Source organism: Gossypium raimondii, chromosome 4 (genome assembly GCF_025698545.1).
Source record: "Gossypium raimondii isolate GPD5lz chromosome 4, ASM2569854v1, whole genome shotgun sequence".
NCBI lineage: Eukaryota > Viridiplantae > Streptophyta > Magnoliopsida > Malvales > Malvaceae > Gossypium > Gossypium raimondii.
Window position 1 is genome coordinate 46,436,421 of NC_068568.1, and position 144,179 is coordinate 46,580,599.

A 144,179-nucleotide genomic window follows, 5' to 3' on the forward strand; every position below is an offset into this window, starting at 1 on the left:
GATTGAATAGCAATATAATATAAAAGATAGATAGCAACCCAAACATGTACTAAGAATTAACAAGCAAGTGAAAGGTAAATACAAAGAAGAACAGCAATAGTAGTTCTAAACATATTATACAAATACCATTCTTAACAACTAAACATCAAAGAAATTAATGGGCAAACTTCACAAAAATAAGCCCAAATAACAAAAAAAAAAAAAAAGAATTACACTTAACGAATCCTAAATACAAAAGTTCTAAAAATTTTATGCCCGAACTCAAAAAAGACTTGAATAAAATAATAACAACATTGTATAATAGTATTTTGAAATGAATTTGAAACAAATAATATATGTTTATTAATTTAAAAAAATACATATATAGACGAAAAAATGAGGTAGTCATATACATAAGTAGTTTTAAAACAAATTACATGTAAGTAAAATCGATTTAAAATACATATATAAACATATTAAAAACTTGAAATCAATAATCTTAAAAATATCTAATATCATAATATTAACATATATTTTAAAATATTTAATAATTTATGTGCACATGAATAATAGCATTATATAAATATATATATTATCCTATAAGTATTTGCTATAAAACATATTAAAAGGTAAATTTTAAAACAAAATGAAAATAAAAAAACATCAAAATATATGTATAAATTATATCAAATCTTCAAAAAAATATGTATATTAATAAATGATAAATTAAGTACTAATATACTAAAATTCTTAAAACGTATAATGAAAAATAAAATGAAAAAAACTAATGTACGATGGATTTAAATAATATAATTAACCATAATAGTATTATATTTTAAAATTGTATTAATACTAAGTTTACAAATATTGCCAAAAATTAAAATATTACATCAAAATCAGATCTAATTTTATTTAAAAATTAAGAACACAAAGAACAAAATTAAAATTACAGCCGAACTTAAGGGAATAACAACCAAAATCGAACTAAATTGACAATCAATTCAACATCGAAGGACCAAAGCAGCAAATAAACGCAAAGGTCCGGGCATTCAAATCCTACAGTGAAAACGACATCACTTGACTAAGGATTCGGATGAAATCATAGCTAAATGCACGGTACAAATTAAAAAAGGATGAAAACTGAATCGAACAACTCCCAAATGAAGAAGGGCTCATATTGCAAATAGACCATAAGGTGTAAACGCGCGGATCCTTCCCTTGGGTCGGGTCACCGCGCGGGTCGTAGGCCTTTAAACGGCGCCGTTTTGAAACCATTGCTTCGGCATCAAACGACGTCGTTCCCTTCAGCAAATAAAGGCTAAATTAAGCCTAAAACCAACAGATTTTTAATCACTTTTACAAAAAACCTAAGAAACCCTAAAAAATGTGATCCCTTCTCCTCTATGCGCCGCTCCGCTCATCGATTCCTCTAAACGGATCTCTGAACCCCTGCTCAAGCTCTGACGACAACAGAAAGAACAGGGATTCGACGACGAGGTATTTTTCCCCTTTTTTAATTCCTTCTATTAATTCCTTTACAAATCACGAATCAAAATAAACATTGAGAAGAAAAAAAAGAAAACATAAAAGAATACCAGAAATGAAAAATGAATCACCTTCTTGAAAAACTCAGTTTTTTTTGCTTTTGATTGATTTTTTTTATACAATCCCTGTCCAAAAAACTTACAAAGGCTCTTCCTTTTGTTTTATAGCCAAAATAAAATCAAAAATAAAATATACAATCGTCATTTTTCTTTTTGCTGTGTTGTTTTTGTTTGTTTGTTTGCGCAAGCACGTTGTCAGACGATGACGGATGCGCATGCGACACGTAGAGGAGCAATGGAGGCGCTGATGCGTGGCGATGGCGCACGTGCGAAGGCAAAGTCTGTGTTCGATTGCGGCGCGATAGCTTGCTTCAGAAATTGCTAGGGTTTTCGGATTCTTTCTTTGTTTTGGGCTCATTGGGCTAAAGTTTTTTTTTAGGCTAGTGGGCTAGGTTAAATTTGGATTTAGGTTTGGGCCGTGTTGATTTGGTCTGTATGATTTTGGGCTTGTAACTATGGACTGATGTTATTTGTAAATGGACTTTTAATATTTTTTGTTTTTATGTTGGTTTTATTTATTTTTTAAATTGAGTTTTAATATTTGTGTCGGGCCGGGCAAATTTGGGCCATTACACTGTCGTACACTTAAATCCAATGACACAATTGTTTTTGGTCGACACATTGAGACCAAGGAAAAGAAACTTAAATCCCATAACTAAGGAAAACGGAATTCACAAAATTTTGGTTGGACTAGCCCGACTCATGGACACATTTAGTATTGTTTAATAAATTTATGATACTGGACTGAAATATGCAAGGGTAAAACGTTTAGGGACCTAATGAAGTAATTATCTTTTGTAGGTGAAATCGGGACATAAATTAAACTTTTGGTCCATTTGTATGTTTGGTCTGTCCCCTTTTAAAATTAAATTGAAATAACCTTTAAAAGATATATCTTCTCATTTTTTATTTAAAAAAAACAAAAAAAATTTAAAAAATATATAAAATTATTATTTAAATTACCCAAATATATCCTCAAAAAATTCCTCAAGTTTATCTAAATCTAATCACAACTCATTCCCTTAACATATTTGAATTTAGATAAAATTGAGGAAATTTTGAGAGACATATTGAGTAATTTAAATAAGAATTTTATATAATTTTAAATTTATTGTTTTTAAAAATAAAAAATCAGAAGAATTTATTTTTGTTATTCTTATATCTTTTAAGGGCTATTTAAATTTAATTTTAAAAAAAACTGACCTAATATGCAAATAGACCAAACTTTAATTTTGCTCCTTTTCCCACCCAATCTAAACCATACTTGTTACTGTTTAATAAAATAAATTTTAAGATGGTTAAATCAAGACCGCTATAGCTAGTTATTATAATTTAATCAAATAAAATATATTTTATTATAAAAAATATTTTTTTTTCTAATAATGTATTTATCTGCAGATGACTCGGGCGGGTGGTAGGTAGCTGCGATCGGAGGAGTTCGATGGTGTTTTAAATAAAGTTGGGTGCTTATGCTGCTATGAAGATTTTTCTTTTTTGGTGAATCGTAACTGGATTTTATGTGCTTCCTTCTACATTTGCGTTGTGATCTGTTTTCTTATTAAAATGTTGATTACTGTCTTAATAAGCATGAGTGCACAGCGGACCATTTTATAGGATGGATGGTTGGCACTTTGCACTGATAGTCCACATCTTAACAAAATTCTTCACAGTCAATAGAGCCTAATCATAGACTTTGATCCCTTGCTCGGAGGAGGGTACAAAACTATATGAAGCTGAAGTTGCTTGCATATGAATTCCCACACATTAATATAACTTGTTGCTCTTAAGTTGGCTTTTCCTCTTCTTTTTTCTTGGGTTGGAGAGTTTAACATAACAAACTTGCCTCTTGTATGCAAAAATGATGTTCAATTGGGTGAATGATAATTAACAAAAATATTCAACTTTTATATTACTTTAAAATTTTCTATATTTTATTGACAATTGCTACTTTATGCTCATACAAAGTTAAACATTTCATTTGTCATACAAAGTTGATCACTTCTTTTGTTTTTATCTGTACTTAAAGTCATAAAGAAAACATGGCATGTTGGCTATATGGCTTGTTAGTACTCTTATTATTGAGACACGGTTAATGAGATATAAAAGACATATCAACGGTTGATATGCTTTTTAGTATATTAATTTACCATATATCAACGGTTAATATTAAAACTTTAGAACTACTATGTATAGGAGTTTGCATTTATCAAAAAGTGTTTTCAGGTAACTAAGCAAAAGTGTAAATAAATTATTTTCATTTATTTTTAATTTGTTGAAAAACTTTTTTAAAAACTAGTTTCTTTATTTTTATATTTCTAAACAATTTAATTTTTCCTTTTTATTTTTTTCTCTCCCCTCGTATTTTTCTCCAAATGATAATTGCTTTTTTTTTTGGAGTGGTGAATCGAATTGACTGGGCGCTGTTGGCCTACAACTTTTAACAGAGCATCAAAATGAGAGAAACTGGAAGCAAATGTCAATGCAAGTTATATATCCTTCCTTTTCCCCATCTGGAATTATTAGACTTTTGTAGTCAAACATAGTCTAAACCATCTTCGGCTTTAACTAGGTAGGTAGGTTGTGGTATCTCGTTTGCCTTATCCAGCTTTCATCTTTTGATTTTAATTTCATATTGTGAAAATCAGAATTTGAGCTTAAAAATCAACACCTATTCATAGGTTAGGTTACTTGCTTAGGTCGGAAGGCCGGCTCGAAATTTTGAAAGGTTTGAAAAAAAAATTTGCATAAAAAAATTAAGGTTGTTTAAAATATAAGCCGGGCATGGGTTTAAATCTTCAAGGATTGAGCCCGGCCTGACTTTACCTATTTTTAAGTTTATAATATTTTATATTATATAATTTAAAACACCTATTTAAGTATATAATACTAATTCAATATAAATATTAAAATAATGTTAAGATATTATATAAAAAAATATTAAATATTAAAATAAAATAAATGTTTTTAAAACATTAAAAAAATAATGTAAAGATCTAAAATTATTTTACATTTACTGTGGTTAATATTTATAGGCCACTGTTGTTAATATTTCTTGGGATCTGCATCAACTTCTTGGAAAAGAAGAAAAAGATCCCAACCAATCATTTCCCATTTTTATGGGGGGCAGATTGGATTAAATTCCTTTTGAATCTCAACGTATGTCCATTTGACCCAAATTGCTTTAACTTTTAAAATTAATATATTATAGTTTTTAATATTATTTGATATTAAAAGCAAGATGATCATTTGACAACTACTCACAAGACACAAGTTTGCTAAACATTAATAATGTTCGATGTATATCATTTCAACCTCATTTGACCAGTTAATGATATATATACTTTTGTTAATACAAATATTAGATTGGACCAACAACATAAACCACATTAAAATGTTACTTTCCAATATTTGTATTAATGTTTTTAAGATGCTAAGCATAAAAAATTCTAAATCCAAATCTGTTAATCTGGAAAATGGAAAATGTGGCCCGGATTAAAAGAGTTGGCAATACCGTCTATTGGTTCTCTCTTTTTTGAAACACGGTTAATGAGACATAAAAATATATATCAACAGTTGATATGCTTTTTAGTAGGACACTGTTAGTTATATTTCTTGGAATCTGGGATCAACTTCTTGGAAAAGAATAAAACGATCCCAATCAATCATTCCCCTTTTCGTTTGGGGGGCGGTTGGACGTACACACAACCAATTTACTTCCTGAGTAAGTGTGGCTATTTCCCGCCCTAATTGACTACCATACATGTTGTCTTTTCTCCGCACTACCTTGCCTACCTTTGTTAATATTTTTTCTATCTTATATTCCTTTCCAATCTTAATATTCTTTTCGACGTACAAAAAACCAAAACAAATTATTATAGTTTTTAAAATTAATCTTATTTGATATAATTAATATATTTATGTTAATACTTGTTAGCCTTTAAAATTATTTTTACAAAAAAACCTTTAAAATTAAATTACATATAAATATAATTTATTTAACAATTTATATTATTACATCATATTTAATTAAATTTAAGCTTAAAGATGTAAACAATTCTTAATTTTTTTAAAAAAGCAATTATGCTTCATTTTCTTTTTACATTTAGTTAGCTACTTGAACTTTCAAAATGCATCAAAAAGATCTTTAAACTTTTTTTTAAAAAAAACAATTAAGCTCCTGAATTTTTTTGCACTTAATTGGATACTTGAACTATCAAAATGCATCAAAAAGGCCATTTGATCGATAACTTTAATAGTTGGCTGTTAAAGTTAACTGCCTCTAATTTTTTTCAATTAAAATTACAACGTGTGACAATCACGACATGATAGGTGGAAAAAATAAAAAAATAAAAACTAAATAAAAATTATTAAATTTTACTAAAAGAATATTTAAATTTCATGATGCTGATTATCAATGTCGGGGCGGGATGACCTTCGATTTTGAGGCCATTTAAAAGATTCAATTTTTATTTAAGATTAAAAATAATGAATTACTATATAAAAAACGACTGTAAATTAATAGTTCTTTCACCAAATATATACTCATATATAAATGTAATATAATTACTAATAAACTAATCCCGCTAGTTATAAAATGAATTACTAATGATAAAAATATTATAGAAGTCATTATATTATATTTTAAATTACATTTTAATCCTTCTATTTGAAAAATAAATAAAATAATTTTTATACAAATAAGTAAAAAAACAAAACTAGATTAAGCTGTTGCTGTCCAGAAGTTGCTTTGAATTTCCGACAGATGTTAGATTTGTCTTTGTCCAAAGAGAGTTCTGCACATAACCATAATGAATCGATTATTTTTTTTCTATCAGAGGACGTTACTTCAACAATTTTTTTTGTCCAAAATTTTACAAATAATCAATTATTTTTCTAATATTTTAATTAATGTTTTAAGATGATAACAATAAAAATTTTTAAATCAAAATTTATTAATGCATATTTACTTAATTTGAATTATACTTAAAAACTATTTTCTCAAATAAATAGCCAACGTTTTTTTTTACATAAATAAAAAATTTAAAAATATGTTTTTTAAAGCTTGTAATAGAAAGCTTAGAATTGTCAGGAAAAAAAAATAAAATGTTTTAAATAAAAATAAATACCAAAAATGGTTTTTAAAGATATTTTGTAATAATTTTTATTTACATAAGAAAGCTGCAGTCTTTGAACAAAATCTACATCCACGCTGTCATTTTCTGTGCATTACCTTGCCTATATAAAACCGGCTTTGTTAGTTTACTACCATCCACGCCTTGGTCGATCACATACAAAAAACCAAACCTTGTAGTCTTTTGTGTTTCTGCTTCACATATTCCTTCTTAACCTAAAAAACGATGGGATTTTCTGTGAAATCTTCATCATCAAGATTTTCGTTGGGTTTCTCCGGAGACATGAACATGGAGGGGGACACAAAAATCATGGCACTAATCCAGCTTACCGGCATCGCTGTTATTTTTCTGCTCAACCTCGTGTTTGTTCGCATCAGACGAAGAAACCGTGCCACTGTCGCTTCATATCGTCTTGCTACTATCTCTGGGGAGGTCGAAGTTGATGTAGAACTTCCCGAGATTAATGAATAAGTTTGATGGTAAAACGTTCATTCCTCTTCCCTTTCTAGCTTATGCATCTCACCAGGTATTGCCTTCCACATGATGTTCCATTGTCCCATATCCCATCACCCGCCGCTGCAAAAAGATTGCTTGATGGGAACGCACGCCGTAACTGCACCCCCATCATCATTTAATTAAAATTACGAACAGAAACTAGCACACACTGTGATGTATGTAGATTTTATTTTTCATGCTTGGGTTGGGTTGATGAGAGCCCTTGAATCTGCCTCAATATTCATCCATTCAAAAACTCATGGGCTCTAAATGAAATTTCAATGAGTTGTTACTGTTTAATAATATTAATTCTTTTTTATTATAAAAATTAATTTTTTTTCAATATCTGCAGATCACTCCCCGTCGGGCGGTTGGACAGTAGCTGTGGTCAGAGGAGTTCTATGGTGTCGAAGGGAATAAAGTTGGGTGCTTTTGCTGCGATTGGGTTTTTTTTATATATATATATATATATATATGTAAGATTTCGTGTTAGTTTGGATGGGCGGTGCGTTCACCTGCGGTTAGTGTAAAAAAAGCGGTGGCGGTGAGATTAGATCCTGTAGCGCAAGATAAAAAGTAAATTAAACGCACCGCACCGCACCTAATCGCCCATCCAAACTCACCCATCGTGCTTTGTTCTATGATGTAGTAAAAATGGTATTTTATTTTATTAAATTATTGATTATTGATGTAATTAAGAGAAAAGAGTGGAGGGAAGTGGACCAAGTCACGTGTGTAAATCTATTTGAAGCTCCTTTTTCCTTTGAAATTTGGGTGCTTAGTGTTAGGAGATTAGTAACATCCAATTTGGGAAGAAGCCGATTAAGTGGTAAGCATGAGTGAATTCCGACACACATCATATTTATCCTTATTTTCTAAACAACTTGTTGCTTAAAAGAGGATGGCTTTTTTTTCTTCTTCCTTTTTTGGTTGGGAATGGAAGAGGAGAGTTCACATTGCTTTTTCTTTTCTTCTCTTTTTTTTTGGGGGGGGGGGGTGGTGATGAGATTATGGGAGAGGAGAGTTTAAGAACAAAACTAGATAATAATTATTTTCTAAACTTGTTGTCTCCTAATTGGGGTGCACAGACTGGGACTCTTGATTCCAAAAGTTCTTATTGATCATTAGGCAATGATGAATTATTTGTAGAACACAAATATTTCCTCAACTTGTGCACAAAATATTTGGTATGCTGTAAAATGTGGGTAAAAAGTAAAAATGAGATTGAGAGATTAAGAAGGTACCCCTTACCCTTACCCCATATATAAATGCCTTTAACCTTTAATTCTTACAAAAACGAAAACAAGCATTCCCTTCTAATTTTAAACTAATTTTAAACTAATTATCATTGGTAGGTAAAACCGGGGTATAAATTAAACTTTTGGTCCATTTGTATATTTGGTTTGTCCTTTTAAAATTAAATTGAAATAGCCCTTAAAAGATATATCTTTTCATTTTTTTAAAACAAAAATTTAATATATATATAAATTATTATTTAAATTACCCAAATATATCCCTCAAAAATTTACTCAAGTTTATCTAAATCTAAACACAATTCATTCCCTAGCATATTTGAATTTATATAAACTTGAGGAAATTTTTGAGGGATATACTGATAATTTAAATAAGAATTTTATATAATTTTAAGTTTATTATTTTTTAAAAATAAAAAATTAGAAGATTTTATTTTATTATTCTTATATTTTTAAGGGCTATTTAAATTTAATTTTAAAAAAGACAGACCAAATATACAAATAGATCAAAGTTTAATTTTGCTCCTTCTCCCAGCCAATCTACACCATACTTGTTAGTACTGTTTAATAAAATAAATTTGATAATTTAATCAAATAAAATTTATTTTATTATAAAAAATATTCTTTTTCCAATAATGTAATTATCTGCAGGGCTGGTGGGGTAGCTGCGGTGGGAGGAGTTTGATGGTGTTTTGAATAAAGTTGGGTGCTTATGCTGCTATGAAGATTTTTCTATTATTTCCAATAACTACAAGGCAATAAGTTTTCTATTGTTCTTTTAAAAACAATTAAACTAAAAAACAAGAATGGTTCAAAATCATAGGCTTTGATACCTTGCGCTCTGTTTTTTTTGTTCTTATCTGGAGTCAAAGTCAGTTCCCATATATTACACTCTGCAATCAAAGTCCACATTTAATTTTGTACTTTTTTATTTACACTTTGGTTTTTCTAAATTGGTTGTATATTTTGTGGGTGCTTACGCGGCTACGATGATTTTTTTTTTTTTTTTTTTGAGGGCGGTTTGGGGGGGAGGGGGAGATGAAAGGATATATGAAGCTGCCAAGAAGTTGCTTGCATATGAATTCCCACACACGTAATATTTCTCTTCTACAAATAATCATTATTTTCTAAACAACTTGTTGCTCTTAAGTTGGCTTTTCCTCTTCTTTTTTCTTGGGTTGGGAATGAAAGAGTGGAGCTTAACATAACAAACTTGTCTCTTGCATGGAAAAATGATGTTCAATTGGGTGAATGATAAAAATATTCAACTTTTATATTACTTTAAAAATAAATTATTTGATCCCTGTATCGAAAATTTCCTATATTTTATTGACAAATATTGTTAATAATTCTTGGGATCTGGCATCAACTTTTTGGAAAAGAATAAAAAGATCCCAACCAATCATTTCCCATTTTTTGGGGGGGAAATGGATTAAATTCCTTTTGAATCTCAACCTACATCCATTTGACCCAAATTGCTTGAACTTTTAAAATTATTATAGTTTTTAAAATTAATATATTATATTTTAATATTATTTGATATAATATAATTAATATATTTATTTTAATACTTGTTAGCCTTTAAAATTATTTTTACAAAAAAAACCTTTAAATTTAACTTACATATAAATATAATTTATTTAGCAATTTATATTATTATATCATATTTAATTAAATTACATATTATTGTTTTTGCACTTAATTGGATACTTGAAACATCAAAAGACCCTTTGATCAATAACTTTAATAGTTGGCTATTAAAGTTAATGACTTTTAATTTTTTCAATTAAAGTCACAATGTATCACAATCACGACATGATATGTGGAAAAATAATAAAAATATTTAAATTGTATGATGCTGATTACCAATGTCGAGGCGGGATGACCTTCGATTTTGAAACCATTTAAAAGATTCAATTTTTTATTTAAGATTTAAAATAATGAATTACTATATAAAAATGATAAGCTAATGTAAATTAATAATCCTTTAATGTAATATAATTATTAATAAATTAATCTCGCTAGTTGTAAAATGAAATACTATTGATAAAATATTATAGAAATCATTATATTATATTTTAAATTGTATTTTAATCCTTCTATTTAAAAAATAAATAAAATAATTTTTATACAAATAAGTAAGATGTGTTTTAGTCATAAATATTAAACCGCGACCTGTAAATCGGATTAGTGATATCTACACGTAATTAAAAAAACAAAATTAATTAAGCTGTTGCTTTTAATTTCCGACAGATGTTAGATTTGTCTTTGTCCAAAGAGACTAGTTGGGGTCCACAGACTTTGATTTATTTCAACAAATAGAAAGGAATCGGCAGAGCAAGTGTAGAATAACGCTGGAATAATAAATTATTCGGCAGCTAAGCATCCACCGCCACGTGCCCCATCCATTTGCTCCCCTAATTTTCGTGCCTTTTTATGTCGTTATTTCCCTTCCATTTAAACTTTGAAGGTGCATATGCATCATTTATAAGCAAGATGATCATTTGACAACTCTTCACAAGACACAAGTTTGCTAGACATTAATAATGTTCGATGTATATCATCTGAACATCATTTGACCAGCAACAACAGTTAATGATATATATACTTTTGTTAATACAAATACCACATTAAAAAAATATTCATCAACAATGATATAAAAAAAATTAATATTGTAATGAATATAGATTTAACAGTGAAATTTAACGGTAAAAATTTTAATCATAACAAAATATTTAAACTAATCAATAATATTTTATATACACATAGTTTTTATTTTATTTTCTAAACAATTAATGGGTTACATATAAAATGTGAGTCCCAAAATTTACAAATAATCCATTATTTTTTAAATATTTTAATTAATAAGCATAAAAATTTGTAAATCAAAATTTGTTAATGTATTTTTACTTATTCTGAATTATACTTAAAACTATTTTCTTGTATAAATATCAAACGTCTTTTACATAAATAAAACCATAGAATTAAGCCTAAAAATACTCACTCAAATGTAATTTCATTTACTTTCTAAACAATTATTTGGTTACATATAAAATGTTACTTTCAATATTTTAATTAATGTTTTTAAGATGCTAAGCATAAATATTCTAAATCCAAATTTGTCAATTTGAATTATGCTTAAAATAAATATCCCTGTTGATTCTTTTTTATCTGAAAAATGTGGCCTGGGTTTTATGTAAGACTTTGAGGTAGGTTGTATGGTGCAAAAATGGATGATTAGGCTTTAAATATGATTTGGGTGTTAATTGTGTTGTACTCCTTAATTTTGTTTATTATTATTAAATTATTAATTATTGTCTTAATAAAGAAGGTAATTAAGTAAAAACTATGTCACATAGCCAGTGGAGGTAATATTTTATTTATATTCTTTCACCAAATATATACTCACGAGAATTACCATATAAACATAATATCTGAAAAATTAAGTCAGTAGAAATTTTTTAATAAACAACCTTAAATCTATTCATTAAATATGTTAATAAAAGTTGTTTGAAAAAATTCAAAAGTTGATGACCGAAAAAGACTCAAAAAATAAAATTAGGGTCATTTTAACAAAACATATAAACGTTAGTGATCAAATTTATCATTAAACCCAAAATATATTAACAATTCTAAAATGAATATAAATAAAAATATTACAAAAGAGTTATAAAAATTGTTTTTATTTAAAGCATTTTACCTTTTTCTAAAATGAATATAATAAAAATTATCATAAAATGTTAAATCGCTTCTATTGTTTTTGTTCTTATCTGGAGTCAAAGTCAGTTCCCATATATTACACTCTGCAATCAAAGTCCACATTTAAACTTTGCAATTAGATTGAGGAATATACCATAAACCTAATAGTGATGCATGCTTTAATTTTGTACTTTTTTATTTACACTTTGGTTTTTCTAAATTGGTTGTATATTTTGTGGGTGCTTACGCGGCTACGATGATTTTTTTCTTTTTTTTTTATTAAAAAATAGTCTTAAACCATCTTTGGCTTTAACTTTTCATCTTTTGATTTTAGTTTCATATTGTGAAAATCAACCACTATATTCATAGGTTAGAGTACTTGCTTAGTTCGAAAGGATTTGAGAAAAAATAATAGACTTGAAAAAAAGTTTAGATAAAAAAATTAGGGTTGTTTAAAATGTAAGCGGGGCATGGGTTTAAATCTTCAAGGCTTGAGCCTAGCCCAGCCCAACCCTACATATTTTTAAGTTTATAATATTTTATGTTATAATAAACCTATATTAAGTATATAATACTACTTCAATATAAATATTAAAATAATGTTAAGATACGGTATAAAAAATTTACAATAAATAAAAAAACAGACAAAAGTTATTAAATATTAAAAAATAATGTATAGATTATGAATTTTAAACAAAATTTAGGTTGAAAAGGTGGATGTGTAGTATCCTACAATGTTATTTAAAACTAATTATAGGACACTGTTGTGAATATTTATTGGGATGTGGAAGAAAACGATCTTCCCATTTTTTTGGATGTTCCTTTTCAATCTCAACTACATCCGTCTGACCCAAACTGCCTTTAACCTTGTTACAGTTTTTAAAATTACTACACAGACGGGGACTCTTGATTCCAAGTTCTTATTGATCATTAGGTAATAATGAATTATTTGGAGAACACAAATGTTTCCTCAACTTGTGCACAAAATATTTTGTATGCTGTAAAATGTGGGTAAAAAGTAAAAATGAGATTGAGAGATTAAGAAGGTACCCTTACCCTGCCTTTAACTTGGAAAATAATTAATTAAATTAAATTTTAACTTAATCTTGCTTAGTCTAGTTTTGCCTTGATAGAGACGAGAGTAACAGATTGCCCTAGCACCTCCATTGTTTTTGTGAACTTCTACATAATAAAAACAAAATCTACTCTTTTCTCTCCGTCTTAGGGTTAGCAAATCTCTCCATTCCTGGTGGTATGCTCAGGGCGGGTCCCATTTACAACGAAAAAACAAAATGAGAAAAGCAAAAGGAAATGGAATACTCATCAACTAAAACCCAAGTTTTCTATTGATTTCTGCATCCTCGGGTGCAAAAAACAAGCTCCTACGATGAGAATTCAAACCAAATTTAATCAAGAACAATAATAGTTCAATGGAAAACTTATTTTCACTTATTCCTTGAGTTACTCAGGACTCGTCCATTCAAAAACTCATTTGGCTCTCAATAAAAATTTTACTGAATAGTTACTGTATAATAAAATGAAATTTAAAATTGCTAAATCATAGGTAATATATTTATTATAATTTACTGAATTAAAATTCTATTTTATTATAGAAAAAAAAGTCTTTATCTGTAGATCACTCCCCATCGGGCAGTTGGTACAGTAGCTCTGGTCGAAAGAGTTGGTGTTAAATGGTAGAATAATGTTGGGTGCTTTTGCTGCCATTCTCTTTCTTCTTCTTTTGCTACAATTGGTTAGCTTCATTTAGGACGCCAGTACGCCACGTGTGTGACCCTAATACTTTTAAATCTTATTTTTCCTTTGAAATTTGAGATTAATAATGATTATCAAAGAAAAGAAAAGAAAAAATATTATATTAATTTTTAAATGGCGTTGATAGTTTAGTTGAATTTGATACGATAAATAAATAAAAAACAATGATAAATAAAACTATTGAAATTAATTTATCAAATAATTTATTTATAAATTAATATAATTTTGACTCCCAATACTAAATTTTCTTTCTTCAACTTATTGTTTAGTGTTATACGTAGTTAAATTTCTCAAACATCAATTTTTTGAAGGCTAATTGGTTATGAGCTTTTGACAATTTTGACAATTGAAATCTGTTTAATCCTTTGAACAATAAATAGATACATAAAATCTGTTTAAAACCATAGACAATTCTTCTTCCCATAAGCTTTAATGCCTTGCTTGTTCCTAATGAGCTGAGCAAAGTTCAGCCCAGATCATGCTATTGCTATTGATAGTCGCAAGTAACAAAACTTAGCAAATTGCTTCCCATTTTTTGTTTTAATTAGAAGCATTTATAGCAACCATGGTAGCGTGTTCCTGTTCTTGCTTTCAGTCAGAGAAGCTCAGCTATGAGAGATTGTGAAACTGTCCTCAAAAGTGGAATCCCACCCCTTAAAATGATCCCAATATACCATTCATTTTCCATTTCCATAGTATCATTTGGTTCTGACTCACCATTAGTTACAAATACTGTATTAGCCAAGCGGATTTTTGGTCACTGGATGACTGGTCATGATACCGCAGCTATTGACATCGACTGAAGCTTTGGCAAATCATAAACTTCCCACCTTCAGCAAGCTTTGCACCAATTTGGACATATTAGTACTAACCAACAATGCTAAGCTTACATTTTTCAAATATATTTTTTAACAAGGGAGACAAGTTGAAGAAGGAACTTACGGGATGGCTGATGCTTGATGGAAAGCTCTCTCTTTGGTTGATATGCCCATTGCTAAAGAATATGACACAGTTCCAGAATTCTCACCAAGTTATCATGATGCATTGATGCTACTATGGTTCTTGTTTATTCCGCACGGAAATAATGCTGATTCACCCAATTGATAGTCCATGATAGTCAAATAGTATATCAATTGAAATAGAAATAGCTTTCTTGTGATGAAGAGATGAAATTAAACAAAAAAAATTAATGGTTTCCCCCACCCCTTGTTTGTATTTCTTGTAGTATAAGATTTTAAGTGTATAATCACAAATAATACACCCTTTTATTCTGAAGAGAAAGAATATCTGTACAACAATAATGGTGACCCCATGGTACCTTGCCCGGATTCATCTAAAACACAGTTGGCTCCAACCTGCGGTGCACGAATAACTGGTATGTTACTTTGGGCAGTGATGGTTCCTGGTATCATTCTGCAAGTAACAAATATTTTCACCGGGCAAGCATTAACTTTGGTCTGAAAGCCGGTAGTGTTGTCTCTTTCATGGGACATAACAGAACAAATTAATTTCCCCTGGACCGTTTGATGGCATTCCTTAGCACCACTAAAGAGGGAAGAGGCTTAGGCACAGGTGCATTCATTGACCGGTACAACTTTCGGAAGTTGTCACTGTAGCCCTTTGAATATCCGATAGAGTAAGAACACTTGTTAGTTTCCTTCCTTGTCAGATTCTCACATTGCAGTGTAATCTCATCAGCCTGTTTGTTTTCATATCTGTACTCGTGGTAAGTATCCCATCTCCTCTCCTCACTTTGCATAACAGTTTGAACTGCCTCTAGCTTGTTCTCTAATCTTTCCTCGACAGTTTCCGTAGTCACCAACTTCTTACATTGCAGTGCAGAGCCTTCTGCCATCAGCTCATTTTGCAATCTATTCTCAGAATCTTCATTGGTGTTATGGACTATAACTAGTTGCTTCATTTCATTGACAACACAAAGAGGGTTGTCTCTTGTAGATATGCATTTTTCCTCAGGTGGAAAATCAGGATCATGAAGGCTAAGCCTTGCCCGACCAAAAAGTGTTACAGGTGGCCTTTTGCTTGGAGGAGACAAACTCAAGAGCCTTTTCTTGCAAGATGATACATTAATAGGCCGCAGTTCAGATTCTACACAAGTTAGGGTGGATACTTCAACCATGGGAGAACAAGCTACAGTTTTGACAGGTGAATTTACTTGTGGACAGGGTTCCATGTCAATGTCCAGAAGCTTCCAAAGAGAATCATCAGAATTTATGTAGGAATCAAAACAGTGCTTCCTAACATAATCCAACTCCATTGCTCGACAGCTGGGGGTTGTAGATACAACTCTTTTAGGAGCAAGAAGTTTCAAAGCCCACTCTAGCTCTTCCCTTGATGAGTGCATAGAATAACAGACATGCCAAATACCAAACTGATCCTTTATTGCTTCATTAAATCTTATCTTCCTTCGACTATCCATTTCTAAACGCTCTTCCTCGCATACATACCACATTGCTGAAGGTCGTATAATGACGGGCTCATGCTGAAAATTAGCTTGGGCCTCAGCAAACATTATTGTTGCTCGTTCAGATAGTTTAGGGAAACCATCAAACACCTGGAAACGAGAAGTTGGATCTTCCGAAAGGATTTCAGGAGCTATGATAGTCAGTGATTGGAAATAATCAGCATTTTTTGCCTTATCAACATAAATCTTGGACCCAAAGGTTAGGGACACGCTGGTGAGAATCTCTTCCTGACCCAGAAGGTCACATGTTAGATACACCACGGGTGCATTTGGATGCTTCCATATACAATTGATAACCTAATTCAAGGAAACAAAACGTTGTATCAACTTAAGTGTTAGTCTGTACAAAGGTCGGTCAAAACGAAGATAGGAGAAAGTATCAACAAATGAATAGACCCTCAGGAAACTGTGACACACTACGACTAATCAAAATAATGACAAAAGAACAAGTAAAATTGATGTTTTAATCATACTTTTACTAATTGCTAGTGAATGCCAATCCTTTTCTTACAAACATTGTTGCTGTCTTTATGATATTATGATTGTTAAGGATTAATGTCAAAATGGTGTTATTTTTTCATTACTCCTAGGATCAAAATACAATGGGACTGCTTGCATGCGTTCACATCTGCCTGCGTCAGTGCATTATTAACAAAGCAATATCTGAAATCTAATGTAAAATATTTCCTTAATTTAAGTTATAAAACATCACAATTAACAAGAAAAAAATGCAAAGGAATTCCCCCCACCCCCTCCCCCATTTGAAATGGTAGTGACTAAAGAAAATATTGTCCGCATACGATAGTCAAATCTCGGTGGTTCTCATAAGTTGGTACCGCATTCATGAGAAATGAATAATAAAAACATTTGAAATTCCAATTAGGCCTACAATGACAAGACAATTAAAACGAAAATCACTAAGCAAACAAGGACTACCTGATGGATTGCTGAATGCTTGCTGGGTAGATTTCGAGAGAATCTACCAAAAGTGCAGTCTAGAAAAACATAATCAAAACGACATTGTGGCTCTTTTCCTTTCCTGCCAATATACTTCTCAGGTAAATTTTGGAGGCACTCTGGGGTGAGTCTACAGTCTCCGGTATGCAAGATGTTACCAAAACTGCCTTCAAACAAGAACATAACTGCTCCTGAAATTCATACTATATGTCAATACAAATTTTTCTCAAACCACAATAGGTTATGCATATAGAGAAAATTACCAAACCATCCCCACACCACACACTTCTTCATAAAAGCAGAAAGCATCATCTACGAAAGTAAATTTCTAAAAGTCAAAGACAACCAAAGCAAGTGTCATGTTTTCAACTATGTTACCTGACTCTCCACTTTCCCTCAAGTACCTAAGTCTGACACATAATTTGGAAATCGTTATAGGTACGATCCTCTAAATATATGCAAAAACTGACAAAAAAACTGAGAATACCTATGTTGAACATATATCAGCATCGAACACTCACCCATGAGTCCATGTAACATAAAATCTATCAAGTCAGAAACTCAGATGCTAGAATCCATTCTTATATAAAAATTTATCAGTAAATGGTGAAGAGATTCTTCTTCTAATTCAATGAGAATTGTCTGCTATACTAGAAATCCAATACTCTTTATCACAAAAGACCAACTAGAGTACATCATGACAAGTAGTGATCTCTAGATATTATCCAGATCAGTACTACATGGGAACAATAACGGAATTAATGCAAACATCAAGATCCTCTTCAAAAGCATACATTAATTTAGGATGCAAACAATTACAAATTCCCTTTTATTATTATTTTTGTTATTAGCTTTTAACTTGCAAAATAATTTGTTATAAGACAAAAGCAACAGGATAAATGATTTAAAAGGAAAATGGCCCCAAGATAAAACTGATTGCAACATCGTTTCTTTTTTTTTCAAATAAATGTCAAGACAATTAAAATTTTAATACTCAAAACTATAGAATTCACTCTAGCATCCAAACACACTTGTTGCCTTGCTGCTTTTGAAAATTAAGATAAATAAATAACAATCACACAGAGTCCTTTAGTACTTTGTTTGCATAAGCAATGACAAAATCGTATAATTGTTGCCATAAATGAACCCTATAAAAGAAAATTGTCAACTTAAAGCCATATCACAACATTCAAATTTCAAACAAACCAATGCTGAGAAGTAATCAACAAAGAATTCTCAAATAATAAATCAATAAAAAAAAACGACAAAATAGACCAAGAAATCAATCAAATGAATAAATTACCAGGACAATGATTAGAATCAAAAGCTGTAACCTGAAATTCCCCATTTGGGTCGTTGATAACAATGGATTCCCCTACTTCAATTCCCACGAACAAAGAATCATCAAGCTGCCAAACCACGAAAAAAAAGAAAGAAAAGGATCAGATAACAGAAAAAAAATTATTCTCCAAATTCTAAAACCATGATAAAGAAAAAGGCAAAACCTGAGGATAGTTTAGAAGAACAAGGGATTTAGTGAGATGAGTTGAATAAATTGGATAAGAAAAGGGAGAGGAAATGCCAGAAGTATGATCTTTATGAGCATGGGTCAAGAAATGGTGCCTTTTTCTCTTCGAAGATGGACTGAACGTGTCCACTGAGAAAGGCAGCCCTTTGGGCATTTCGATTGGCATCTCTGCTTGATGATTATTTGATTTTGGCTGAGAAAATTCATGTGAATTTGGGGCTCTTTATATTTGGATTTTCTTCCCTCAAAGCTTCCACAGGAAGGAAGAAAAAAGGGGGGGAAATGAAGTATTTTATTACGGAATTGAGTGGGAAACTGGAATTTGAGAATCGAAGAAGAGTCGTGATCAGCTGCATCTGGCTTTTTTTTTATACTTACGTAAAACCGACTCTCTCTTACAGGCCAATAGACCTGTCAATGGTTTGTGCTTATCTCGGGCTGGCCTGGCCCAAATTTAAAGTATATCTTTTTGAAAATATTTTTATTTAAATTTAATTATTAAAATATAATAATATATTTTTGGTGGATCAAGTTTAAGCATGTTATTGAAATCTTTTTAAAATCGAGCCTTGATTTGATCTAATTTAACTTATGGACATTAATCTAAAGTTCAGAACTCATAATTATTATCATACTAATCACGTCCAGAATTATAATTAAGCTCTCGAAATCGAAATAAAATATTTCTAAATATGTTGTGAAGCTAAGAGATAGTTTTTCGATCTATATGAAGACATCTAAACTAAAAAAATATTTGTATCTTATCCAAAAATACGTCACAATTTGACTTATCTTCCAAACTTAAAAATTTATCAGCTTTGGCAAATTTAACTAAATATGTTTCATCTCATCCGTGCGTGCATCAAATTTGTATAGGCTAAGATTAGTCGATACAATAGGATTCAAGTCAAATTCTATTAGGGCCCTTATTTGAGTAGGGAAATTCATTTTAGTCCTTCCTTTATTAAAAGAAGTGCTTAAAGCAATCTTGTACGTTAAGAAATAGTCCAAATTAGAACACTATGTAGACACAAATTTCGTGTCAAGTATTAACTTGAAAATTTAGAGTCAATTTATTGATAACTTTGAAAGAGGTTACAATCTTTGGATATTTCTTAATTACAATGAAAATTCATTTGATTCTTCTCTCTTATTTAGCTTTGATCCAACGATCATACAGACTTGATCTTAAAAAGATGTGGTTTGGTTCAAGGGTCATCGAGACTTGATCTTGAAGTTGAGTTTGGCGAAATGTTTGCTTGAGAATTTGATTTGATTGGATTCAAATTGTGTTGAGACTTGATCTTGAATCACTAATGTTCGCTTCAATGGTCGTTGAAACTTGATCTTGGATGGTTGAGTCTGCTTAAAGGGTCGTCAAGACTTTATCTTTAAAACAAGTTTTGCCTCCTTTTTGTTGGTGAAACCGGATCGGGTTGGGGAGAGCTTGTGTTCAAAACTACTATGGTGTTCATCAAATTTTCTTCGAGTTCTTTGATTTCTTCAAGAATTTTTTAGACTTTTTAGAGAACTTAGGGTCTGCAAAACCTTTCCTTCAGAAAACTTCTGAAGTTGTCGAATGGCTTAGAAGTGACATCTTTTTATAATGCCAATGAGACAAATAAAGATATATATATATATTTTTAGATTTAACTTCTTCATTCGAATGTTTTATAAGAATTAACTCTTTTATTTATTATTTATCTCAAATTAATTTAATTAATTAGAGTTAAAATAATCGTTAAAGAATATAAGTTGTTTATAAAAAGTTCTAAAAATACAATAATAACATATGATACTGTTAAATGGCAATGTATCAATTTTTCATTAAATAGATAGTTGACATGACATTTTTATAAAAATATTTTGTATTATATGTTATGTCTTCAAATAATTTAAAATTAAAAATAATAAATTTATAATTATTTTCAAAATTGAAAAAGTAATATTTTTTAAAAATAACAAAAATATCATTAAAATTTCAAAAGTATAAAGAAATCAAAATGACAGAAATTAATTAAAATATAAAATTATTAAAAATTCTAATATAATTAAAGGGATTATAAAAGAATGTCCATATTTATTGACGTGGCATATAAAATGAATTCATCCATATCATAAAAAATTCATATTAGCAGTCCATTTTAATAAAAATTTGATTTGTCACCATTTGGTTGTATACATCATCGACTTAACGGAAAATTTGCAACAACGTCCTAATTAATTTAAAACAATTTTTTAACGTACAAGAATTGATCTAAAACGTTAACTTGTAGTAGAGGGACTAAAATGAAATTCGGTTACTAACATAGGGAACTCTACTGGAATTTGACCGTAAAATTCTCTTATTCTAGTTTTGGGTAAAATTGTAGGAAAGTCCTTATACTATGCATTTTCGACTATTTTAGTCCTATTGTAATTTGATAATTTGTGTTCCCTCAAGTAAACTTTTTTTTTTCACAAATTCCATCAAATAGCTTGTCTTTTTCAATACTTTTTTGCACATTGAAAAAAAATGTCAAAGAAAAAGAAAGTTGTATAATATTTCTCAATTTAAACTTAAAAATTTCAACAATCACATGTCATCAGTGGCAGAGCGACGGGTCTTGCACCCTAAAATGGAAAAAATTTTCATTGAGGCCCTTTATAATTTATCAAATTTCAAATTAGTAATGATAAAATTTTACTTTGGCCCCCCCAAAAATAATAAAAATTTGATTGAATCCTTTAAAAATTATAAATATATAGACTATTAAAATGGTAGAATTACATTTTTACTATCGTAAAAATATACAAATTAATTCCACCAAAAAAAAAATTCTGACTCCGCCACTGCATGTAATGGAATCATAACTTTTTAAAAGATATATCACGTCCAATTATTTGATGAAAATAACGGGAAAAAAATGGTCTCGTGATTGAAACACATATTTAAAAACATAGAAGAATTAGAAATAATCAGATTGTGCCATTAACCTTTTGATCAAGTGACAATACTATTGTGTTTTACAACGTTAGAGTTTGGATTCAATTCCTAATAACCCCACCCTTACATCCGATTATAAAAAGAAAAAAAAACCCGAATGATTTAAATCTAAAACCTCAAATCTAGTTTGATGTTCGAAATTGTATATTATTTGCATTAAGTTCAAGTATCAATATCCAATTTGGGTTCAAGCTAATTAAATTATTTGCTAGATATCCAAATCACTAAATATTTGGATTTAAGAAGTATAAATATTTTGTTTAAATAAAAAATTTAAAAACTAAAGATATCTAAATTTATTATCTAAAAATAAAGCTAATCTATTGGTTTGAATTCGAATATTATTCAAATCCGTAAAAGGAAATTTAAACATTATATCTCCAAATCCGTATTACGATGAATTAAATTAGTCAAAATATATAATATTAACGGATATGGGTATTAAAATTATATTTGGAGATGGTTAAATTATATATTTTATTAAGAAACTAAATATGTATGAAAATATTATTCGAAAATTTTGGTAAACATTAACATCAATGTATGTATCAATACATATCACAATAGAAAAGATATTTTTGGCCGCAAACATTGTCTAAAGTCCAGTGCGATTTGATATTAATATTATGGGCAAACTTCCAATCCACCTAAATATAGCAATAAAATAATAAAAATATTGCAATCAGGTTTTAGAGTTTGGGTTTTGAATTTAAGATTCAGGTTCGGGGTTTAAAATTTTAGGTTTAAGGTTGAATTTAAAGTTTAAATTAAAAAATACTAAAATTATGTATCAACGACATAAAAATAAATTATTAAAATATTATTAAATAATTAGAAAGGAATATAAAATAATGTGACACCCTTGTTTAATTTTTTTTACTAAATAAATTGTATTAAAAAATAGTTAAAAAATTTTAAAAAAATAATTAAAATATAATCTAAAAATCTTAAAGACAAACCAAACAAAATTATTAAAGCCGAACCGAAGTGGATCCTACGGGCATAATCTCCGCTACCGTATAAAAAGCAACGAAAAGAGAGGAGACATTTTCAAGGCACGTTATTCATGGAGCCGCCTTTCTTATCTGGAACAATGCTAACTTTGTCTGGTTATAAATATGAATGGCCACATTCATTCATTCATTTATATTATATCCTCATTCAATGCCACTTGCTAACGTGACAGACAAGATGACTAGATGAGTCGCATGTACGGTCCCCAACGTGACATTTGCAGACATCAAAGTACGACCCTGCTCTACGTCACACAAGGCAAATCTCATTCTTGTTGATCATCTTTTTGCAGACATGATCACCCCTCTTTTCTCCATCATTTACGAAGCATGTCTCCGTACAAAGGCACAATACATGCCCCACTCCCTCACCCCTCATTCGCACCTGCTTCAAAATGAAGCTTCCAATCTGTAGCTAAACTCTGATGACTGGTAATGGTATTTGACTACTTTGATGAACTAGTAGTATACAACATCGTCAACGTTACAAATGAAAGTCATCACCTTCCATATACAACCAAAAATAATCAACAATATATATGTTGTTACAATATAAAATACATTCTACCAGCTTCATCTTTTCCCATGCAACAAAAGTCCCACTGTTCCCCATATATTCACCATTCCGAGAATCCTTTTAAGTTAAAATGTAATTTGCCAGATTTACCAAAATAGGGAGTGGAACATTGATGATACTCTATCCTACTTATTTACAATAATCTCAAATAGGTCTTGTTCTTGGCGAGGTGCCTGTTGTTTGTACTTTTAGTTGTGGCGCTTCAAACCAAGGATCATGAGTGTATCTCGGGTTTGGTCTTGATGTGTTCCCAGAGAAGTCGCCTAAGTTATGACCACTCTGTCCTACAAACTGGTAAGCTGGATGAGGAGGAGAAAGAAAACAACTCATGTGTACTGGACCGTATCTTAAGGGGCTTGAACAAGGAGATACGGGCAACGATGTGATTGTTCTTGCATTATCTCTGTGCGCAAATACAATATAGGCAACTTACTTAAGAACTTGATGCATGTATGCCAAGTAGAGAAAAATGAAACATTATATGTTAGATTGTTAGTACCTTGGGGTCCTCAGTGCTCTTGAGGTTGTAGCCATTCCCTGCGTCCCATAATCTCCATCAAATGAGAGGATATTATTTCTATTCGATTGCATTTCCAATATAGGCTGCTTAGAAAGTTACAATAACAACAGAGATTAGCTTAAATCCGGCTTGAGTTACTTATAAACAAACTTCAACTACAGGAGTCTGTTGATGTACAAGATATGGTTTAGAAATGTCTAAATTATCCAGATTAAGTGTTGCTATGAAAAGTGCTACCATTTGTTGAATTCAAATGTAAAAAGAATTGCATAAAACAATAAAAGTTCAGAAATGTGAGCGTAACAGTCATTTCATCTTCTAAAGTGGGTTTAACCAGAGAAGTAGGTTTCTATATGTGTAGCATCCATGTCCAAAAAACTTGCTTGTATATTAAAACCAAGAAGCTGAAGTTGTTGCAACAAGCATATTCTAAATTAATCAGTTCAGAATGCCTGGTGAGGTCTTCCTTACATGTATAAAAGTGAAAGTCTATGTAGTAAGAGGTAATAGAAATCATAAGGGAAAAAAGGAATAGGAAACAAGCATCTTAAGGATACATACCGGAGTGCGGCTTCCATCAAATGTGTAAGGAAAAGCATCCTTGGTTATGCTGATGTTAGCAACTCTTGTAGTTGCTTGGTCACGAATGAAAGGGTGATCTAGCAGTTGAAAGGCTGTAGGACGTGCTGACGGGTCTCGTTGCAAGCAAAGCCTAATGAAACTTTTTGCTTCATTAGAAAGGTGATCAGGAATCTCCGGAACATCCTTGCTGTTTCCAATCTTAAATATTGCAGCCACCTGTTGAGTCCAGAAATATAAAAAGTTCTCCTCAACTCAAAGATAGCCAGAAAAATACATTATCTGAAAGATTGTTTGGAATTAATATGTCGCACCCCTTCATACTGACTCCATGGTGGTTTTGATGTTGCCATTTCAAGTATAGTACAGCCCAAGCTCCAGATGTCCACTGCAAGGTTGTAGCCATTTGTGTTCATTACAACCTGAGATCAGAAAATACACGAGTGGGAAGAATAATTAGCACTAAAATAGCAATCAAAAAGTTTCTAAGAAGAGAAAAAGGGAGTGGTTCAGTGATTAATATATCAAGACAAAGGAAAGGTGATACCTCTGGTGCCATCCAATAAGGACTTCCCTTGAACGAAAGCATTGTACCACAAGCTGATATCTGGAACAGCAGGAAATTAAATAAGTGGCCTATCTCAATCATTAACTGAAGAAAAAAAAGATGATAGAAAGCTGGGAAAAAATAACACTGACATTTTCAGTTTTCATTCGAAGATATCCAAGTTAGATTTATCAGTCTTAATTTTCAGCCTTCAGACAGGAAAAGGAAAAAAAAAAAAAAGAGTTTTTCTTTTTTTAATTCCCTATTTTCAGTTTTGATTCAAAGGCATCTATTATGTTAAATTTACATAAAAGCTTTAGATCTTCTGCCTAAAGACTACAATCAGTTCTGTAGGCAGAAAAGAATAAAGAAGAAAACATCAACTAATTTGAAAAGGGGTTTAAAGGATAGTCTAAAGGACAAACTTTTGTATAGTAAAAAGATGATTTCTTTAAACAAAATCAGATTCCTATCAACATCATTTGAAAGATACTTAACATCTTAGCCACGACTAATTTTGAAGGATAATGAAGCTTGAGTATGTAGAACAAAGCCCCTCATTTCCAAGATGATATTTGGTAACATACATGTTTTGCCATGCCAAAGTCTGCCAACTTGATTTCACCAGTAGGATCCACTAGTATGTTTGCCCCTTTTATGTCTCTGCAATAAGAAACCCACAGCTTTAAAACATAAGAATTAAGATACAGCTTAAGCCTCCCTATAACAGACATATAAGCATCCATAACTAGAACTACATCCAAGTACCTATGCACCGTATTTCTTCCATGTAAGTAAGCAAGCCCAGAAAGAATTTGTCTTGTATAGTTTTGAATAACAGGTTCCTTGAAGGAACCATATTCTTGAAGCAATTTGTGGATTGAACCACCAGAGACATATTCCAAGTAAACAGAGAGCGTTTCTTCACCCTGGAAAATAGCAATTAGATTTTACTAAGAAGCAAGGTCCATTTAACTGGTACAGGAGAAGGATGATCATTCTTCCTTCCCCTTTCTTCCATAATGCAAGTGAATCATTTGCATGTTAGCAGTATATAAAACTATACCAGTTCACTTCCATAGTATCGGACGATGTTTGGATGAGATAGCTGATTCAACAAATTTATCTCCTGTTTATATTAAAAAGTATTAGAAAAACCAGACACTCTAATGCAGCAATTTGAAAATGGTTTCAATATCGACTGGTAAAAGGATAGGGAAGGTTGAATAATGTTGTATTCAGAAAGAACCAGACAAAACTATTACCTGGTTCAGTTGTTTGAGGCATTCTTTTGATGTCTGATCATCAGAAACGAACCTGACTTCTTTTATAGCACACATCTGCCCACTTTCACTGACAAACATTGATACACAATAGTTAGAGAAGCATAAACTATAAACAAAATCTAAATATTTTGAATCTCAAGTCATAATGCTTGATAAATATCTTAGTTATGTTGCAAATTAGCAGATAGCATGACAACAACTATTTACTTTCACTAATAAATATCAATTCTTTAAGCATTTATGACTTTTGCAGTGTATGATAATTAACTTATACAAAAAGCAAGTCCTACCTATTAAATCCAAGATAAACATGTCCAAAAGTTCCCCTCCCTAAGAGTCTCCCTTTACGCCATTTTGATAGAGAGCAAGGTGTGTTTTCACTAACTCCACTAGTTCTTGTGTTAGGCAAGGCAGGAGGACTAGTAGGAGAACCTGGTGGAAGAGGCAACTTATGACACACAGACTTCCCATCTTCCTTCTTCCCTGTTGGAGACTCGAGACTCACTCCAGATAATCTATGATGAAGCGGTGATGTTGGGCTGGTTGGACCTCTCGACCTCGGACCAGGGCTTCTCGACCTCACGTTGCTTCTAGTTTCACCTTGGCCTCTCATGTCATTATATGACCTGTATTTTAGTTAATTACAGAAACTCTTAACCTCCGTCTGCAGAGCTAAATAGCATATCACAATTCTTATCTTTTGGCTCATTATAGAGTTATGATATATATTGCTTATAGATGTTAGAATCCAACACTATATCAATCAAGAAGTACCTTCAATTTGGAAACAAAGTAGTTAATAATTTACAGAAGATAGAGTTATAATGCCAAAACAAAAGAAGGTTGGCCCTTTGGGGGAAAAAGTAGAGTAGTCCTAAATTTAGTAAACAAAAACAAAATTTGGGAGGTTTGAACACCAAATTTTGAGAAAATATAAATCATGTATTCTAATTCTAACCGAAATAAAGGGAAAAGAGAACCCATACCCAAAGTAAACAAACTCTGACAGAAAAAATAGAGAGAGAATTTCTGTTCCAAAAGCTGAAAAAAATTAGCAGATGGCAGACCCAAAGGGATATTCTGATAAAATTATGAAAAAAAAATATAAAAGGGGAAATAGAAGCAATCAAACTGACACCCAAGAAAGAGGAAAAAGAGTTTTTTTTTTATAATTAATCAATGACTGCTTTCTACCCGAAAAAAAAAAAACATGGCGACTGCTCCCATTAATTCAGAATAATAATAAATGAAAATTTCTCAAATTCTGAATCCAAATTATGTTAAGAAAGGGGAAAAAAGCCACCTATAGGCAATGAATTGAACGGGATCATTTGGAATCTGATTATCTTCGGAGGAACCAGAAGAGCTAAAACTACAAACCGAAGGCGACCCAGATCCCAAACCCACAACATGATCACTGTGCATCGAGGAGACAGATGGTGTAGGCAAAGGGATCCCTCTTTTTTCCCCTGAATCCGAATCGAAACCCGAAAACCCGGAAGAACCACTACCGGGAACAACAGCGCCGCCGCCGACGCCGAAATCCCTGCTCACGCGTGGCGAACTACGCGTGCTGAAAACAAGTCCTCCTCCATCATCGCAACCCTTTGGGTAGTTATTGTTCTTGTCATCGGGTGTTGCAGCCGGTGCTTTCTTTTTTCCAGCAGCGGCGGCGGTGGCGGCGTCGGTTTTAGTAGGTGAAAACTTGAGGAATCCGACGGAGGTACCACGGGGAGTTTGATTCCGAGGACTGTCTTCCTTGTTCTTACTGGACTTTTTACCCCACCAACCTGGCATCCTTTTTCTCAATCTATAATTCCTGTTTGAAGAAGAAGAAGAAGAAAATGGAGAGACGAAAAGTTCAGATTTGTGAAAGAAAATGAGATTATATATGTACTAAGAGGAAACCAAGAGGAAAGAGAGAGAAAGAAAAGATTTTATTTATTTATTTTAATTTTAATTAAATTAAATAAATTAAAAATAAAAATGAAGGGAGCGGGCCACATCTACAGTGAGAAACAGCTAAGGGAGGGTGGGGGTGGATTTGGGGACGGCCGGAGGTGGTTGCATAAAATGGTGATAGGTGATGATGACGTGGCTTCTTTTTATTTATTAATATTAATTAAATAAAAAGGAGTTAAAAAGGCGACAGTGTAGTTTGTTGGAGGTGGGCGTGCGGATATATGTATAAATACGATTGGTTTCTCTTTAGACTTTTTTTTTTTTTTTTGGGCTGTCTCTATCCGTAATCCAATGTACCATCACTCTTTTAATCTTCTAACGTATATGCTTAGCTCAACATCTAGGGTCTAGGGTTGGCACTATCATCTTAAAATTACTAATTTTTGGGATTTTTAACCTCTTCTTCCGTATCGAGGTTTTATCTTCTTTTTCTGTCGAGAGTTATGTATAACTCGTAAAAAGGGAGAGCCTCAATTTATAGAAATACAGAAAAGCTCAAGTGATACTATACTTGTAAGTATTTTACTTATGCATATGTCTTAGGTTGGTTGTTCGAATCCATATCATTATTGTTACACATTATATTAATATATCTCTTGTAGGTTGTATCTCGATCACTAAGAGCACTCCTCTACAAATCTCAACTAAGTTAATTTAATTCGATTATTCAAATTAGCTATTGTAATAATTAATTTAATGATTAAATGTAGAAGGATAGAAAATCCTAAATTAGTAATTAAATAATTCTCAACCAATGTCGATTGTTAACTTAAAGCAATAACGTTAATTGGTTTTTATTTCTTTAAATAAATATCATCTTAACTAGATCTGTTTATGGGTCGAGTTATCTGTCTAGACTCAAAGGCTCACTTGAAATTTAAGAGGATTTGGACAAAAATATCAGGCCCGAAAAATGGACTTGGGAAAAAAATTAGGTTCGTTTTAAGTTTATAATAATTTACATTACGTTATTTTTATATATTATGTAATTTAGAACACATTAAAAAACAAACTTATACTAAATATATAATACTACTCTAATGTAAACATTAAAACAATGTTAAGATGACTATATAAAAAATTTCAATAAATTTTTTTTTGAGTTTTTAACTCTAGAAAAGTAAAATTTAATGTTAATAAGAATATGAGAAAAGTTATTTCGTCTGCTGGGGTTTCATAGCACGTCGTTCTTTCTTTCTTGCAATTTGCTCGTTTCTCAAAATCAAATTGATTTAACAATAATTTTGTTCCAAACTTGAAAATGAATCCCTAGAAAATCCCAAACATAGATGGAGGACGTCGAGGAAGATCCAATTCCATGTGAGGGTGACAGAAGACGAGGATCATCAGATCTGTCTAGCACAAAAAGCACTCACAGATTGTGTTATCCACTTCACGTCGTTTAAAAGAACATTAGCAGATTTGTGGCATCCAATATGAGCGAGCTTAGGCAAAATTTTAGGCTCATATTTTGAACCGGACTTGAATAAACATAAAATATATTTATATCATATTTAGATCCGATCCGAACCCGACTCATAGGCACCTCTAATCTTAACCCGTTTTTTTTAGTTACATATAATTTCAAAATAAATTAAATACAACCTTTGGGTTGAAAGGAATTTTTAAAATTAATTTACTATAGATTAAAAAATGGTTGTAGTCTGCAGATGATGGCTGCTATTTTAATTTATTATAAATCAACAGAGTTTTTAAAATTTATACTCTCGTTTTGGACAAATTCATTGTGTTTTTTTTCTTCTGATAAACACAAATGATGGCATCGTAGCAGTTCAAATAACCAAAAAAAGGGTTATTTAATTAATGATGATTGATAATCATCAAATTAAGTAGAGAATGGGGATCATTAAGGAGAACTTTTATATATTTTTGATTAAGGAGAGTGTGATGGACAATGATTAACTTGTTGTTTTAGAAAGTTAATTATTAGGGCACATTTTTCTAATTAAAATATATCATTTTCACTTACAAATGCCATAATTTTTTATTTATCTTTAATTATGTCTAAATAAACTCTTACGCCACACCTATTATGTTAAAAGGAATTATTAAAATAAATTTACATATTTTTAAATAAATTAGATTATTACGAGAGTGTTTTTATTTATTATATTTTTAAGAATTATTGAAAAAATTGTTATTATTAGTTTCAAATCTTATGTTTCGTTATTTATTATATTCTAAATCGTGGTTCCCACATATATATACATGTGATAGAATTTCTAGTACTACATTTTTAAGTGTTTTATTGAGTTGGTGTCACCCTCTGACTAAATCCCAAATCAGTTTTAAAATCACCAAACATATTTTATTTTTATATAATAACAAATATTATTTTGAGGGTAGTATTTTTTTTATATTTCTGTATAAAAAATACGTTTATAAATTCAATTTTACCATTTCATCTAAAGCCACTGTAAAAATAGAGTGTCGATAATGGCAAGAAAAGAGAGAAAAATAGAACACACAGATCTTACGTGAAAATCCATTTGGGAAAAAAACCACGAGTAGAGGAGAAGAAAACTCATTATGTCGAATTCGAATGATACAAGAGGAGAGACAAGTACAAATTTATAGGTTTGTAAAACCATATTCTATTCAAAGTCAAATAGAAGTAATGCAGTAAGGTCAAAACACAATATTCTAATCAACATCAGATAGAGGAAGCATACTTCTATACGGATTTCACTTGTGTAGCGGTTTGTATCATACCGCGGGACCGAAAACAATGACTTATTTAAATAAGGTGTAATAGATTAAGGGTTTCATAGTATATTATTTTTATATATATAAAAAAAAGAGTATTTCTATTTTATGTTAACGGTGATTGATAATCATCTGAATAAGTTTAAATAATGAATCTGAAATAATCAAGGAGAGTTTTTTATGTATATTTTGATTAAAGGTAGTGCAATGGACAATGATTAAAGTATTAAATAATATTTTACATATTTTTAATATAAATGTTAAAATGATAAAAGGTTCTTAAATTTTACGACTTTATTTAAATAAGTCCCCACCTTTCTGTACAATTTAAAATTTTAATTTATATATATACATATAAATTATAAGTGTTTTCATCCACTGTACAGTTAGAGGTTAATCTTGTTTTGATCGGGATGATATTTAGGTAAAACATCCCAACAATGCTTTATGTACAAATGAATAAGCTTTTGAACTTTTAACTCATATATATTTTTTATAATCATAGGTGTTCTCGTCCATTTTACGGTCTGAGATTAATCTTGTTGAGATGATGTTCAAGTAAAACCTCCCGATAATATTGATTTCACAATTCAAACTTGATCTAAATGTTTGGGAAAGAAGTCAATTTTCACTTCTCCCAAACACTTTTAGAGCAGTAATTGGTTCAAGCTTACATTTTTAGGGTAATGTAAGATTCTACAATAATATTCGATCGATTGGGTTTTAAAGATTACATTGAGCCAATAATCTTATATTCTCAATAATACCAATATTTTGAAATATAAGGGTAATTTCAATTTTATCTCTCCTTTTAAGTAATCTTACATTACCTTGGTATTTGAGCTTATTTTTAATAAATTTTTTTCATTTTACTTAAATGAAAATGAAGTAATAAAAATAGTAACCATAAATTTCAATATTTTATATATACCATAAATTTCAGTTATTTTATATATAATTCAAGTAATATTAATAGAAGAAAATTAATATTGTCTGTTACATTTTGTCTATTATATTTTACCTAAAATGTTATTTTATAATAATTTTATCAATTGAATAGTTTTGGTCAAATTTGCCTTAAACCATAACAAATAATATTTTTTGTAAAATATATATTTATTTTTGGGAATAACTTACATAAGGATAATCCTAAAATTTAAAATTTTAGGCACCAATAATTTTTGCCACATCATCAAATTTTAAATGTACGAAATTATTATATACTCATCCATAGAGAAATTATTTTATGGTCATTTCTCACCACATTATTCATGTCATTTTTTAAATTATTTAATCACATTTCAACAATTTTTTCCATGCCATTGACACATAATTTTGGTAATTTTTACCCTGAGCCTGAATATAAAATCCCAAACCCAAAACTTAGAACCCTAAACATGAACTAGTAACCACGAATCTTTAAACCATGAACCCCAAACTCATAACCCGTAACCCCAAACCCATAACAATGAATCCTGAATCTTAAACCTCAAACCCCAAACTCGATGTTTGAACCTTAAAACCCAAACTTTAAACCTCGGGGTTCAAGTTCAAGGTTTGAATTCAAGATTTGCGGTTCTGAGTTCGAGGTTCAGAGTAAATAATTACCAAAAATATGTGTTAATGACATAAAAAAATTGCACAAAAGTACTAATATTTAAAAAAATTGGCTGCACAAAAATAAAAAATATTAACTTACAAAAAAATAAAATGATTAAAATGTGTAAAAGAATAAAAATTGTTTGTTTATAATTTAAGAAATTAATTATTCTAAGTAATTTAATTAAAGTTAAATTAAGTGGAGAAGATATTAGATATAAATAAGTATATAATAATACTTTGTTATCTTTAAAATTTAATGATGTGTCACTATTTTATTAGCGCCTAAAAACTATACTTTTAAGATCATCGTAATATAATTTATTCCCTTTTTTTTCTACTATTATGTTAAACAAAAATATTCTAACTACTTATCGCTTCTCCATAATTTTAATTTATTTATTTAAGAAATGAAGTGTTAAATTAATTTATTAGATAATTATATTTATTTATTATTAAAATAAAATACAGCAAGCTTCGATTTTTATGTAAAAAAAAGTAAGCATTTTGTCAACTGAACAATAAAATATGATTTTTCATCTCAATGAATAAAATAAAGTAACATAACATACTACATTCCGTAACCCAAGCATCCACTCAATCTTTAACTTATACTAAAATAAGTGACGTGGAATTAGAGTGCTAATATTTTACACCATACACTTGTTTCCCTAAAGTTCGAACTCAGTAGATTTTTAAAACTGTACAACCCTTAACCACCAAGTCACCCGCAAAAGTTGAATAAAAATTTACTCGAGTCTAGAAAAGTAAATAAAAGAGTTTATGTAAATAAAATTATTAAATTCCTAATTTTTAAAATATTTTTCAAACTAAATCTTTGTTTTATCAATGGGGGCATCAATCTTCAGACTGGTTGTTAGTCCCGACGTCTTCACATTATTTTTCGTGGATGTTTCGAAACTGAAAAGAGTTTAAGAAGACAAGATCCGCGGGGACGTAGACAATTTTTTGTAATGTATTTGTTTTATCCCCAAACACCAATAACTTGTACCAACAATATTTAATTTAGCTTTTTTTTAAATCCTGTTGTTCTTATAAAGTTGAATTATTTTCTTTTGGTGAAGATAAAATTATGTGTAACCAAACAAAAGCTCGCCGGTTGTCAAACGCCGTTGATCCCAGTGGCAATAAAACAAATTGTCGGAAAAAGAATGATAAAGATATTGTTGTAATTTTATTTTTTAGCTGATTTGGGCATATACGGAGGATTGGTAGTCAAATCCTCTAATTATAGTGTTTAGTGAATGGAAATTTGTAAGAGTTTGTTGAACTAAAATTTTAAAAACAAAAAAAAAATTGGGATGGATAACTTTTTTTACAGCTAATTGAGAATGAGATATGTGGATTTGACCATACTTGCTCGAAAATTGCTTTCTTTGCCACATATATCTATTTATTAAATATTTATATACTCTTAATTTATTAGTATAAAATAAATTCTTATGTAACTTTATATTAATTGGAATATGCTACTTGACAAATTTATTCATAGTGTGACATAATTATCAATAAGAATATAGTTTACACATATATTGATACACTGTTAATATTCATCAAATCCACAATGTTAATATTTGCAAATAAGGAACTTAATAAAAATTTTATTTAAAATTTCAAAATATCCACTAATTAATTTCCATAACCAGTGTTTTAATTCCTTGGTAATGGTGTTTCATTTCAATAATTTCACCCAATAAAGTCTAAAGTATTATAAACAAATAAATATTCGACAATAAATTGTGTCATGCCCTTATTTGTCATTTTACACATATCAGCTTTCAGTTTTACCAAACACTTTTAACTAAATAGTTAATAGAATGAGTTTGTCGAACCAGTCACTACAATCAACAATCAACTATATAATGAAAAAGAAATGAAGGTCTTGGTTAAACAAACCTTATGCTAATATAGTTAGTGTGGGTCTGGAGGTATGTTTAACTTACTTTTTGTCTCACATTATGATATATAATTTTATCATCACTGTTATTTTTATACTAATTACAGAGAAACATAATCTAGAAAATGATTCACTGTTGAAAGAGGTGAGAGGTTGGAAGAAATATTGATGATAGATTGATAATGATTGAATGAGAACGTTCATGTTGTAAAAGCAAATAAAAAGAAAATTAAAGAAAAGGAGAGAATCTTCATGGATTATAGTGTTGTATTTTTTAAAAAAGAAAAAATGTTAATAATAATAAATAAATAGACGTACAATGACAAACGGACTACACGCGTACTTAAAATATTAAAAACAAAGCTGGTACAAAAAAAGAGAGAAAAAAAAAAGGCGTTCCAGCTAATATAATGCGTGTGGTTTGGTACCTTCCAGATTTGAGTTTCTTGGATATTATCTATAAAAAAATAACTGAGTTTCCGATCAGTAATTAATCTCCTATAAAGGGATAAATGATAATCACATGGTTTAAAATTACTTTATACTTAAGATGAAGATCGAATCTTCGACTATTGGTTAAGATAAAAGAGATTCTTACTATTTTACTTAATTCTCGTAATTATAACAAAATTTACAATAATGACATACATATAATCGTCAATATTGAAGTGTTAGACACACTAATTATTAAAACAGACTTCCATTATTGACCCTGTAAAAAGATGATAAAAAAATATACATTGACCCTGTAAAAGATTGGAGTGGGGCTGGGTCACCAGCACAATAGGTCAATAAGTAAAACCTTTCAATAGTTTAATCATAAAATAATGAAAGTTAAGCCATACATAGATACCAACTAAAATATCCATTGTAAGTCGAAAACTACACATGACAAGACCTAGTCTCGAGGGTCTTACCCACTCATACACATGACCAGGGTTGAATTCCCACTCATGCACTTAAAAAAGTGATATAATATAGTTAAAATTTATTGGATAATGGACTTGATTAGAAATTAAGATTAATACGGTCCTTAAATCATGTGTAGGTTAACTTTTTGAAAGATTTGTATGTAATTTTAGAAAATCAAAATTACAGGACTGAAAGATTTATCAGTATTTATAACATTTACCGTATTTAAATAAAATTGTAATCTTAATCTTATAATATAATAAATAATTAAATGTATTTTGGTGTAAAACATTTTCCAGATAAAGATTAGAGAGAGAGGGTAGATTAAATATGGGATAATTAATTAAGTTAATTATTACTTATATATAAAATATCAGAGAATTTTAAGCCAGAAAATATGGATCAGGCTTCTATTAAAAGTAAACTGAAGGATGATTAGTAAACAAAACTAACATTAATTATGACATGCCTCATGCGTGCGCCTCTTACAATTGTTTTTGTAATATAAATATAGCAGGAGAAAGTTTTTTATATTATCCCCCAAAAAATAAAAATCTAACAAAGATTTTCATTTTCCTTTTAAATGGATAAGCCTAGAATTCGCCGATAGAATTCGCCGATTTGAACACTCGTTCGAAAAGTGAGAGAGTTTGTTACTATTTTGTTGTTATTGTTTAAATATTGTATAACTCTTATTTTATTGTTAAATTTGCTACTATTCTAGAGACATTTGCTTGTTAAGTTACATCTATCTTAATGTTATTTAAGTATAAATACTTTTTTTTAATTTTCAATTTGTAGGAAAACGTTTATTTTAATCTTTTTAGTTTATTTGGCTTATTATATTTTTGTAAACTTATTTTTATACAGAAAAATAATATAATTTTTTTAATACGGATGGGCCGGGTTAGACTCAAGTTTTAACTTTTTATCTTAGTCAAATTCGGATAAAATTTTAAACTCATTTTTCAAATCGAACCTATCAAATGAATTTACGGTACGACCCAACCATTATCATCTCTAAATAAGCCTTTCACCTACTATTATCAACCATAACTTAAAATAAGTGGCGAAACTAAGGAGCTGGCAGGGGCCCCACCCCCTTAAAATATTTTTTTATAAGACCCTTTAAAATTTTTAAAACTTTAAATTAGTAAAGATAAAATTACACTTTGACCCTCCTAAAGATATAAAAATTTGATTTACTCCTTTAAAATTATAGATATAATCTATTAAAATAGTGGAATTATATTTTTTTATTGTAAAAATTACAATTTAATTTCGCCCCATAAATTTTTTTCGATTTCATCCTTGCTTAAAATTATCCAAATCCACTTAAAAAAAAGGTCTCGATACATTAAAAAAAAGAAAAAAAACCAATTATGTTATTCGGTAAGTTAATAAATACATCAATATTACAAATACATTATAAATATATGTCAGATCAATTAAAATTTAGAATCAAAACAATATACAAAGCACATAGAACAAAGAATTGGAAAGAACTAAAGAAAACTTCCACGTAGCATTCGCATATGGTCGGATAGAGGCCCACGCATTGCAATTGCGTATGGTGGCAACAACAAATCTAGAACAAAATTTATGGGGGCTGAAATTAGATAGTAAATTTTTTGTGAGGTTAACGTGTACTTTTATTTTGGGAGATTTAAATAAAATCTTTTCATTTTTAGCGTTAAAATGTAATTTTACTACATAATAACTTTTAATTCTACTATTTATTAGGGGACTAAAAGATAACTTTTCCGTATGGGGGCCAGGCCTCTGCCTGCCCCCTCCTAAATTCATATCCGTATGGTGGGACTTGAATCTCAATACTCAAGTTAAGTTTTAAATGATTTTGAATATAAAGTATAAACACTAAGGATGTTAGAATTAAGTGACCCAAATCCTTATTTAAATAAAATACTGTGGTAAAATAAAATAAAAGTAAAATCCTTATAGAATTATACTTCTTTTATTTTATTTTAGAATAAGGTTTTTTAAACCTTATTAAACTCCATCTATTTGATATTATTTGAATAAGGAGTTTCACTCCTATTAGAATAAGGTTTACAAGCCTATAAATAGGCATAGTCTACTCCTCTTGTAATTAATTTTTTCAACATAGTGAATTTTCTTCTCTTCTGCCCGTGGTTTTTTCCCGAAAGGGTTTTCACGTAAAATCTGTGTGTTCTTTATTTTTATATTTCTATTTTTCTTTGCGATATATTGTCATTACCGACATTATATTTTTCACAAATTAGTATCAGAGCTTCCGGGTTGTTCATCTCAATCACGGTAATGACGTCTTTGAAGTACGAAATTCTGCTGTTGGATTGCAACACCATATTTGCGTTGTGGCAGATAAAGATGCAAGCAGTTCTTACACAGATGGACTTAGAGGAAGCCCTACTAGGGGTAGATAGGATGCCTTCAACTTTGACGGAAGAAGAGAAGAAGCGCAAGGATTGAAATGCGTTAACACAGTTACATCTGCATTTGTTTAACGAAATTTTACAGTATGTGATGAAGGAAAAGACTGCCGCTCGATTATGGAAGAGGTTGGAACATATATGTATGTCGAAAACTCTAACTAGCAAGCTACATATGAAGCAGCGTCTTTATGCTCATCGTTTGAAGGAATGTGCATCTGTGCACGAACACTTAACTGTGCACGAACACTTACTTCGTTGCCCTCGTCTTATTCAACCTTTAGAGATACGATTTTATATAGCCGCGAGTCTCTCACAGTTGATGAGGTTTATGATTCTTTAACCTCGTATGATAAGATGAAGCATCTTGTGGTTAAAATCGACTCTCAGGGAGAGAGTCTTATTGTTCGTGGGAGACAAGATTGAAATGCTGATGATGATCATGGAATGACACAAGAACGGTATCCTGGCAGTAAATCTAAGGGTAGATCGAAGTCTTCAAACAAAGGTAAAACTTGTAACTTTTGCAAGAAGAAAGGGCACATTAAATCTGAGTGCTATAAGCTACAGAACAAGATCAAAAGGGAGACTGCGAATCAAAATGGAAAACAACTAGAAAATTCTGGTAAAGCTGATGTTGTAGAAGATTACAACGATGGTGAACTTCTAGTCACTTCTGTCAACAATTCCAAAGTGAGCGAGGAGTGGATCCTTGACTTGGGTTGCACCTTCTACATGAGTCCCAATCGGGATTTGTTTACAACTTATGAAACAGTATCTGAAGGTATTGTGTTGATGGGAAATAATGCTTCATGTAGAATTGCAGGTGTTGGAACAATTAGAGTTAAAATGTTTGATGGAGTTGTCAGAACACTCAGTGACGTACGATATGTTCCAGAATTAAAGAGAAATTTAATTTCATTGAGTACTCTTGATTCAAAAGGGTACAAATACACAGCTGAAAGTGGGGTTTTGAAGATTTCCAAAGGTTCCCTCATTTTGATGAAAGGGCAGAGAAAGACTGCCAAGTTATATGTTTTTGGTGGTTCTCTCATTATCGGTGATGTAGTGTGTCATCCTCTTCCTTGTCAGATGATGATATTACTAAACTTTGGCATATGCGCCTAGGGCATATGAGTGAGAATGGCATGGTAGAATTGAGCAAAAGAGGACTTCTTGATGGGCAAGGAATTTACAAATTGAAGTTCTGTGAGCACTGCATTTTTGGTAAGCAAAAGAGAGTTTGATTCACCAGAGGAATCCATAACACGAAGGGAACGTTAGAGTATATTCATTCTGATCTATGGGGGCCATCCAGAGTGTCTTCGAGAGGTGGAGCTAATTATATGCTAACTTTTATTGATGATTTTTCCAGAAAAGTGTGGGCGTTCTTCCTGAAGTAGAAAAGCAATGTGTTTTCCGCATTTAAGTCTTGGAAAACCATTATTGAAAAACAGACGGGAAAGCAAATAAAATATCTCCGCACAGACAATGGCTTAGAGTTCTGTTCTGATGAATTTAATAAACTGTGTAAGTCAGAAGGGATCATGAGACACTTGACAGTTCGTCATACTCCACAGCAAAACGGCGTTGCAGAACGAATGAACAGAACGATCATAGAGAATGTTCGATGTATGTTGTCAAATGCCAACTTATCAAAGTCATTTTGGGCAGAAGCAGCATCTACTGCATTTTTTTTGATCAACCGATCTTCATCTGTTGCCATTGAGAAAAAGACTCCACAAGAGGTATGGTCTAGTAATCCTGCTGACTATTCTGATTTAAAGATCTTTGGTTGTCCTGCATATGCTCATGTTGATAATGGAAAATTGGAACCGAGATCTATTAAATGTATTTTGCTGGAAGAACTAGAGATGGAGTCATTGGGTACGTTAATGCTGATTTTGCTGGGGACCTCAATAGAAGAAGATCTCTCACCGGTTATGTCTTTACAATCGGAGGTTGTGCAATCAGTTGGAAAGCCACTTTGCAAACTACAGTCGCTTTGTTTACCACTGAAGCTGAGTACATGGTTATTACTGAGGCTTGTAAAAAAGCTATATGGTTGAAGGGACTCTTTAGTGAACTCAATGAAGACCTTCAAATCAATACGAGATTTTGTGACAAATGAGTGTCATCTTCCTTACAAAATATCAAATGTTTCATGAGAGAACAAAACACATTGATGTTCGGTATCATTTTGTTCGTGATATTATTGCTCGTGGTGATATTGTTGTGAGCAAAATTAGTACTCATGAAAATCCTGCAGATATGATGACTAAGTCACTTCCTATAACCAAGTTTGAGCATTGCTTAGACTTGGTTGGTGTTCATTGTTGAAAATAAACCCTTAAGGGGTTTTATGGAAGAGGTGGAGAAACTTGTTCGTTGAGAGTTCGCGATGAAGAATTTGTTCATTAAGAATTCGTGTGAAGGTGGAGATTATTAGAATTAAGTGACCCAAATCCTTATTTAAATAAAATACTGTGGTAAAATAAAATAAAAGTAAAATCTCTATAGAATTATACTTCTTTTATTTTATTTTAGAATAAGGTTTTTTAAACCTTATTAAACTCCATCTATTTGATATTATTTGAATAAAGAGTTTCACTCCTATTAGAATAAGGTTTACAATCCTATAAATAGGCATAGTCTACTCCTCTTGTAATTAATTTTTTCAACATAGTGAATTTTCTTCTCCTCTGCTCGTGGTTTTTTCCCGAAAGGGTTTCCACATAAAATCTGTGTGTTCTTTATTTTTCTTTTTCTATTTTTCTTTGCGATATATTGTCATTACCGACATTATATTTTTCACAAAGGATGTGTTAAGGCAGCACATAGTAGTTGAATGAATGTGTAATTACTAGAGTAGTAATTATACTTTCTTATAATTACAAATAACTGTAATTCCCTAGACATGTTTGGCTAACAATGTAATTACATCGTAATGTCTTATGTCATGTTAGGTAATACAAATTGTAATTACTCAGTTATATAATTTATTTTTTAAATATTAATTGCTATAAAAAATTACTAGTACGATAAAAATAATTCCTAAAAAATAACAAAATTAAAATCAAATCATCATTGTATTATGTTGGTCTAAAAAATTAGTTCATAATAGAACTAACAAGAAAAATACACATCATATGCAATTTTATCTAATTATTCTAGTGCATATTAGTTGGGTTGTTCCTCTTTAATATTTCAAATATCCTCTTTATCATTATTTGTTGGTCATTGATCGAGTTCATCATTTGAATTTAAATATGCATAATTAAGATTATCAATATCTCCTTATTTCATGTACTTTTCAAATATGGCTAATCAAAATATTCAACACGCTAGTACGATCCAACTTTTTTTTAAGTTATACCATGGTAATATTATTAATATGGAAAATATTTTTTAGACTATCAAATGTCTTATGAACCACATTTGAAATATTGAATGTCTCAAATGATAAGAGTTCGCGAACTATCTATACTATCTATAGTGTTTGTGTTTGACATCATTCTCTCAAATGATATCATACTCACACAATATGGCATAAGAAAATATTTTGTATTTGCATCATTAGCATCGACCTTATAATATTCGAGCTTATATTCCAAAGAGTTTGTACCTTTAATTGTAAAAACTTATATAAATTTAATTTGGAGAAATATTTATGTTAGGTTATATATATTTTTAATAATACGTAAACTAAGTAAAAATAATATAATTTTATAACATTTATAAAAAAAGTTTTACAAATATTTCATAACACTTCTTATAAATAATATTTTTTGCCATAACTTTAGAAAGTTATTTTTATAAATAATTTATGATAAAAAACCTATAACATTTTTTATGAATAACTATATTATTTTATAATGCACATCATAAACACATAAATAAGTTATGTTCATACTTCTTGGCCATACGTTTTATAAATAAATATATTATTACATTTTTATAATATGTAAAGCTTTTTAGCCATAACTTTAGATTTTTTAGGATTTAAATAATATAAATTTTGTTATAATTTTATAAAATACATAATTTTTTATAGTATAATTTTTAGGATCTTTAATATAAGAAATTTTTTGTCATAATCATCCCAAATGCTCATACATTTTCATGTTTGAAATATAATTTTATAACTTATATAAAATAATTTTTAAAAAATTGGCTTTGAGTGTAATTACTCCAATTTTCACCATTCCCGTAAGAATTTGGTGTGGCTCATAAATTACAATGGTTACCCAAACATGTAATCCCTACGTAATTACAAGCAATTACACCCAAATTCAATTACAGTAGTTTTCTAAACACTACCTAAATATTTAGAATAAATTATACCATTAAATACAAAATATCATAAATTTAAAACAATAACATTATATATTATATATCTAAAGAATTATTGAATAAAAAATGAGGATGAAGAAATCGATATAAAGGCAAAATATTTAATAAATAAAAATTATCAAGTGATATTTATAAATCAACAAGGGTCGGGTAAGACGCGTTGTATTTTTAAGAATGATTGCTTAACTGTTTTTTTTTTAAGTTTGAGGATTTTTTAATGCATTTTAAAAGTTTAAGTACACAAATAAGCGGGGAAAAAGACAAAAAATTAATTACTTTTTTTTGAAAAAGTTTTAAGAGCTTTTTACACCTTAAACCTTGAAAGAATCTCTTGATTGCTTACCCACTTAATAAAGGCAATTTTTTTAAAAAAAAGGTGCTTAATTATGTAAGATTTTTTTTTCTTGTTAAATAAAGTAAAAATGATAAAATTGAAGGCATATATGTCCAAAATGACTAACGTTTTGAGGAATAAGTTGATTAGTTGAAGGGGAGATGCTTTAGCGTGTCATTAGGCCGGCTTAATCGGCTATTTAAACGCTGTTATTTGCTTTTAATTAGGTGGTTTATACCATATTTTAGAGGGCAATTGAGTTAAACCAAACTTATATTATTAAAAAAGGTTAAAATTTGCTGTTACTTCCTGTATTTTGATAAAATTTGACATTTAGTCCTTATAGTTAAAATGTTAGAAATTAAGTTCTCCTCCAACTGTTTTAGTTTAAAATCCCCGGTCTAATCATTAAAATCGTAAGATTTTCTATCAAAATTTGTCAATTTGGCATGTTGATTAAGCTGTCTTCATGTGACGTGTCATATGACTGACGAAAAACAAACATATTAAGTTGAAGATTTTTAATAGAAACTACAAACAACGATACTGATTGAATTAGGATTTCTAAATTAAAAAGTAGGAAGATTAAATTTTTAATTTTTAAAAATATAAAAATTAAATCTAAAATTTTATAAAAGTATAAGGACTAATAACATATTTTAACCTAAAAAACAACTTGAGTGGCAAACCACTTATTTCACCAAAGTGGTGGCATAAGATGACAATTTTAATGCAATAATAAATTAGTTCTATTCTCTTTTCACTTTGCCCATCCCATCCTCCCACCATTCTTTTTCCATTTTCTCTCTCTCTCTCTCTCTCTATATATATATTACTTTCCACCTATAAAAAATCATCCTCCTACACCTTATCTTACACATAATCACTTTATTATATTGAATTTGTATGTATTTATAATATAATAAGTCAATTGAGTCTTAGTTTGATTAACATGAATATTGTTGTAAATGTAGAAGGATATTGATTCGAGTGCGCTGAAGCGCATTATTCTCTTATTTATGAGTTGGGAAAGAACTATGGATAGTCCTAGCTATTATGTCAAAAAGAACATATATGGCCAGAATTTATAATGAAATTCTAAAAAAAAAAAAACAATAAATTTATAATATAACTATATATATATATATATATATATATATATATGATAAAAAATCACTTTACAAACTTGGGTTAACTCCTATTTTAAATCTAAAGATCCAATAAAGTAGGAATTTAAGTTTGTTCTTATCTTTATATCCAACACCCAATAGTATATTTTTGTTTGCAACATTTGGCCAATAACCTTTAGGTGCATATGGGCAAAAAATAATTAAAGCAACTTGGATTAAAAAAGGAAAAATAAGTTTGTGGTAGATCTTTTATGGTTTTATTTACAAATTAGTCTCTAAATTGTATTTGTTTCTTTTTCATCCTTGATACATTAATATTCAAATTATCATTTTGTCTCAATTTATCTCAAAAGTCTATGTCTAAAAAAATACTCAATTATAGTAAGGACATATCATGTGTCTACCAACCCATGTCATGGACTATATCGTTTATCACGTGTCATATTCTTATCAGCTAGCGTTGAGTTTTAACTAACACATGAATAATAGTTTAAGTATTAAAGTGGATTTAAAAAGTTTATATCCATTGAGTCCTTGTAAAGGGGTAGATAGTGACCTTGATCCCCAAAATGACAGATTTACCATTTAATCTCTTAAATGTTTATGAAATTACATGTTAGTATAATAATAAAATTATACATTGACCCTCTAATAATTTATAATTTATCTCTGAACCCCTAAAGTAATCTTTTAGCTTTGTCTTGGATTAAGTTAATTTTTATTAATGCTAAATTAGAAAAGGATGAAAGAAGAGGAATAAATATCTGTTTTCAGACCCCACTTCCATACTCAACCTTTAAGTTGTATATTTCTCATTTCTTTTGTTTTTCCTCTTAAATTCTTTCTCTTGTTCCCCAAGTTGTGAATTTCATAAAATACATGTATAAAAATACAAAAAAAAAAGTTAAATATTAAATTAACGATAAATATTATCGTTAATGCTTGTTGGATAGAGTGATACACCTTAAATAAAATTTCGAGTTTAAGAAAAACAAAAGTGGAGTAACTTAATCCCCAAAGGAGACCAACTTGACAATAGAGGAGGGATTATATGAAACTGTGATTCCACGTCATCCCTATCCCTTTCCAATAGGAGAATGACAAATAACATTTTTCCTTCTAAAAAAATTCAAATTCAACTAAAAATGCTGAAAACCAGGATGAAAAATCTTATTTGTCATTCTCCTATTGAAAAGAGATAGAAATAACGTGAAATCACGGTTTTATACGATCCTTTCTGGTTGCGAATATCAGAAAATCAAAGGGGCAGGCAGCACATGTTGATACCTTTTATTAAATAATTTAAAAATATGTGTAGTGATAAAAAGTAAAAGTAGGAAAAAATGTATAAAAATGTTGAACTTTGGGTAGCTTATGATATGGTTCACCGTACAAATTGGACAAGTTGGAGATTAATGTGCAAAAGTAAATGAAGCTTGTACGGGTTGTATTGACAAGTTCCTCCATCACCATGAAAGCAGTGGACATGCCCTCAGTTTCAACCCCCAAGTCAACTCCATCCTTCCTACCTTATTTCTTCCATGTTTTCAGCATAAAGTCTCAATGGAAAATAGGATTTAAAAAAAGAGAAAAGAATGAGGCAGTGTGAATACATAAACCATGTTAAACCACAAGTATTAAAATGTAGGGTCAAATAAAAAGAATATATTCTTGTAAAGTCCCTAACATTATCATTGTATTTTGAAGTGAAAATGAGATATAATTTTGAGAATGTTAAATGGGTTAGTTTCTGTGGGTTGGGTTGGGTTGGGTTGGGTTGAGTTGGATTGAGTTTAAATTTTGGTTTTGAGTTAGGTTCATATAAAGACGGGGGCAGCACGGGGTTGGTAATGGGGTGTTCATGGGTTGGGCTAGACCCAATTCGAAAAATGGGATTAAAATTTTATCGAAGCTTGGCTCGAATAAAATTGCTAAAACCCGAGCCCGACCCGGTCTACCCGTATTGATTTTTTTATATTTATTTTTAAAAAAATATAATACATCAAAAATAATAAAAACATTAAAATAAATTAAAAAATATGTATACTTAAACAACAATATAATAAGAGTTATACAAATTCAAATAATAACAATAAAATAGTAGCAGCATATTGTGAAATGGTAGCAAAATAGTGTAAAAAAAAACAAGAAAATAGTAAGAAAACAATAAGAAAAACAACAATCTTTTTTTTTTTTGCATATTCGGGCTAGGCTCGAGCCAAAAAGCCTTATCTGAGCCCTGACCTATTTTCTAAATGAGCCTTGTTTTTTTTGTCCAAACTCATTTTTCAGGTATATATTTTTACTCAAATCCTCCCACTTTTTAGACCGGGCCATAAACAGGTCTAGGTTGAAGGGGCCTCATCCCCCTAAAATGTAAAGTTTTACTTTTGACACTTTAAGTTTTACAATATTTGGTCTAAAAAAAGATACAATTTTAATTTAATCTTTTAAAAAATATAAAGATATAACCTATTAAAATTATAATTTTATATTTTAACTCTCATTAAAATATATAATTTAATTCTGACCTTCAAAAATTGTTCTTTGTCCAAGTACAATCTAGCTCGAAATATGAAATTTTATAAAACATTATTAACACAAAATTTATCAATTAACGAAAATCAAACTTCAAACTTAACATAATCCAAAACAATCTTCTAAAATCAAATTTGTAACTTAATATATTCTATTGTTTTGAGGGTTTAATGTATTCTACTTAATTTAACATAATTCAAGTATTAAATCAAATTTTATCATTTTTAAGGGGCCAAAATATAATTTTATCTTTACTAATTTAAAATTTTAAAAATTTTAAAGGGTTTAAATGAAAAAAATTTTATTTTTTAGAGAGCCGGGACCGCTACCAGCCCCCCTGGAGTTGACTGATGTTTCCTATGATGTTTGCATGTTTCAGCTTTCCAGTCATTAATTATGATAATCTTTATTATAAATATATTATATATAAAAATTATCACTTTTTTAAATAATTTTATTATATGTTTTGATCACTGATCATATTTTTTCTTTTTGATATAATACCTAGAATTACCTATAGTCCCTCCCCAACCTATAAATATGAGAACAATGCGCTTTACGACACTCGAACCCACGTCATCTTGTATTGAAATTGAGTGATCAAAATGTAAACTTTCTAATAATAAAGTGACCTTAAATATAGATTGATGAAAACAATGTACATATTTTATTAAAGTAATAAAATTTTATAAATAAAACTAAATAAAACTAGTTAATTATATTATAAAATTATATATATAATTTACATATTGGAATTATTACATAATTTTGTATTTAATTAATATCTTACAACAATCTTTGACCCTAATTATTTTCTTACATATTGACATAATTTAGTTTATGGGTTCTCCTTTTTGGTACCATATTTATAAAAATATAACTTTCCTATTTTTCCTACACATTTTTTCATTTTATAGATATAAGGTTTTATATATATATATATATATATATATATATATGATACCAGTTTCAATATATTCAATTATTTCATTGAACTAAATAGTTAAGTCAATAATTAAAATGAATAAATAACTTAACTAGCAAACTAATTAATTAAGAGTAGGGGTGAGCAAAACTCAATTCGATTTGATTCGAAAAAATCGAAAAAAATTTCGAACTGTGATTTAATTAAATTGAGTCATTCGAGTCAACTCAAATAAGCAATTTGAGTTTCGAGTACGAGTAGAGTTGAATTTTAAAATTCGAATAACAGATTGGTATAAATACTTGTTTGGTCCCTATCAATTTTAAAAATGAGCAAATTGGTCTCTCTCAACAAAAAATACAAAAAAGAATTCAAAATATTTTTTAAAAATTCAAAATATTTATAAAAATTTCAACATTTATAATTTTAAATATTTTAAAATTTTTAAAGAATATATAAAGAAAGTTAAAATAATAATTTTTTGGCACCTAAATAAGTTAATTAATAATTCAAGTTTATCATACTAACGTATCTTGTTTTTATTATTATTTTGCTCTGAAGAAATTTTTAAATTTATGTGCTCTAACATGAAATTAATTATATTGTAACAAGATTTTAATTTGACAAGCTTAATTTTTTAATTGAACTTAAACAAATTCTCTTGATTTGATCGAATCGAGTTAGGATGATAAAATAGGACTTGTCAACTCAATTAACTCGAAAATTTTTCATTCGATTCGACTCGATCTGATTGAACGTTCACCTTTAACTAAGAAAACCCACAAAACTGAAATATGAAACAATAATAATTACCACTTAATTGAAGATGGTGAAGTATGGATTATGGAGTAAATATGGACTGTGTTGCATAATCCTTTGGAAGGAGTAGGGCAAGAGAAATTCCAATGGCATGTGCAACGATGGTGGCTTCGATTATACATTACATTACCCCCTTTTTAACAAACATGTGGTTCAAATATTTTGGACCCACTTTCTTAAACAATATGATCCTATTTATAAAGGAGGGGCAAATGAGCTGTATTGGAACCACATTATCTTCTTAGGTTCTCCTTCAGTATTGTGGGCCTAAATCTTTGAGGATGACATCATTATTCCTACCTCATCACATAATAACGGGTAAAATAAGCCGATTAAGTCTTAATTCGATGAGGATGTGAGTGTGAGTGTGTTAAAGCATATTATCCTACTGTATAAGAGTTGAGTAGAGACAATGAGTAATTCTAAGCATTGTGTCAAAAAGAGTGGATATAATCAAAATGTTCATAAAAACTATTAAATAAATCATTTATCACCGCATCAAATGATCCATTGACAAAAAATAAAATTAAGCAACTTAAAGTAGTTTTAAAGACATATAATAAATACTTTTAAGTATTTATTTGAAAATTTAAATGAAGACTTGATTAACGACTTCACTCTTAGAATATATTTATTTCCCTATTTTGATATTTAAATTTTTTGGTCTAATTTGATAATTACAGAATTGATTTATTATAAGGTTAAAAAAAATTCACCCAATCTAATTATTTGAATATTTAATTAATAAAATAATTTTATCAAATAAAAAAACATATTATATTATTAAAAAACCTAACCTAAAGCTCATATCTACCACATGCAGGCCTCCCTAATCTAATCCTAGTAGCAGCAAAAAGATGAGTAAAGATTGGTAGGTTTTATTGAACATTGCATCATCACCATTGCCTCTGCAAATTATCTCTCGTTATGGAGGAAAATATTTAGAGCTTGGCCATAAATAGAAAGATGATTTATTGGACCTTGTTCATCATTTATTAACTCCACTTGTTGAAGGGACTCCCCAATTTTTGAGGCTCTTTCGCTTACTTGTGCCAAAATTTGTTTGTATGTATCATACTGATGTTTTTTTTAGAAAGAAATTGTCTTTGTACACTAACATTCTTAAATTGCTGTAAATAATTTTTTAATTGAAATTTTGGTAAATTTTGTAAACTTGAACATTTTAATTTTAAATTTGCAATTGAAGAACAAATATCTAGAAAACCACTATGAAGAGATCACAAATTACCCAATAATTCATGGAATTAATGAATTTCCCACTTTCATAATTTTCAATTTTAATAATATATTTTTTCTGAATTTTCTATATATCTAGATAAAGATATATATTTTTTAGTTAACAATCCCACATGTCATGTCTTTGTTAGGAAAAAATGAATAGCAGGAAAAAACAAGTATAGTTGAAGAGTCAATTAGTGAAGTAAGCCAAAATAAATAGCAATTAAGAATATTAAAGTGTTGCTAGAAACAAATAAATAATATATAATCAACTTTAATTATTATTTATCAAGCAAGCAGCAATTTAAATATAAAGATAATGAAATTTGAATCTCAAGGTTTAATTGATATCTTTCATAAATGAATTGGATATGAAACAACAAAATTGAAAGCAATTGCAGATCCTTTCTACTTCAAACCAACACATTCATTTCCTCTGTATTTTCTCACCATTTCACCTTTGCATCATTAAAATCGCCACATAGAAAACTTTGACTACATTATATACTCCCTAAAAACAAAATAACATCATGATCTCAAAACTAGGAAAACCAAACTCATCCTCATTATAAATACCAACTCTCAAAGAAACAATACAAACTTTCACCTTTCGAGTTAAGCTTTCGGTCTGTTCGGCTGTTGGCTGTAGCTCCCGAACTTTCCAGACACGGCTGTCTCGGTTAATGTATCCCAAACCTGCATGATTGTAAATGATTAATGTTTTTACCGAATTTCGGTAACAGTAGAACATAATATTTAAAGATTTTTCCACTCACTCCTAGTTTTCCCTTTGAGCCTCCAATAGCCAGACAAAAGGGATTATCTTGTGAGAAGGAAATGGAGAAGACAGCTCCCTAATAACATCCACAACAAAGTTTTGAGACATTGCAGTTATAATAAAAACCCCACATGTATGTTTTCCTATAAATCACACTTACAGCTTTAGGATTCTTGGACGCCACACATGAAGGTTGATTGTTTGACAAATCCCAAAGTTTTACCTACGCAAATGAAGATCGACCAATAAAACCACATAAACAATATTTATAACTTTCCACAATATATCAAAAGTGCTAAAAGAAAACCGTTATTTACCATTTTATCCATGGAACCAGTTGCAAGAAGCTGTTAGAAAAATTAAAAGAAAAGTCATGCACCAGAAATATGTGATTATAACCTGACCAAGGAATGAGTGGAGGAGAGAGAGGTTCATACATTTGGTGCTGCAGGATTATATGAAAGGGTGCAAGCAGCTTTGTCGTGAGCGTGGAGAGTGAAACTTGGTTTTGACTCGGAAGATGGATCAGACTTAGCAGCTCGAATATCATATCCTCTGATTGTACCATCTTCAAGACTCACCTGATCAAAACTTAAATATTTCAATAAGCATCCAATTATCAAGCATAGCCTTCATGTAGCCCCAAGTAAAAGGCTGAAGCACAAAACACGAACCACAAATGAGTACTCAGTGTGCGGATCCCATGCCAAACATTCAACCTCAGCAGTCACCGACCACTTAAAACCAGAATGAGTGGGCACTCTTCCATCTTTCTGCAGCATATAACCATGGTAAAAGTGATGAAGTCTGACTACCTTGAAAGCAATTAAAGGTGAAAAACTGAACACAAATTACTTCGTCAGTAGCTGAAAGCATGCACAAAATTTATGCAAATGAATAGTTCAATTACCATTACAACTGAACGATCAAACGATCCACTAAGAAGAACTTGTGGCACATGATGATTCCATGCAACTGCTTGAACCTACAGAGTATACAAAGTAGAATTTTCAATTTAGAGCAACAATTAATAGCAACATTCAATATCAATTAAGTAGTTACAAGTTACAACTGAAATTGTATAGAAGTCAAAATTACAGTGGAGATTTCCATATAATATTTTACAACAATCTAAATAATGAAGAACAAATAATGCATGCACAACCACAAAGAATAAGCAAACTTCACAGCTACCTGCTTGGTGCGGTTCAAAACATCTTTTGATTTAACATCTATTAATGCTTTATAAAAAAGATGAAATCAGCAGGTATCATGCATGGGAATTGCTCCATTATCAATGCTTGTTATAACAAAAGAAAAGTTGGTGACAGGAAAAGACTGGTGATTTGTCAAATATAACCCAGAATTAGCTTGACCGAACCTTGTTTATAGATAATATTCAGTCAATTACTTTAAATTCATAAATTTTCATCTAACAGTTGCATAGGCAATATCTATGCAACATGCCACTAAAAGAAGCTCTGGAGATGAAAGCTAGATTGAAACAATACAGAGGACATATGCATTACAACGTGCAGAAAGATATTTGTTTTCTTTCAATGCCTAATCCAAATATAAATGGAAGACGATTTCTATGGTGCTACCAAAGCTCAATTCTTACCTTGCCTTCATGATGTTCCATTGTTATGTTGCATTTTCCAGCAGCAACATCCCAAATCTTAACTTGTTTGTCAGCACTTGCACTAGCGAGGATATTCCTTTTAGAAAAAAAAAGTAAAGTGTAAGAAGTAATTTCATTATAAGTTTCCTTTTAGAGCAAGAACAGGCGAAAAATGAAAGATCAAAATTACCTGTATTCCTTGTTCCAAGCTAGACCAAGAACAGCACCAGTATGACTGCCATCCTTGTATTTTGGTTTCTAATGCAAAGCAAGGCAAACAAGTGAAATAAATAATAAGTTGCTTTTCTCTAATAAAATATTAGCCAACTGGTGTAATTTAATAGATTTCAGATAGAAAAGGAGAAAAAAAATAACTTAATTTCCTATCACATCAAAAGCCATATATATAGCATAAATACCATTTTATTTCAAGTCAAACTCCATCATCAAAACCAAATAGACCAGCAAACAAGCTCAACAACAAATAAAGAAGGAAAGGACCCACACCAAGTTTTATGACAAAGTAACAAGGTCTTAAACCGTACCACCATCACAGCACTGAGATGATTTTGTTTAGGACCCCCTCATAACTAAGTCAGGATGGATAATATGATGTCAATCCTCTAAGCTTAGGATTGAAAATTGATCATAAAAGAAAAAGGGCATGGAAGAGGGTAAAAAGCTTATTAGTTCATGATAACAGTGCCATATCCTTGTTTCTACAGGCATTGAAAGCTTTAACCAAGCTCTATCCAAAAACATTCATTCACAAGCACACCACTATAGCACAACCACCTCACCTTCTTTTAACTACTCTCCGCTCTATTACATGATGAAATTCATTTAGACACCTAAAGTGGTGTTTGTCAAAAGTGTCGTAAAGGGAAAGACTGCCGGAATGCGATCATATTATGAGGATCATATGACAAAATCAATAATAGTAAATAATCATTTGAATTGCATACAATAATAGTAAATAATTCTTTGTCATATTCACTGCAGTCAACTCAAACATCCATTCAGAAATCCAGGAGCAAAAAGTATAATTCACAATCAAAACCAATATGTGTGAGTGTAAGTGTGTATTTCCACTAAACTTTTGAAGTTTCGACAGAAGGCAAAGCTGATAAAGTTTTAAAGGCAATAAATCAGGAAGGAATTCAGTCGCAAACCTTCTTTCCTTTCTTTGTCTTCTTCTCCACAGTGCCACCTAATACTAAACATGGTTGTACTTCATCGATCTGAGAAAAGTAAAATATAATAAGGGATTTTGAATAAATTCATCATTCGGCCACACTATTACCTATAAGCTAAGTAAGACTAACATTTGCAATAACATACAATGTCAAGGTCCCATATTTCTATTGATGGCTCCATTGAACCAACTGCCACAAAATTCCCTGCAACAAGAAAAGGACAAGCGGAAGCATGTGAATCAGCAACTATTAAACATGGGAACATATAGGTGAATGATTACTATTTCTAAGATTTCAAAATATATATACCAACATGCAACCATGTTCACTTAAGCTAAAGCAGCAGGAAATTGGGGTTTATAAGTTGAACAAAACATGCCTGAATTTAAGTACTTGGAATTGCATGTCTAAACACACAACTTCAATACCCACAAAAACAGAAATGTCTAACCTTTTTCTCCCCCTCTAATTGGGCAGTCAAGCCATGCAGTACAAAGGGGAAATGCTGAAATGATAACATCATGGTGAACATACATGTTTGAATCACCTTCATCCAAATCCTCATATATCCAAACCTGTACAATAATAGAGCACAATGAATGCCTAGCATGTTTTGTGTCTGAGCTTTTTGCGAATGATTGACATATATAACATCTATGTTGCTCAGACTCCAGCATAGGTGTCAGATGCCGGTTTGCGTCTAGATGTCTGACTCATCAATCACATTGAACTTAAAACACAGGGTAACATCATAAAAGGGTTTGATAGGACACTGGTCTGTGGACTTGTTTACATATATATTTTGGTACAATATAATTAATTACTTATTTAAAGAAATTTGACTGGAATTCCAATGTTTTTCTTGGCATAGCTTTTTCTTGGCACATTGCTTTCTAGATTTTTCTCTTTGGAATTCCAATGTTTTCTCACCTTTCTCCCCCCTTACACACAAGGGTAAAACTGGTCTAGAGATCTCTAGTTGACTTAACTTTGGGGAGCAAATCAAAGGATGAAGATGAGTCCAAAGATTTTAGATGCGTTAGACACAGATCCCAGATCCTATCAAGGGTCCTGTCGTGTCAACAGGGATTTTTCCTTATTTTTGCCAAGTCCGAGCAACTATGATATATATGTGAAGAGAGAGAGAGAAAGAGATCCAATATACCTCAAGATGGCTAACATCATCTTCAGTGCGTGCACAAACTATAACAGAATCCATGGGTCTAATAGTCATGTCCTCAACCTCTTCTGAATCATCATCCTAAAAATTGTCTAGCATCAGAAGCTGAAGAAGTTATAAAAAGGATGTCAAAAAATAAGGAAGTTCTCATTCTTACATCCTGATCCTTCAAAAATGGATCCATTTCATTGCTTGGGTAGTAAAGGTCACCAAGCCCCTTGCTAAATAACTCAATACCTGACAGCAAGAATGGTTAGATGCTTCATTAGATACATTAAAAAAAAAAGCACACATGGCAAGGCATTGCCTGGCACAATTAATATCAAACTCTACAGTTTGTAAATGTTTCATGATAAACTACATGTGTTCCATTCCAACAACAAAAAAATAAATGGAAGAAGCAAATAAAACCAATAGATCATCCAAGCAAAGATACCATCATCCTCTTCATCATAATTTTCCATGTCAAGTTCTTTCAACCCATCTGTAAGATCTTCCAGCTGTGTCCCTGACTTGTTCTTGGAAGTTTTTCCAAGAGCATCTGCCACAGCAAGTGCTTGGGCTACATCCCCAGTTTGCTTTTCAGCTTCAGCGACCATATCTTCATCTTCATCCTCACTTCCATTATCACCATTATCTTCACTGTATAAACAAGACCATCAGAAGGCTGCATGAAGCTAATTCTTTAACGCTAGTGAACTCACTTTCAATACCTAAATTGATAGAGGCTGAGAGAGCATTCATTTGGTTTTGCTTATTCCTATAAATTTCAAAAAAACTAATACAACCGATTAACTTAAGGATAACCAAACAGCCAACTCAGGTATGGTAACTAAAAATAACCAAACTGACATAACTGTGACTGGTTCATTTATTTCACAAGCACCCCTACTCCCTTGGTCTTCCACACTCATGCCATTACAAAAGACAAAACCCCAAAGCCCCTAACACCTAAGCACTCAACTACCAGTGTTGGAAACCATTGGTCAATGGGAAAGTAAAATATTACTTGAAGAGGAAGGCAATGGGAACAAGGAGCCAGTTGCCAACAACAGAAACTGGAGCGATGGAGGAGAGGAGTGGCTATAAAGAGGCTGGTTCTCTGGTCTAAATTTGGGGGGGGGGGGGGGCAGCCACGTAGTCGAGGGAAGAGAGGAATGAAAACAATTATGAGGGTTTGAGCTTGAATATGTGTTATATACTTTAATCAGTTTATGATTTTGAGCAGCAAAGCCAAAGTGTACCTTCTATCTAAGGCACCGGACTTGATCAACTCTTCGATTTCTTCTTTGGAAGGTAACTCGGCCACTATTGGCTCAGCCTTTGCTGCCCCTTTCGGCACCCATGCAATTGCCGAGATCATATTTCACACTTTCGTCTTTATCTAAATAAATTGTCTGTAACGATAAAAAAAATAAAAATAAAAAAGCAGCAGAACATAAAATTTTTAAGAACAAGAGAGAAATAGGCAATAGCTAATAAATGGAACGATACGAACAAGTTAAGCAGATTACCGAAATAAAAATCAAGAGGAAAGGGAGTTGAAACAGGTTCTTCTTTGTGCCTAGAAGTTCAGACTAACAGTGTAACAGAATAGCAGCTATTTATTCGATTTTAAATTTTTGAAAACTGAACTACTAACTTGTTCAAAATCATTTAACTCGAATTAAAAACTAATTAAAATACAGCAGCGTCTTTAGTTATAAGAATGAAAAAAAAGGAATACCTTGAGTGGCTGACGCAGTTGGCAGCAAGCCGACACCGACACTTGCGAGAGCGAAAGGAGGATCAAAAAGGAAGAGGCAACTGCTGTGGGTTGACAACCGAAGCTACAGGAATGAAGAATGAATGAAGTTAAGGGTAGAAGGGAGGGAGAAGTGCAAGTGATAGAGGCGCGCAACACGGAACACCAAGGTTAGGGTTGATGGAATTTTCATCGTTGCTACTGGATTAATGTATTATTGGGTTGGGTTTTTGGAATTTAAGTTTTGGGTTGGGTTTTTAGGGTTTAAATTATATCATACTATTTTATTTTTAATATTTAATACTTAATAGATATATCAAGGATTGGACTGATAAATATTACTAAAAAGCAAAAAAAAAAAAATATTATTTACGTTTTTTATATATTATTTTGAATTACAATAATAGGGTAAACTTAAACAATCAATACGACTAGCGCAACTTCAACTCATGCCACACTTGAAATGGTGAACCCCTTGACCATCAAGCCATCACATGGTGTTCATGTTTTTTGTTTTTTTTTTTATTATAAATATTTAAAAAAATGCATACATATTATAGGAATTATATGATTTTAACTTTAGATATTATAATCTTCACTATTTCGACTTAACATTTCAACCAAAGTCACATTTTATTTTCTTATATGAATTTACATTATTGGATGTACCATAATCTAGTATAGTTTATTTAATTAAAAAAAGCTGCCAATTAACTGTTCGTCAAATAATTTTATTTAAACTAATCTATGTGATATAAGTTGCACGTAATTTTACACGTTTAATTTTAATTAATTTTGTAAATAATATATTTTAATTATTTTAATTAATTTTTAATTTTTATTTGAATTATTTATTATAATTGAAATATAGTAATTGATTTAACAATTTAAAATAATAATTAAAGCATTTATATCATATTTAATTTACAATTTAATTTTACTTCATGTAAAATAACATTGTTCAAAATTATGATTAATAAATATAATTAAATATATCAATTATTTTGATAAATCTCAATAAACATTTGTAATCATCATTAAAAATTAATGCAAATTACAAAAATTAAAATACTGTAATTTAAACTCTTCAATATTTTTCTCTTTTTATCATAATAATTGTAATTAATATAAATATATTGTTTATAAAATATAAAATCAATTATTGTATAAATAATTAAAATTTGCTATAACATTTCAAAAACTACCAACAAACAAGATTCGATTAATTAAAAATAAAATCCATAATACACGGAAACAACCAAAATGTCTGATGGATCAAATTTATGTAATTAAATAAATAAATAAAAACAAAACCAAAACCAAAACCAAAAAAGGCTTAGATGTGGGACTCAGAGACCACAACATGGGTTTTACCGACGATATTACGTATTATATATTACCACCTATATTTCTAGCTACCCCATGCTGTTTTTCTTCAACAAATAAAATAAAATAGGAATGTTGCTTAAGTATTATTAACTTTGGGTAAAAATAAAATTATATAATAAGTATTTATAAAAAATTATTATAAAAATGAGATTTTATTTAAAATTGTATTATAAAAATTAGAACATGATAGTGTTTTGAGTTGAAATTTATTGGGTATATTTTTCTTTTATTATATAAAAGATAAAAATAACAAAAACACTACTATAAACATATGATTTAGTTCGTAAAATGATAATATTTTACTTATTATCCAACTGAATTACTTGCATGAAACCAACTCAATTAAACGCTTAATATATTACTAAAATCTTATCACACATATATGTGTGAAACCAACCGTTTAAAACACAAATAAACATACAATAGACAATGAAATGTATGGTTTAAAACTAATAAATCATAATAACGCATGAAATATGTACAATATTAAAATAAAATTATATAAAATACATCAAAAATGAAACTTTAATTGATTGATAAATTTAAGATTTTATTAATCTAATTGGTGTGAATTCAAATATCACCAAATGCATATAATATAGATATCACTTCCTTTACAACTTGGATAGTTTGTGTACAATATTTAATTCAAGTGAATTTGCAATGGTTATCATTGCACTATTTAATTAAGCAAGAGACTGAATCTGTGATGGCAAACATGTCTTGAACCTCCCTGTGCTAAAATTTTGGAAACATTGATCACCATAATACAAACTATAGTAAATCCTAGTTATTTTAATTGGTAAGGTCAGCCCAATACCAGTTTAAAAGGGTGGGAAAAAATTGAAAGGAAATCAAAGAAATCAAATATAAATCCTAAGCAACCTTAGTCCTTCGATCAAACTATAAAATTCTGCATGCTATTTAATTTCCTACTCTACTTGACAAAGGCATCCTTGTGAGCATAAAGATTGTTTGGCAGAATATAGGATACAAGTTTCCTCTTACAACAATTCCATATAGATTCCACATTATTAATCCCTTCCACATATTTATGAATCTTTCATGCTCTACACTAATGCTAATTTCACACACAAAATGGGCACCAAAAGATTAAAAGAATATTACTTGGAGTTACCTAGATTCAACAGCATGTGTTTCAGAGCCCCTAAGAAAAGATCTGCGCCACCAAATCTGGAAGGCCTTGCTCAGATTTGGACATTCACTGCCATTCCTCGAGAAACATCGGAACCACTCCATAAACAGAACATACTGTTGCTTCAAAGGAAGTGTAAGGAGGGTCTGACCCATTGCTTCCTCCAATGCCTTCATGTCAAGTCCCTTTCTGCATCTTTGCAGCCAACCGAAATCCAATAGCATTGGCCCAAACCATGCTTGAAGAAGCCCTGACCTGGCCTCTGAGCAGCAGTGCAGCTTTCTTGTACCCATTGCGATGAATAAAATTGCTGAAACGCGGCTTAGCTCATACCTAACCATGGGAGATGCTCTTTCATGAAGTTTTAGTAAATTTCCTTGATTTACCCACAGATCCACAAACTCCTCGGCCATTTGTCTATCAAGCAAGATCTCCAGCAGAAAATTGATGTTATCCACCTGTTTGGAGATGCGTGCAATCAGAGGCTTACCCATCTCCTTTATGGTCATTCTTTCATGGGGAATAGCATCAGAAGCCTCCTCAAACAGGTTGTGTAGCACACTCATACAGGATTGACAAACAGCATAGAAATCCTCCTTGTTGATGTCAGGTTGCTCCTTCTCATAGACTGAGCTTTTGCAGAGGAGACCCTTCACCAATGACTTCAGTTCATTTCTTGCATTGGCATCAGAGCAGGTGGTAATGGATGAAACAAGGTGTCTGGCTAAATTTTGGAGGGTATCAGTTGACTGCTGAGAATGTAATCTAGCCAACATATCTCTACTTGTTGCTTCATCAAACTTGAACCTTGTAAACAAGCTCCTTAATTTCTCTTCTTCTTCCTCAGTCCAAGGAACAGCTTCTAGGTACTTTAAACAGGATGAAACACCTCTGCGAAACATAATGCCAGCTGATACCTGATAGCAGTTTCAAATGATCTCAGTGTTTTAAGAAAAAACATAAAAATACATAGAAAAGGAGGCGGAAAGTTCATATTGCATTCGTCAAGCAAAGTGCTTGATATTAGTTTATACCACAGTAAGTAACAATCTTTTAGAGTACTTTTCATATCTTTCACCATCTATTTCTACTCTTCCAAGTTTTAGATGCAACTTCTTATTGTCTGCAGTTTTGTATATTGGAGGAAATAACCACTGAAATCAACATATTTCAAGTTTTCATATGCAAACATTATGTTTTATTCCATGAAATAAAAATCAAATATAATTATTTTCTTCAACAGTAAGTTGTTTGTGCAGAGCATTACAGTTGCCAACAAGAATATTCGTGAATGTGCAATCTAGTAAGGGAAAAAAAAACCCAGAATTAAATGGTCACCATCCTCCTCTTCTTTTTCCCCCCCTTTTTTATAGATAATTTAGATAGCCAACCTAGCCATTGAGTATATCTTATGAAATGCAATCCATCTAGATTGACATCCAATCTTGTAGCTCTGTTCTTCCAAGGACAGTTCACATACCTCATGGATTCTAAATCCAATCTAGTAGCATGCCCAACTCCAGTACCAAGCTGATTAACCAAGAATAGCTCTCAGTAAACCAGTATAACTATAAAGCACATTAATTTTCATTTCTGAGAACATAATGGTTTAGAAGGTTAGAGAGAGAGACAGACGGAGAAAAGACAAACAAGGGAAAGGCCCTTCCTGCCAAGGGAAGCAGAGCAGCAAACTTATCCTATCACAGGCTCTGGCCTAACATAAAAATCTCATCATCATATATCTTTTCTGAAGTAATAGGAACATTCTATGCAGCATATTTCTCATAGGTCTACACGGGAAGCAGGCTCCTTAGTTAACAGCAAGTAAGTGATCTTAGTTAACAGCAAGTAAGTGATGGCACCTATTTCCCTTCTCCCACTTTTTACCGATTGATTGATAATTATTGTTGACAAGGTGATAGACTTAGCAACCATTTCAAAACCAAGTTAAATGCATGCCAAGTCCAATGCTTAGATGATATGGCAGAAAAGATTATGAACAAAACCACCAAATCCTAACAGAATGTATCAAGTTAATGTTATCAAGGGCACAGTTAATTGAGGCACTATAACCTTTATATTGCTTGAAGAGCGAAAAAGCACTTGTTGAGTGAAGTAAGGCACAACTACATGTGTGCATATATCTAAGGACCAATGTTGTTAAGGGTGCAAGGTGCATTCTAGGTGCTAAAACCCTAATATTGACAGAGGTGGCACCAAAAAAATAAAGCACTCGATCAAGTGAAGTAAGGTGCAATACATACACATCCATACGTTTTAAGTGTTTGTGTAAAAATAAGCTTAAGATATATATTTATGACTATAAATCTAAAGACCGATCAACTTTATCCTTAAAAATGCAATTTTTTCTTGACCAATATGCACGACTTTTCTACAGTTTTGCTTCTGTGGTTGAATACTCGAATATTGAGAAATAGAGTTCAATATTATCCCCCTTTTTTTTTATCAGTAAAGGCAAAGAGCTTCAATCAAACGAACTTTTTTATGCTATTGCCTTATAAAAAAGCATGTCTAGACGTGCCAAGCATATATACCTGATCAGATGCGTCTTGCATGAAAAGGTGTGATGACCTATTGTTGTATGACGCTAATAATGTGTAGGTGTATTCCTTGACAACACTGCTAAAGACTGGTTCAATTTTATCCAACAAAAGATGCAATTTTTTTTCTTCATTTGATGGCTAACAGCATGATTTCCTTATGGTCCCAAATTTATTTTGGATATTCAAACATTGATAAGATAGACATTGCTACGCTCTTTCACTATTAAAGGTAAAATTATAAAATAGAATAATAGAATAAATGAAAGAGAACTGTGATTAGATAGGCTATGTTGCACCTACTGTCTTACAAAAGAAAAAGCACCTAGATGCACCAAACGTGTTACTGATCAAATGCACCTTGCCCGATAGGGGTTGAGGAGCTTTTGTAGTCAGTTGCTACACCTTAACGCCTAAGCAAGCACCTCAACATTGCTGAATCACTTTAGATAAATTTATTAAGCTGCTACCTCTCCTACCATCATTGGATCACCATGCACTGAATTCACAAATAGCGAACAAATTTTCGTCTTTCCCATGAAAGCATAGTCATGAAGCAAATCACCTCTAAAGAATCAATTTGTTCTTTAAAAAGAAAATGTAAAGTATAGATCAAACTGTTAGGAACATGCACTTCAGATTTTGGAAAATAGTAAAATGCAGCAAAAATGCAAAAGGGGATCACGAAATCAGATATGTAAAAAAGAAAAACAGGGAGTGGCATTCGAGTATGAACTATCTGTTGGCTAGCTCATAGGACAAAATAAGGAATATTAGGTTCAGCTTAAACTGCCTTGGTAATTCTTCTAGACGGACTAAGGTTAAAAAAATTTAAGGTTTTGGTATAATAGTCATGCAAGAACTCTACATGAGATAATGCTTGAATTGGAGGCGGTAACAATGGCTTCTGGAGCTAAGAAGCAACATTCCTAGACTCAAGAACAACAATAAATTCAACAGGTTTGGGGTATTGTACAGGGAAACTGAATTTTCCAGAACAATATTCAGCAATTATGCTCAGTGATTATGGTTTCAAGGTTTAGATAAGGACAAAACACAAAGAATATAGAGAAAATTGCAGCAAGGAAGAAAAAACAAGGTAATAAAAGTAAGGAGTAGGAAATAAGAAACACAACTGATAAACTAAAACTCTTGATTAGCTAAAATAGAATTACATAACTAAGAGGTAGGAGGACAAAATTTGCTTTCCTCTTGCCCCCTAAAGGCATTTAAAAACCTTTGCCCCCCCCCCAACCCCCACGAGAAGACTCCAAATTTTCCACTAGATTACATTTATTAAACACAAATAATTCCTTCTTAGCATGTTTACACTTCTGAGGGTGGGAGATACTAGTAATGCTATCAAAGTTATACTATTATAATAATAAAATAAAAAAACTTCTGCTAATTTCTGCAGTGTATGATATTCATGTTAGTTAAGCATTAGAGAACGATTTGAAAGGAAAAAGGAAAAGAAGAAACTTGATAACAATAACCAAGTTCTCCTAAATCAGCTTCCCAGTCTTAAAAATCTTGAGAAAGTTCTTAGAACATCAGATACGTCTTTTGGTTTAAAACTCCTCGTTTTGTTAGATTAGAGCATGAAACAACGCTCACCATATGCTTCTAATAAAACTAAGAACTTCCTAATCATTGGTTTCCAGCAGAAAATATAATATTCTATGATTTTCTATATGATAAAAACCTCTTAACTTTCATATATCAATCTTTAAAGTTTAAATATTAAAATGAAACATAAAAAAACTTTAGATTTTAACAAGAACTCATGATTTTCCAAGGGAAAGTGTGTAACACTGTGCTAGTCCATATTAGGAACTCTCCCTAAGTTTATTATTATACAGAACACAAAACATACTAAATATTCCAGTATAAGAGGATAAGGAGCAAATAAAAGAAGGGTTACCTCAAGAATGTCAATGGCTCTATTAACCCCAATTTTGACGAGCCTCTTGGCTATATCTTCTTCAAACATAAGTTCAATGGTTTCTTTAAAAACCCCTAAATTTTCCACCTCAGGAACTTCTATTCTATACATTTTCTTCCCCGCCGAACCTGCAATCAAACCCGCAAAAACTTCTGAATTCGAAGCCAAAACCGACGAGCTCAGCTCCAGCACCATAACCCCACCATTTTTCCGTTTCAAATTCAACCTCACATCGTACGGTCCTCCTATCTCTCCTTCGACCCGGCTAGGATCCAGACTCGACTGAGTATCCGGACTCTCTATTTTGGCCCGAAAACTCTGCGATCGCGATCTGGGCAAGGAATCAACGGCAGCGGCAGACGGGGTTGCGTGTGAAGAGTGGCGATCTTCTTCGAGGGAAACAGTGTGGTCTATAGGCGAGACTCGTCCGGGTGAAAGGATTCGACGCGGGTCCATCCGACCCACGAGAGATAACTCGGATTTGGAACTCTGGGGCGAGTTGGGAACAGAGATGGAGGTAGTGAGTTTAGAGAGCGAGTCAAGCTTTTGCGGACCGAGTTTGGTTTTGCAGTTGTTGTTATTGGTACGGTAATGCTGAGACAAATGTGGGTTTTCAGGACTCGGCGGAGGTGCGTTGAAGGTGCAACACCATGATCGGTGGCGAGAGCCGTGTCTCCGACGAGTGTGACCATCCATGATGAAAACAATGGTAGAAACTGAGTCAGAGAACCGAGTTAGGAGAATGAAGAGTCAGGAGGCGAGTTGAGAATGAAGAACATGTTTCTCACAGACAGTTCTATTGAGATGGAGAAACGAAAGCAATAGCTGGTTTTGGTTTTATATAATTTTGTTTCCTTTTAACTTTCTTGGGAATGATGTTCTTATTTACTACAAACTACAACGCCAAAAACCTTCCTTAACCTTTTACTCTTTAAACCCAGGTTAATTTATGTTATAGCTCCCTTTACTCTTCATATCTTTGTAATTTAGTTCCTGTATTCTTATTTTCAAAAATTTAATCCTTTTATTTTTCATTCTTCATAAAATAAATTATAATCGAGTAAAAAAAGAAGAGAGACAAATTCGTGGAAAAATTCACTCCCTTGGAGAAAAAAATGAGAGACTTTTTGGAAAAAGACAATGTCAAATAAGTCCCCCAATCTTCCCAATGTTTGAGCCTAACCCCTCAGCATAGTTATTGAATTAAGACCGTATACACTAATATGAAATTGAAGAGAATCAGTTGACTCGCAAATTGGTATCAATTTATTAAATTGAATTTTATATTTTTAAATATTTTTAATAATTTATTTAATTAAAATCAAACTAACCAAATAAAAAATCGATAACTTAACTGATTCGACTATCCATCTGAATTAAAAATTATTCACTTCAGTAAGCTGCCGTTTTTAATCTCTTTTTTTCTTAAGGAAAAAACAGGTTTTGGAGAAAGCAAGGAAGCACAAGAAGGAAACATCATTGTACATTAAAAAAAATGATTTTATGTTTATAATATAAATTTGAGATTAAAATAACTGTGATTCTTACTTAATCTTTTAAAAAAGAAATTCAAGGTATTTATCAGAGTAAACCCAGTAACTAATCATTTATATTCTGTCGGCCCATTAAGGGAGTAGATGTTCGCCACGAGTTTTAAAGTTACTCCATACCCAAGGCGAGGATCGAACCCTCAACTACTGGTTAAGGTAGGAAAGACCCTTGTCGTCTCACTTAACTCCCGTGATTAAATCTTTCAAATTTTTAATTAGGTAACAAACAATATAGTTTTTAAACTTCTTTTATACAATACTTACTTCTATCCACTAAAGTACAAGGATTATAATTAATAAAGTGAAACACATGAATCGATTTCACAAAATAAATAAAGTAGAAGGATTGATTATAAAATTTGACCATACTGATTCTCTTTTATAAATTTATACATTTTTTCAATTAGGATAGAGGAAGGGATCAATTAGGATCCAACACTTCAATCCTTCGTCTAATGTCAACTAAAACTTGAAAGTAACACAAATATTATTTTGGTATAATAGTTTATTTGGCCCTCTAATTTTATAAAATAAATCATTTTAGTTCTTCATTTAATTTTTATCTCTTTAAGCCTTTAAACTTGCTTTATTTGTTAAATCATTTCAAAATGAACAGAAAAATTAATGTTATTTAACTTTATTGACATGACGTATGTGAATTACCACGTGGATGCCATAAAATTATTTATAAAATATTAAAATAATATTTTTAATAGACGTTAATTTTCTCATCCATTTTAAGGTAATTTAACAAACAATATAAGTTGAAGGAATAAAAATTAAAAATTAAATAAAAGACTAAAATATTTTTTCAGTAAAGTTAAAGGACTAAATAAGCCATTATATATATATATATATATATATATATATATATATATATATATTTGCATATATTTTATTTTATTTCGTTTTTGATGGTTTATTGAGCTGGAAATCTGTGATGGGCTGCTGTTCAATTAATTGCCTTTTTGTGTTGCTTTGCTTTGGGGTAATGTGGTAGTGAGAGAAAGGTATCAACATGTGTTGTATTTGCGATTTAATTCTGACTTAGAATAAACAGGTAAATTATAAAAATAGTTATTTTTATTTGTCTCAAATTATATTTTAATTATTTATATTTGAAATGTATATTTTAGTCACTTACGTTATTGTTTTATTATGAAGTGGTCACTCTACCGTTAAACTTCGTTCCCTTTCTAATAACAGTTCTACGTGGCAGTCCAAATGAGTTTTAAATGCCAACTTGAATGTCCAGTTGCTGGGATTAATATAGGTTTTTAATTAAATAAATTTAATTTGGACTGCTACGTAAGATACCTAAACTGGCATTTAAAACCCATTTGGACTGCCACGGAGGATTGCCATTAGAAAGGTAACGAAGCTTAATGATAAAGTGACTATTTCGTAACAAAACGATAACGTAAGTGACTAAAACGTAACATTTCAAACATAAGGGACTACAATATAATCTAAGACAACAAAATTGACTATTTTTTGTAGTTTACCCTAAAATAAATCAATTCATGTATCTCACATTTTCGTGTTTAAACTGAACCAAAACCAAAGGTTTTTTTTTTTTTTTGGTGACAATAAGATAATATCTAACTAATTATATAATAACATCCTGAAAAGAACATCTTTAGACTTATCCATTTCAATAAAAGTGCGAACCATTGCGGGGGGAATTCAAACACTTGCAAGTCATCTTTTTCGGTCAAGGCTTATTTAGCTAAGCAATCCACAACTTGATTCTATTCTCTTGAGATGTAGCAAAGGTTCATTTTATTTAAATTAATTTTTACCGCATTATTTTAAATGGTTAAATATCCTTTTGCCCCTTAAACTTCCTCAAATATTTTCCAAAATAGAATGATGAATTTTTCTAGGTATAAAAAGAGGGAGAACATAACAATAAGTGTATAAATTATTATCCTTTCCTTCCTGCAATGCAAGTCTAAAGATACCTGTTATTTTATTACAAAGAAAAAGAAAAGAGAGTCAATAAATTAATAAATGAATTCTTAAAAGTGTCACTCCCTAGTAGTTTAGAAATTTGTGGTGTAAGTATGGAATAAGAATTTCTTGCACCAAGTACTTTGTTTTTTTAACAAACTAATCTGAATTTAACAAGGTTTATTTATTTATTTTTGGTAGAATTAGTGTATTTTTTATGCTCGTGTCCATAGAGATTAATCCGAAGTTCGTGATTATCTTTTCTAACAATATCGTCTTCAAATTTTGAACTCGAGTCCTTCCCTTGAGAGTCAATGTATTTTACCATTGCAGTACCTAACGCTTATTGGTAAGTCTTTTATTTTTAAGTTGGAGGAAACATTAAGACTTTGCTTGATAGATTGGAAAGAAAATTGGAATGATGGAAAATTGAAAGGGTAGAAAACTAGAAGGATTGAAAACAAAATTTTTCCTTCCATAGGTGTGCTTGGTAGGAAAGATGAACCATGGAAAGAAAACATTTTCTTTGAAAAACGAAAGGAAAAATAAAATAAAATATTTGAAAAAAATCTGATAATTTTGAACTAATATACATCTCTCTCTCATTTTATCCCCTCTCATCGTTCCAAGTTGGAATGATTGATTTTTATGTATTAGGATGGAAAATGATTTTCTCTCCTATTTTCTTTCTTCGATTCTCACTTTTCTTTCCAACCAAACATACTTAAAATTATTATTTTTGAATGTGTAAATGTTGAAGATTAGATTTTCTAAAATCTAGACTAAATTGACACAATGTACACATGTTGAGGATTAAATTTGTTATTAAATCAATTTTAAAAGCTATCACCATTAGCCAGCTGGTGACAAACAAGACAAAAATAAATAATTGGGTGACCATTTTGTAACTTTTCATAATTAGCTGACAAAAAAAAAAAGAAAATTACTAATAGTTTGATGACTATTAGTGAAGTGTACCCTAAACTATTTAAGAGAAAAAAAAACATGAAAACTTAAAGAGATTTGACTTTTCCATTTTTCAAATTAACGACCGTCATGTTAAAATTGGGTTAAAAACTATGGCTTGAGGTTGAAATGGGTAAGAATCGACGTCTTTAAGTTGTTGCCTTAAACAAGTTTGTTGCTTTGAGGTTGTGCTTAAAGGTGAGCATAATTAGGGATTTATAGGTAAGGATGAAGTATTGGAGACCCAGTAGGTGGAAAGCCGTACCAGTAGCTCCACAATTAATTTCTAGTTCGATGGCATGACAACGAAGGACGTAGAAATTGAGGAGTTGGAAGTGAGGGTTATTATTTTAATGAATACATTTAATGTTAGAAAAACGGGCATTCATTTATTTATATTTTGTATGTATTTTTATAAAATCTTATGTGTTTTTATAAAAAAATGTGAACTTTTAAATAAATTTTTTATTTTTTTTAAGTTTTTAAAATTTTGAATTTTAAGAATCAAGATTAAATTGTCATAATATATAAAGTTGAGGGTTAAATTTGTTGATTTTTTAGAATTAGGACCAAATTGTTATAATCTATAAACATATGAGGGCTAAATTTATTATTATTCTAATGAAAGATGGCCAAATCAGAGCACTCTGTTAGTGATTTAATGGATGAGTGACGAAAATATTAAATTTTAATAACGATAGTGACTAAAATAAAAATTTTGAAACCTAGACACACTAGTAGTTTGTTGACTATTTATATAGTTTACCCTTTAATCTTAGCTCCAAGTTTAGCGCTTAGGACTAAACTTGTTCATCTCGGCCCGACCCAAAGAGTGAAAATGTTTGGATAAAAATATAGACTCGAAAATTGAGCTTGGGTAAAAAAAATAAGACATGTTTAAAAATGAACCGAGCTTCGGGTAAGACCTTTTCGGCTTGGAGCCCAACTCGAATTTGAAAAAAGAATTGCCGATTTTCTTTTGCTATTTTTTTACTGTTTTGTTGCTATTTTATTGTTTTCTCACTATTTTGTTACTATTTCATTATTATTTTGCTACTATTTTTGTGTTATTATTTGAAAATTTTATAACTCTTATTTTATTTTTAATTTTGTTATTATTTTAGAGGCATTTGCTTGTTAAGTTGCACCTATCTTAATGTACTTAAGTATACACATTTTTTTAATTTATTTTCAATTTGTTGAGAAATATTTATTTTAATATTTTTGATATATTATATTTAAAAAAATTAATACAGGCGAACTAAACCAGACTTGAGTAAAATTTTAAGCCTATTTTTCAGGCCGAACCAAGCCTAACAAATGGACCGACTCATGCACGCTTCTAGTTAAAACATAGCTTGGAACAACTTTAGGCTCTTGCTTATGAAAGCGGAGCCGGTTTTGACTTGTTTACTTAAATTACTTTTGTAGCGTTATATAAAATGCATATTTAGAGCATCTGATTGATCACTTTGATTTCTGCTTGTTTATGTTGTTTTCTAAGCTACATATAAATGATTATTAGTAACATTTTGAGCTTAATTTATTAAATGAACCCAGTTTAATTAAAATGGGTTTAGTTTATTCATCTATTTGTTTGTAAAATGTTTAGATGTCTTTCGACGTATATATTATAAAAGAAGATACGGAAACATATATGAAAACGTATATCTTTAAAATAAATCTCATATTTTAAATCTAAATTTTAAATATAGATTTTTTGCCATTAATAATGATAACAATTCAATAGTTATTAAAATTATAAGTTTAATCGATTAGATTTGTGTGATAAAACATGATCGTGAAGGCTAATGCTTGAATAATCGAAAGTTTTTTGGGGTCGAAATTGAATTGTAATTTTACTATAAAATGTAATTTCACCATTTTAATAGATTATAACTTTATAATTTTTAAAAATTAAATCAATTTTTATATTTTTATAAGTTTAATAGATTAGATTTGTGTGGTAAAGCGTGATCGAGGAAGACTAATGCTTCGAATAAACATTTTTAGCTTTTTGTTGCATGTATATATATAAGGGTAGAATCAGAAAGTTTTTTTGGGATCTTATAAAAAATATAATTTCACCATTTTAATAGATTATAACTTTATAATTTTTAAAAAATTAAATTAAATTTTTATATTTTTAAGAGGGGCCAAAATAAAATTTTACTTTTATTAATTGGAGTTTTATTTTAGGGGTCGGCTCCTGTCAGCCGCTAATTTCGCCGCTGTGTGTATATATAAGCTATTAAGATAGATATGGTAGTTGTTCCATCCTAAAATGAGATCTTTAATAGAGGCAAGGGCGGCTTATGATGTCCGTTAATTTTTGGAAGGATATTGGTGGTGTTGGCCTATGAAATGTAGTTCATCGAGAAGCACAGTCAACAAGAACGTTATTATGTGGAAACCACCTCCCCCTGGGTGGATGAAGTTCAGTGTCGCAGGTGTCATAATGGAGGATGAAGCGGGTAGTGGTGGGGTATTGAGAGACAATAAAGGAGTTGCCTATGCTATGTTCTCTAGGCCGATTGAGGCTACGAGATTGGGAAAGGCCGAGCTAAGAGCCATAAAAATAGTCGTGGAGATGTTTATGAGTATGGGTTGGCATGAGAAAGTTCATCTTCTTACTTGTTCATCTGGTGAAAGACTGAAGCTTGTAAGAATGGTGTGGCGAAATCCCTCAAAATTTGCACCAAAAAACACTGCAAATTAAGGAACTAACAATCGCAACAGTGATTGTAATAAGACTGCAAATTCCAGAAAGGATAAAACAAAAAAAAAAAAGGGAGAGTCTGTCAGAAAACTGCATCACCAGACCAATAATCACCACATAGCCTGGATTCATCAACAAAGATACAGAGGTACGAGCCTATGTAACAGATCCTATTAAAGCAAGGTCGAAATACCCTCTCGCTTGGTCCAAGCTTAAATACCATCTCCGTATGGTATTTCCTCTCCAACGTGGGACATGATCAGCTTCTAACAAAAATAATCAGTGTTTGTCTTACACGTTTCTTCAATTATCTCTGGCCGGCGGCCGTCACAATGATTGGGGATCCATTCAACATTATTAATATTTGTTTACCGTATCATCCAGGCTATTATAATATTTTTGATTACTCAAGGTCATGGATCATTAGCCTGTCTAATGGCTTCTTCACAGTTTATAGCCTTAAACTAATAAAAGAAAAAGATAAGGTGAGAGGGACATGTATGTATGTATGTATGTAATCAACACAAAATTTAATTCGTTGTACATCTCGAAAGTGTTCTTGGCACATTTATTTGCCTTGGGCTAGAAGGGAAAGGAGTATATATATATGGTTTTTGTCTTGCTTAGAGAAGAAAATCGTATTTTATTAGTAGATTTTCTCCTCTTCATTAAATAATATCTATTTTAGTTGTGAACCTTGTTATACAATTTTATGAATAAGGATAAATATGTTTAGTTGTTAAGTATCATCGATTTAACTTAGTACAATACGAGATCATTCTTTAAATCAATAACCATTATGAAGTAAACTTGTGGGGTTAAGTATAAGGACAAAAAGATATTATCTCTCGTGAGTTTTTTCTCTTTCGTCTCCTTCTTCTCGTATTATTTCGTTGAATTCATCTCTCTCGTTATCTTTCACTATTATTAAGTGTGTCTTGGAGCACTAACTTCATTATCTCCACAATTTACCTTCATATTGCAAGAATTCAAGAACATTCAAATCTATTTTGCCTCAAAGTGGCTAAAAATAAGTGGCGTCATCGAGCAAAAATCTATTGCTTAATCTTTAAAAGCTTTTTCATGTTCTTTGGATTCCATTTCTCTTATTAAACAAGTGTCGTGACAAATGAAAGTAATCAACATGGCATGCTAGCAAATATTAAAAAAAAAAGAGAATTTGAAAATAACAAAATAAAATTTTAGTGGAAATAAATATGAAAGTAATAGAAAATGAAAGAGTATTTTTTAGTTTAGTTGGCATAAGTACTATTGTTAGTGTAGAAGGTCGTAAGTTTTGATAAGAACAACTATTCTTAGCCCTTTCCCAAATCTATAAATATGAGGATAATGTGCTTCAGCACACTCGAATCATGTCCTCCTGCATTAGTAACAATGCATATGCCAATTAAACTAAGATTCAAACAACTAAACAAACTGATTTTGAACATAGTTTTTAATTTTTTTTAATAAAAATAAATTTTCATTTAAAGTAAAAAAAAGAAGAAGTTCAAATTGTGGCAACCAATTAGAGTGATGCAATAGAGACATGTCATATGGCCTCACTCTAAAAAGTAAAATCTAAAGTATAGGATAAGGTCTTCTCACCAACTCTCTTAAAATTTCCATTAAAAGGAAAATTAGTGAGTAGGATCATTTATGGGAAAAGAAAAGAATAGAAATGTTAGAGCCACTGTCCGTGATTCTTTTGAAAATAACAGACAAAAATTCAAAGGTTATTGTTTGAGCTACCTATAAATTTTTATTTTATATGAAATAAATATTTTAAATTATTTATATTGTAATATATACTTAAAATGATATTATATCGATAATTGTGATAATAATTTGTAAAATTGAATTAATTAATATTTTAAGTATAAACTTGTACAACATTAATGTTTATATATAACATTACACATCGAACCAAAATTCATGCGTAGTTTTGAGATTTATTTCTTATTATTTTTAATATAAATTCAATTATTATTGTTTTAATTTTTAAATCAAGAATTAAAACAAAATTTATTAATTAGAGTTATTTTTTTATTTTTTAAGTAATTAACATTTAAAATTTAATGTTTAAGAGTTAAGTTTTAGAATTTAAAATTGAAATTTTAGAAGAAAAGGTTTTTTATTAAAATACTGTCTGATTATTTAAAAAGTAAATTTGGAAAATATATATTATTTTTGTTTGTCATTTCGACATAGAACTAGGGGTGAATTAAGGGGGATTGGTAGGGGCTCCAACCCTTCCTAAAATGGAAATCTTTTCATTTAAGTTTTTTAAAATTTTAAATTAGTAAAGTTAAATTATACTTTGGCCCGCCCTTAAAATGATAAAATTTTGATTTAATCCTTTAAAAATTACATTTATACTATTGTATAAATTACAATATAATTTCGGCCTCCTAAAAAAAATTTGTGAGATGGCAATGGTCCCTCCTACCTTAACCAGTGGTCGACGGTTCGATCCTCGCTCTAGTTATGGAGCAATTTTAAAACTCGTGGCTAACATCTACTTCCTTAATGGACCTACAGAATGTGAATAATTAGTTACTAGACCCGCTCCGATAGATACATTGAAAAATAAAAAAGATATTTTTTTTATAAAATATTATTTGAATATGTGTTAAGGTTTAAGAGTCAAACTTAGGAAAATGGGTGGTAAACTAGCTTTTGACGAAATGAACACGAAATTAAATAGTCTATTTTACAAAATGTTGATTTTTTTCGCAATTTATTGACTAAAATTATCAACTTAGTTAATGTTTTATAATGGTCCAAATTAATTTAAAAAAAAAGGTTAGTTGCATTGATGATCTTTAAATTATGAATTATATTTTAAATTAATTATCTAAAATTTATAATCTTTTAATTAAGTTATCAACGTATTAATATCGTATCGATTAAGTTTTCTTTTAACTTAATTATTGCCTCGAGTATTAAATACTAGCTTAGATTTGATTTGGAGTATATTTAAAATATGTTATAATTTTAATGGTAAACTATTAAAAAATCATCTTTGTTTACCTAAGGTTACATTTTAGTCACTTATATTTAAAATGTTATGTTTTAGTCCCTTATGCTATCATGTTATAACATTTTAGTCTTTGGGTTGTTAATGGTGTAACAAGAAGTGATATGACACGTTAAATCATTATTTCAAACAAAATTTTAGTTTATTTTATACAATCGGTCCCCAAAATTTTCCATTTTGAGTAATTTAAATTTTTCTTTTATGTTCTTCTAATTTTTCCTTTTTTTTTCTTTTTTTTCCACTTATGCTTCTCCCTCTGTTTTCCTCTCTTCTCCATTTCTTTTACCGTTATTTTTTATGTTTTCATTTGTTAAAAGTAGTCCCTATACTTATATTTTTTTGAACAATATAGTTTTTTCGAGTGAGGCAAGCTTGTGGACTAATTTTAAAAAATGGAAAACATAGAAAAACTATGTTAAAAGAAATGAAGAAGGGAGGAAAACAAAGGGAGAAGCAGAAGAGAATGAAAAATAAAGAAAAAAATTAAACTGATCAAAATAAAAAAATATAGGGACCAATTGTATAATTTAACCTAAAATTTTCATTTGAAATGATGATTTAACGTGCTACGTCAACTTTTCGTTACACTATTAACGATAATTAACGGCTCAGTGAGTAAAATGTTACAATACAATAACGTAAGTGACTACAACTTAACATTTCAAACATAAGTGATTAAAATGTAATTCGAGGCAAACAAAAATGACTATTTTAATAGTTTACCTTAATTTTAAATATGAATGTATATATTGCATCAACAACATAGATTTGACATGTTAAGAAAAAGATAGTTAACTCTCTTAACATGAGCGAAGTCACGAGGGCTAACAATGGTCATTTGAAACGAAACATTTCTCTTTTAATCCATTTATAATATATAAAATTTTGAATTAATAATGGTAAAAGTACATTTTGAATTTAAAATAATCTTATCTATCTCATATTTAATTTTCTTAATCAAATTAATGCTTTTATTTTATTAACCCGTTACATCAAACTTCAATTAAATAATAAAACTTATCGATTAAGTGTTAATTTAGTTGATATGGACATTATTAGAGATACAAAAGAACGTAAACTTGAGTATGTTGAAGCGCATTATCCTCCTATTTATGGATTGAGGAGGGACTATACTTAATTCTAAGCATTACGTCAAACAAAAATAGATATAATCAGAACTTATGATGAGTTTATTAAAAAAAAGGTAAACTACCAAAATAGTCACTTTTGTTTGCCTTATGTTACATTTTAGTCACTTATGTTTGAAATATTACGTTTTAGTCACTTACGTTATCGTGTTGTAACGTTTTAGCTACTAAGCTGTTAGTTGCCATTAACAGTGTAATGTTAATCTGATGTTGCACGTTAAATCATCATTTCAAACAAAAATTTTAGGTTAAATTCTACAATTGGTCCCTATATTTTTTCATTTTGAGCAATTTAATTTTTTTATGTTCTTTTAACTTTCATTCTTTTTCCAATCTCTTCTGCTTCTGTTCTCCTCCATTCTTCATTCCTTTTAACGTAGTTTTTCTATGTTTTTCATTTGTTAAAACTAGTCCACAAGCTCGTCTCACTCAAAAAAATCAAATTGTTCAAAAAAATAAAAGTATAGGGACTAGTTTGAACAAATGGAAAACATAGAAAAACTACATTAAAAGAAATGGAGAAGGGAGGAAAACAAAAGGAGAAACATAAGAGAATGGAAAAAAAAAGAAAAAAAAAGAAAAGTTAAAAAATATAAAAGAAAAAAATTAAATTGCTCAAAACGAACAAATATGAGAACCGATTGTATAAGTTAACCTAAAATTTTTGTTTGAAATGATGATTTAACGTGTAATGTCAGCTTATCATTACACCGTTAACAGTAATTAATGACTCAATGACTAAAATGATACAACGCGATAACGTAAGTGACTAAAATGTAATCTGCGGTAAAAAAAAGTGACTATTTTGGTAGTTGAACCTTAAAAAATAAAACTTAAAACGATGAAAATAATAAAAAAGAATAAAAGAAAATGCGGGTCACGTGCATGAAATTCCATGCTTTTGAAACCCTAGACATCGAGAGGAACCCATCCCGCCACGTGTTTCTATTCAGTCAATCCAACGATAACACCTCCTAATAAATCGTGGTGATCCATCATTGGTTCAAAGTGCCAAACCAGAATACGCAATTAACCGAACCGCCCGAAACTTTCCCGAATCGGGAAAAAACCTAAAGCTCGTGTCCCACCAAAGAGTTTCTTAATGCCGTAATACCTATCTCATCAGTCGCCACGTGTTATATCTACCCCATCAAATCTTTGCCACGTCGTCCCGAATAAATCTAAGGTAAAATGTTGCCACGTTTACAATTACGTAGGGCAGTTTAACCATAGCCCCAAAGCTTCATTATCGTGTATATATATATATATGGAGGTTAAGGTTTAGTTACGTTGTGTGTGTTCCAAGTAGAAAATCTTACATGAACTGTGTTGTTGGAAGAAAGCCAGGGTTTGTATATACAATTCTGGGTTTGTTTCTGAGTTTGTCTGAGAAAATGGAAGGGGAATCATCGAGCTTGCAGATTCATAGAACATCATCTATAGAGAACGAGCCAAGGACCTTGAGTATTGATCAAATCCAATATGCAAGGGTACTGAGTTTGTAACCTTAACTTTTAGTTTTTAAAAGGACTACAAAGTGAGTTTTGATTGAACTGAGTTTGAAACAGGAGGCAGCCATGTATGTGGTGAATACCAGGAGCATAGAAGAAGCCATGAATATCTTCACACAGGTTTTTTTTTTTTTCTTTTTCTTTTTTTGGCCATAAGGCAAACATCACTTTGTTAATTAGGTATCATGGATTTGATGATTATAATATATAAAGATATGTACGAATGCAAAGCAAAGAACGCAGCAAGACTGGAATCATGATTACTTCATACAATCACTGAAAAAAACAACAACCCTCGAATCATTTTTCTTATTCATGGATTTGTATTGGATGAACGCATTTACTATTTAGTAATCAAACATACCATATAATCTAAATTAGAAATATGATTTATTTGTGTGAAGTGGTGAAGATTTTTTGTGTTGTTTGAACCACAACAGGGACTAGAGCCGGTAGTTGAAGTTGCGAGGGACGAGATGGAAACGACGACGATAGAAGAAATAAAGAGATAGAGTTGCAAGGAATGCGCGACGTCGTTTCTGCACCTTTCTAGACACTTGTTGCTTTGTAGATTCTTTAAGAAGAGAGAATATGTATATATTTTGGTGTTGTAAAATACTTGCATAGGATGGAATTTTGGTTTTATTTCATTTTTGTTTCTTTCTTTGAAAATGAAGTATCCAGTGTTTCCTTCTGTTCCTATATGCCAACTCTTGATAAAAAGGCAAATGCTACGTTTAATTGTATTGTCACACTCCTACATAACTTAGTACGTATTTCCAATGTCCTTTATTCACATTATTGCATATGAAAACTTATTCAAACTTGGGCTTTACATTTTGCTATCATTATCAATTTTTTTATTTTTATACTATTAAATTATAATAAAAATTTTAATATATATATATTAACGTTCTTATTGAGAAATAAGAGAACAATCACAATTTTTAAATATAAACCATAAAACAGTCATGAATTAACCAAACTAAAACATAGCTTAATAAATACGAATAATTAATTCGAGTTCGACTCAAAAGAATTTCTCTCGTTTGGATTAAGATAATGGTGAAGTAACTTCCTTAATTAAGAGTTAGGCAACACCTCAGCATAAATTTGGGGAATCGAGAATTCAAAATAGAGACTTTGGTTTGCAATGATTGTACAGTAGCAATAAATAAGAAAAACATCACTCTTTAGTAAATACATGGAAAGCAAATTCCATAAAGTTAATCATATTAGTCATCACCAGTAAACCATTTTCACGTGTCCACCTAACGTCCCCAACCAAAATTGAACATTGAGACAAGAGAAACCAAACCCCACCTTAAAGATCTGCGAAAAAGTTGTTTGAACCGCTAAACCCAGGTCCTCCTTTATTTGCATTTTTTGTTTTGGTCCCTGTGCAAACATGTATCAAAAGTCAATGGAGATACGACACAAAAGATCGGATATAGATTCTTTAGGAAAGATAAATGAATCCCACATGGCATTTCATATTATATGCTACAGTTGAAACCAAAAGTTTTCAACTGAATGCCACCGCTGCATTCAGGCTGGTTAATACTAGTCCACTCACATTACAGGAAGCTGTACTGATGGACCATTATATCTCCCTACTTCAGTAATATTGCTCAGTTACATGATCTAGTTTACACAAAAGTATCAAGGCACACAAGCGAGTGAGCAAACCTTTCTTAGAATGAGAAGGATTATCATCCACGTCCATCCCATCACTATCACTGTCTGAACTGGCATCTTGACCTTTTGCAGCATTTTCGGAACCTTGCAATATCTCATTGAGATCCCACAGCTGCATTAGAAACAAAAAAAAAAAAAAACAAAGAAGAAGAAGAAGAAATTTAAGTCCATCTTTTTCAGATGTAAAGTCATCCACCAGAGCAGCTGGATTATCCCAATCTACCGAGAGACTTTGTTATAAGTCCAACGACTGCTATCAGACTGACTTTTGAGGCAAATAACCTCCATACTGTTTATGACTGTGCCAAAGAAAAGTTCCTCATGCACATGCAATCATTTGTATGCCAGACCAGATAACACCATATAAATTTCCAATATTTCATACAACATATCATTGCAATCTCATAAATAAAAGTAGTCAGCCAAAGGGGGAGATAAGTACATACCTTCAACATCTGATCATGTGATATACTGCCAAGAAATCTTCTATCATGAGAAAAAGCTATAATAAAAAGTAAGCAAGCATTTTCAGTAATCAAGGAAGAACAAAAACTACAGGGAGAAAAGCACAGAAAGAAAGCCACCAACACTTTTAAAAGCTTAAATGGCATATCTGATTTTGAATTAAGATGGTAGTCAGTTGTTCTATAGCACCAATTAGCAACAATATTGCCTATACCATTATATAAATAGCTGAGAGAAGGCTTTCGTTTGCATTAATAAGCATATATAACATCCTAATATTAAACGGCCTACAAGCAAAACCAACATATCACTTTTTCCACCAGCTTTTAAACATGGGCCTCTTGCTTTCTTAGTAATAAAGCAAACACATCATTCTTTCAAATAAACGAAAGCATATATAACAGGCCAATATTAAGCAGCTATAAGTACGTCCAGCATAGGCTCTGTTTTGTTTCACCTTTTGAGGCCTGCATTTGTATATTTTCCATTTGCTTGCTTATCTTTTGTGATTAATCAGACACAAACTGAACAGATTTACATTCAATTAAAAGGAAGTAAATACTTAAAAGAAACAACCAACCCAAATATAAAGGTTGAAAATATAAGTAAGATGATATTTTTCTATGTCAAAATTTAAAATCTGAAATTCTAAAAAGAGAAATCGCTTTTGTATCAAAATGCTACTGTTTGCTGTTTGTTTCTGAAACCGAAAGCAGGAAGTTAAAACGGGAAAACTAAAAGGAGCCTTCGTAAAATTTAGCCATGCCCAAAGATCCAATTAATTCTACCTCCAAAAGAACATAGTTAAGCAAAATGTTGATCACAAAGGGAGGAAGAATTATAATACCAAGGCCCTCAACTGGATATTCTGAATGCTCTGCAATTGGTTGTATGATTCTGTTAGGTAATATGCCTACTAGGCTGGGGAAATATTCAAACAAATTTAAATCAATGTTAGAGCAGGCAGATCAAATCAACATCCAAATAAATATCTCCTTCTGTGCCCAACTCTAACCTGATGAGTCCATTCTCAGATCCTGTAATGAGTCTATCTTCATCAAGCTGACACAACAAAATATTAAAATGCAAAATGTTTATTGGTTATTTTAAGCCGACTGATATTAGAAGAATTTGGAAACCAGCTTACCTTCAACATAGCCTCCACAGAATTTGGAGAAAGATCAACAAAACGATCACTAGACAACCAAATGATTTATTCAGGGAACAAAATTAGGTGAAAATATCATAAAGGGAGAAGGGGGAGAGAAATTCAAAATCATGGAGGATTTGGAGAAATATAATATAATAGGTTTTCAATGCACAATACCTGCAGTCCTTAAAAAATCCCCACGAATATAATAGCAAAGTTCCACCTTGTGATCCACAAATAACTTTCCGACCATTCTGGCAAATACAAGGCATATTAAGATAAAGTTAGGACAAGAAAGCAAAGCTAGATTATGAGAACTATCCTCAAACTCTCACTATAATAGGAATTATTACAAACTATGCAATTATTTGTTTTTTAATAGCAGATATCATTACTCATTACATAAAAGACAAATAATTTCTCTTAGAAAGGAAAGAGTTTCTCTCATATCTTCAGAGGAAAAGGAGTCAAGTAATCAAAATAATCACAGCAACGGATTTCTCACAACAAAACTATACAGTTTGTTTCCTTCGTTAAAATTGATCATCCAAGTTATTGAAGCATTATCCTCTAGAAGAGAAGGGTTCATGGCATCTTTGCAATTAAATTTCCATAAATTCTGTGCTGATGTACGGCATAAATAAGGATTCCATATTAAGTTCAATTTATATTTTAGGGTGACTGGTGTTGGGAAATGTGCACAAAGACAAAGCCTTTAACATTTGCAACTACAGCACCATAAATCCAAACCCTTCTAAAAGGCACTCTACTTCCATTAATTGGCAACTAGGCCACCTCGCTTATCTTTTTGTTTAAGCCATTACACTTTCATGTACAAGTCAATTAATCCATGCATGGAGATAACTGCCAACTCTCCATTACATTTGATATTTGGGTTAAAGAAAATTGCTCGGTGATGTAATAAAATAGAAAAGATATAATCAACTAAATGCCAATTATATATTGTTTAAATGATGAACTAAGTAAACAATATTTAGTAAAATTCACAGATGACAGCTTAAGTAAGTATCTAATCTAAACAACATTAGAAGAATAGTTTGATTAACATTTTAGAGAAAAAAAAGGAAGATAACACAAAACAGAAGAGAGAAAATGAAATTGAGAAGATTGGTGAGAGTGAAGAGGAAGGGAGAGAAGGTTCTATGGGATAAGAGAGAAAAGGGGAGAGATAGAGGGCTGTGGCACTGGATCTGTTTTGTTGAGCTGACCAATGCCTAAAATCAGTGTTGTCAAGGCCACAGCTTAACGCATCTATGCATTGCACCTTAGCACTAGACAACAAGAGCGCTTCAAACCTTTTTTGGCAAGTTTATTTTTCGGGTGACTGATAATTTTGGCTTGCATTTCGAGGGGGTGGCTAACTTGACTATCCACTGCCTCTTAAGCTATAACACTACCACATAAGGGATGATAACAGAATATTTCAAGACCACCTTATTGCCCCAGAATAGCCCCGACCCCTCATTCAACTGTCTTTCACCTCTTCCTTTCTCCTTTTTCCAACCTTATCCTTTGTCTTTTCAAATGAAACTAAATTTAATCCAGGTCTCCTTTAATTTAAAATTAAACTACAATAGGTTTAACTATGATTAAATGAAAAAAAAAAAAGAGTAAATGACTATTACTTCAAAATAAAAGATTAATGACTATTATTTCAAAATAAAATATTATCAATTAAAAACAATATTTAGTTTGATATATAATCTATTTTATATAAAACATAGTAATTTATATGCAATATCTTCTTTCCTATTTCTCCATATCACCTGCTAAATGGGTTTTTTCCCCTTCCCATGTCATTACTTTGGAATTTTTTATCTTACATCACATATTTGAAGGAGGTTCTACATATTCTATCATCCAAGAGTTCTAATGGCAGAAATCATAAATAAAAGTAATGGTTAAAATGAAAATTTAGTAACAATAGAGTGGATTTTAGAGCAGTTGACCAAAAGTAATTGGTGCAACCATGGAAACTGATCATTGACTAATTAAATGAATGCATATACCTTCATAACAACAACAGAACTAAGTTCGTCTTCAGAGAATTCAGAGCGTGTCTGAACCTATGATAAACAAAGAAATAAATAAATCAATTTTCCAAATCCATATCAAGCACAGCCAAGCAAAACTTCTGCGGTCAAATGTATATAATAGTTTATAAAGGTTTCAAGCAAGAGCTTACTTTGTAAGTTCGAAGATTGCAAACAGATAGAGTCCCATCTCCACTTATCAATGAAAAATAAAGATACGTTAAGTGTGGACAAAACAATTAGGAAGAACATTCTTAGAGAGGAACGACTGAGTAATCACAAGGGAACAATGAAAAGGAGGAAAATGAGATAAACCTATGCTATGCGCATGTGCAAATGCATGGACACACACAACCAGGTTTATTGCAAAAGGAGAATAATGAAAGAAAGTATCATGGTCCTTCTTATCCCTTCTTTTTGGTTAAAATCTTCCCAATAAACAAACTCATTTCTCTCTTAAACAAGCATGTGTTCAAGCTACAAATTATTTCAAAATTTGGCATTTCTTTAGCGTATATCACTCTTAATTGGAAAGCACAAGAAAACAAAATTTCATGAAATGATCAATTGACCTAAACCAGAACAATTTTTAAAGATATAAGCGAATTACAGAAATAGGCAATAATTTAAGATAATTGCAAAGCCAGATACCTTGTTGTTAGCAATTTCATGGAATCAGATACAAAATTCATATCTGAAATGTAGTCTTCATGAGCATTAATGGAGCCAGAGCATGATCGTTGTCGGGTATCCCATACCTGCAAAGAAGGAAAGCAGATAGATCATGGATACATGTTTAATACGCCATTGGCACCACATAAAATCCATAGAAGCAATTAATAGAGAACCTTAATACAGCCTTCATCGTCTCCAGTGGCAACAGTTGATTCTGTAAGATTGATTAAACTATTGATGGCATTCCTGCACGTCCAAATAAAATAGTGTTTCAATAACCAATTAAAAAAAATCAAAAGATAAAAAGTAGACCAAAATGCAGTGAGAACATACTCATGAGCATTTTCAAGACGAGCAATTACTGATCCGGTTTCAACATCCGTGGCTAGAATAGAACAATCTTTTGAACCCGTAGCCACAGCTAAACCCACAGACACAATCAACTATCACTAAATCAAATCACTGAGAGAAATACCGATTTAAAAAATACAAAACAAAAAGCTTTACCTTGTCCGCCATTGATAAACCGAACTGTTCTACAGGACTCAGCATGAGCATGTAAGTCCAAGCATCTAAACAGAAAATAAATTAAAGAAAGCTCTTAGAAATTCAGAACCAGAAACTTCCATCCATCGGTATTAACTTTGTAGACCCCTCCACAAACTTAATTATGAAAAGAAATATAAACCATTTAAACAAGGAAGATGAAAATTTTGTACCTTTGTAGCGAGGAATCATCTGTATTATATTTGTATCTGTAAAAGAGAATGTATCTCAATAATCACTATATTTGAAATATTAAAGAAACTGAAGAAGGGCGGGAGGGAGAGGAAGAATACAGATGAAGATCTCCGGTGATGAGAGAAACAGCGACAAGTTCTTTTGAAGGATGAAAGTCGATGCCAAAGGGAATTTCCCCTAAACTGGCCTCCATAACACTTTCAAACAAAACCTAACTAAATATCCTAAAACCCTTTTTCTTCTCCTCCACTAAACGGCTGCCGCAGGGTTTATGTCCAGAGTTTAGGTATAAAGCGTCTTTTGGTTTAATATACCCTTTGGTACCTATATTTCACACTAATGTCAATTTGGTATCTGAGTTTAACTTTATTTGTGATAAAAAATAATAATAAATATTTATGTATTTGTCCAATTAAACAAATTCGACAAAAAATAATAATAAATATTCGACAAAAAACATATGCGATGGTCTGATGGTTAGAGATGACCAGATTCGAATAGTGTTTGTTGTTCGGGTTTTGCACGGAAAAAAATATTATGTTTGCGTTGATGATTAGAAACATGTGGCTACTGCTGAAAAGAAAGATACAACTTCTGAAAACCCTGATGTTGAGATTCATCTGTCCAAGGAGGTTGCTAGAAAATCCACTTCTCATATGTGTGAAGAACGACTTTAAACTCTTATTCAAGTTGCGGTTCAACAGGGTAACCCCAATTCCCATTTTGTTCAAGAAACTGTTGTTGATATGGCTACCCAGCAAACATACAATCCTTCATCTTTTACTGATGAACTCATTACCAATATCACTGAACTTGATCCTAATCTTGTTGGTGATACAACCGTTGTTGGTTCTGAGGGATCCAACATCATTACTGGTGGTTATGAAAATTTGGAGATTGGAGTGACCACTGGTATAGGTACAAAAGTTGACACTGCCCCTGTTACTGCTCAAGTTGAACGGCAAAAGACTCGCTCTATTGCTACCAAGGAGATTGAAGGGCTCCACAAATGTGCAAAAAGCAAGGCCAAAGCACCACTGTTTCCTTCAGCCCCCAAATGAAAAAAGATCTGGTCAGCCTCAAGCTCGTCTGAAATTGTGCCTAATGAGAATGTGCCTCTCAAGAAACTGTATCTTGGTGGAATGGCTCGTACTAAATGTCCTTCTTACTTCCAAAGAAAGAAACTAGAAATTGAAGAGTTGGTGCTCCAACAATGTTAAAGCTACTGACAACTTGAGAAAGGTTACCAAGGCAGTTGTTGAAAACGAGATACCAAACCTTTCTCACCTAAACATTGATGAAATAAGTTTTGTTGATGGTGGCATTGATGTCATTCTTGAAAAGAATGATATTTTTGGCTAAGTTTTGTGAAACCATATGTTAATGAGGTGGTTTTGGAATTCTATGAAAATCTCTTGAAGTGACACAAGGATCCCCAAAGCAAGCTTTACAACGAGGCTGATGTCAGAAGGAGATGGTGCAAGTTTTGGCTAGCACAAATTTGGAAACTGCAACATCATTCTATTGAGAATGACATAGAGTTGGATGAGTCGTTTGATGCTATGGCCAACCCCATCACTAATGGAGTTCACCCCACTTGGCCTCAAAAAGTGAAGTTGCAGGCTTCTCAACACTTGAGCCAACATATGTTGCTTTGTTTTCCATAACTCGCAACTGGATTCCTAATAGCTAGAGGAATACAATCACAAGAGGATGGCTACAATCCTAAGGAGGATTGTTGAAGTTATTCCACTTGGTTTGGGGGAGGCTATCTACTAGGAGATTCACCGACACACTGAAAATTGTGCACCCTGGGCTTTGCTTAACTTTTCCCCCTTTGGTTTTTCAAAATTTTTTTAATCAAAATCCAAATTTTTCAATGTTATTTAAAAATATGAAAAGATGCCTGTAGAGCTTAAATTCTCTTACAAATGGCTGGAAGGAAAGCATGCTAAAGCCAATTCAGGCACGGTTCCATTCGAGGATATTGAAGCTAAAGAAGGAATGCTTGAACCATTTGGCGCTGGCCCTGGCACTACGAGTACCTTAGCTGCGTTTGATCAACGAATGATACAACACTTGGCTGCTAATATTGCCACTCAAGACAGAGTCATTGCACAACTAAAAGCCCAAATCAAGATAGCCCGGAACAGTAAGTATCATGCTCCAAACTTAAACAATGACATTCTGGCTAAGCAAAATTAGTATCAGTATGGTAATTTCTTTTTACAACTTAGAGAAAAAAATAACAAACACTCGTCGTAAATGATGAAAGACAAGTTCTATCAACAGAACAAAGACTTTAGCCTCAGCATTAATAGAACATTGTGACACGTTGACAATCGACTTTGTCACAACTCAAGCACGACATATCTGAAGTGATTGCAAGCACTTAATACGATAAGAAAATCAATCCTAAATGATCTAAAACGACAAACAAAACTCGACAAAAAAAGTGAGCATTTTAACAATAAAGGAGAATAGCGTTATTTTAAACTTAATTTAGCAATATGCTATTTCTGTTATTATTTGAGATGAACTTACATTCACAAACATTTATATGTTTATGACTCATTTATCTTTCAACTTGTTATATTTTATATTTTGTTTATAATTAAGTATGATTGATTAAGGGAGAGATTGTTTAGGAGGAGCATTTGATGATATAATGTATAGATTTTCATGTTTATGATTTTGTTCAAAAAATTCCAAATGGGAAAATTGTTGAGGTAGTTATAATAATATTGTAAATTTTTTGTATAATCATAAATGTATTTAGTCGTTTTATTAAACGTTCAGATATAATAATTTTAAAATTCAAATTTTAGAGAAAAATTTACCGTCACTTTTTTAATCACTTATTCATACTAAATCGCAATGTACAATAAATTATATACAAAATTTAATAAATAGAAATAATTTAAATTTAAATTTAAAAGAGCTAATTTAATTTATTTTATATAGTATATATTAAAAGTAAAATTCACTCTAATTATTATGGTTTACCATATATGAAGGATTCACTATTATTTTTAGAGAAAATATTGTATGAAACAGTGATATCACATTATTTATATCTCCTTTTGATAGTTTGATACTACATCAGTAATTTCATCTTGAATTTCTATATTTTTATTTTAAAAAATCAAAATTAAATAAAATTTTAAAATTAAAAATAAAATTATTAATGTGACATTAAACTATTAAAAATAATAATTGAATAGTTCGAATAACCACCGCTCACATCAAATTCATAGTAAATGATGGAAAAAATATATTAAAAAAAAAGCACTAGATGACAATGAAAATCATTGGTGCCGTCAATGTCATTGCTGATATTTAGTAGTAAGAAAGAAAAGAAAGAAAAACTCCAAATTTGGATTAACATAAGATAAAGAGTACAGTTTGGGACTTAGATAGATCAAAATTGGAGAATCTATCAGCTAAAAAATTAGCAGCAGTTTATGCCCATGTTAGAAAACTGACTGGACAAGGCAGAGCCGCCACCACCCAATTCCCTATTCTGGGTCTTAGGCTTTACCATTGGAGGTGTCCATTTGCTAAAACCAAGCGCTCCACCTCTTGGTTTAGGTTCCCCATTTACTTTGCCAAAATCACCGTTAACATTAGGAGTGGCAGAGAGCCACTTGGAGTGCATGTAGGTAGTGGTCCTCCATGGTGGTACATGCAACCCTGCCTCTCTAAACGACTGTTTGGCAGCCGAGCAAACCACTGATATAATCTCCCTCAGCTTTTCTTCACTTCCTATAAAGATGGATGGCAGAGCATCTGTCAACTCCTTGTAGGTTGGTGAAGGCCTTGCAAGTTCAAATTGGGACTTGAAATCTATGTCTACTATCAACCTCACCGTCTCACCGTTTTCATTCTCCATCACTATGTCAACATATTCATAATCACCTGTTCATGTAATTTAGAAGCAGAAATCAAAAACTATATTTATGTATTCTTATATAAACCAGAAATGGATGGAGAGACATACCAGCAGGACATCCTGAGGACGTAACCCAACATGTTTGACGTAAAGAAGCATTAAATCCATTCATTTTGAGCCTCATGGCAAGCCACTTCTTCAAACCACTAGACTTTTGGACATCCCTTTTGCTTCTAATATGCTTCAACACAATCTCAATAACCTTTCTCTCAGTATCTGTTCTACACCTAAGAATCTCCTGTAAAAATGTCCCAACACATAAATCAAAACCTAGAGATTAACCAAAACATTGGGAAATATGTAGATATATATGTACCTGTAAAGTAGAAAGTTGAGCAAGACGGTTAGAAGATTGAAGGTGGTTTGAAGGAACTATGGGTGAAGATGGTTCTGATTCTATGAAGTCTTGAACCATTTGAACCAGTTCTTCTTCTTGCAAGCTTCCCATAATATTTCTAATGTGTTTTAGATGAAACTATGTGTGTGTGTTATATAGCGGTGGTGATTACAAGTTTATGATGATAGATGAAGTCATTATTAACTTACCAGGCAGCTGCTAGCCTTTAGAACCGTGTACAAATATTTGGAAGTTAATGAAGAGGTAAAAGGGGCTAAATGGGAAATGGGGAATATGCCTAATGTTTTGCTTGCACACAAGGAATGAGAAATTGAAAAAGACAGTTTGGTTGCTTCCAGAATATCCAGAAGCTTGGCTTGAAAATGGTTCCGTTTTTTCATGTAGTGGGGGGACGTCCTTATATCACTGTAATTTACCTTTTCAACCTTCAAGACTTTGAAAGGCGTGACAACTCCGTTATGCCTGCACCGTATCGGTGAGATTAAGAAATTAAAAATTTAACTTCTAAATATCAAATCAATATTTTTAATTTTACTATGTGAATATCTCGACTCAGTTTTATCTCGATTGATATGGATATTGTTATTAATATAGAAAGACATAATTTTAAGTACGTCAAACTGTATTATTCTCCTATTCATGAATTATAAATAATTTTAAAAATTTTCTTAAAAATAACAATTTGGTGTCTCATATTAGCGCATTCAAATTTCCTCCATCTCTCCCTCTTGTGTCACTGTCAAGTAAGGGCCATATAAATTCCTTTTAAAAAGTTTTGTAGTATATTTGTTTTTTTAGGGACATTAAATAAGTATGATTGTAATAATTAGAGGTGAGATTCAATTGAATCGAGTGAAAAAATTTTGAATTAATCGAGTTCATCAGTCCTATTTCATCATCTTAACTCAATTTAAAGTTTTCAAATCGAGTTGAGTCGAATCGAATAAAATTGTTTGAGTTAAATTTAAAAATTAAGCATGTCAAATAAAAATATTGTTACAATATAACTAATTCCATGTTAAAATACATAAATTTGAAACTATATATATTTGAAATTTTTTAAAGAAAAAAAACATTTGAGTATGATAAATTTGAATAATTAATTAGGTCCAAATTTATTATTTTAGAAAATTTTAAAATTTTTAATTTTTATATATATTTTAGATTTTTTATAATTTTTTAAAACATAAAATTTGAAATATTACAAATATTTTGAATTCTAAAAATTATTTTGTAATTTTGTTTGAGAGGGACCGGTTTGTTTATTTTTAAAATTGATAGAGACTAAAATGATATTTACACCAATTTGTTATTTGAATTATTCGAATAGCGAAATTCAACTCAACTCAAACTCGAAATTCAAATTTTTTTTTTATTTTTTCGAATCGAATCGATTTTTCTCTCCCAGTGAATTCAATTTTTTTAAGAGATACATTATAAAATTGTAACTTTCCAATTTTAAAGTAAAATTTTATTATTATATTAATTTGTATTTTTTTTTTTATTTTTGAAACTGACTAATCAGAAACTTATGGGAGCACCGCCCTTGTTAGAAATTGAATGCGTGCTTTCATGTCACACAACACAAGCATCCAAGAGGTTGTTTATCTGAATTTAATAATAAGTTATTTAATAAGTAAATTTAAAATTGTAATATGTGTAAATGATAATATTAATTATAAAATGATAAATGTATATTTTAATTAATAATAGTATAAAATAGTAGATGTATAGATTCATTGTATTTAAATTAAAAAATACAGTTAATTTATTCATATTTTTTTAATATAGAAATAATTTCACATAATCATTTACTGACTTTTGGTGACTAAGTGCACCACATTAGAATCACCACCATTTAGTTGCGAAATACTAGTACTACTATAAAATTTTAGTTTTAGTATTGTATTAGAGTCACCTCCATTCGTATCGATAATATATAAATAACTTCAAGCTATGAGCTCTTTCTCGTGAATTTCTTTAAAGGAAGAAACTCGAAAAGTTTATGAAAATACTGAGCATGGGATTGTTCTCTAGTTAAAATGGGATTAAAAATCATCATCGTTCATATCAATAATATATAAATAACTTTAAACTAGAAGTTCTCTCTCATAAGTTTCTTTAGAGGAAGAAACTCTAAAGAGCTTATGAAAATAGCGAGTATGCGAGTGTTCTCTAGCTAATATGAGATTAAAATTATTTTTAAAGAGTTAAAATTAGCTTTTAATTAAAATAGTGAAGAATTAAGCTATCTGAGTGTTCTCTAGTTAATTTGGGATTCTAAATAACTTTTTTAATGAAACTAGTAAAAAAGTGAGTTATGAGAGTATTTTCTAGTCAATTTGGGATTAGAATTAAAATCTAATAAAAATAGTGAAGAAATTGTCACTTATTTATAAGGTAAGTGTGAGATATGGGAGTGCTCTCTAATCAATGTGGGATTAAAATTAACTTTTAATTTAATGAAAATAGTGAAGATTTTAGCTATATGAGTATTCTCTAGTCAACATGGAATTAAAATTAATTTTTAATGAAAATAGTGAAGATGTGAGCTATAAGAGTAATTTTTAGTTAACGTGAGATTAAAATTAACTTTTTAACAAAAATAGTGAAGAAATTATCACTTATTTATAAGGTAATTGTGATATATGAGAGTATTCTCGATTGATGTTGGATTAAAATGAACTTTTTAAAGAAAATAGTGAAGAAATTGACATTTATTTATGAGGTAAGTCCGAGCATAAAAGTGTTCTCTAGCCTAAAACCTTGTAATATATATATATATATATCCCTTCCTACCACATCAACTATAGTTTCTATCCAATAATATATTACCATGTAAGAATATTTTTACACATTACTAAAATATTTTCCAACTCCTTTTGGTCTATTTCTCTTCCAAACATCCATCGTGTAACATTTGTTGGATAGTATTACAATACAAATTTATTACTACTTCACGTAACGACTATGATAGTACTTTTGTTTTTTTATATACCTTTATATTATTTTTAAATAAAATAATTATAAATTATAAATTTAAGAATCGTACACATATTCAATCTAGAGTTGTCCATGGGCCGGGCCGGGACCGGAAAAAGTTTTCGGCACGACTCTTAGGCCCGGGCCCGGCCCTGCCCGAAATATGTGCCTGAAATTTTGCCCAGGCCCGGCCCGGGAAAAAAAGAGTAAGCCCGAGCCTGGCCCGATTTTTAATAAACACAAAAAAATATTTTAAAAATAAAAAATAAAAAAATATTTTTAAAGTATTTTAAAAATAAAAATAAAAATAAAAAATATATATTTATTATATTCGGGCCGGGCCTTGCCGGGCCTGGGCCAAAAAAGTTGAGCCCGAGCCCGGCCCATTTTTTAAACGGGCCTCATTTTTTGCCCAAGCCCATATTTCGGGTCTATATTTTTACCCAAACCCTCACATATTTTGGGCTGGCCGTCGGGCCGGGCCGGGCCGCCCGGCCCATGGACAGGTCTAATTCAATCCCCTCACCATAAAAATTCATTGCAAGAAAATCTAGTATATGTTATATATTTTTTACATATTAATTCTAGCTTGGATGGTAAGGCCCAATCTAGCTTGGGCTGAGGAGTGTTTCAACAATGGAGCCCATCAGTTCATAGAAAGAGAAGCTATGCTACTGCTAGGGTTTCATTTCGGCTGATGCAATATATACCATAGATTTTTTCTTTTCCCTCTCCCACACTCTGTAACTTCTACCATAGTGCGATTGGGAGGACGAAACCAACAAAGAAAAGCGGACAGTGAGGAGCAACAGCAGCAACAATGGTGAAGTTCCTGAAGCCAAACAAGGCGGTGGTTGTCCTTCAGGGTCGCTACGCCGGTCGTAAGGCGGTGATCGTCAAATCCTTCGACGAAGGAACCCGCGACCGCCCTTACGGTCACTGTTTGGTTGCAGGGATTAAGAAATACCCAAGCAAAGTTGTCCGAAAGGACTCTTCCAAGAAAACGGCCAAGAAATCCCGCGTGAAATGCTTCCTCAAGCTCGTCAATTACCAGCACGTGATGCCGACGCGTTACACCTTGGATGTGGACTTGAAGGATGTGGTCACCGTCGACTCCCTCCAAAGCAAGGACAAGAAAGTCTCTGCTTGCAAGGCTACCAAGCAGAAGCTCGAGGAGAGGTTTAAGACAGGGAAAAACAGGTGGTTTTTCACAAAGTTAAGGTTTTGAGATCTGGGTTTCTGTTATTTTGGATTGATTTTGAGAGTTTATTTAGTGTTTTGACCATTTGTTTTATCATCACATATTATTGCTGGTTTTGAGCATCGTTTTATGATAAATTTGAGCTTTGCTTTATGATAAAAGTTGCAAATTGAGGGGATGTGGTTTTTAAAAAAACATGAAGCTTTAGGCAAATGGTTAAGAAAAAAAAAGAGAGCTAGTTTTTAAAAAAAGATGAGCCTTGTTTGTTGATAGCAGTAGCCATTGCTAGTGGTTCATGTAAAATATGAGTGTTTTGACCATTGTTATGTAATGACAAAGCTGAGTTTATAGGTAATGGCTTATTTTTAGAGAACCCAAATGGACTGTCACATATTATATCTAGCTGCCATATTTGGATATTGGTCTGATACCCAAATTCAAGTATGTCAGCCATTCTAATCATCTACTAGTTTAAAACAGGTCATGTTTGTTAACGTTAATGTTATTGAGTATTTTTCTCCATCTAGCTTCTCTAATTATAAGGTATAATTACTGTTTATTGATATCGCTATTTTTCATGCATATTAGCACGTTTCTTACTCTAGATTTAATACGTGTTTATGTGATCTTATGTGTGATTTCATAGGAAAACATAGATATCCCTTTTGAGAACACCCATTATCATGCAAGCTCGGTCTGTGAGTTCGATAGCATCTTACCCGAATCCATTCGGATTTCGGGCCGATAATAACAAGTATCATATCAGCGAAAACGTGGTTAGCAAAGTAGAATTTTAGTTATTTTTCAATTAAAAAAATTAATTGGGATTAATGAAGATAATTTTCACTAGATATGAAAGTTGATCGTGAAAAGTGATTTAGGCCTATTTCTTCCTTGGAAAAGACTGCCATAATTTTGTATAAAATTAAATCATTCCCAGCTAAAAATTGTGAAAGTGATAGAAATATCCCTATCTCATTTCATATTACATGGGGTTAACCCATATTGGTTCATTTTTAGATTTGGACTAAATTTGAGTTTAAAGTTTTAATTTGACCTAAATTTAAAGTATTAAACTTGGATAATTTAGTCTAAAATAAATGACAATAAAATAGCAGCGAAATAATGGTTCATGTTAGATTGGGTCAAAAAAATCTTACGCGGGGTTTGGCTTGTTTAGAAAATTGATCTTATTTTTTTGATTAAACTTATTTTTTAAGTCTATATTTTTGTCTAAATATTCTCACTTTTCAAACAAAATTTTGAGTTTCGACGAATAAGTTTTTTTTGTTCAATGTAATTGTAGGCTTTCTTGCGCAACATGTGGTAATTTTGCCCATAAATCGCTTCAAGGATAATAAATATGGTGATTCAAATACCTATATCCTTATTTTTTTTTCTTTCTTTCTATAGAATTTATTTTATTTTAGAATTTATGATTCAAGTAATAAAATATTTCTCAGCCAAACAAGCAATAAAAACGACTCCTTTATCCCAAATACAAAAACACAAAAAAGGCTTTCAATCCACCAACACAAGAAAACAAAGACAATAGACGCAAATTCAAAACACAATACCTACGACACTAGACAGCTCTGAAGCTCCTGCACATGCCAGGAGATTGAAGATAAACACATTCTATCTTAAAATGACTTCATACATATTCCTCTCTCTTTCTTTGTTGTGGCTTCTTTTATTTTGAGTGTTATATTAAGTCCTGCAGTTGAAAAAAAGATTATATAAATTATAAATTATAAATCATATATATGAGATGCATGCATGCATGCATACCTTGTAGGATAGACAAATTTTCTAGTAGGGATCAGGAAGCGGATGATAGATGCCTCCTCCATGTGGTGATGCTGCCACTTTCCTGTTTAGAGGAGGCGATGCCAATGGTGATGGAGATGGAGATGGCGATGGTGATGCTGGTCTTTCTGGTACCCGAGAGCGTGATGGGTGAGCATGCCCACGCCGTAAAGCAGCAGCACTGATCTCTGGTAGAAATGCAACAGAAATTATTAGGAGAAATATAATAGCATTAGTATTGGTGGTGAACACTCTCATTCCCTTCTTGTTTTCCATTATAATAATATCTAGATTGGTTACTTAAGAAACTCCTCAGCCATAGATATGCCTATTTATAAACTCTTCAACTGAGGTCTTAACTCAATTCTTACGTTAGGTTACGTAGTATTTTAACTCAGCGTATAGGCCACTCTCAGATTCTTTGAATGCTTCAAATTTTCATGCAGGTGACTGCTTTTACAGTTCACATTCAAGTGAATACAAAAGGGTAAGTTCCTTCCATCCAATTTCCATGAGAATTGGTTGACTTGACCTACCTCACTAACTGGTCTTATATGTTTAAATATGACTTGACTTCATTGGGTGAATTACACGCTGATTTTTAATAAAAAATATCAGAGTAAGCCCCTTTTTTTTCGAAATTTACAGGAATAGGCCGATTTTAGAGAGTGTGTGAAAATGTGTCAACGAATTTTGAAAGAAAATGCTTCTAGCTACACGCGCTTTCCTGCTTGGATGAAATTCTGGATCCCAAACTCTCCCATTGTCAACCCCCCTCAAAATTACCTCTCACACCGAAATTGGTCAGATATCCCAGGGTTCTCAAGATAATATTTTCAGAAATATGCAGGTTTTTTAGCATATTTATTTGTTTATTTAGGGGTGAGCAAAACTCGATTTGATTCGAAAAAAATCAAATTTCTATTTATTTGAGTTTCGAGTTCGAATCAAGTTGAAATTTACAATTCGAATAACATATTAGTGTGAATACCCTTTTGTTCCTTGTCAATTTTGAAAATGAACAAATTGGACTCTCTCAACAAAAATTAAAAAAAATTAAAATGGTAATTTTAAAAATTCCAAAATTTATATTTTTTAACAAATATAAAAATTATAAAAAATCCTAAAGAATATATAAAAATTAAAATTAAAAAACCTAAAAAAAACCTAAAACAAAAACCCTAAACAAAAATCTTAAAAACCCTAAATCGATCGAGAAGAGAAAATAAGGAAAACACATCCAGTTAGAAGTGTTTTTATGCAAAATCTACAGAAAACGCGTCCAACCGGATGTGTTTTTACACCCTCTCTCCAAAATCAACCTATTCCGATAAATTTCAAAGAAATCTAACCTAATTCAACCATTTTGATTAAAATCGGCATATACGAGTATTTCACCTGACTTCATTAGCTGACTAAATTTATTTGCCAAATGCCGACCACAGTGTCCACTGTCCACCATGCAACCCATTTAACCTCTTTATTCACCTTCCATTAATTACAGAATCATGGAGCACTGCATTTTTTTATATCACATTGCCATGAAAGAATCAATTTTTTTCTTTGTGCCTTCAAAAATTTATGTCATATATACATATTATTCTTTAAATAATAAAATGAGTCATTTAAGCAAGTTAAATCGAGTCATGCTATAACTTAACTCAATTTTACTCATGAACAGTTATAATCTGGTGATCCCATGTGATTTTGTGTTGAATTTAGTCTGTGATAATTGATTTAACACTATTAAACATGGAAACCAATATTTCAATAATATATACGCAAGTAATTAGTTAAAATAGCAGTTTATAGTAATTTATGTGCAACAAATCCAGTTTAGTAAGAATTTTTGGTCCGAGTCCTAAATTTTTTATTGTTGTTTGCTGCTGTTTGTTGTTATTTTGCTATTATATTGTTATTATAAGTTGTTATTGTTTGGATATTATATAACTTTTGTTTTATTATTAATTTTACTACTATTTTAAAAGCATTTGCTTGTTAAGTTACAACTATCTTAGTGTTATTTAAATATAAATATTTTTTAAATGTATTTTGATTTTGTTGGGGAACATTTATTCTAATATGTTTAGTGTATTTAATGTATTATATTTTTAAATATGTTTTACATAAAAAAAATTAATGCGAGGCGAGCTGGTATCAAATTTAGCATTTTTTATCTGAGCCGGATTTGTATAAAATTTTAGGCTCATTTTTAGACTCGACCTAAAAAATAGCTTAAAATTTTGCACTATCCCAATCTTTTTAAGGAAAAAAAATTAACAATTTCATATATATATATATATATATATTAACTTTATATAAAAGGAAGGTTGTAATGTTTTTTTTTTAATTTTAGAAAAGTAGTTACATTTTAGTTTTAGTTTTTTTAATTATGCTTAAATTTAATATTTAACTTTTATATTTTAATTAGCTTTCGGGTTGGCTATTGCCCGCCTTTTTCCTCTCCCATCAACCATTTCTTTCTTTCTTCTCTCTTGTCAGTTTGCAGGTCTATTTTGTGGGTATTTTTGTTGTATTCACAAGTTGTGATGGATAGATGACAGTGCCTGTCGTTCGCTAAAACTCCACTGGTCACCAGTAGTTTTTCTTGGAAAATGAGTGCTCTTCGTCAACTTCTTAATTTGTTTATATTTTGAGAGTATTTCAGAATAATAAATGATTTCACGTGTTGATTTGGACTCGTGTTGTCTTAAGTTTTATATGTTTTGTTTGTTTGTTTTTTCATTGTTTAATAACTCTTCAGTTTTAGAAATTTTTGTTTGCTCTTGTAGCACGTTTTCTTAGTCTTACTTAAGCATGTAATCTTAATTTCACAAGTGATTTTAGGGATGATTTTGTTGTCGTCCTCTCTAGTTTGGTGAATTCTCGATTCTTTTGTCGATTTTTGCTCTTCGCTTTGGACCATCCGGGGCTGATTTCCTTATCATATTAACTGTTTGCTATCACTCCAGATATATCGTATAAAAAGTAATTTATAATAATAATAGTAATTAATTAAAAGTTAAAGTGTTATTCTTTATAGCCAAAATAATTAACTTCTCTAGCTATATTGATTAAAATGACCATGTAAATTTCTTTTAAAAACAACTTTCTAACATGATATATATTTCTACATGAAGTTGGAAGGATATTTTAAGAAAAAAAATCGACCTTATTATTTTGACCGAATAATTAAGGGTTTCAACTATATTAACTAACTAATGATATTAGGTAGAGGAACCAAATTATATCCCATTAAAGAATAGATACTAAATTTCTTTAAAAAAAGAAAAGAATAGATACTAAATTTCTCAAAAAAACAAGAATAGATACTAAATTCTAAATTTAAACGTGGTAGAGAAACCATAACCATAATTTAAGCTAAAACAATCTATCCCTAACACAATTGTTCGTCATTTTATTTAATAAAAGGATATTTATTTTGTATATAGTAGAGGTGTACATGGGTCGGGCCGGGCTCAACTAAAAATCTAGGCCGGCCTAGCCTGAAAAATGGGCCTAAAATTTTGCCCAAGCCTGACCAGGATAAAAATGCTAAAACCCGGGCCTGACCTGGCCGGCCCATATTAATTTATATATTATTTTTATATAATTTTAATATATATATATACATATATATATATATATATATATAATACATCAAAAATACTAAAAACATCAAAATAAATATTTCCCAATAAATTGAGAATAAATTTTAAAAAATATGTATACTTAAATAATGCTAAGATAGATGCAACTTAACAAGCAAATACCTCTAAAATAATAACAAAATTAACAATAAAATAAGTTTTATACAATATACAAACAATAACAACATAATAGTAACAACATAATAGTAAAATGTTAGCAAAATAGGAAGAAAATAAGAAAAAAATAATATAAAAAAAGATTTTTTGTCCTTTAGTGAATTCGAGCCAGGCCGGACCAAAAATGTCTTACCTGAGGCCCGAATTGTTTTTTAAACGAGCTTTATTTTTTGGTTCAAGTCTATTTACTTTTGAGCCGGGTCGCCAGACCCGTGAATAGGTCTAGTATGTATAATGGATGGATATTCTGTGAATTTACCCTTCCTTCTATCCCTTCTGTCTTCCATCACATTTGCTTCTTCTCCACAGATGCAGATTTTACAGATCATGAAAGCTAAAAAGGAAAGAAAATCATGTGATTTAAACCTTACCTTTACAGTTTACACTCAATAAAATGGGGTCCAAATACTTTCAAATCAATGGGACGCTTTATTTACAAACTTTGGGGTTTTTCTAAAAAAAATATTTTTTTAATAAAAAGAATTAAGGTAAAAGCACTATAAAAGCTTGTTTTTAGGAGGGAAATTTACATTTTATCCTTTTATTTAAAAAATAAATAAATTATATATTTCTATTAAAAAATTCATCTACTTGTATTTTTAAAAGTTGGTGTGTCTTACGGAATAACCAAATAATAATATATGATATATCCGTGTACATCATCTTGACATACATGTGTCAATTTTAAATAATAAAAATTTAATAAAAGTTTTAACAAAAGACCAATTTATTTTTAATCTAACATATACAAATTAATTTGTATATTTTCTGAATGGAAGAAACAAAATGCAATTTATGATGATTTTACCCATAAGGAAGGTTAGATACTGGAACATTACTTTTTAAAACATGACTTACATAAATTTTGTAGATTAGGTTGGGTTTGTAATTACAAAGACTTTATTGGTGTATCAAAAGAAATTGTGTCCATTCAAAAAATCTATGTACACTTTAAACTTTATGATGAACTCATGGCATCTCTGAGCCTACCTAGAGAAAGAAGGAAAAAAAGAAGAGATAAGCCAAATGAAGTTGTTGTTCTTCCATCATATCCTCTTTAGTAGGTCCCTAGGATTGGATGGTTTCGTACCATCAATTAGTCCCTTGTTGCTTGGTTTAATTTCATTTACACCAACGCTACTTTTTCTTCTTTTGATTGGTTTTCACTCACCGGCATTGTTTTAGTAAAGTAAAGTAATGGTGGTTTAAGATTCGGATAATAGTTTATTGATTTTGATTTAATATGTAATTATATAGATGAATTTTAATTTGGTGTTGTTATACTCATGAAATTTTGATTGTGGTTCGAATGTATGTTTAAAATTTCAATTTTGAATTAATCATACATATTTAAAGAAATAAATGTTGCATAAACGTTAGTAAAATAATAGTGTAAAATAGTTATTTATTTAAATCACAAGATCGAACCAGAACAATATATAGATATAAAAACTGGAAAATAGAAAATAAAAAAGTATAGAAAATTTCAGTGTGTATCTTTTCCTGCAGATTAATTCCAAACAAATAAGCTCTACTGAGAAAAAAAAAGGGTTACGTATGTATTATGAGGCTAAAATATCCACAAGCCTAGACATTTCACGTCACTCACGTGAGTTCCCAACGCTTGTAGGTTTGGATTTGCACCCTCCTACGCATGAGGAAAAGTATTAGTTTAGTCATTCAATAATTAATAAGTTGGTTCACATGTACAAACATATTCCACACTTAATATCTAACCAATATGAGAATAAGCTTTCCATTTTCCTCAACATAATTCATAAGTGACTTACTTTGAGCATTCATTTCTCATTTATTACTTACCATTTTGAGCATATGATATACTATTGTAAAGGTCTCATGGAGTAGAATATAAAACCATAATTTTTTGATTCAAATCTCCACCGTTACTAATCGAGACTATGCCTCAAAGCTTCTAAGAAATCTATTTTTCCAACAATATATACATCAATCTATTTTACATTGGATAAATATAATTATTTACATATGCAATATATAAATATAAAATGATGTTATATCAATAATTGTGTTAATAATTTACGAGAATTGGTTCAAATCAAAATTTTATGTATAAAATTGTATAAAATCAAAGTTCATGTATACAATTGCACATTAAACCAAAGTTCACGTATAATTTTGGGATTTATCCTAACTTATTTGAATTTTCACTTTTATAAAAAAATATTTTAGATTTTCATTTAATTTTTCTTCTCTTTTAGTTTTAAATTTGCATTGTTTGCTAAACCACCTCAAAATGGATGAAAAAAATTAACATTTGGTAACTTTCTTGACATGATATACATGTGTATTGCCACATGGATGCTCCGTTAGCAATTAAGTAATTTTAAATATTAAAAATATTTATATATTTTTTAGTTTTAAATGTTTTAATAATTATATATTTTTGAAATTTTTATATTCCAAAAATTAATTAATTGCTAGCGTGACAATCCATATGCATGCCAGCGTCAACAAAGTTAATAAATGTTAAAATTTTCATCCATTTTAAGGTGATTTGACAAACAATGTAAGTTTAAGGGCTAAAAAGACAATAAATTAAATGAAATGTTAAAATTACTTTTTTTTTGGTAAAATTGAGGCCAAAAGTTATTATACCTTTAAGATTTTATGTGTTCAATATTGCTATTAAAAGTTGATGTGAAAAGTTAAAAATATGCACTATAAACTTAATGTTAAAAAGTAAAAATAAATAAATTTAAATATTATTCAGATTTATTAATATTATGATATATTAAATATCAAATTTAAATATTGTTTAGACAATTAATATAAATTGAAAGTTGGTTAAATTTTGCTAAGCATATATATGTCTTATTATAAGTAAGTTGCAACTAGACCAAGTCACAAGTGAAGATAAGAACATAAATGACTTTTTAAAACTTGGTTACGTAGTTCAGATCTTTCTACATCTGTAAAGCCTTACCTAGAGAGCTAATCCACTATACTTCAATAAGTAGAAGTTTATGATTTAAGTCCTACACACTCACCATGTAACAACCTCACACCTATATACTAATCTGGTTCACTCTCCCCTATAACTTTCAAGAATGAACTTATGTTTATTTATAGTTTCTGCACTCAAAAGATAGTTCCTAAAAAATGCACAAATAAAAAATCACTTTTTACCTAATATACAAGTTTTTTAGACTTGATAAGTTACAATTAGTTATAATCGTATTCCCTCATACATAGCCATAGAAAAAGCTCTTCAATTATCTTCATAAAGGTTGAGCTAAATATTGAGATCTTCAAGATATTCAAAAAATCAAATTAACTCAATCCCCTCAAAACAGAGAACTTGGATTGCATTGAAAGACTTTGATTCGATCCTTGCTGATTTGATTCTCCACATTTGAACATCAAAGAAGGGCCATAGCTAATTTCTAATAATCACAAAGAAAAGCCCACATTGTTTTGGATAAAAAAATTCCAATACAAATAGGACAACTTTTGGTCAATTTTTAGTTATACCTCAAGTTGCAACTTTCATTGTAACTAGAAGCCAAAACTACTTCTAACAAATCTTCCCATTTGACAATTTTTTAAACAAAATAAGTAATCTTCACAAAGTAAGCATTGATCATCGATTATACCCCTTAATCCATATACTTAAATACGATTATAACTGTATATTCAACCAATGATGCATAAATATGAATCGCATTAATAATCAAAAGGATAAGGATAATACCATAGAAAGTTTAAGGAAAAAGAAAAAGCAAACATCATCAATTATAGTTCATCATAAAAAATTATCATTGTAGGAGTAATGTCTGAAATCTATAAAAATTATTATCCAAACTGTTGTTACTACCACTTTCTCCCCCTTTTTGTTCCAAAAAATTTGCAAAATGACTCTATTTTCAATGATGTCTAATTTGTAGCATTGAGCATGAGTCCTTAAACGTTGAAGCACCAATTAGTGGTTCTCAAGATATTAGATGCTTTTATTTAGCTCAACAATATCCTAATCTAAATGTTGTAGCAATTGGATTTATGCAACTAAGGGAAGGTTTAGCAACTATAAGGGCAATTGCAAATGGTTTTGTATTTGCCTCAGTATCACCTTCATTTTCCTCTTCTTCTACATTAATGGCTTCTCATTGTCTATGGCAGTATGTTTCCCTTGCTTCCATTTTGGAGAATATTTCAACTCTAAGGGTATAGGTTCAGACTTCATTATTATCAACAATCTTCAAATTTTGCAACATCATGATTTGAAAGATCAAGTATGAGATTGGTAGTGAAAGTTTGGAATTTTTTGCCTCAGCATGCTTGACTATCTCATCAAAAATCATCTGCCTAGGTCAAATTGGTGAAGGTAACAGTCTTGCTAAAAAAGATAGTGGTCAAATTTTTGGTTTTTAGATAGATAGTTCCTTGTTACAATCACGTGTAGTGTTGCATAGGTAGGAGTCAATATAGAAGCTTTGAAGTCTTGCCCTTATAACTATGTAGCTCATACATTATTGGTTAGATAAGTCGTTGATGATTATACATTATTGGTCAATTTTTTTATTATATAAATGTATACGTACTGTGATGATTGTTGGTGATATTGGTCTGTGTTACTTACCTATGAATTGGACCGGAATGACTGTACATATGTTGTCGATATCTATAATCTGCATTTGCATTGGTTGGGAATTATGTAAAGGAGGAAGTAAATTTATCTGATTCAGTGGCTAAGCCACGATTTATACGTGAACCTGACGCTTTGTCGCATTTTCATCTGGCAGCTAGTCTGCGTTTCAGTAAACGTGTCGGACTGACACTATATGGTGTGCAGGGTTGGATGGATATTACATGCCCTTAACGGTGTGTTGGGATGGTCGGAAATGGTGCGTAGCGGATGGGGGTAGGAATAACTGCACATGTTTCTGATCTGTTCTGTATCTGAACTGGAATTGTTCTATCATATAACTGTTACGTTAATCCTATATGGAATATTCTCTGATTCTGATTGGAACCTGAGATTCTGGAACTTCTTATTAAAATTGTACCTCTAATTGAATCTATATTGGTTATACACTGAGTTCTCTACTCACTGTATTGTTGACTGAATTTCAGGTAACTCACAGGCTTGATTAGGTCGGCATAGGAGAAGCTCAGTCAATCTACTTTATTATCGTATTATATTTTTATTATGTAGTTCCAATATTTCTTAGTATTTCGACTTTTCTAAGATTGCTGAACTGTCTGTTGGATTTAATGGTTGTCATGACTTGTTAGTTGGTTTTACCTATACTTAAAAAGTTGGTTTTCTTAATAACGTTAATGCAACTCTTTGGACTTGGTCTAGACCCTTAGGCCGTGTTTAGGGTGTTACAGATACAAAAATATCAATACCTAATTTTTGCATCGTCCTTTATTTTTCAAAATTGGTTTTTTACCCTAACTTTCTCTCCACCGTTTTCAAATACTCTCAAAAACCCTTACACAAAAGGCTTTCAATCTTTAAAATATTTCAAGAAAATCTTCAAATACTTCTTCCTAACAAAGATTCAACATTCCCTACATGGATTTCTTCATCATTTTCACAACATTTTGAGGTAAAAATGTCATTTTATTTCAAAATTTCAAAAATATTTTGTTAAATATTTGGCTAAAAATTATGTTATTAAGTTGATTGGAATTTGTGCTTTCTTGCAGGAGGTTGCTTAAAACCTATATTTTTTCTTGAAAATTTTTCAAAACCCTTTGCTCACCAAATGCTTGATAAAATTCCCAAACAAACTTTCTAAATAAATTTAGTGTGTCTAGAGTCTTAGCTTGTCACTATGTCTTTAAAGAAATGTCCTCGATCCGATACTTCATCATCCAACCCATCTAGTGGTACAATGGATTTGTTAAATGATTGTTTTAGAAGCTCTGATGAACGTTATCATTTTAACACTTATTTTTCTACTCGCAAAGTAAATGTGTCTCGGCCGCTCGATATTAATTCCTTAACCGATTTTAATTTTCGTTATCTTCCTACTTTGGCCGAATGAAATTGGGTTGCTTGTTTCAAAATCTGCTTTCAAACCCATGCTAATCTCATTTGAGTATTCTATTCGAATGCCTCGATTTAACATGATGAAACAGACGAAACCATTATTGCTATCAACTCTTTTTTTAATGAATACCCCTATTTGTCTCACCGTAGAAAATTTCAGAGATTTTTTAAAACTTCCCCCGGTGGGGTGTCGAATGTGAAACACCCCTATAATTTGACCTTGATCGTTCCGAGCTCGAATGCATCTGGGCTCAATTTCCATAATCGCTTTTTTACATGGATATTGCAACCAATTTCTAAACATTCTATCATTCGATCCATCTATTATTGGTAGATTGATTGTTTTCAAAACAATAGGCGTCCCAACCTCACACTTATCATGTTTAATGACATTACCAAGGTCATAGGTAAGGAGCTTACCAACACCATTGAGTTCCCATTTGGAACGTATCTTTCTTACATTTTTAAACATCTAAAAATCCCAACCCGAGGTGACCCTTCTTTGGCCTTGCCTACTCCTTTGGTGTTGGTGCCCTTTATCATGCGGGATATAAGAAAGACCTACACACTAGCGAATGGGTCAAGAATGTCCAGTTAATAGCTCTTGAAGATGAAGATGTTGAGGGTGGTCACGATGAGGTTCCTCATCCTCCTCCCGAGCATGTTCCTCCTCTATCTGCTCCTTTGGTTGGTTCTTCTCAAGCTACTCCTATTTTTGTTGACCTGGTTAACACGCTCCTTGGTGCCATTAATTCTTTGGGCGATGAATTACAAGGCTTTCGAGTTGAGGTTAATGATGCATTTCATAGTATGAGCTCTAGGATGTCTTCTTTGGAGGATCAAATAACTCAACTTATGACTAGATTCCCTTCACCTCCCCCACCTCAAGAAGACTAGGTTGCATATCATATCCTCATACTTTTAATTGCACATTTCTTGTCTTTGTTTTCCTATCTTTATGTGCTAGTACTTTAATGTTGATATTGGTATTTTTCAGATACTTGAATTTTTATTTTGAAAATGTTAGTTCTTTATTCCCCAATTTCAATCTCTATTATAGAACTAACAATATCTCTCTCTTAAGCTTTACTTGTTGCCTTTTGTCATAACAAAAAGGGGAGAAGAGAAAGGTAAATTTAAATTTTGGTTAATGATTGATTGTTTGTTCTTGCGCCAAATTACAAATTTAGTGACTAGGTTTTCAAAATGTCTTTAACTGAGAATGAATGACCAATTTATAAATGAATGCCAAATTTTTGTAATGAATGACAAATTTGTCTAAGGCTTAAATTGAAAATGATTTTTAGAAAAACGGAGCAAATTTATTCAAAATTGAATTTACCAAAATGTTTTGTTATATCAAAAAGGGGAAGATTGTTGAACCAAGCTTTACTTGGCATATTATTTTATATAACAAATGTTATGTTTTAAATAAAAATATTTTTAAACAAAACTTGGCAAAAATTTCATTTCAAGTGACATCTAAAAGAAAAATTGTTGAACTCATACTTAGAAAAATATTTTAAGGCCAAGTTAGTTAAACAAACTTTCAAACATTTTTCAACCTTGTTAAATTTGCTCCAGGCTAAAAAGTATTGATACTTTTTGTCAAGTATCGATAGTTTTTGTTGAGTATTGATAGAATCAAGATTTTATCGATACATTTTTTAGTATCGATACAAAAAAGACATTTTGTTTTCCAAAGTATTTACCAAGTATCGGTATCAGTAAATTTCTTCAAGTATCGGTAGTTGTATACTTTTATCAATACATTTTTCAATATCGATACGAAATTTGCATTCTGACTTCCAAAGGTTTTATCAAGTATTGATATGGTATCAATACATTTTATTTGGTATCGATAGAATTCCCTCGATATTGATATTGATGGTTCCAATGGTCACTAAATTAGGTATTAAATGTTTATGGTATCAATACTCGTAGAAAAAGTATCGATACCTGTTGTTATAGGTGACATTAATGCATTGGTATTTTCATCTTCAACGACTCTATTCAATATTCCAACAACCACAACGATTGGAAATCAATTAAATGGTATCAATACCAACCTTCAAAGGGTCTACAAGAAGAGAGATTGTCAAAGCAAAAAGTTCAACCAATCAACCTTTGTGCTTAAAGTTTTCATACTTTTCTTGTACACACTTGTGAGCTCTCATTGTTGTTTATTTAGCTCAAGTGTTTTATTATTTCATTTGTGCTAAATTTGAAACAGTCCAATCTAGTAAGGATTAAGTCTTTGTTTGCTTATTTGTATTACTCTTTGAGAGGGTTTTATCTTAAGGTTTAGGTAGAAACCTTAATGGAGTTGCAAGGTTAAACCTTATTCTCAAAGGTTAGACGAATTAGTAAATTTGAGAAAATCCTTAATTATGGAAAGCTATGGTATTGGAATTGTCAATTGGGGCCGAACCATACTAAATCATTGTATTTATTTGTTCTATATTTTCTTTCTTGCTTCTACAAAATTCCCCCTCTTGGCAATTTCGGATTGTTTTATCAAGCTAACATTATATATACTATAACAATATGAGGTTACAAAAAAGGAATAACTTTTAAAAGTCACATTACGATTTTTTAACATATGATACTTTCCATTTGAGGTATTTATTTACAGTTTGGGTAAATTACTCTTTTACTCATTGCCTTTTAATTTTATTAAGTTATTTCATGTTTCTTGTTTAAATTTTTCTTTATAATTTTTATATGTTAAATATAAAGTTAATTTTAAATGAAATATCTCTTTATTTTAAGATTTTACTTAAGTGAATTAACTTTTAGTGTTATCATATTAAAATTAATGAATATTAAATTGTTAAGTTTAAAATATGGTTTTAATAAAAGACACATATTAATAGCATTTATTAAATTAAACTTATATTTTAAGTATAAAAGAGTTAATTATTAAAGTAGAGCAAAGATAAAATTAAAATTAAAAAAATTTTAACAATTTTAACATTAAAACAAATTAATTTAACCATATATAAAATAACCTGTAAGAAATTATTAATAATATTATTTAAATTATACTATATTACTATTAATATTATGATGAATTTTTATTATTTTAATATTAAATATGTTTAAAATCAAATTACATTAATATAACTTATTTTAAATTAATTAAATATTTTTAAAAATATTTTGTAGTTACAACACTATTTCAATTTATTAATGATTTTTAGAAAAACTTGTTTAAAAATTTTAAACAAAAACTGATGTTATAACAAAATATTATAAACTTAATATATATAATGTGAAAATCGAACGTTGATAATGACAATTAATCGCAAAGAAAACCCTTTCGAGAAAAACCACAGGCAGAGGAGAAGAAAAATTCACTAACTGTTGAATTCGAATGATACAAGAGGAGAGATAACTATGTCTATTTATAAGTTTAAAAAATTTTATTCTAATCAAAGTCTAATAAAAGTAATGCAGTAAGGTTGAAACACCTTATTCAAATCAATATCAAATATAAAAAGTGTACTTCTATACGGGTTCCACTTGTGCGGTCTGTACTGTACCGCCTTCACCCCACAGATCCCCCTATCTTGTCATTTTTTTAACAGAAATTTGGGTCATACAACTCTAACATACAACCCACCCTGCACTAGAATACAAAGATAATTATATGACACCTCCATTCAAGTCTAGAAATTATAGTTGTGACCATAAATGGGGACAAATTCATAATTTGATCCAAAATCTTTATTTATTTTTTCTTGTTCCACATATTTACTTTGATAATTATTTTGACTTGGATTATCTTTTAATATTGTATGAATATAACAAAAGAAAATGATATTGTGATGTAGTGTTAACGTATGGCTTACACTAGAACATGAGTTGTTAATGCCAACTATCTAACTGCTCCTTCTATGGAGCAACTGGTGATGGCTATGAAGGGGACAAAACCATGAATCAGAGGCGAGGGACCAGCTCGTGGTTAGCCTGCCATGCCACTCTCTTTTTAATGCTAATCTCATTCTTTTTTATATATTAATATATTCACGAGTGAAGTGCAAGAAACCCATTATTAATTCTCCAAAGAAGAGTTGATTTCAAGTAGAGTGGAAGGACAAGAGGTTATTTAATGAACCTCACTCGCATTTATTTCTCAGTACCCCTCCTACGTTGATTATTCAATGATAAAACCTTGTATCAATCATACATGAATCCTAGTGTGATGAACAAATCTCGAAAGTGGCATGTTCAGCCCATTTCTTTGCTTTCTCTTATTCACCCCTTTCCGCCATTGACAAATTAATATTTCCTTCAAACACGAAAAAAAGGGAGGCGTGTCCCCTACAATGAAACAACAATGCACCATCAACATCGAATTTTTAATAAACTAAAACCATACCCTTTATTTTAATCTACTTCATCAAAACCCTTTGGTTGGAGCAAGAAGATGGTCAATCATCATCGAATTCAGTCCCTAAAATTCCTCTCAGGTCTGACCATAACGTTTCTGGAAAGGAGGAACATAATCCGTGAAGAGATGGAAAAGGATTGATGGAGTTTTCAATCATTTTCTGTAAAACCATCCAACATTAAGTAAATTAAATTCATCTCTACAGCAATTTAATTTTGTTGATTTTAAAAGTACGTTACAATATTAATTTTTTCAAGATTAACTCTCAAAGTTTTCACGCTCTGTTAATCATATTTTGTCAACATTTACACAAAACATATAAACATTGAGGGCTAAATTTGTTATTATATCAATTAAATTTATGTATAATTGACGGAAAATATTAATATTGTTATCATATCTGCTCTTTTTGATATAATCTTTATGACTACCTATAACCATCCCCAACTCTTAAATAGGAGGTTCGAATCCACGTCCTCTTGCACTGACAACAATACCAATACTAATCGAGTTAAGACTTAATCGATTTTTAAATAATTTTTAATTTTTTTCATATCCCATCTGCATACTCAAATAAACATCATATACAAATATTTATTTAAGAAAAAGAAGAAAAGAAAATCAGTGGAAACAGGAACACTCATAGCTATTACCATACAAGTGAATATGTAAAAGAGACTTGAAATATTAGTTTATTCACTGTGATTGCACAGTGACAGACTGTGTTGTCCCTTGAATTCGGGAAATTGAGCATATGTTTGACGATTATAATATATAAGGTTGGGTGTGTTTGGATGAGCGATTGAGTACGATGTAGTGTATTTAACTTACTTTTTGTCTCACGCTATAGTATTGTTATAGTATCGCTACAGTATCTAATCTCACTGCCACCGCTATTTTTACACTAATCGCAGATAAATGCACCGCCCATCCCTTAAATTATTGAAAATATTAAAAAAAAAAAGAAAAAAGAAAGAAAGAATTTGATGGACGTAAACCAAAATAATAGAGGAATGGGGAAGAAACAACATACAAGCTATCCACATATGGGGGTCTAAAACAACAGTTGCAATTTGATTGTGGTCAGCCATTAAATTCGAGTGGGACCAAACACTCACCTAACCATGGAAAAAAACATGACATAGCATATCCCTTTTCACTTTATTTTGTTTAGATTTTATAGTCTATAATTTAATTAATTTATATTTTAAAATATAATATAAACATATTAAAATTTATATAACATATACTCACAATATGCCAACAATTTAGGTTAAAATATAAATTAATTAAACTACATAAATTAACCTAAATTGTTCGCATATTGTGAGTATATGTTATATAAATTTAGAAATTAATTTATGTAGTTTAATTTTCAGAATTTAATTTTAAATTTCAAAATTCAGATCAAATTGTTAGCATTGTTAAATTTGTTGGTGTGATATTGTGAAATAATTTTTTTTACGTGGTAGCCTTGTAATTAAAAATGAGGTTATAATGAACTTGAATTTAACAAAAAAAAGTTAACTATAACAATTGGACTGAATTTTGAAATCTAAAAAGTAAAATGACTAAATTCCTAAAATTAAAGTGCAAAAACCAATTCGATTTTTGAACACTACACAGGCTTATAACATATTTTAACCAAAAATTTATTTAACATATTTATAAAATTAAATCTGCTTTGGCTAAAATGGTAATTGAGAAAAAAAATTTGAGGTATTGGGTTCAAATCACATCATGTGCATATATTTTTAAAATTGTATGTAAAAGATAATAAAAATGCTCTTAATTTGTTGCTTTATGGAAACCACAAACATAACTTATTTTAATTACGAGCGGTATTTTCATAAAATTTTTAACTAAGTTGGTGACCCGATTGAGGATGACACCCACTTAGTTAGTATAAATATATAATTGAGGAAAGTAAAAAATGTGTATAATAAAATTAAAATGTATAGCTATATTAAAATAAAGCTTTGGTTAGATGATAAATTAAATGTTTTACTAATGCAATTGGTTCAGATTCAAATCCTATTTTTATTACGGAACGATATTTTTGTAACACCAACTCAACCAGGAGCTTACATAATAGTATAGATATTGAACTTTTGGTAATTTCACAATTGAACTAGACCCGATTGAGAATGACATAAACTCAAAGTTTTAAATAATAGTATAGGTAGATAATTTTATTTATTAAAAAGCTTGATACCATTTGGATAAGATTTTAAATTTAAATTTTATTAATAAAAAGAATATCTTGATTTAATTTGATTCAATTTGAATTTATTGGGAGTTAAATGTTAGCCATAAAAAAGTATTAATGCAAAGTTTTGATATCTTTCTAGTTCTATCTTCTCTTTGGCATTTGTCAAAGGAAAACTTTCCTTTTATATTTTCTTTAAATCTTTTTAACTTTACTTCTCCATTAGAGATTAAACCCATTTCACATATAAGCTTCTATTTTTACCTTTATTTGTACTTTTTGCCCAAAGCTTTTCAACTTTTTGCTTCTTCTTACTCCTACTTGTAGAAGCATTTGATTTGCCTTTCAAAGACATCTCTTTCTTTTCGTTCATTTTCTCTCTCTCTCTTCTCCCTCGTCTTCACAACATTACAGAAAGAAAAAAACAGAAACAAAACCCCAAGGGATCAATCTCAAGACACACGATCTAATTTCTCTTTGCATTGAGTTTGTCCATATGTTCCTTGCTTTCTCTGTCACACCACCTTTTGCTCCAAACCATAACTCTACAACCCTACCAATTTACACCTTTCCACTTATTTTCTCTTCCCTTATACCTCTCTTGCTACTCTGATCAGATCAGCTGCATGATGTTTCGATGCACAAGACAACTGATTCTACTCGTCTGGCTGTTCTTAGCGTTGGGTTTCATCGTTTGCCTGCGGTGCCAGGGCTCAAGAACCACCCCCACCACCAACGTTTTCAAGACCAAGCCAAAATCACAGTACACAGGCCACTTCGTGGGGTTCTTGCCTAGGCATTTCCCTATTCCAGGTTCTGGTCCCTCAAGGAAACACAATGACCTTGGCTTACAAAGTTGGAAATCGCCATGAGCATCAACAACAAGAGGTGATGATCAATATCACTTTGTTTTTGGTTCTTTTAATTTCATTTGTTTTTCTTATTGAAATTAATGAATGAGATGGTGGTGGGTACTGTATATGGAGTTGTTGGGTTAATCATTTTTTGGAGGCTTTGTTGCTTAAAAATATATGAACCTCTTCTTTGATGCTCAAAGGAGGATATAGATTAGTTGGTTTAATCTTTTTTTTTTCTGGAGTGTGAATCAGATGTAGAAAAAAAAAGAAAAGAAAATTAATAGCATGGCAGAAGATCTAATTTCTGATTTTCTTTTTGGGGTTTATATATGAGAAGAAATGTTGTGTATAAAGAAAATATATCATTATTAATCATCCATATTTTTATTCTATTTGTGTTACTTTTCTTCCCATTATAATAATAGGATAAAACTTAAACCATCAACGCGATTAGCACGACTCGAATTCAGACTATACTTAGAGCGAGAAACATCTATAACCATCCATCTGAGATTTCATATTTCTCTGTTTCTTAAAAATGATCCTATAACTAGGTCATAAATTACTTAAAAAGTCAAATTTATGAGCTAATTAATGTACCAAATATGAACTGCTTCATTAAATTATGCAAGTACCTTATTTCCAACAACCAAGAAAAAAATGTTATATGATATCAAGTCGTAGGTAAGGGAACATCAAGCTTACGCCATGCACAGTAAGACTGCAATTTATCCTATGATATTTTTCTTTTCTAATCTTACATTACAGGTTGAACTACTTGTTGAAAGAAATTAATTTCTATGATTAACTTAAAAAATAACCCTCAATTTCCATGATGAAAAAAATAAAGTAGAGGTCGGTCTAACTCTAACTATAATACAAGGAAAAAACAACAAATTGGGCCAATTATAGCACTAGGTATGCATTTGAATGTTTCACATCAAAATTATCATAACAAATGAAAAGAAGCCTCTATCAAAATCCAAGTTGCCCATCCAAGGTGGGGTTGTTGATGGATACAAAGTTTTTGGTCATAATTCAAGGCTCCATTGGATTATGTTCCTTTCAATTTCTGGAATAATGAGGCATTGATGCTTTTAAGATGAATCCTTATCTATCATGATTTTCATGTTGGATCCACATCATTAACGTCGTTTTCATTCTTTGCTATTATTTTTTTTAAAAATCAAAACATAAACCAATACTTCAAATCAATTTTTTAATCGAAAATTTGAAATTTATATTACTGAAATATGAATAAAACCAAATATACTAGCGGTCAAGCATTAATGCTCGTCACTTGGTTAGCCAAGAATAAAAGTTAAACAGTCTGTCTTTGGACTACGAATGCAAGCATTATCTCTTGAAATGGAATTTCGTTCTTTCATTGCAAAGATTTTAAATTTACTGAAATATTGAAGAGTATCTCGAAGCACAAACTTCGATGTCCTTTTAACTTATGTCGTAGAAATTGAAAAGCGTTCAAATCCAACTATAAAATGGAATAATATTATGGATCCATCCATTGTGGAAACAAAAATGAACGGGGCAATGAAAGAGACTCGAACCGTTTCATGCACGACTGTCAAATGCTTTGTTGCTAAATGTGTTGAATTCAATGCTAGTTTTTAGTCAACATTGACAACTAAACCTCTTTGCAATGCTATCTTTCCTTTGAAAAAAGCTTAGGGGTGGCTGGATTTTAAAGGGACTGTGTGGTGGTCGGCGGGTAGAAAAATTGGATGTCCAATCTTGGTTTCTCACTTCCAATTAAGCCCTCTATATTTTATAGTCAAACATCATGGTAGTATTTATTTAATACTCCCATGTGACCTTGTTGACTTTTAAATCAGCTCAGGGTACGTTTGGGGCTTGGGGCTTGTGTAAAATTTTTAATTTTTGGGACCCTTGATTAAAATTTTCTCTTTTCCTTTTTCAAGATTATTTCTTGCTTCATTTGGTACACACCTTTGACTGAGAATAAAATAAAATTGTAATCAATTTGTTTCCCTGTTTCATGGCAAAAGGAAACCCCAAATAGTAGCAAAATTAAATAAAGAGTTAGGACTTATAATCATGGCAAATGCAGTAGAAAACGTGGGTCCAAATTATTTTCTTCCTGCAAAACAATTTTTTGATTAAAATGAGATATTTGAAGGTAATAATAAGTAGTGGAATGGGACTTGCGTAGGTGTTGTAGCTATTGCATTGGCTATATTATAACAACTACTAATAATTTCGATTTTCGATTTCACATCATACGGAGAGTCATGTCATGTCCTCCACCTTTTCTTCTTTTATATTACTCGTGTGCCCATATTTTAACTTTAATTATTATTATTATTATTATTTAAGATATCCAATCTAATATAAAAAATTTATAAGAAATTGCTGGAAATAAAATTGTCCAATCCAGTTGGTGTTGGGACGAAAGCCACCAAGCACAGGTTGGGACGAATAGATGGTTTAAATGTGCGGCAATTTTAGAAACAACCATAGCAAGTACTTACGTCGGGATCCGTTAAATTGAATACAGATGGGGCACGTAATTTTTATTCAGGGATAGTGTTGTCAACGGCAGTCGCTAAAAATGATTGTGATAATTAGATTTGGGGAGTTGAAAGAAATATTGGAAGATGTATGGGTTATTTATGATGGCCTCCAATACACATGGAAGGTAAAATGGTGAAATGTCATTGTAGAAACAGATTATGTTCTTGCTATTGAATCTATTCAAGGTAGATTTCAAGGTCAACTGAATAGAAACTTCGTTGCAAGAATTATTGAATTGTGTCGAAGACAATGGAAGGTAGAGATCCAATATATCTCGAGGGAGGCTAATACGACTGTACATATTCTTGCCGACTTGATGAAGCAATTTCTTGTTGGCCTACATGTTTTTCAGAATATTCCTTTAGTGGTAGCAGATTAATTACAAAGAGAAAACTCTGCATCTAGATTTAGATACGATAGTGAATGTGTAATTGTTTTATTTTATTAAAAAAATACAACGAATTAATGATAAAATTATTTTATATGATAAAGAAAATTATTCAAACACTAATTAAATTTCAAGACCTAATTTTTATTAATACATTAAAGAAAAACGAAGTGTTTGAATTTTAGGGTGGGTTTTTTAGGGAAGATATGATATGCTCCAAATAGTATAGAGAGCTTTAATTCAATTGAATGTGGTACCTCTCAATATTTGTCAGTCATATTATAGTAAATCATTTCATTTCCTTTTGCTCAAAAATGTGAAACAACACATCATTTACATTTACATTTTGGTGACTTTAATTATTACAATCTGAGTAGCCGTAATTTCAGTATTGCTCTAATGAAATATACTTTTATATTCTATATAATTACGGTATAAATCAATTAATTGGAATATATGCTTTTTTTTATCCCTCTGGTCCCTCATCATAGAAGTTATTTTTATATTATAAGGTACAGTTTTCTGACGGGATGTGTTAGGGGTAACTAAGTGTTCTGTACAACGACACGTTACTCTGTCTAGATTTGATAGGTAACTTTAGAGGTATCTTTGAAGGGACCTCCTCACGAGTAGGCAAGCTGGGGATTGAGGTGCTCATGGGCCGGGTGGCCCGGCCCGACGGCCCGCCCGAAATATGGGAGGGTTTAGGTAAAAATATAGGCCCGAAATATGGGCTTGGGCAAAAAAGAGGCCGTTTAGAAAGCGGGCAGACCTCGAGCATCACTTTTTGGCCGGGCTGGCCCTACCACCAGAATAATAAATATATTTATTTTTAAATTTTTTTAATTTTAAAATATTTTTAAAATACTTTTTTTAATTTTTTAAAATTTTAAAATATTTTTAAAATACTTTTTTTTAATTTTTAAAATAATTTTTTTAGTATTTATTAAAAAAATGGGTCGGGCCGGGTTGGGCCCAGGCTTATGATTTTTTTCTCGGGCTGGGCCTGGACAAAATTTCAGGCCCATATTTCGGGTCGGGCCGGGCCTAGGACCAGGGCCGAAATTTTTTATGGGCCCAGCCCGAACCTGGCCCGGCCCGGCCCATGAGCACCTCTAGCTGGGGAACAATGAGCTGGGAGGTGAAGCTGGAAAGTGGCGAATTGACTAATTGGCAAACTGCAGATTAGCTACCTGACGAGCTGGGAAAGGTGAAAAGCTAGGAACGGAGTGGCGAGCTGGTGAAATGGTACGAATAAGGAGATGACGAACTGTGACCATCAAGCGGACAAGGGATGGTGAGCTATGGACGCAGAGGAAAGCGAGCTGTTTGAGTTTCCAAGTCGGGTCGTCATATTCAAGTTTCTCCAGTTGGGTTGTCATTTGGACTGAACCGTAACACACGTAGGGGTAACAATAACAACCAAATCAACATTTTTTTACAATTAATAATGATTATAAAATAATGTTAAACAACACTCAATTTAGTTAATTATCCCCCATATTTTGTGAAATTTCAAAAACTTGGTTTAATCATTTGAATATGACACCTAATTTTAGCAATGAATTATTTTACATTATGATTTTATTCAGGACAATAAGTAGTACACAGTATGATTTGCCTCATAATGCTGACAGTATATACACCATGATCTTAAATTATACCAATAGTGGCAATAAAAGAGCCAATGATTTCTTTTGTTTTTGTTTTTGTTTACAAGCAAAGAAATGATCCATCATTTAGGTAACTGATAACATGGACTTGTGTTTTCTCTTTGATTTATTTTCCTAAGATGGAGGTTCTTGTAGCTTGAAACCTTAAAAATAACAAAATATTAAGGTTTCCAAATTTAAAATTATTAAATTTTATATTTACAAATAATTCCATAAACATATTCACTAAATTTAGGGTGTGTTTGGATGCGTTTAGTTTACTTTTTTACACTAATGGTCACGCAGATAAATATATCACTCATCTAAACCCACATTTAAAATTCTTTGTTATATCGGAAAACATGAGAAATACAATTAGGAATATTACCAAAAACAGAGTAGTTAGCACTTAATAAGACTACCCGAGCTAGAAGCGGGATACATAGGTGACTAGGGTAGAAGTGGACTACCATTGTGTAGCCCTAGCGAGTATACAGAAAATGCGAGACCATTGTTTGTTGTGGTTTTCCAGTGGAGCATAGGGTGTTGATGGGGAATTTAGAGGTGAATGGGGTATGGTGATAGTGTAAGCTTTGTCAGGGGACGGCCCGGGTGGAGGCAAATGGTGGCAAAGAGACGATAGGGTCCGCCATTACTTGGACTCTATTCTTGGAAAGTTGAGGAAAGGAATTTGCTTCCTTATTTCTCTCCAAATTATTCTCTTTTGAATTTTTGGATTGAGCTGGTAATTCTATTTGGAGGATTGGGCATTGTCGGGCTATGAAATGGTTCGCTTTAGTTTACCAAACTATTTCTTTAGAAGGCTCATTTTTCTGAACATGGTCTTCCTCATTGGTGATGTGAGGTTTGGTAATTATTCGTCACGAAGTGCTTTTGTTATTTCTTAAAAATCTTTGTCGTAGAACATATTTTGATTGAGTCATCTCTCGTTCACTGGGATAAAAGAATCGACTTCGACGACATTTTTGAAAGAAAAGAGTTGAGGGGAGCAGAGCAGATAGATGGGCACTGGGTAGTTGGGAAGAAAAAGATGTGATGATAAGGGTTTTCAACAATGTACAGTACACGGAACATGAGGTAATTTGCACGGCCTTGTCTTCGCATATGTTCCTAGTAAAGTTCAGGTCTAGAGAAGATAGGAAAAAGATAGTAGAGTAGGGTCCCTGGTTTTTCGATTAGCTCCTATTTTCTATGTAAGATTATGTGCTAGACTTTAGCCCATTGGCTTATGAATTTTCATTGGTTTAGTTTTGGGTATACATCTATAATCTCCCGTTGGATGAATCAAGCTACTAGGCAGAAGGCTAGTGGCTTACAAGGGTTCTTTTAGTCAAATATGAGTGACTTTCCAATTTCTGTTATGATTATAGGCTCATCTACCACATATTCAAAGCTTGTACGAATTATGTAGATACTGAGGAAAAGGGAAAGAGAAGGCTTCCGTATGGTGAACGACTACAAGTTCAACTTTTGTAGAATGCAAGTCTGACATGAGGTGTCAATTTTGAAAAGGGTATGGAGATGGTAAGAATCATGGAGTTATGACCATCGGCGAGTTAAGAACTTCCTCATATGGATCAGACTAATAATTCTCATAATGATATGACGATGTGTCATGGCAACAGATTATTGATGGATCAAAATTGAGTACAAAGACTATGGCTCTAGAATCTACACATGAGCTCAAGGAAGGAAATTAATCGTCTTCTTTAAATGGGTCAATTTTGGGTGAATCTTAGGTTATATCACAACTTGCCACTAGTGTTTGAGACTAGAACTTTAGTCCAGTAAACCATAAGGCTTTAGACAATTTTTTTTTACTTTAAATTTATTTAAGTTAATTTTACTCTTAAAAAGTTAGAATTCTCAAAAGGAACAGATCTCTAAGCCACCGAAAATAAGCGGAAACAAATTTTCAAGCGAAGAAGCATGAAGGAATAAAAAATGCCACAAAAAAGCCAATGCACATTTAAGTATTTGAGTAAATACTCTCAAAGTGTTTGATTACTTTGAATAAATTACACTGAGTGAGAACACTCTATTTATAATTTAACCCTCTCAAATCTAATGGTACAATTTAAATTACATCAACGATCGAGATTAAAAACTATCTACAAGATGAGAATCTTAAGAGATTTAAATACTATACAATCTTATCTTTTAAAATTTACAATATTCACCTTGAATTGGGTTATTAAGACTTCAAGTAGATGAGATTCTTCATGTGTTCCATGAATCGGGCCACATTTAATCAATTAACCTCCTTAAGAGGTTCTGTATGGAATGGTCACAAGATTTGATCTGTAACCCGTAATACTAGTGTCGAGTTGAAGTAAAAAGTTACTCTTAAGTTTAAAAGGGATGCTAAGGGAAGATCTAAACCGTTGGGAAAGGTTCAAAAAAACCAGTGTACTAACTTCTACAAATGATGAGGAAATAGAAATAGGGTCAATTACTATGAAGAGGCATTTAGAGGCTTTAACATCCATCGAGATATCGAAGGAGGTTATTAACCAGCCCTATGAGTCATTGGGGATGATTTGGAACCATTGAAAACATTATTCTTGGGCTTAAAATTAGCCATTAGATAACCATTGGAAAACTATGGTACAAATACATAACTACACGAGGAAGGTATCATACCTTGCCCTCGTGAAGAGTTTTTTTGCAACCAACTTGTAATGTATTGATACCTATTGACTACTAAAATGCTTTTAAATATTTTTAAAATTTAAAAACACTTTAGTGTTAACTTAAAAACATTTTGAACATTATAAATCACATATAAAACATGTTGTTGAGCTTTTTGCAAGTCTAGAGAATGTTTAAACTCTAAATAACTTAGTGATGAAATTTATCTTAGATAATGAATTTCAACAATACACTCCTACACAGACGCTTAGAGAAAGGAGTCATATAAAGCTACCACTCGGATTTGAACATACCTCCTTGTCAACATATGTTTGTAAGCTTAACAAGGTGATCTATGGCCTCGCATAGGCTTAACAAGCCTGATATGGGTTCTCTGTTTATTTTCGTGTTTATCTGAATGACATAATTGTTATTGGTAGTAACATAAATGGCATTCATCATATTATCTGTAGTTTTTGTAGTAGATTCTCTCTTAAAAGTCATTGGTGAACTTCATTGGTTTGTTGGTGTTGAGGTGATTCCATACACAAGAGGTCTTTACCCATCTCAACACAAATATATTATTGAATTTCTGCACGAGGTCAATATGCACAATAGAAAAGGGGTACATAATCCTTTGAGTTCTATTCCAGCTTAAGCTTTGAGTGTCCATCCTAATGATCCTACTGTTGATGGATCTTACTATCGAAAGATTATCAGAAAACTTCAATATTTGGCTTTCACACAACCTATCATTGCCTTATCTGTCAAGAAACTTTGAATTTATCAAACTGACGTAGAGGATTTGGCTTAAAATCACATAGAAAAAAAATTGAATCTAGAAAAAACTTGGTAATGCCCTAATTATTCAAAAATAATAATAATAAACAAAAATATCTACTACTTTCTTTTTCAGGGTATAAAACCAAAATGAAGAACAAACTTCAAGCTCTCACTTCACGAAAAGCAAAATGATGTAATTTAACAATGACTCTCTTCCTAGTTCCTACCACTCTGCAAGGTTTAAAAAAAAAAAGAGCCTATGTGCCCATATCAGAATATATACATTTGCAGGGCCATTTACCAATTTTCTGTTGTGATGGGAGATGGAGATGAACTAGTCTGATTGAATTTTCTTCTGGGACAATCTTCTTCTTGTGTCCATGATAGCTTCATGTCTTTTCTTGGATATGTCTTTCATTGCCTCCTGATACTGCAGCTCAATCATTTCCAGCTCCATTCTTAACTCCTCATCTTCATCTTCATCACAAGGAGACGAAGATACTGGATTCATAAGCTTAGTCTGAGCATCAACCGATAATTCTGCTCCAGTTACACATCCATCACTGCCCACAGGCCCTAATTCAGCAGACATTATAGATGGAATGGAGCTAAGTTTATCGTTCAAATCATTAGAGTTTGCAGAACCTAATGACATCTCGGAACCAGAATTTTCTCCCATCATATTGGCGTGAGACATTTTTCCATTATATTTCACATAACAAGAACCTGGCCTTGTTGATTCGTCAGATGCTCCTAAAGTGATGGCATCATGGTCTTGCAGAGAGCACAGATTATCTCTTGAAGACTGTTTTCTAGGAGGAACCAGATGATCAATGGTGACACAAGGTTTCCAAGTGGGGATGAGATTCAGTAATAACAGATCAATCAATTCTGCTATGAACGCATCATTTTGATCAGATAATTCCAGTTGCTCTACCATTTCGCTTGAAACTGAGAGGGCAGTATCACTATCAAGGAAGAAGAGAAAATGAATATTTCTCACACGTCCTGCATATAAGAAACAAATTAAAATGTATTTAATGTACAAGTACGAGTTTAGAGATAGTATGCGAGAGCGGAGATGATTAAACTATTCTTTACCATTCTTATCAGCTATTCGAAGTATTAATGATACAGAGTTTTCATCATTTGCCTCTCCTTTCAACAAGAAAATGTTGCCTTTGTTTGACCTTCGGACCTCAATGCCCGTGGAATTATCGAGAAATTTGATAACAGGCAGCTCACTATCACTGTTAAGATCCGCAGAGGATGGTCTATTCTTTGTGGAAGCAGGTACTTCTGACACGAGGCAGCGATCTCCAAAAGCTCCCATTTTGGGCATAACAATATCAGGGAGTGACAAAGGATGATTCTTTGCTGATGCATTTGCCTGAAGAAAGGGGTCCATTAAAAGCTCCTTCGCCGATAATCTTTGAGGCACTGGAACTAAACACTTCTCAATAAATAGTTTCATCTCTTGATCCTTAACCTTAGAAAGGGCAGCAGGCTTTATTCCCTACAAAGTTGGAAGCACTAAGTATTTGGAAATGCAGGGTTGACCGGTATTTACAAGGTAAAGTAAACAAAGAACTTACAGATGAAACCTTTTTATAGATCTGAGCTGAGTTTCTACACTCACTGTAAGGATATTCAAAAGTCACCATCTCCAGCATGCACATTCCAAAGGAATAAATATCAACCAACTCATTGTAACTCTCGTCATACAGCTCAGGCGCCATAAACTCAGGGGTTCCTATCCCATAAAGAGTCAGGGATTCTTTTACATGTGCAAACTCTAGAAAATGTGGATACCATACAATGAACATACAGAAGTAAAGAAACTGAGGCAATTTGAAAATATACCTATAACACTTTTAGCATTAGATTGCTCCAAAACAGTAGCCAACCCAAGGTCACCAATTTTAACTTCACCTTGGTTGCCATTGATGAATATGTTATCACACTTCAAATCTCTATGTATAATTGGCGGGTCATGACTATGCAGGTATATTAAACCAGCTAAAACCTGTCTTGCCCAACTCTTCACTGCTTTCATATCAACCTTCTTGTGTTTCTTACGATACCTAAATCACATATCACACATACTCACCACAAGGTTAATTTCATCATAAAACAAATGGTGGAACTTCAGTGGGGATATGACAAGAGTAAACTTACTGCCTGAGACTTCCTGAGGTGAACAACTCAGTTATAATATTGACTGTCTTCTTTTTATCATCAATCCAAGAATTGTAAAACCGCACAATATTACTATGTTTCAACGATTTCAAGAGTCGCACTTCAGAATACAGTCTCTCCAAGTCTTCTGGCTTCTGTAGGACCTCATCAATCCGAACTTGGCTCCATGCAACTTCAATGCCATTAGCTTCATCAAATGCCTTGTAACTGGTTGATCATAAAATTAAGGAAAATGATACCAATAAAAGATAAATCTAACTGAAAAATGATTTGTTGTTTCTGCTTATAGCATTGTTTTATCACCAAATTCATTAAACAATACAAACAGGCATGCTTGTGGAAACAAAGTAATAATAGCCCGAGTCCCATAGATTCAGGCAAAAGGATACACTGTCTTGAAGGCACCTTTCCCGAGCACTTCATTATACTGTTAGAAAATATATCGGTCAACAAGGTGAAACAATAGTGGCCAAGTGCAGAATATTTAGTTCAGTTATAAGAAAGAATGCAGGATAATTAAATAATTAAAATATAATAAAAATTCAAATCTCGAAAACAGCAGAAAACCAAATGAATGAACTACAATAACCTAAGATTTCTAGTTGAAATGAATATTCACCTCCTCTTTTAAACAAAAAAAACCAAGTAAGCTACAAAAACATTAATATCTCTCAGTTTCAACTGCTCCCACAACAACAGGATAGAAGTTGATAAAAATTTAAAATAAACTGATCAAACAAATACTACTTACCCTTATGTACCGCGAAGTGGGATCGATCTCAAGAATATCAGGATCAGGGGGCTCTGCATGTGCACCACCATCTCCTGCACTTCCTGCTCCTACCATATCTAAGTATAAAATTGCAAACCCTGAATAGCAAAAATCACCCCAAAGAAAAACAAAACGCAAATCCAAATCAATAACTAGGATCACTTCAACATTACCAAAATTGATCCATCAGATTAAATCCTAGATTTATTTAGCTACCATTATATCCTGCAAAACTACATAAAAATTAACAAGCAGAGCTATACATGAAATATAGTACACCAAAAGTTACAAAAAATTAAAAACTTGAATTCAACCCTGATTCCAGATCAGTTTAAACACAATGTCCGATTGCAATCTTCAAACAACAACCTCGAATGAAAGAAATAACTAAAATCTAAGAAGAAATTCTCAAGGTTCTTTTAGTTTGTAAATTTTGCTATACATGTATGTGTTCTATTTGCGCTGCTTCTCAAAAATTGCAAAAAATTTAAAGCATACCCTCAATCCAAAAAAAAAAAAAAACACATAATATAATACCCATTCTTACGTAATTGTTTTCTATTAAAGTAAAATTATGTATTTTGTTTTTCATGCACTATTTTACTTTTCGATAAAGGAACCAAAATAGCCATATCAGAATTAAATAAAGCATAAAAATTGGCTAACCCAATCGCCCAAAATTAAGCAAAAATTACATATAAATAATAAATTAAATTTCTAACTACCTGGGAAAAAAAAAAAGAAAAAGAAGAGTTCAATTTTTGAGCTTTTTCTCCGCAATGCAAAACCAAAAAAGGAAGAAAAATTACGAGAGAGAGAAAAGAAACCTAACCCTAATGAAGGGAAATTGGGAGAAAATAAGAGATGGAAACAAAGATGTCTTTTTTGATAGTTGAATTGAAAGCAATCTCTCAATTATTATTATTATTATTATTTTTATTTTCTCTCTAAAAACCAGCAGGAGCTTGCCAGCTGAAAAATAAAAGAAACTATCTCTATTTATACTTATCTATTATCCTTTATATTTTTCCCTTTCTTTTCTTTTAATAGCTTTCCTATCGTCACTCACCTGTGTGGCAAAATTTGTCCCCTATTCTTTTTAGGATTAATTTATTAGTCGGTACTTAAGTTAGTTTCAATGTTCAATTTGGTACTAAAGTTAACATTAAAGTCAAACTTAGATATAAAATTGGGATACTAAAAATCAAGTACCAAATTAAACATTAAAATTAAACTCAAATACTAAATAGTATATTAACTCTTTTTTTTCAAGTGCTAAAGTAATGTTTTTAAAGATAAAAATTACTACAAGTGTTATAAAAATATGTTATGAAATAAATAATAAAAAGAATAAAAGAACAAAGAAATTGGGAGAGTAAAAGAACTACGATATGTTATTGATCAATCGGGATGTATACAATGCTTCTTCAAAGTATATATTTTTGATATAAGACGAATAAATGAGATAAAACTCTACTTGATTAATATTGAGTCCTAAAGCATATCAAGCTTATCTTGATTTTTTTGGACATTCACTTAATAATAAAAATTTATAGCACTCTCTCTTATATGTCTATTAGTAGATAATACGTCTCGTTAAAACCTTACTAAGATAAAAACTCTAGAAAAAGATTTTTAGTGAAGGAAAAAGAGTACACATATCTATAATATGCATAACATGTTGTCTCATTAAAAATCTTGCCAGGAAAACCTAGTGAAACTAAAACATTGGTTAAGGGAAAAAGAGTATAGCGTGTATTTACTCCCCTCATTACAACATCACATAATATCACATATTCTATGTATTTCAATCTTGAATACTAGCTTTTCAAACGATCACTTGAATAAACTTGATAAACATTTATATCATCAATCTTCTGAATATCTTGAGTGAGGAAATTTTGGGGAAATTTATTTTGATCTCTTTAAGAGTTCCAACAATAATCATAACAAAATTTAATAATGATCCTTCTATAAAAATACATATAGGTATTTTGGATTATTTTATAATCTTCCTTCAACTACTATTCACTAAGTCAAATTTACCACATATGTTCAAATTATTTGAATTCATATAAATGTTTACATGAATATATTGAACAATTTCCTTGGAATTTTTATATGCTTCTAGCATTCTAAATTCTTCAATGATTTTAATATAAACTTCACTATATAGTGATTGCTGACACCATTTTTTTGATAAAACGGGGTCGACTTGGATTTTGAAAAAAAAATGAATATGGGAGTCGCCACCAATATTTTTTAATGAGATGTGATCGGGTCACCTCAAAAAGTGATTGTTTTTAACAAATGATTTGGTTTTATTAAAACAAAGATTTTGGTCCACAAATTCAGAAAAACAGGTTCGGGAGTCGGTTACGTACAAGGAAGGATTAGCACCCTCGTAACGCCTAGAATTGGTACCTAATTGATTATTTAGTGTCTTAGTGTCCAGAATTAGAAACTTTAAAGAGATTTAAAATACGATTCTTTATTGAAATGAAACTTGTAAAAATCAAATTACATGTTAAAACCATCTCATTTCGGAGAGAGAAAATGCCATATCCAATGAGTTAGGGCATGATATTTCACCTCCTCAAAAATGAGCTTGTCCAAAAAACTCGAGCAATAAAATTCAAAAGGATATTCAATTGTTTAAGTCAGATGAAGAAATCACAATCCAATACGTTAGAGCACAATTTCTCAAAATTCTAAACATTGAATCTTGCCTTTATTATTTTTTAGAAAAATCAACATCTCGAGAAAACATATCATATCCAATACGTTAGGGCACAACGTATCAAATTCCCGATATGTGAATAAATGCCAAAAAAATATTTATTTAAAAGATATTTAACTATCTAGGATTTAAAAAAGAAATCATGCCCAGTAAGTTAGGACACGATCTTTTCTTAATTCCCGAGATCATTTAAAACTTGAGAAAAAGATTCGTGTATTTAAATTTATTGTGAAGATTGAAACACCGTAAGTTAGAATACGACCTTCTCGAATCTAAACACGAGATTTTGCTTATTCAAAAAATCATAATTTATGCATTGAATAAAATTACGAAATAGTAGAAATAAAACACGGTGTCAATATGCGTACAAAATAATATTGAATACAATGGTATAAAAATAATACAAGCGAGAGCAACAAAAATAAGATAAATAAAAGGACAATTCAATAACATACAAAATAACAAGTATATAACAAAATGAAATTAAAACATTCTTTTAAAATAATAATGAAAACGTAAATAAATAAATAAATAAATAGAGAAAATGAATAAAATTATAAAAATATAAAAAGATATATGAGTATATTAAAATTATAAAGTATAAAGAAAATATATGTGGATATATATATGTATACGAACTGTAAAATATACGAAAAATATGTATCATACGAATTATAAAATATAAAAACTATATGTAAAAAAAGGGTATGTTTTAAAATATAAAGAATATATATAGGTATATATATATTTATGGAAGTTACAAATGTATGTAGATACATGGGTGTGTATAAATTATAAATTATATAAAGAAATATAAGCATGCATATATACATATATATAAATAAATTATAAAAATATGTACACGTATATGTATATATATATATTATAAAATGTATGTATGAATATATAAATTATAAAGTATATAAAAATAAGTAAGTATATTATAAAATATAAAATTATAATAATATGAATAAAAACCCAAAGTGATAATATATAGTAAGATAAGAAAATATGACTGAATATACCACTAAAGTAATAGTAATAAAATAGTTAATTAATTAGTTAATTAAAAAAAAACAAATGTTTTTAGAAAAAGAAAAGACTAAATCGCAATCAAATCTGAATTAACAAGAAAATAATAGAATTATAAACAAAACGAGGGGTTTAAAGTGAAATATGCGGATTATATGGGGGCATATTGGAAATATTTCCTCGCCCCCGAAACGCTGCGTATTGTTCAGGACCTAAGTGAAACAAAACAGAAATGTATGCTGAAATTCAAAATAAACAAAAGCTGATTTGAAAAACACTATAAAACAAAAGGTATCAAACGCGGAAATTTCCCACGCGCTATAAAACGCGCGGGTCTTCGGTGCCGTCGGGTCGGGTCATGGGTCAACGTTGAAACGACGCCGTTCTGGCGCCTGAATCTTAGGCCCAAAACGACGTCGTATGAGCACTGATATAAATGACAAAATTTTAACCTAAAAATCATTTTCAGCCGCCCTCCCCTTTTTTAAATTTCTTCCTTCCATTTTTCCTCTGGGTTTCAGACCCTAGTGCGGCCGGCTCCGGCATGTTGCCATCATAGCACCGCCGTGAGCGGCGGTCGGAGCCACACGAAATCTACCCCCTTTTTAATCGTTTAAAAAAAAATTAGAAGGTCAAGCCTCCTAGGCCTCAACGGCCGAAAGAAAAGAAAACTTCACGCCCTCACGCGACCCAACCTCAGCAACGAGGAAGAGGATTCCGGCGACGAGACCCACGGGCGAACCTAGGTGCCTTTCCTCTCCCTTTTTATTTTTTGTATTTAAAAACAAAACAAAAAATAAAAAAAACAACACAATCACAAAAATAAAAAAAAAATGGAATCACCTCAAAGTTTTTTTCGTTTTTATTTTCGGAATCTTTCGATACCAAAACCCCCCTTTTACATAGAAATTTAGCAATGTTTTTATAGCCCCTCTCGTTCACTATTTGCTACTGTTTCTATTGTTTCTTGCTGCTATCTTTTACTTGCTTGCAGGCGTTGATGGAGGGGAGCAGGTGGCTCCTTACTTCTTTGGTGAAATGACAGCAGCAATGGGCGGCGCGATCGAGGGTGGTAGCCGATGGGTGCGGCGCACATGGGGTGTTAGGGTTAGGGTTTTTTTGTTTTACTGAAAATATCTTATGGTTTTGGGCCTGTCGGCTGTCGGGCCCTGGGTAACGGGTTTGTAATTTAGGTTTTAATTTAGGCTGGGGGTGATAAAATTTTTTATTGGGCCCAGTGTGAGATCTAAACTTTTATTTTTTCTCAACAATATTTCCAAGTAGCTTACTTTGAGCATCAATCATTATTCATCACTTAACCATTTTGAACATATGATATACTGTTGTAAAAGTCTCATGGAATAAAATATAAAACCATAATTTTATGATTCAACTTTTCATCTTTATCTATTGAGAATATGCCTCAAAGCTTCCATAAAATGTAATTTTTCCATCAGAAACTTCTTGCAAATCTCACATATTTATATCTAATATTTGGAAGAATAAATCTGACATTCGATCCTTGAATGAATAAATATGAATAAACAAGCTTTTATAAATTTCTTGGCGTATAAAATATAAAAACTTTAATAGAGTAGATAGGTGGTTAAAGTTGTGGGAATCAAGGGGATGCACGTTCTAATCCTACTACCAAAGTTGGTTTTTTTTCTTCTCAAACAATTTTATAGCTCTTTTGTCAGTGGTTGGGGTCTACTTTCAAGAATCTTGTGTTCAATCCGTGGTGAAGGTTATTTTGGTAGATTTTTTTTTTATTCTTTTGCCTACTACCCATTAAAAATAAAGAAAAGAAGGGATAAAAGAAATTGAGTAAGAATAGAGTAGAGGTGTTCATGGGCCGGGCCGGGCCCAGAAAAAATTTTGGCCCGAGTCCTAGGCCCGGGCTGGCCCGAAATATGGGCCTATAATTTTGCCCAGGCCCAGCCCGGGAAAAAATTTATAAGCCCGGGCCCGGCCTGGCCCGGCCCGTTTTTAAATAAACACCAAAAATTCATTTTAAAAATTAAAATAAAATTTTTAAAAAGTATTTTAAAAATATTTTAAAATTAAAAAAATTAAAAAAATATTTGAAAAGTATTTTAAAATTAAAAAAATAAAAAAATAAAATATTTATTATTCAGGCCGGGCCGGGCCTGGGCCAAAAAAGTGGTGCCCGAGGCCCGGCCCGTTTTTTAATCGGGCCTCATTTTTTTGTCCAAGCCCATATTTCGGGCCTATATTTTTACCCAAACCCTCCCATATTTCCTCTAGAATAGAGAATTATCTATAAATAAAGTAAATTATTTTTGTTGGTTATTCAACTTTTAGGATGCTTTTATTTTGATCAAAATAAAATCTTTGCAGTTTCATCACTCAATTTTTAAGATGCTTTCATTTTAGTCATCCAATCGTTAAATCTCTAACAGCGATTAACTGTACACGCTGAATCATATTCTCACTTTCATTTAGGCACCAAACTTCTAGATCGCTTGCATTTTGATCACCCTAAAAAATTTCCTTTTTTAAAGTATTGATTGAGGTAAAAAAAAAAATTTAAGGATTAAAGTAAAAAATAGTAGAAACTAAAATAATATATTAAAAAATTATCAAATTGTACTTGTTTATCACATTGCGAAAATTCTAAATTTCCTTTTTTCAACACTAAAATTTTAAATTTCAAAGCATAAAATCAATTAAACAAATTGTTGAAATTTTAATCTCTTAATAATGTTAACCGATTCGTTACTATACTATTGAAATTAATTAAATTAATCTCCTTCAAGGTTTTAAAATTTTGTTTTATTTTTTATATTTTTCTTAATGAATTCAACTCAATAATTCATATCTAATAAATCCCTCTGAAACTTAAATTTCTTTTGATTATATAATCTCGAATCTTCCATGCTAAGCTAAAAGCAACTAAAAATCATTGCAATTAATTAAAGTAATTGTTATTCTTTGTTTGGGTAAAGAAGTGATGAAAAATTTCTTGGTTTTGTTTGCACGGAATATAAAATTAATTAATTAAATTTATTATAATGATTTTTCTTTGCTTTTAGCTTAATATAAAAGACTCGGGATCATATAATCAAAGAAATTTGGGTTTTATGTATAATTATTAAAGTTAATTTATTTGAGTTGATTTTATTTGGAAATATAAAATAAAATTTTAAGATTTAAAAGGAGACTAGATTAATTAATTTAATTAATTTCAATATTATATTAACGAATCTTTATGAATTGAAAAAGGTTGAGACTATCAATGGATAAAAACTTTTCAATAACTTATTTAATTGATTTTGATGTTTTGAAATTTAAAATTTTAATATTGAAAAAAAGTTAAAAATTTCAGCAATGGAGTAAACAAGTACAATTTGACAATTTTTAAAGTATTATTTTAGTTTCTACCATTTTTTTCACTTTAATCCTTAATGTTTTTTGCCCAGTCAATATTATAAAAAATATTTTTTGAGTGACCAAAATGAAAATGTGAACATGATGTTGTATGTACAAATTAACTGTCATTAAAGTTTTAACGGTTGAGCGGCTAAAATGAAAACGCCTTAAGTTGAGTGACAAAATTGTAACAATTTCATTTTGGGAAGTTGGATGACCAACTAAGAAGTTTAATCAATAGAAAATAAAGAGCGTAAAAGAACAAAAAAAATTGGGAGAGCAAAAGAACTACAATGAAAACGCCTTAACTTGAATGATACAATGTTTCTCCAAAATCTATATTTATAAACATAAGACGTATAATGAGATAAAACTCTACTTTTTTTTGGTAAATAAAACAACACTAAGCGATTACAATAACAAACATAAAAACAAAAGCCCATAATATCTTTTTGAACTAACTCGCGCACAGCTTGAGGAGGTTCGAACAACACCTGAATACTTGTGAATCCTATAGCAGCATGATTGGCCAAATAATCTGCAATTGCATTGTGAACTCTGGGAATCTGATGGATACATACTTTCCAATTCACCTGTATCAGCTTATGAATGGCCCATAATTTCGTAAATTGACTATCAATAGATTTACCAACCAAAATTAATTCCACCAACATAGCATTATCAGATTCAAGCTCAACTTGTCGATAATCCTTGTCCTAAACTAGTCGAAGTCCTTCTAACATTGACCTCACTTCGATCCTGAACACTTCATCTTTCCCTAATGTCATCAAATAACTACATAACCAATTACCATCAGCATCTCTAATGACTCCCCCAATTGCAGCCAAGTAAGAGCTAAGCGAAATTGCACCCAAGTAAGAGCTAAGCGAAATTGCACCATCTATATTAAGCTTAACACATCCATTGTCTGGAGCTGATCATTTCATATCAATAGCCATAGATCCCGAATGAAACATAGCTGTCAAGGGTGGAGAGTAACTTCTCGTCCAACTAATACTTGTATCTACCACATCCTGGACAGAGCTATGACTATTGGAAAACACAAACATATTCCTATTTTTCTGTAATAACCAACAAACTATAAGAAATAATGTTTTCCAGTCAACTTCATGACTGCCACAATTCCTACGTTTTGTAAGTTCCAAACAACCCATTGGTCAAGAGGTAAGGAGAAGATTAATATTTGCTTATGAGTTGGCACAAATGAAGTCTAGACTGCCTGTGGAAATAGACAATCTTTGATGGCATGTAACTTGGACGTAAGGGTAAAACTGCATCTTGGATAGTATCCCTTACAAGCCATATGTATCATAACTCTCTCCTCATTAGTTAACAGCCTGTTCTTCCACATTAGCCAAATGAACACTCTAACCCGCTGAGGAACCTTGGCTTTCCAAAACAACTTCCAAACATTAGAGTTATTATCCGAACCAAACCGGTACATACCTCTATAGGTTTTCGCCATGGAAAAGGCATTTCTAGCCACCCATCTCCACGATAATCAATCATTTCCCACATCCAATGAAGAAGGCAATAGCAAAGCTATTTGTATCACAATTGGATTCGGTAGAAAGCTTCTAAGATAGGTCCAATCCCAATTCCCAAACTCATTGACTAAATTACAAACTCACAAAGTGTCATCTGGTTGCTCGGATCCAACAGAGAAATTTCTTAGAGGACCTAAAAAAAAAAATCCCAACCTCTATCGGATGGCAACAATCATCCCATTTTAAAAGGGTTAGTTTCCTAATCAAAAGATGATCCCCAAAAAAAATTGCGGACCAACTTTTCAATCTCACCACACACAGTTACACGAATACAAACTGTAGACATAAAATAATTAGGAATAGATACCAACACTGACTTAACTAACGTAATTCTACTTGCCAGTGATAGTTTCTTAGCCTCCATGTAAAACGAGACTCACAATAACCCAATTCCCGAAGTCCATTATTGAATAGAAATTCCTGAAAATGAGCACATCCATTCCTAAACGTAGTCGCGTCACCTCTCTTTTTAGACATATTCAGGATCGAATCAAAATCACCAGCAATGAGCCAAGGCTCATCACACGATTCAATCATAGAATTCAAGTAATCCCACAACATATGCCTATTATTCCTCGGGGGACTAGCATACACAGTCGAACAAAAAACCCCCCGTTGAATTTTGTCAATTACCAATCCACATGTGTATAGCCTGATAATGCAATCCCAAAATTTTAACATTAATATTATCATTCCAGTTCGAATACCTCAATTTGTTAATAACTCCATCATCACGAAAGCCACTTATCCAGGTCTCAAATAAAAAAAATGTCAGAACTAAACTCATGTCTATATTCAGGTATAAATTTGTGGAAATGGGGATGTCTCACTCCCTGAGAATTCCAAAATATTAAATTTAAATCCATAAATATTAAAAAAATGAATTCAAGCATCAATCACAAAATACGAGCACTAGCAGCTTACCCCAACGTCAAGATCAGAAACTGCTGCCAAACTCTCACCCTTTGCCAATGAAGGGAACTCCACATTCAGTTACTCTAAGTCTTGATGTAAATTACCCACGATAGCCTCCATGACTGACGATAAATCCAAGGTAGGTTGCCCATTGTAGCCCAATTTACCATCAGGAGGTTTCCTTATATTAAGACTGTCCTCTAAAATACCATTCGATCTTTCTCCCGAAATTTCTTTCCCCATAGCTCTAAAATTAAACAAATTATTCTCCTTCCTAGATCTGGTACCATGCGAATCTATCTCAATAACCCGAAAGGTCGTATGCTTTAATTTATCCAAATTAGGCTTTAGAGAAATACTTTCGAAGTTTTCCTGACCTAAAACACCATCATTACCCACATGGCCCAACAAAACACCCATACGAGACTCACCAGTATTCTTCTTTGAAACAAACCCAACTCCACCATTATTGGGCTTCAACATTCTTCCAATAGACTTAAGCCCAAAATTTTCACAAACCCCTTTACCCTTTACCCTTAACTCTAACATCTCTTCTCCTAACCCCAACCTTTCCACCAGTTGCATCAATTACTTTCCTTATCGAAGAAATCACACCTTTCTTTCCTTCCACCATCGTTTCATTCCTGGTCAATAACATCACTGAATTTTCCTCGAAAACACCAGACCCATTCAACTCACTCGCCGCATGATTGTCGGCCCTTATCTCCTCCCCTCGACCTCCAACACAACAAACCTTGAACCCCTTAAAATGGTCGTTACCACTGACGCTTCTTACTTCTGATGAATCACGCGATTTCCCCTTCTACCGTCGCTCAACCATCATCTAAGGACCAAACGCCTCTTTCTTCACCCTAGTTTGAAGACCCGGTTTCTCGGCCCCGAGCGACTAGAAACAATCACATCCTCCTCCATAGTTGATTTGTTTCTGGTGCATAACAACGAACTATGACCATAAAGCCCGCACGAGAAACAAATGTTAGGCAAACCTTCATGCCTAACTCTTTGTATACTACCATTGATTTTAATTTCCGAAACCAATGGTTTTTTTTCCAGATCCACACTAATAGCCAATCTAGCGAACTGCCCTCTGACTGCCGCATCAATTTGAGCATCGATACAAAAAACCGGTCCAATCATGCTGTCGATAGCCCTAAGCAGAAAATCAAAATAATATCCTTTGGACAACCCTGGTAAACAGATCCAAACTACCTGAGTGTCCACCATACTATTGGTCGTCGAGAAATCGACTGACTAGGTTCTCATTGACAGGTAATGTCCAAAAACCACCTGGGGACCACCTAACAACACCTTGTCAACATCATCCTTATCTTAGAACCGGACAACGGTAAAAGTCACTTTCTAGATCCATTTACTGAAATTGTCCCCTGATATTTCACAGGATAGACACCTTGTTGAGTAAGGTGTTGAAAGCTATTTTCCTACCCAGTAATTTGATCACAATTGATAAAGCCATTTTCTTTTCAATAAACCCATGAACACGATCATCGAACGTGATTGAAGGAATTTCATTCACTGTCTTCGTCATCACATCCTCATCCTGTAACTCGAAATCCTTTTCCATACAAAATTTCCCATCTAGAATCAATGAATCACCCATCAACTTAGCCCTTCCAACACCACAATTCAAAGCCGTAGAATTCGCCCCTACTACAAAGTCAACCAGAGATGGTGTTTCAGACATAAACGCTTATTTTGATAAAACTCTACTTTTAATTAATATTAGAGTCATAAAGTACATCAAATTTATCTTGATAGACATTCACTAAATAATAAAATATTTATAAAAAATATATATATCCATTATTTGCTATTAAACTATCTTTCCATTATAAATTATCTATAAATTTTTTATTAATAACTTAATAAGTTTTTTGTTTAATTTAAAAATATGAAATATGATGGTTAATTTTGCCGACCTCCTGAATAAGCATAATTTTTAATTTAATCTTAATTCAAGCTTAAACATATCTTAATCATAAATATATTGTCCAGGGCCAGCTACATACAGGCTAAGCCTACCGAGCAGGACCATTATTATTTAATTTAGATCTTATGAAGAAATATAATATTATAGAGTAAATATTAAAAAATAGTTATATATTTTAAATTTTAATAAATATTAAAATGCTTAAGATTAAATTAAAATAAGTTCTTAAAAGATAAAAAAAAATAATATAATATAGGTGGTTTAAACGAGTCTATACTAGTTTTATTTGAATTGGACTGAATGGTTTAGTTGAATCAAGAATCAACAAAGTATTGATTTTGAGAGTAACAAAAAATCAATTTACCCGCAAACCAATACGAATTGATTGAACCAATTTAAAAAACCATTAAACTGGCAAGTGATTTAGATTTTATAATTTTAATAATCAAGTGTTTGTACATTTTTTATCGATATATAACTCTTCCGGTTTACATTCTATCAATTTAGTATTGATTTAACAAATTTAACTCATAACATTATACATTCATCAATTAGTACATAAGATATATAAATATCGAGAGCTAAATTTATTATTATACCAACTAAATTTTGTACAATTAACAGAAAATAATAACATCGCGACTAATCATTCTTAGTTTCTTTGGCAAGAATTAAGCTACCCTAATTTTTTTTTTTAGAAAACCAATTAAAATTGAAAAGGATTGAAGAAGTGTTTTTACCTATAATATTTTGAGCATTCCTTTCTTAGATTCTTTAAATTGTTGTTACACATAAATTTTCAACATTCACGTAATCGCTTTTTTATTTTCTTAAAATATGTAGGAAATCCTTATTTGATCAATAACTGGAAAAAATTAATCCCATCCTCAATGGATCAATTTCAAACATTCCTTTTTCATTTGCCTTTTTAAGAGTTTAAGCACACCAAATGACTTCATCATGTGTAAATCTTCTCTAGATTTATGAATGGGCCGTGTAGCATGGTATGAGTACATCAATGCAACTTGGCTCTCAAATATTGTTATTAACAAAGAATACACTAATACAAGTTTCAGCAAATCTGCAGCCCCTTGGCTTGGGCGTCATTCCCTTTGATAGGCAAACCAATCAAAATTACGTGAGTTCTCACGTCTGAATCTTTTAATCAACCTAGCAAAATGCCAGCTAACATCATCTGGGATTTACAACACTGTTAGCCATCTTTCATCACATGATTGTCTAACAATACAACGGCCAGTTTTCAAAAAGCCAAGCCATTCAAAACTAAAGCTGCAACAAACAGTATTAACCTGATCACTTTCCCAAAGAAAATATTTCCACATTCCTACATGTCGCGATATCATTCAGACAACATTCTTACTCGTCACAAATGAATGATGCAATATGGTTTTAACATCACAAGGAGAAAGAAATTTGTGTTCAGAGTGCTAACCTAGCACTAAAAAATCCGCGAATATATTATAAATCTAACAAGGAGAAATGTCAAGTTCCATTTAAAGAACAACATAATTCACAGTTCAATGATAAAACTAAAAGAGCAAGCTATGCTCAACATGAAAAATGTATAACTAGAACTACAGGACTGGCTGCACCCAATGTCCATCAAACATCACTACCGAGTGCCAAAAGTAAATCTTTTTTTGGTACTAGCATAATAATAAAGTTAAAGTTCAACTGGAAGATGAAATAGAAATGGCAACCTGAAGATTATTGTTGGAGTTCCAAAGTAGGAAGAATTCACCACTCCACTGCCAATGTCACTGCCATTATCCAAGCTTACTCTATTTAATGCCTTCCAACAAAATTAATGAGAGACAAAAAAATTATACCAGTTGACCAAATCACCTTGGATCATGATGTACACAATGTAGCCAAAAGAATGCGAACAATGATTCTGTGCAAGGGTCTCAAATGTAGAAACAGCGGAACATTTATGTTTTCCAGAAAATTGGCTCTCAATTTGCTAGCATAGAAATCATAGAATGTGAAAACTGAAACTAAGCTGCCTGATATAGATTTAAAGTGAGTGCATGTAACAAGTAGGAAACCCGTGTTACTGCAGAGAAATAGTTCAAATATGAACATGCACGAATCCAAGCAGCTTTGTCCTTCAAGTTCGTCTATAATCAATTGATCTTCCTAAGAGTGTTAACATAAGTATAACTAGAAAATGAAACAAAAAGCTTCCGAAACCTGCAAAACCAATATAAACAATCTAAGAAAATGCTAAATCAAGGAGATGATCCAAATAGACACTTGATAAGGAATCTGTTATGATTAATCAAGGAGTTCAATTCATAAAAAAGAAGAAGAAGAAGAAGAAGAAGAAGAAGAAGAAGAGAAGAAAACAAGAAGAAATTTTGTTAAGTTTTCACAACCACTATTGGCCACGCTCAATTTTACTCTTTTATAATTTAATGGGAAGCATACATACCAAACCCATTGGCTTGAGTGTTTAGCCATTGCCCGGAAGCTCTTCAATGGATGCTCATTAAGCAAGCAATGCATTACACCACTTGGATGTTGCATGACGTCTAAATTTGACATCCAAATGTCAAACAGTCCACTATACTTGCGCATTATATTTATACTCACCTAAAACAATCGGGGTAGAAAAAAAAAAATCATAATTCAAAAATAAAGGAGAAAACCCAGAAATAACATAATATGTCAAATCATATACAGAGAAAAGCTTATTAAGGCCACTGATTTGTTCAAGGGTCTTTCTCCTTCACTAGCTCAATGCAGTAACTTGGTCAACATTCTAGTGTAACTAAACAAGAAAATCATTTGATTGGAGTTCATAGAACAAAGAAAGAATGAAAGTAGTTTCAACTTAAATTTTGATCATAATGGAAGGGGATAAACGACAAGAAAGAGAATTTAGAAGTGGCAAAATTAATGCTAGTAAATCTTCGATCATGGAAACTTAGGTAACTTTGTACTAGAATTGAAAGCAGTGTTGTTTTTCAGGAAAGCAAAGCTTGTACGCAAGAAGGTCAATATGGACAAAGGCTACAAGACAAACCAGAAACTACTAGTGTTTACCTCTTCTTTTCCTATTGCTATTTAACTCTTTATGATCAGCAATAGATTAGGGAAAATTAAATTCAGGGGCATACAGAAAAGTTTAGGGCATATCAAAACACATAAATTTTACATAGTTAAACAATTCAATGAAGAAATGAACTGAGAATTGAAAATGAAGAAAATTTTCCATCAGTTCGCTTGGAACCAAATTAGCAACTCAAAAAGAAGTAAAAGGGGTGGCAGAAAGGCAACTTACAAGTTCCCAGGCTTCAATATTCCCCGGTGAAGAATCATGCAGGAACTTGCTGTTAATACAAGAAAAAGAAAGTAAATTCAAAATACATTTATGGTGATAAACAGTATTACAATTATTTTTAAGAAATAGCCAAGAAAGCACAGAATTTTATCAAGTACATGTAGTTATGCAGATAGTACAACTGAATTGTTACTTGTGACAATATTGTGATTTTAGGAGTTTATATACGCAAATAGCAATGTGATCTAAATCAATGATTTTAGGAGTTATACTATAACACTAAAAGATCAAGTTCTTTTTTTTTTAAATAAAGTTCAAATAATTTTAGCTTGGGACCAATTTAAATCAATTCAACATAAATTTACATGTAAATAAATACACATGCTAATGTTTCATTTTTTTTTTTTTTTTTTTTTGTGGGGGGGGGGGTGGGGGAGGAGGGTGGAGGAGAAAGCCAAGGACCCTCAAGCTCCCATTACCTGCCGACTCTTTATATTACTACCTAAAACAACAAATTAATATTTCCCATGTTTCCATACATCTCAAATACCTTAATTTTTGTATGGTTTCTTTTTGGTCATTCCAAAACATGAAATTTCCTTCTTCATAGAGAGGCGAACCCCAGGTATTACAAATAGCCCACTATTCTTCATTTAAAAGGGCAGCTTGATGAACTCTTAGGATTCTAATATCTTTCATATGTTCAAAATCATTTTTACAGCATTCTAGATAGCACAATCTTTTATTCAGCACTAGTTTATTTCTTGCAAGGCAGACTATTTTCCATCTCGTCCATTTCATGCAAGACACCAATCAAGAGGGTCCAAACTCCAAAGTGCTCGTATGCAATTACACCAGTCTCACGAAGTTTTACTAAACTATCTTCGAAATACTCCTACTTGGATTATAAATGCAACTTCATCATATCTAGACAGCATAGGTCATATCACAATATCCTTTTTTCTTTTTTCTTTTTTTTTTTTAAAAAGAAAAACGACAAAATGGTGAGTTTCTAAAGCAAGACATGGCACATAGACTCCATCTAGAAATGGTAGAAATACTAGTCTAGAGATCACAAGAGGAAGAATAATCTTAGGCCCATGTAATTAAGAGCTTACAGCATTGAATGGTTACATGAAAACACCAGTACATTTTAATTTATGGTAATGCCACATGCTATGAGGCAACATTTAAAACATTAGTTCTGTGCAATTGAGTTGAAAAATATAATATAACTTACCGTACCCCATAATGCACATCACCATGGTTGCAATGACCCGAAACACCATAGCTATCAAATGTAATAATCTAAAGAACAAATAGAAGCAGGAATAAGAGAAATAGGAAATGAAAGATCTTAATAAACAAGTCCAGTAACAGAAAACTATTGCTGAGCCAAAAAAAAGTTACAGAAATTTATCTCTTCAAAAATTTATCTCTTCAAAATGTGTATTGCTCACCATTCCCAAATACAAGAATCTCTCAGCCTAACTTGGAAATTTTATACAGTGATATAGAGGGAAATCATCTTAAATGAATTAAAGCAACCAAGCATGTAGGCCAAATAAACAACAGAGCTAAGAATATACCACATCAATCACATGACTGTAAACCTCCTCTTCTATGATCCGTGCCACTAAACCATGGTTCCAGACTTTACCAAAACCATCCTGGTATGGAAAAAATCAAATTATAAACTCCTCTTAACTCATTTTATCAATTAGCAGCAGATCAAAGATTAGGTGATCCTGGAGCTACATCCAGCCAAACAAGTTTTGCATTTTTCACTACAGATGAAAACACATCAGTTTCCCAGCATCAAACATGCCAAATAATGAACAGAGCGATTCAGAATCCATAAGCTAAAATAAAGAGACTTAATAGTATAACCTGCAATTCTGGGTGGTCCAAAACGTTCACTTGTTGAAGTTGAATCTGCATTTATAAATTTAAAACAGCTAAAAGCACCGTATAGTAGGTAGATAAAGCTCAAAATAGAAAATATGTCAAGAGATGCAAGGATATCTTGTAGCTAGAGAAACCCAATATCAGGTTGTTGTAGGCATTAGAATAAATGGATTACTTAAGCAGTTAGACCCCATCCATGCTTTATAGGATAATAAGAGCACCTTGTGAACTACACAAGCACGATAAAGCTCATCTTTTCTACTGCTTCCCATGCCATCTGCGTTACCTGCACAAAGAAAATGAAGTAACAATAATAGCAAATTTATTCACATAATTACATGGGAGGGGAAAGAAGGACACTATTTTTAGAACACATGACAAGGTTTTGTTTTTGACCCATTCCATATGCCTTTGCTTTCTAAGAGACATGGATGGTAGCTAGACAGATTATTGGTAATAAACAAAATTACCCACTTGGCATAGGAAAATGGATTCAAACCAAAGAAAGGAGATGAAAATACAATCTCCCCCTGAAGTAGATTACATTATTGTTGATACATATTCTAAGATAATGAGCTGTCTACATTACATTATTATTGTCTAATGAACACTCCGAAGCCACAATGAACAAAGCATTTGGTGAAAGAGATTGATTACAACTTAACCCTACTTTAGTTAGCTTATGGTTTTAGAGCAGCCATTAGAAAATAAAAGACATTTTTATTGTCAATAAACTCCATAATTCTTTTGCAGTTAAGTGCCAAGGATCCTATAGTTTCCCCCTTCATGTAAGACCTTCAACCAAAAAGGAGAATCTTAATGCAGATACATACTAAGGAAAACTCAAAAACCTCAGTTCTTGATTACATCAAACATTTGCTGACATAGAAAGGAAAAACTCAAAATCTCAGTTCTTGACTGCATTATACATTTACTTACACAGAGATGAAGGCTCACATCATTTGACGTGAAAAAGATTCAGAAGAAAAGATTTCTAGATGCAAGAAATATTAAAAAAGTAAAATAATCAGAACACTTAAGGATGAAAATGCAATACCAATAGACAAGCATAATAGGTAAAGATTGTGCCCTTTTGAAGTCAAGTAGTTTATTGTAGGTGAAAAGAACCTGCAACAGAACACAAAAATACCATACTACTATATTAAATTGATTTAAATAACATTCACAAATGAAACCTTAGAACCAAAGACAGAACTGCAGGAGCAAAGCTGTCACTTGAATCACAAAAAGGTCAAGGGGAAATAAATTAAACCAAATCAATCATTTACAAAAGATATTGTACTAACTTCTGATTTTATCAATAAATTCACTCAAAAATCCATTCTCATCCATAGAATAAAGAATTTATAATTGAAAAAACCTAAAGTGTACTTGGAGACAAATGCAACTACGAATATTTATGGAAAATTGAAAATGTCAAATAAATAAATCAAATGAGTTCACTCATATATACTAATTTATATAGTACATTTATGTCATGAAATCAATTGGTAGAAAGGAAACAAAGCAGGGCAGTGCATGGAAACAACTTAAGGATAAAGCTATAGGAGAGCTGAAGCCTAAGCCACGAGCTAAAAAGATTGACAAGTAGGAGCTGAGTATAGAGCTTGAGCCGGGAGCCGACAAATTGAAATATCAGCTGAGAAAATGTTATGGCTGACCTGTTAATTGCTTATCAGCTTAGTCTAAATAATTGCGTAGTTGTCTAGCTTCTAGATTCTGTAGAAGACACCTGTCTATTTGCAAATATATATGTACTAGATGATTCACATTTTCTCATGAATGAAAATTATCAAAATTCATCTTTCATCTCTAAACTCTCCTCTTTTTCTGGTCTCTATCTTCTTCCCTCTTCTCTCAACTACCCCTTCTTCTTCAAGTGTTCTTTACCAGTCACTTATTCTGTGACAAATGGTAATCAGAGCCACATTGGTTCCACTCAAACAAGTGCACACAAGAAAAAACTGAGAAATGACTGGAGATATTAGCCTAGATTCTTTGGAGGAACAGGTTCACAATCTTCAGCTTCAGCCTCAGATGGAAGCTTTACAAGCTTCAAAAGCTACACCTCCTAAGCTGTGGGAAGAGCAAAAACGAAGCATTGATGCCAAACTAGCCAAGAACAAAAGAAAGAAAGTTCAAGGTCAATCCAAAACTGTGGAGGTGATCAGCTCAACCAGTACACCAAAAATTGAGATAAACGAGGTAAATGTGCAAGCTGGAAAAGAAGTTGCTGCCAAATTCGAGATTGTCATCACTAAACAACCTCTACTTCATCATGAGTACTGCAAAATGGTATCAACGCTGAGGAATGATTTACCTAGAAGCTTGGTCAGCTGGTTTTATGACTCAAACACAGGCAGAAATTAGTAGCGTGCATCTAACGTTTATGCCTCAAGACCAGGCTAAAAAGGATGAACAGAACCCTATTGTTATTGATGACTATGGTAAGTACTCAAACCATAAACAAATGGGTTTGTTGTCCAAAATTAAGTTTGAGAATGATGACCAACCACCCATAGTTGATGTTAAACCATTCAATAGTAGGGAATCCACCTATGATTTTACTACCAATTCCACCATCCCCACAATAACTTCCTCCAAATTCATAGCCAAAGTGTGTAAGCTTCAAAAGCTTGCCAACAAATTCAAGAAGCCAACTGAATCCAACAAAATTTTCCAATTACTACACATTAGTCTACACCAAAATAGTTCATCGCCTCTGATCGGCAAATTATATCTCATTGATTGATGACATCTTTCAACACCAAAAATGGTATAATGATAATTCCTTGAAAGGCTCACTAAATTGCCTGATGGTATTTTACAGCAAAGTTGGCATGATCAATTCTGCCCAGAAATTGTTCGACAAAATGCTAGAAGCCTAGAACTAAAATGCCGTCCTACTATATTAAATTGTAGAATCAGTAGAAGACACCTGTCTATTTGCATATATATGTGTGTGTGTGTGTACATATATGTACCAGATGATTCACATTTCCTCATGAATGAAAATTATCAAAATTTATCTTTTCTCTCTAAATTCTCCTTTGTTTCTGGTCTCCATCTTCTTCTCTCTTCTCGCAATTACCCCTTCTTCTTCAAATGTTCTTTACTAGTCACTTATTCTGTGACAATTTAGTCATTCAATCATTTTGCGATCATTATGATTTTAGTTTTAATAGCTTACACATTACAGAAAACAAAAGCATAAAAAATCAGCAGTGTAACAACAAACGAGAGGTCAATTCGTTCTAAAAGTCGAAAAGTAAAGAGCTTTTTTCAGAAACTTACATGGACTCATCATCAGGGTGCGCAACAACCAGCAAGACATTTTTTGTGTGCAAAGGTGTACCTGGTTTCAATGGGTAAATAAATATTAATTGAAACAAAATCAACAGGCAAAAGAAATCTGAAAAAAAATGGAGTTACCTTCATTTAAAAATGTGGGTTTTGAATGGGAGAAGAAAATCTTCCAAAGAGAAGCTACCCAGACGATGGAAATTGAAATAATGATAAAAATCAATCCCATAAGAAAGACAAACAAAAATATACAGAAAAGATTAAGAACAAGAGTCAAATATTTATATAATATAAGGTTTCCCGGCGGGAGAATGAAATCACAATGGGAAGGCAAACAGAAAAGAAAGAAGAAAGGTTTAAGTAGATCTTTTCTGTATAAATACCCAGTAACAGGGACGAGATTATTGTCATTATTTGATTTTCGTTAAATTCTGCTATTAGTCACTGTAATTTGTAAAAATTGTGTATTTAATCCTTATACTTTTATTTGATATTTTAATCCCTGTATTATTCAAAATTTCAAATTTCAGTCCTCAAAAACAGTAAATGTTAAATTCATTACGTAAAGTTCTTCTTTTCTAAAATCTAATATTCCAAACGTATTATCATATGAGTAATCCCATGTTAGCTTATTATTTTCAAATATTACTCACTAAAAATCCAATTAATGGATTAACCACTATCATTTGTATTAAAATCAGAAAATATAGCAACTTAAAATAATTCAATTGGAGAAAATTGATTAAATCTATAGTTGCACGCTTAGTATAGACTAATAATTGGATTTAACCAAACAGATTTAATAGCTATCGTTTGAGTCAGCACAAAATTTTAAATTTTGTAAAGTACAATGACTAAAAGTGATCAATTTGAAAAATACAGAAACTAACATTGATCAAATAAAATATAAAGACTAAATCTATAACTTTTACAAAGTACTGGGACTAATACCAGGATTTAACCTTTGATTTTAGCAACTAAAAGATACCCAGTAATGTCGTTCGAATTAATCGTAACATAAGCACAAATAAAAAAAATTATTATAAAGGCATAATACTAAAATAAGTCCTCAAAATATAATGAAATAGTCAAACAAGACCCTATTCTTTAATTTGAAGAAATTAAATCCTCAAACTGTTGTTTTTCATTTGTTCATAATAAAAAAAGCTGATGTGGCATCTAACACAGCATAATATTGTACTTTTAATTTATAACATATTGCCTTAATTTCCAAAAAGTTTCCTTTTTATTTTTGGTTTTAAAATTTTATGTTTAATTGTTAACCTTATTAAAATTTTAATTAAATTCAAAATGATATTTTAAAATAAAAATATTTACTTAATAGTCATATAAATAAAAATAAAAATGCAATTTGAATTTTCCCAAATAAAATATCACAAATAAAATAAAATAAACAAAAACTTTGAAGTAAATTACTCTAAAACCGAAATTAAATTTGCTTTATATAGAATAGGGTTAATCCCATGTAAATTAATTTATCTAATTTTGTATTTTCTTACAACCAAAATGTATCGCTTCTTTGCTCACGAGGCATGCCAACCTATACGAAATAAAAAGGGATTAAATTTGAAAAATAATTAAATAACAAAAAATAAATAAAATAAAAACAAAATTTAATTAAATTGAATAAATTATATGGACGACGCTCTAGTTTCAGACTCGATTTTGATTCCAACTTCAAATTGATCTTTGATAGTAGATCTTTTCTTCCAATTGATAAATCAATTTTAGTGATCGAGGAAACGTATCATGCCACCAACCTTTCTATGCATAAATTAATTATGAGGACACCAACAACTCTTACACTTAGCTGCTACATGTCTTAGCTTTGTTTTTTCAACGTTTGTCACCCCAAACCCAACCCCTTGGCTATGTGGTCAATGTTCCCTTTCCTTGTTTCTTTATTTTAGACTCCATTTTAGGATTGAAATTAGAAATTAGTGAGAGTTGAAACTTTTTTAAAAGATGGATAATTAATTGGTTTTTTTAATAACTGAAAAATATTATCTTTTATATTTTACATTTTATTTTCTCTACTTAAAAAATACTCCCAATAAACATATCCTTTAAAACAAGAAAATTTGCAATTTTATTAAAGTTAGTGCATTGATGATGGAAGATATATATATATAAGGGAAAATCAGCTGCCAGAAAGGGTTGACCTATATCATAACTTTATTAATTAGTTTTCCATGTTCAACCTAATAAAATGGCAAAACCCAGAAATCTTTTCACCTGCTGCTCTCTGCTAATGGCAATTATGTTTGGTTTTTCTTCATCAGTTCAATTAAATGACCCTGGTATACTTCCAGTTCTATTGTTTTTTTTTATGTTTTAATAATATTGGGTTTTTGTTTTAATATCTGATAATTTCTTCCATAGATTGGTACTTCTGGTTTCCCCTCTATGCTTGTGCTTGTATTGTCAATCTACTAAATTGGAGAATCTCAGCAAAAGGGTATATCAAACATGTTGCAAAAGTGGCACTGTGTCTTGGAGTATTGTTGTTTATTAAGGTTGTGGTTGAAGGTTATGTAAGAAAGATAGCTGGATTGTGGTCATTAGATTTGGCTGAGAGAGTTGTTAGGGAGAAAACAGGGAGTTTGTTGGTTATAATCTCCATGGTTTTGCATTTGGTATGTTTATCAGAAGCATTGGATCTTAAGCAAAGAAAGACGAGGAAAATTGTTGGAAGAGGTTTTGTTGCATATGGTGAGTGACACTAGAACCAGTTTTGTTTTCTATTTGCTTAAATGATTTTTTGAGCTTCCACTAACTATTCTCATGTTGGGAAGCTGAATTTCCTTTTTGCAAGTTAGGCTATAAAAATGGTAATA

The 144,179-nt window shown here is 31.3% G+C and overlaps 11 protein-coding genes and 2 long non-coding RNA genes across 20 annotated transcripts in view; 4 read left to right on the forward strand and 9 right to left on the reverse strand.

Moving 5' to 3' along the window:
* Window positions 1–14,103: 14,103 nt before the first annotated feature.
* On the reverse strand, window positions 14,104–19,223 carry LOC105779575 (uncharacterized). 2 transcript variants are annotated; one of them, XM_052629731.1, is made up of 5 exons: window positions 18,880–19,223; window positions 18,678–18,783; window positions 17,354–17,565; window positions 14,878–16,714; window positions 14,104–14,775 (listed from the first exon to the last, which is right to left on the reverse strand). In XM_052629731.1, the coding sequence occupies exons 1-4, from the start codon at window positions 19,066–19,068 to the stop codon at window positions 15,440–15,442; spliced, it is 1,782 nt and encodes a 593-aa protein (XP_052485691.1). In that variant the 5' UTR covers window positions 19,069–19,223; the 3' UTR covers window positions 14,104–14,775; window positions 14,878–15,439. The 2 variants fall into 2 exon arrangements, with proteins under 2 accessions (XP_052485691.1, XP_052485692.1); XM_052629732.1 differs by having other exon boundaries at window positions 18,709–18,783; window positions 18,880–18,943.
* Window positions 19,224–23,385: 4,162 nt separating this feature from the next.
* LOC105779946 (mitogen-activated protein kinase kinase kinase 3) lies at window positions 23,386–28,306 on the reverse strand. Of its 2 annotated transcripts, none has more exons than XM_012603972.2 (11): window positions 27,714–28,306; window positions 26,701–27,036; window positions 26,390–26,477; window positions 26,191–26,253; window positions 25,893–26,053; window positions 25,712–25,787; window positions 25,125–25,184; window positions 24,892–24,999; window positions 24,560–24,796; window positions 23,978–24,084; window positions 23,386–23,881 (listed from the first exon to the last, which is right to left on the reverse strand). In XM_012603972.2, the coding sequence occupies exons 1-11, from the start codon at window positions 28,205–28,207 to the stop codon at window positions 23,623–23,625; spliced, it is 1,989 nt and encodes a 662-aa protein (XP_012459426.1). In that variant the 5' UTR covers window positions 28,208–28,306; the 3' UTR covers window positions 23,386–23,622. The 2 variants fall into 2 exon arrangements, with proteins under 2 accessions (XP_012459426.1, XP_012459427.1); XM_012603973.2 differs by having other exon boundaries at window positions 23,978–24,081; window positions 27,714–28,302.
* Window positions 28,307–49,623: 21,317 nt separating this feature from the next.
* LOC105780374 (uncharacterized WD repeat-containing protein C17D11.16) lies at window positions 49,624–56,008 on the reverse strand. Of its 3 annotated transcripts, XM_012604666.2 has the most exons (18): window positions 55,800–56,008; window positions 55,318–55,470; window positions 54,510–54,715; window positions 54,231–54,310; window positions 54,059–54,154; window positions 53,345–53,468; window positions 53,039–53,097; window positions 52,870–52,938; window positions 51,888–51,955; window positions 51,698–51,794; window positions 50,987–51,061; window positions 50,751–50,849; window positions 50,514–50,657; window positions 50,394–50,423; window positions 50,237–50,299; window positions 50,075–50,152; window positions 49,906–49,994; window positions 49,624–49,809 (listed from the first exon to the last, which is right to left on the reverse strand). In XM_012604666.2, exons 2-17 carry the CDS (start codon window positions 55,434–55,436, stop codon window positions 49,914–49,916), a joined length of 1,488 nt encoding a protein of 495 aa, XP_012460120.1. In that variant the 5' UTR covers window positions 55,437–55,470; window positions 55,800–56,008; the 3' UTR covers window positions 49,624–49,809; window positions 49,906–49,913. The 3 variants fall into 3 exon arrangements, with proteins under 3 accessions (XP_012460120.1, XP_012460115.1, XP_052485693.1); XM_012604661.2 differs by having other exon boundaries at window positions 49,624–49,994; XM_052629733.1 differs by lacking the exon at window positions 55,800–56,008 and adding an exon at window positions 55,588–55,606 and having other exon boundaries at window positions 49,624–49,994.
* Window positions 56,009–57,927: 1,919 nt separating this feature from the next.
* Window positions 57,928–63,725, reverse strand: LOC105780178 (BTB/POZ domain-containing protein At2g13690). The gene is made up of 2 exons (XM_012604361.2): window positions 62,848–63,725; window positions 57,928–59,279 (listed from the first exon to the last, which is right to left on the reverse strand). The coding sequence occupies exons 1-2, from the start codon at window positions 63,562–63,564 to the stop codon at window positions 58,341–58,343; spliced, it is 1,656 nt and encodes a 551-aa protein (XP_012459815.1). The 5' UTR covers window positions 63,565–63,725; the 3' UTR covers window positions 57,928–58,340.
* An 11,798-nt stretch (window positions 63,726–75,523) lies between these two features.
* LOC105778816 (uncharacterized) lies at window positions 75,524–76,551 on the forward strand. The gene is made up of 3 exons (XM_012602577.2): window positions 75,524–75,734; window positions 75,813–75,875; window positions 76,196–76,551. The coding sequence occupies exons 1-3, from the start codon at window positions 75,564–75,566 to the stop codon at window positions 76,265–76,267; spliced, it is 306 nt and encodes a 101-aa protein (XP_012458031.1). The 5' UTR covers window positions 75,524–75,563; the 3' UTR covers window positions 76,268–76,551.
* Window positions 76,552–76,883: 332 nt separating this feature from the next.
* Window positions 76,884–82,824, reverse strand: LOC105780423 (WD repeat-containing protein 55). Its single transcript, XM_012604742.2, has 15 exons — window positions 82,637–82,824; window positions 82,517–82,552; window positions 82,305–82,369; window positions 82,131–82,218; window positions 81,971–82,043; window positions 81,774–81,880; window positions 81,275–81,317; window positions 81,099–81,155; window positions 79,246–79,322; window positions 79,066–79,114; window positions 78,934–78,980; window positions 78,766–78,839; window positions 77,900–77,955; window positions 77,445–77,565; window positions 76,884–77,153 (listed from the first exon to the last, which is right to left on the reverse strand). Exons 1-15 carry the CDS (start codon window positions 82,729–82,731, stop codon window positions 77,080–77,082), a joined length of 1,062 nt encoding a protein of 353 aa, XP_012460196.1. The 5' UTR covers window positions 82,732–82,824; the 3' UTR covers window positions 76,884–77,079.
* Window positions 82,825–85,834: 3,010 nt separating this feature from the next.
* LOC105780973 (uncharacterized) lies at window positions 85,835–87,001 on the reverse strand. The gene is made up of 3 exons (XM_012605527.2): window positions 86,807–87,001; window positions 86,539–86,728; window positions 85,835–86,456 (listed from the first exon to the last, which is right to left on the reverse strand). Exons 1-3 carry the CDS (start codon window positions 86,936–86,938, stop codon window positions 85,990–85,992), a joined length of 789 nt encoding a protein of 262 aa, XP_012460981.1. The 5' UTR covers window positions 86,939–87,001; the 3' UTR covers window positions 85,835–85,989.
* A 3,517-nt stretch (window positions 87,002–90,518) lies between these two features.
* On the forward strand, window positions 90,519–91,192 carry LOC105780713 (60S ribosomal protein L27-3). The gene has a single exon (XM_012605193.2). The coding sequence runs from the start codon at window positions 90,651–90,653 to the stop codon at window positions 91,056–91,058; it is 408 nt and encodes a 135-aa protein (XP_012460647.1). The 5' UTR covers window positions 90,519–90,650; the 3' UTR covers window positions 91,059–91,192.
* Window positions 91,193–92,499: 1,307 nt separating this feature from the next.
* Window positions 92,500–93,145, reverse strand: LOC128040600 (uncharacterized). Its single transcript, XR_008195391.1, has 2 exons — window positions 92,823–93,145; window positions 92,500–92,748 (listed from the first exon to the last, which is right to left on the reverse strand). It is a non-coding gene; the product is annotated as an uncharacterized LOC128040600 (long non-coding RNA).
* Window positions 93,146–118,250: 25,105 nt separating this feature from the next.
* Window positions 118,251–122,142, reverse strand: LOC105780456 (probable serine/threonine-protein kinase WNK7). Of its 2 annotated transcripts, none has more exons than XM_012604808.2 (8): window positions 121,998–122,142; window positions 121,145–121,263; window positions 120,783–120,820; window positions 120,373–120,600; window positions 120,058–120,278; window positions 119,790–119,947; window positions 119,296–119,710; window positions 118,251–119,202 (listed from the first exon to the last, which is right to left on the reverse strand). In XM_012604808.2, the coding sequence occupies exons 2-8, from the start codon at window positions 121,238–121,240 to the stop codon at window positions 118,529–118,531; spliced, it is 1,830 nt and encodes a 609-aa protein (XP_012460262.1). In that variant the 5' UTR covers window positions 121,241–121,263; window positions 121,998–122,142; the 3' UTR covers window positions 118,251–118,528. The 2 variants fall into 2 exon arrangements, with proteins under 2 accessions (XP_012460262.1, XP_012460261.1); XM_012604807.2 differs by having other exon boundaries at window positions 121,891–122,033.
* Window positions 122,143–125,337: 3,195 nt separating this feature from the next.
* Window positions 125,338–126,330, forward strand: LOC128040601 (uncharacterized). The gene is made up of 2 exons (XR_008195392.1): window positions 125,338–125,683; window positions 125,932–126,330. It is a non-coding gene; the product is annotated as an uncharacterized LOC128040601 (long non-coding RNA).
* Window positions 126,331–134,215: 7,885 nt separating this feature from the next.
* On the reverse strand, window positions 134,216–141,669 carry LOC105780528 (uncharacterized). Of its 2 annotated transcripts, XR_008195393.1 has the most exons (11): window positions 141,451–141,669; window positions 141,313–141,373; window positions 139,055–139,125; window positions 138,219–138,283; window positions 137,980–138,024; window positions 137,679–137,759; window positions 137,330–137,397; window positions 136,090–136,138; window positions 135,238–135,398; window positions 134,649–134,996; window positions 134,277–134,563 (listed from the first exon to the last, which is right to left on the reverse strand). XR_008195393.1 is itself a non-coding variant. In XM_012604912.2 (10 exons), the coding sequence occupies exons 1-10, from the start codon at window positions 141,548–141,550 to the stop codon at window positions 134,930–134,932; spliced, it is 768 nt and encodes a 255-aa protein (XP_012460366.1). In that variant the 5' UTR covers window positions 141,551–141,669; the 3' UTR covers window positions 134,216–134,929. The 2 variants fall into 2 exon arrangements, 1 of the variants encoding a protein (XP_012460366.1); XM_012604912.2 differs by having other exon boundaries at window positions 134,216–134,996.
* A 1,812-nt stretch (window positions 141,670–143,481) lies between these two features.
* The window catches only part of LOC105779217 (hypothetical protein), a 1,471-nt gene continuing 773 nt past the window's right edge, over window positions 143,482–144,179 (forward strand). For both annotated transcript variants that reach the window (XM_012602995.2, XM_012602996.2), the window contains exons 1-2: window positions 143,482–143,642; window positions 143,725–144,054. In XM_012602995.2, coding sequence (XP_012458449.1) covers window positions 143,552–143,642; window positions 143,725–144,054 — 421 coding nt within the window. In that variant the 5' untranslated portion in view covers window positions 143,482–143,551. The remainder of the gene's footprint in view (window positions 143,643–143,724; window positions 144,055–144,179) is intronic.

Coding starts and splice junctions, on each gene's coding strand:
- LOC105780178 (XM_012604361.2), bottom strand. CDS start 63,564: ATGGATGGTCACACTCGTCGGAGACACGGCTCTCGCCACCGATCATGG. Junction 59,280..62,847: donor GAGCCATTGACATTCTTGAG/GTAACCCTTCTT, acceptor AACTGCTATCAG/GTATCAGCTGGCATTATGTT.
- LOC105780713 (XM_012605193.2), top strand. CDS start 90,651: ATGGTGAAGTTCCTGAAGCCAAACAAGGCGGTGGTTGTCCTTCAGGGT.
- LOC105780528 (XM_012604912.2), bottom strand. CDS start 141,550: ATGGGATTGATTTTTATCATTATTTCAATTTCCATCGTCTGGGTAGCT. Junction 139,126..141,312: donor CACCCTGATGATGAGTCCAT/GTAAGTTTCTGA, acceptor GTTCTGTTGCAG/GTTCTTTTCACCTACAATAA. Junction 138,284..139,054: donor CCTATTATGCTTGTCTATTG/GTATTGCATTTT, acceptor TTCTTTGTGCAG/GTAACGCAGATGGCATGGGA.
- LOC105780423 (XM_012604742.2), bottom strand. CDS start 82,731: ATGGAGGCCAGTTTAGGGGAAATTCCCTTTGGCATCGACTTTCATCCT. Junction 82,219..82,304: donor GTTTATCAATGGCGGACAAG/GTAAAGCTTTTT, acceptor CTGTGGGTTTAG/CTGTGGCTACGGGTTCAAAA. Junction 81,318..81,773: donor ATGAAATTGCTAACAACAAG/GTATCTGGCTTT, acceptor TTCATTGATAAG/TGGAGATGGGACTCTATCTG.
- LOC105779946 (XM_012603972.2), bottom strand. CDS start 28,207: ATGCCAGGTTGGTGGGGTAAAAAGTCCAGTAAGAACAAGGAAGACAGT. Junction 26,478..26,700: donor GTTTATCTTGGATTTAATAG/GTAGGACTTGCT, acceptor AATGTTTGTCAG/TGAAAGTGGGCAGATGTGTG. Junction 25,000..25,124: donor CTTATTGGATGGCACCAGAG/GTATCACCTTTC, acceptor TTCTGATCTCAG/GTTGTAATGAACACAAATGG.
- LOC105779575 (XM_052629731.1), bottom strand. CDS start 19,068: ATGCCAATCGAAATGCCCAAAGGGCTGCCTTTCTCAGTGGACACGTTC. Junction 18,784..18,879: donor TTCTTCTAAACTATCCTCAG/GTTTTGCCTTTT, acceptor GTGGTTTGGCAG/CTTGATGATTCTTTGTTCGT. Junction 17,566..18,677: donor TGATTCTAATCATTGTCCTG/GTAATTTATTCA, acceptor TATGAATTTCAG/GAGCAGTTATGTTCTTGTTT.
- LOC105780456 (XM_012604808.2), bottom strand. CDS start 121,240: ATGGTAGGAGCAGGAAGTGCAGGAGATGGTGGTGCACATGCAGAGCCC. Junction 120,279..120,372: donor ACCTCAGGAAGTCTCAGGCA/GTAAGTTTACTC, acceptor TATGTGATTTAG/GTATCGTAAGAAACACAAGA. Junction 119,203..119,295: donor TCGAATAGCTGATAAGAATG/GTAAAGAATAGT, acceptor TCTTATATGCAG/GACGTGTGAGAAATATTCAT.
- LOC105780973 (XM_012605527.2), bottom strand. CDS start 86,938: ATGGGAAGCTTGCAAGAAGAAGAACTGGTTCAAATGGTTCAAGACTTC. Junction 86,729..86,806: donor CTCAACTTTCTACTTTACAG/GTACATATATAT, acceptor ACATTTTTACAG/GAGATTCTTAGGTGTAGAAC. Junction 86,457..86,538: donor GTCCTCAGGATGTCCTGCTG/GTATGTCTCTCC, acceptor TTACATGAACAG/GTGATTATGAATATGTTGAC.
- LOC105780374 (XM_012604666.2), bottom strand. CDS start 55,436: ATGATCTCGGCAATTGCATGGGTGCCGAAAGGGGCAGCAAAGGCTGAG. Junction 54,311..54,509: donor TTATGATGAAGAGGATGATG/GTATCTTTGCTT, acceptor TCTTGCTGTCAG/GTATTGAGTTATTTAGCAAG. Junction 51,062..51,697: donor TGGAACATCATGAAGGCAAG/GTAAGAATTGAG, acceptor TATACTCTGTAG/GTTCAAGCAGTTGCATGGAA.
- LOC105778816 (XM_012602577.2), top strand. CDS start 75,564: ATGAACTGTGTTGTTGGAAGAAAGCCAGGGTTTGTATATACAATTCTG. Junction 75,735..75,812: donor ATCAAATCCAATATGCAAGG/GTACTGAGTTTG, acceptor AGTTTGAAACAG/GAGGCAGCCATGTATGTGGT. Junction 75,876..76,195: donor CCATGAATATCTTCACACAG/GTTTTTTTTTTT, acceptor GAACCACAACAG/GGACTAGAGCCGGTAGTTGA.